Source organism: Dendrobates tinctorius, unplaced genomic scaffold (genome assembly GCF_039654945.1).
Source record: "Dendrobates tinctorius isolate UK_male_01 unplaced genomic scaffold, ASM3965494v1 ptg000086l, whole genome shotgun sequence".
In the NCBI taxonomy this organism is placed as follows: Eukaryota; Metazoa; Chordata; class Amphibia; order Anura; family Dendrobatidae; genus Dendrobates; species Dendrobates tinctorius.
In genome coordinates, this window is record NW_027361754.1 from 15,976,053 (window position 1) to 16,120,231 (window position 144,179).

The following is a 144,179-nucleotide window of genomic DNA, read 5'->3' on the forward strand; positions in this document are numbered from 1 at the left end:
AACGGATGGAGTGCTTCCATCATTCCCAGAATTCTGCAAACTACCCGGGCTAGCAAACATCAATTCCATACAATATTCTACAATAAAAGAGACATTGAAAAGAATACACTACAACTCACATCTTTCGAGACTCTATGCTCCAAATTAAATAAACCCACAAAAATACTATCCACCATATACCATGAGCTACTTCTTGTGGAACATTGCCTTAAGTGTGCTTATATAGTAAAGTGGGAAAAAGATCTAGGTTACACATTCTCGCAAGAACAAGCACTTCATATATATATATAAACACTCCCATGGCCCGACTAAATGCGTTAAAACCCAAGAAAACGCCTATAAGATATTGTCCAGATGGTATATCTCACAAACACAATATCAGGCCTGGCGGGTGAACCTCCACACGAACTACTGGAGATGTTGTACTGGAGAAGGCGACTATCTCCATTTATGGTGGTCCTGTTCAATTATAAAACGCTTCTGGGCGCTCACAGAAAAAGTCATACAAGAGGTAACTGGAAGGACAGCTATCCTAACGCCCGAAACTGCTCTACTGAATTTTCCGGTGTGGCCGGGTAACAAGAAATTATCCATATTGGTTCATAACATAATAGTGGCAGTCAAACTTCTAATACCCACTTACTGGAAAACTGAGAATAATCCCACACGCCAGCAATTGCTCTATAAGATAGATCAACTGTACAACACGGCTGAGTTGGTGGCCCACGTAAATCTCTCTCAAGCGCTATTTCAGGAATCCTGGAGACCTTGGATTCTTTTCAGATCAACCATCCACTCAGATTCAATGCAGGATGCCACCCAGTGAAGCCTCACTTACCCCCCCTCCCTTTTCACTCTTTAACTGTCCTACTTTCCCTTCTCTCACTATCACTATCTCTTATTCTTTATGTTGTTGTCCCAGGCAGTTATATTGGAAAAGTCGAGTGTTGGAAATGAATCTGGGATACTTGAATTGATACTTATTGCTATTGTGTTTTGAACTTCCCAGATGTCAAGTTATTATTTCTAGCATGGTTTCATAACGCAAGCCATAAGTATAATAACTTGTACCGTAAGGGTTTTGACTGGACTACTATATGTTTGTTGAGCACCGAAACCCTAATGTGTAACACTGTACCATTATATTTGATGTTATGTTTTAAAATCTAATAAAAAGAACATAGAAAAGAAAAGGTAAAGAGCACAAATAGGCAAATCAGACATCAGTCGCCTTATAATGACTTTATTGTGTTTAGTTATAGTATTAAAGATCCAACTTTTTTATGGAAGACATGAGAGTGATTAGATGTTCATCAGTTTTTTCGCCTCATGTATGATTTTTCCCTGGGATACATTGTTTCAACGCTTTTCATAATAAAGAAAGAACAAATGTATTTTTATAGATTTGTATAATTTTCTAGACTAAGATTTAAGATATTAATAGGATTCAAGATTTACATATAATACTGACATGGAGACTCAACCTTTCATATCAGACCTACTTCTCTTTGTGGGCCGCAATGAATATAACAGCTTTATAATCAATAAGGTCATTCACATCTGTTCTCTTTTTAACCTTACAGCGGTCAATGATAAAACCTTCTCCAGCTAGAGCTTTCCTGGCAAAATCCTCATCATAATATAAGGCATGGAATTTTTGTTTCCCGACTGTGAAATATGTCATATGTAAACAGCCAATTAATATAATGTATCCTCCAGGTTTCAATAACCTTGAGAACTTCCTGAGATATCTCATGTAATCATTCTGATCTTGGCAGGTAAGATCTAGTAGCCAAGCACTGATGATACAATCTGCTGGTGGTAAGACGATGGGATCCATCATATTTTCTTTCTCAAGGTCACATTTCACAATATGTTGAAGGGCTGATCTCACTTTTCCTTCTTTGTCCTGTAACAGATCACTGAAAGAAATGGGAAAAATTCTGAAAATGATTGTCAATATTGAACAGGATGACATTAGATCTCAATGCTCAGTGCTGAATCATTGTTTTCCAATTGGTAAAATACTGGACTCCACTAAGATTATTATATTTTCACAGTATTTGAACATACATTTTTCAATTTCATTTATCTAACTAAGGCCATATATAGTGTTTTATCATTCTCTGTTACTGTATTGTATGCTGGAAAAACTTTTTTTTTTACTAAATAGATAATGTCAGCAAGTAGCACTTTCCTATTCAAAGGGCAACTGCAAAAATCTTCTTATCATAGTATTTTCTTTTTTGCTCTTTGGTCTATGACTATTAATTCCCACTATATGGCTGTGAAAAATATGGAAGGATTTAATGGTAGATTACAATCATTCTTCAGCATGTGTAGCTGTGACAATACAAATGACTAGTCCTGCCCCACCTGCTCCACAGTGAAAACTCACACCCCCACCATCCTAGATAGTATACACAGAGGATCATCCTGTGTAACTGCGTCATCCAGTAAGATAGGATTTCATAAGGATATTTAAGGAATGTAGTGATTTTACATCCTAGCTGTACACCAGTTACATTTTTCGAGATCTCAGGAATAGGCCGTGTGTCTCGACCTGTTCTAGCACCTGAGTGTGGGGTTTAGAGATGTGCGAATATGTTCAGAAAACGATTGCCAAACATACATTTTTTCACGAATATGGCACATTCAGATTTATAATTGGAAAAACAAGCGATTTTTTTTTTTTTGCAAAATTAGAAAAAGTAGGCAAAATTCGGTAACATTCTGTAAAATTGCGGGAAAATAGTTGTGTTGCCACTAAAGTATTTTTAGCACTTTGGCTAGGATAGTCGTGGTACATGATGAGCAGGGGGCACGTGATTAATGAGGGGAGGGTGTGGTGTGGGGAGAGCTCAGAGGAGCGGCATGCAAGTCATTTTTTAATTCTTTTCTTATTTTATGTATGCAAATTGCGGCTAGCCAATCAGGGTGCAGGAAACATCCCGAATGCCCTGACACAAAGGCTTATGCCATTGACTGCTGAAATCACATCTCCCTCTCTATATAAAGAGTGGTCATATTGTTTAGCACCATTTTGTCAGTATAACAGTGCAGAGAGGCTACTCCTGACACTGCTCCTAGATGTTGATAGAAACAACTGGCTAGCTAACTAGCTAGAATCTAAGTCAGATAGTTTAGATATCTAGTGCCCTCTGTGGCTGTGAAATCGACCTTCGGACAGATTTTTTTTCCCTTTGCCATTAGTGAGGTCCAGAGACAAAGATAGAAGGGTACATTTCATAGAAGTGTGTGGTGCATTGCTTCTATTGTGCTCCATGCACAAGTAGACCTTTAAAAGCAGTTTATAACGTGATTCAGCAAAGGCATATGTTACCTTCTAATTTAGTGGCGGTGAAATTCAGCTGTATGCAAAGTAAAAAATCCATTTTTTTTTCAGTTGCTAATGTGATTCAGCACGTCATATATCACGTTGTTATTTAGTGACGGATAAATTCAGCTGTGTGCAGAGCTCATGCAGAGAAAAAAAATACACAGATAAAGATACAGCAGGCTCAATCTGATTTTGAAATTGTTTGGAGCATACATTCTATGATATACAGGCCTCATCCACAGTAAAAAAAAATACTTTCTTCTGTTACTAATGTGATACAGTAGGGGAGATCTCACTTTGAATTTATTTGGAGCAAATATTCTGTTATACAGGCCTCATTCACAGTTAAAAAAAATACTTTCTTGTGTTACTAACATAATACAGTAGGGGAGATTTGACTCTGTGAAGCTTTTGAGTAGACTTCTGATGACCATGGCATAGAATGTGTGAACAGCTCTTCAGACTCACCCATCTGTGGTTCCATACAGTCAGTTGTATTGTTGGAGAGTTAGGACATGGGGGGATGCAAGGGCAATTTGGGCGCCACCTCTGTGGGCTGTACAGGGTATGATGTTGAGGTAGAGGAAGAGGCCAATTAAAGCTGCACTTGCCATCTACTCGATCACATGTTCTTTCTGGGCCTCATTAATAAGGCGTACCGATGTGCGTCTGCCAAAGAAAGGTTGTGGAGTAGCCCATCTAGTAACAGAAGTTGTCAGTTGTGTTTGCATAGGACATGACGTAGGTTCACAAGTGCTTTCACAAACATTACCACCTACCCCACATACACCTTGAACACCACGCCTAATTCCCCTTCCACCACAAACTCGCTTTTTCCCAGTCATGTTGCTCAGATAGTGTGGTAGGAGCACAGTATTAGCAACCAAAAAATAGATTTTAAACTCTGCACCACCTCTGCAAACAGCTGAATTTCAGCGACAGTAAATTCCAAGGTGAAATATGTATTGTGTTAGTCACAGAAGAAAGAATTGTTTGAGTGTGGATAAGGCCTGTATGACAAAGAAGATATGCTACAAACAATTTGAAAGTCAGGTGTCCCCTACTGTATGATGTTAGGAACACAAGAATTTTTTTAGTGGCCTCTGGATAAGACCTCATAACACACTGGATGCTATAAATTATTTTAACGTCAGGATCCCTACTATATGACACTAAGAACGGAAGAATTTTTGGTGGCCTCTCGAACAGGCATCTATAACACAATGGATGCTACAAACTATTTTAAAGTCAGGTTCTCTACTGTGTGACAGTGGGAACAGGAGGATTTTTTGGTGGCCTATGGATCAAGCCTCTATAAAACACTAGATGCAGCAAACTATTTTAAATTCAGGTCCCCTACTCTGACACTAGGGACAGAAGAATTTTTTGTGGCCGCTGGATCAGGCTTCTATAACGCACTAGACGCTACAAACTATTATAAAGTCAGGACCCCTACGGTATGATGTTAGGAATACAAGAATTCTTGGGTGGCCTCTGGATCAGGCACCTACAGCTTAATTTCAGCCCAACAAAAAGACAAAGTGTGATATGGCGAGCTGTCTAACTTTCTGCAACTGAAATTTTTTTTTTTTTTCTGTGCCTTAGGTCTGCAGACAGGTTCATATAATCACAGCACTAAATGACAAAGTGGGATACAGCAGGCTGTTTCACATTTAGCTAGTGAAAAAATATTATTTAGAATGCTATACTCATGCATGAAGCACAACAGAAGCAGTGCACAACACACTTGTAGGACATGTGCCCTCCTGGCTTTGTCTGTGGACCTCCGTAATGGCAAAAAAAATGCTGGAAGGTAAATTTAACAGACACACTGGACACTAGCTAGCTACACTATCTCACTGATATACGACAACCTAGCTGTAATCTTGCTGCTAACAGTGCCAGCTTCAGGAGTACTGTTAGTGTCAAAAAGGTGCTAAAACAAAATGTCCGCTCTTTACATGGAGAGGGACATGTGATTTCAGCAGCCAATGACACAAACTGTTGTGTGAGGAGTGAGTGATTCCCTAATAAAATTTAAGAAGGGACTGGATACCTTTCTTGAAAATTATAATATTACAGGGTATATACACTAGTTTCCTTAATATTGCGTTGATCCAGGGAGCTAGTCTGATTGCCTTATGTCGGGAAGGAATTTTTTTCCTCAATGTGAAGCTTACTGTTTGCCACATGGTTTTTTTTTGCCTTCCTCTGGATCAACATGTTAGGGCAAGTTAGGATAGGATATGGGTTGAACTAGATGGACTTAAAGTCTTCCTTCAACCTTAATAACTATGTTACTATGTTACTAGGACATTGTGGGTGTTTCCTGCGCCCTGATTGGCTAGTCACAATGTGCACACATAAAGTTAGGAAAAAAAATTACTGTTTACAAGAACACTGCGCCTCTGAGCTCTGAAAAATCCCTCCCCTCATTAAACACGTGCTAAATGCTCTTGATACACCACCATTATCGTTACTAAAGTGCTGAAAATACTTTTGTGGCAACGCAAACATTTTCCCACACTTTTTACCGAATGTTAACGATTTTTTTTATTTTAGAAAATTTTGTTCGTGGTTCCGATCACAATTCCAAGTGTAACATATTCATGCTGAATTTGTTTGGTGATCTTTTTCCGATCAAATTTGCTCATCACTAATGTCAAGTACACTTACCAATGATGTAAAGTACTGGTGCACAGACCAAGATGATTCCCGGGACTACCCCACTCCATTGACATTGGTGAACTACGGATACTTTTGTGAAAACCAGGTTGTGACCATCTGGTCACATGGAACTTATGGATACGATTGGAGAAAGCCAGGATTGAGACCCGCCGGTCACCTGGCTCCATGGTCCCTACGTTTGACGTTACCTCCTCTCTGTCTGCATGCCACAGGAGGGGAAATCAACCTCTGAAGATCTGAAGTATCCTGGAGAGTCAACAAGTTTGACTCTGTAATGTGCATCATCATGGGTACTGTGCTGGGACTGTTCTACGTGTTATCTGCTTGTTTTGTGATTCAATAAAGTATTGCCACACTGTTTTACCCTCACCCTGAGTTGTCTGAGTAACGTTATGCCCACGTTAAAGGGAGAGCGGGTATTTGGTGGGATAACCCCTGGTCTATGCGGTTTCGGCTAGCGAACCGGGGCGCCCGCCGACCCCCCCCTTAAAGTTATTAAATATTTAATTCAATCTTGGACTGCTCTTTTATCTTTATCTTCTTGTCCACACTTGTTTCTCGGTTTTAACTTCACATTTTACCGGGGCTGTTTTCTGGCCTGATATAATCCAGTTAATGGACTGCGCTTATATCTAAGGAGGAACTGGTGACAGTCCTAATGGGCTGATAAGGCTCTATTTCACTGTTGCAAGTGAAAGGGGACCTTCAGCCTCTCAGGATTGTGTTCGAGTGTTGGGCCACATCATCGGCTGTGTAAGCCATATTCTCTCATTCCCTGGTCCCATGGGGACAGGGGGTATCTGTAAAACAACGGTGCCAAGCTGACCTTATGTGTCCCCAGGGGGTGCGGAACATTAAATTGTTGCAAGTGGGGATACTGTACTACATGGTCACTCCAACATATGTCAGGCGGGAAATCGGGGTGCAAGCTCATCTCAATGGATAATCAGAGGAATAAGTTGGAGATATATAGTGGGTGAAATAAGTATTGAACATGTCACAAATTTTATAAATATATTTTTAATGGTGTTATTGACATGAAATTCTCACCAGATGTCAGTAACAACCCATTCAATCCACACAGGCAATGAAATCAAACCATAGATGTCCATAAATAAAGTTATGTAAAATAATAAGAAATTAGACAGGGAAAAAGTATTGAACCCAGGAAGAATGAAAGATGCAAAAATCCATGAAAGGAGAGGCTGGAGAGGGGGTAAGTAAGAGAGGTTAATTCTTCTCTTCATTTCCGTCCACTCCCTTATTTATTTAGGGCTACTTTGAGTATGGGAACACTCTGATTAAGAGAGAGTCTGTTTGAAACGCGTTAGGCTATGAGTTTCCCAGGTTACTTGCCTTTTTTATAAACTAATGGTTTTATACCATAACCCTATTCATGTTATACATTAACGATTTTTGTTTTTAAATGATTATTCACCGATTGATCTGATGTTGGCTACCTTTCCTTCCTTGACATCACTGCTATCAGTAAAAGGAGATGTAGCCTGATGAGAGGAGTAGTCTCTCATCAGCCAGCATCTGCTGACCTGTGGTAATCTTTTTACCGTGGGCCACTTCTGCGGGTCACAGTATCTGTACAGAGTCACACTGACATCTGACAGAGTGACCCCGCAGCGCTCTGATGGGGTAACGATCTACGGGCGGTATCGTTACCGCCGTTCAGAACCGCTGTGCTGGTGTTTCCCATGCTGTCACATAGTATGTGAAACACAGGCAATTCTGCTGTGTATGCATTTGTTTTTGCCTCACATTGACTCCAATGGTGTTCAGCTATATTCAGTGATTAAATCAGAGAATATTGCAAATTCGGCTATTGTGAGCCAAACCGAATATTGAAATATTCACAAATCTCTAATTATTACACTTACCGGTAACTTTTGGACATCTATGGGTGATTTCTTTGCCTGAGTGCATAGAATGGGTTGTAAAAGACATCTGGTGAGAATTTTGTGTCAATAGCACCTTTAGCTATAGATTTACTTAGAAAATTGGTGTCATGTTCAATACTTATTTCACCCAGTGTACATAAGAGCTGTGGTTTGTATACTCCCATTTTATACCTCAAATCCACATGTGATATGACTAGAACCTTACTGTGCTTTCCCAACACTGCCAATTATTATAAAGCTGCAAGATTGAGAATTTTGACCTGAGTGGACAAATGTAGACTTTACTACTGACATTTAAAATTTTATTTTGAATAGGCTATGACTGCAAAATAAGGTAGACAGAAGGTACACAATATTACACTAAGATTGCAGTCATATCTTTTGTACTGTAGAAAAAATGACAGTGGAATTCTAATTTTTAGACAAATATCTTACCTGCTTTCTTCTGTGTCAGCATGAAGCTTGTTGATATGGCTCCAATCAAATGCTCCTGTACGTGAGTCCACCCATCTTTTCAGCTCTATGATGCATCTGTCTCTCATCTTTAGTACTATGATGTGCTTGAAAAAGTCACAAGCTGCAAACAAATGATGAACCATGGAACTAGGACTGATGTCAATCAAGATGTCACCTTTAATATGACCTGCAGAAGTAAATCCAAATATTGAAGTCTACAAATATGTACAGCTCTGGCAAAAATTAAGAGACCACTGCAAAATTTTCAGTTTGTCTGATTTTTCTTTTCTCTTTATAGGTATTTTTGAGTAAAATGTAAATTGCTCTTTAATTCTATAAACTACTGACAACTTGTCTTTGAATTTCCAAGCACTAAATTTTGTATTTATTTTCAGAAAATGAGAAATGGTCAAAATAAAAAAAAATGCAGTGCTTTCAGACCTCAAATAATGCTAAGAAAACGAGCTCATAATCATTTAGAAACAACAATACTAATGTTTTAACTCCGGAAGAGTTCAGTTCAATATTATGGTGGAATAATCATAATTTTTAATCAAAGCTTTCATGCGTCTTGGCATGCTTTCCACCAGTCTTTCCCACTGCTTTTGGGTGACCTTATGCCACTCCTGGTACAAAAATTTAAGCAGTTATTATTTGTTTGATGGCTTGTGACTATCCATCTTCCTCTTGATTACATTCCAGAGGTTTTCAATGACGTTCAGGTCTGGAGATTGGGCTGGCCATGACAGGGATTTGATGTGGTGGTCCTTCATCCAAACATTGATTGACCTAGCTGCGTGGCATGGCGCATTTTCCTGCTGGAAAAAAACAGTCTTCAGAGTTGGGGAAAATTGCCTGTGTAGAAGGAATCAACCGTTTTTCAAGGATAACCTTGTATGCTGCTTGATACATATGTCCTTCACAAAGATTAACCTGCCCAATTTCAGCCTTGCTGAAGCATCCCCAGATCATCACTGATCCTCCACCAAATTTCACAGTGGGGTGCAAGACACTGTGCCTTGTACGCCTCTCCAGTGTTACGAACTGTTCTGGCCGTGCACTTCACCCAGGATGCCATTTGTCATTCTTTTTGTAGGTCACTTGATGTCATCCTGCGGTTGCTGAGTGACATTGGAATAAGATGACAGTAGAGTTGAGCGACTTTTGTTTTTTTAGGGTCGAGTTTCGTTTCGTGAAACCCGACTTTTCCAAAAGTCGGGTCGAGCAAGATTGACTGATTACAGGGAAAAGTCGGGGTCGTCCCGAAACACGAAACCCAATGTAAGTCAATGGGGAATAAAAGTCGGCAGTGAGAGGAGGACAGGAAACACACCTACAGTGCCCATTTGAATGCCAAAAGCATCAATTCTTCTTAAGCTTGTCAACCTTAATTAACTTCATAATACAAGTTACGCACTGAAAAATGGGGGTTATTTGGCTACAGTTGTGGGGGGGGGCTGGCTCCAGGTTTTCATGTGCCCTGGGCGAAAGAGCACCCCTTTAACACATACCACAACTCATCATGCTCCGATACGGCAGAGAAATAGCAGTATAGTACAATGAAAAATACTTCACTTTTTACATCTCATGACGAGGCCCATCTATTTCTCCATACAGAATCATTGGTCCCATATAATGTTTGAAACAGTATATGATGAGCTCCACACAATGCTGCAGTATATGTTGGTCCCCATGGATGAAGCTCCACTGTCTTATGGGCCCAAATAATGCTCCAAACATAATGGGCCCCATTTCTAATGCTCTAGTGTATAATGGGCCCTGTAAATGCCGCTCCAGTGTCTGATGTCCACCTTTGGAATGTTCCAGTGTATGGTGGGCCCCATCTATCATTCTCCAGAGTATAGTGCTCCCCAAAAATTGCTGTCCCAACATTGAAAACAATCAAATAAGTCTCCTCGCTAGGGAATCCCTGTACTAGTCTGGACTCCTCGTCGTCCCCATCTTCCATCTCACTGCACAGTATTTCAACCTTGCAAGTGCTGTGATCCTGAGCAAGCAGGGGGGGCCCACTCGTTGGCGACGGCACTGGCACAGGGCCCCTGATAGTACGGTGGTGTGTCTGATAGCGGGTGGGCCGAACCTACACTTTCATCTGCAGCTTCCTCTTTGTCACCGTGTAAGATGGAACTGTATATGGGAAGGGTAACCTGAGTTTCATCAGGGTCAGATTCAGGGCGTGTAGCGTGAGAGGGGAATGTAGTGGTCTGGGTCAATGTACCAGCAGATTCATCGAGCAGTGACTGGGCATCAGTGCACTTGTGTCGCCCCCAGGAGTACGGTCGCCACAGTGGCATTACATTCCTCCTAGGGAGTGTGATGTCATGCTTGGGAGCAACGAACGATCTCTCTAGCAGGTTAAATGATTGGGCGGCATTATTCCCATGAGTCATGACCCTCCAAACAGCGTTCATGAAGGCAAAGTGTTTGTTTTACGTGGGCAGTATGGTTGCAAAGCTGAACCTTAAAGGAATGTCCAGAAGGGCACCACCAGGAGTGGAGCCTACGGTTAAATTCAACTCCACCTGGGAAACCTCAACCATGCCAGCTACAGAAAAGATGCACACATTGCAAGCTTAATTCCGTTAACGAACGAGACTCTGTCATGCCCCGCGGTCTGAGTCCGGCTTACTAGAGGGACACGTGAGGCTCTGGCACATGAGATTGGCCAATAACTGGTGTGTCATGCCCTTACATGTCCGTGGCTGCATGTGCGCTACACTGAAAAGGCCAGCGTTTGTCGCTTACAGGTGCAGATAACCCGCTGAACAACGTTAGTGATGGGGATCTGTGATTACAATTATTACCCACGAACGATGATTTCCCAGTAAGTGCAGGTCAACCGCAGTTCTGGAATTAGGCCTAACCGTCATTCCTGAAAAAATGAAAAACTTACGTGTGCAAACCATAGGTGCTGTAGCTTACTTAACAGCTCGCCAGCCGTTCTCACGCCCAGTATGGATTGCACGTGATTGCACAAAGGTGAGAAAGGGTATCGTATCCCCAGATAACATGTATGGATAGCGTACACATTCAAAATATATGTCTATAGATCAGGAGGCAGGCTCAGACGGTGTCAGGCACAGTATGGATTTGACGGCCCAGACTACACAGCGGAGGAGCAGGGAGAGGTAAAGATTGCAAATGCTGGGGACCTGCTCAAGCAAGGGGGGCCCACTCGTGGGCGTCGGTACTGGCACTGGGCCCGTCATAGTACGGCGGTGTGTCTGACGGCGGGTGTGCACCACCACCGTCAGAGACACTTGATTGCACTATGAGGGACCCTGTGCCCGCGCCCAAGAGTCGGCCTACCCACCTGTCCAGGGCAACGGCACTCGCACGGTGTCATGCACTAGGTGGTGACCACGGCCTTGGGGGGGGAGGCAGCACAGTTAGGGAGTTTTTGAAAGTGGCATATGTTGAAGTTGGACATTCAGCTGATGCAAAAGGCGAAATAGGTCAAGTCCCAGGAAGAGGTGGACCAAAGCAAGCCATTTTTCTGTCACCCTATGTGTCATCAGGGGAAGGTGGGACAAAATCCTTGGAAACCCATGCATGGTTCATTTTAATGAAGGTTAGATCATCCACATTTTGGGTTGACAGACGGGTCCTTTTTTCTGTCAGGATTGATCCAGCTGCACTGAAGCCTCTTTCCGATAGCACACTTGCAGCTGGGCAAGCGAGCTCCTGTAAGGCATATTGTGCCAATTCAGGCCAGGTGTCCAGTTTAGCGGCCCAATAGTCAAAGGGGAATGACCTGTGTGGGAGAACATCGATATGGGAGGAAAAGTAGTTTGTAACCATAGTTGACAACTGCTGTCTCCTGTCACTTTCCATCGATGCAGTATTACCAGTTGTGTGAGCTGTACTTGAAAAATCAGTCCACAACATTGTCATGAAACCCCTGTCTCCAACGCCACTTCTGCTGTGTGCACCACAAACACCTCTGCCAAGCTGCCCCCGGCCCGTACGGCTCGTGTGAGAACCATCACCGCTGCTGTGTGCTGGGAATGCCTCAAGCAACCGATTTACCAGAGTTGCTTGTTTATTAGCCAATATTAGGTCAAGGTTCTCGTGTGGCATGATGTTTTGTAATTTGCCTTTATAGCGTGGATCCAGGATGCTGGCCAACCAGTAGTCGTCATCCTTCATCATTTTGGCAATGCGGGGGTCCCTTTTTAGGATCTGCAAGGCATAATCTGACATGTGGGCCAATGTTCCCGGTGTCAATGATGCACTGCGAGTGCTGGTTGGAGGAGCACTTTCTGGAAAATCCACATCCCTCCAGTCACGCACAAACCCTGTACCAGGCCTTGCCACGCCAACATTTTCACTTGCCCCACGAGATGCATCCTCCTCCCCTAAGTAATCATCCCCATCATCCTCCTCCTCCTCTTCTTCCTCCACCTCGTCCAGGAGAGGTCCCTGAGCAGACAATGGCTGAATGTCAACAAGGATTCCCTCCTCCTCTTCCTCCTCGTCAACATTGGCTGCAGATGCCTGCTCCTTAAGGTGCGTCAAAGTTTGCATGAGCAGACGCATAAATGGGATGCTCATGCTTAGGATGCCGTCGTCTGCGCTTACCAGCCGTGTGCATTCCTCAAAACACTGAAGGACTTTACAGAGGTCTTTCAGCTTCGACCACTGCACACCTGTCAACTCCATGTCTGCTCTCAAAGTGCCTGGCCGTGTATCCTCCCACAAATGCATTATGGCCTGACTCTGCTCGCACAGCCGCTCCACCATGTGCAGGGTGGAGTTCCACCTTGCTGCAATGTCGATAATGAGGCGGTGGTTGGGAAGGTGGAGCAATCGCTCCAGCTTCTGCATACGAATGGAGTGTACAGGCGACCGGCGGATGTGCGCGCACAGTCTTCGCACCTTCTGGAGCAGGGCTGTTAACTCCGGATAATTTTTGAGGAAGCACTGCACCACAAGGTTCAAGGTGTGAGCCAAGCAAGGTATGTGGCTGAGTTTTGAAAGGGCTATGGCTGCCACAAAATTACGGCCGTTATCACTAACTACCTTGCCTGCCTCAAGATGTACACTGCCCAGCCATGACTCAGTTTGTCGCTTCAAGTACTCGGCCAGCACCTCGGCGGTGTGTCTGTCGCCCAAACACATCATCTGCAACACAGCCTGCTAACGCTTTCCACTAGCTGCTCGATAGGGGGACACCTTGTGTGCAACAGTGGCAGCTGCAGATGGAGTGCTCGTACGACCGCGCTCTGTGGACGAGCTTTCGCTTCTGGAGGAGGAGGAGGAGGAGGAGGAGGATGGTCGAATGCCTACAGCCAACTGTTTCCTATATCGTGGGCTAGGCAGCACTGTCCCACCACCGCTGTCCCCTGTGGACCCTGCATCCACCACATTAACCCAGTGCGCAGTGATGGACACGTAACGGCCCTGGCCATGCCGACTGGACCATGCATCAGTTGTGAGGTGCACCTTTCCGCTCACTGACTGCTTGAGTGCATGGACAATGCAGTCTTTCACATGATGGTGGAGGGCTGCGTTGGCTTTGCGAGAGAAGAAGTGGCGACTGGGTAGGTCATAGCGTGGTACTGCATAGGCCATGAGTTCGCGGAAAGCTGTGCTTTCCACCAACCAAAAGGGCATCATCTCAAACGAGATTAGTTTGGCAATGTGGGCGTTCAAACCCAGTGTACACGGATGAGAGACTGAGTACTTTCTTGCCCTACTCATAGTGTCTGGGAGGGTGAGCTGGACTTGAGAGCTGCATATGGTGGAAGTAGCGGTGGACAGGGCGGACTGAGAGAGGGTTGATGATGGTGATGGAGTTGGTGTTCTTTCTGATGGCCTAGAATCAGTCTTTCGTTGATATAACAGTGGGATTCCCTGACTGCTGTGGCCTTGCAACGACACCTCAACATTTGCTGCTGTGCTAACCGGTGGGCTTACAGTGGGGGAAACAATGTAGCGTTGCTGACTACCTTCGTTGTGATCAGTTGCACATGTGGCACTTGAGGTTTGGTGTTGTGTCCACGCTTGCAAGTGCATGGTGGTTAAATGTCTAAGCATGCAAATGGTATTCAAATTTTTCAGATTTTTCCCTCGGCTAAAGGTCTTTGCGCACTTCTTACAGATAACCTTGGCCTGATCATGAGGATTTTGTTCAAAAAAGTGCCACACTGCACTCTTCCTACTTTGGCAGACATTTTGCGGCCCAGCACGCTGTGATCTTTTGACCCTCTGGACAAGCTGTCCAGCAACTCTTTTGATTTTTGGAACCTGTCTTTGGATTGCTCCGGGCCTGCCAGATAACAGCTGTTGCGATGTCGATGTCTGCTGTGGATGCTCCTCATCTGAGCTATTGGAAGCAGCACCCTCTTCCCCCAATGGATGCCAATCTGGGTCAACAACTGGGTCATCCATCACCTCCTCTTCAATGTCATGTGCACCTTCCTCTGTGTCACCGTGTATGGTGGTATAGTGTGCGGGAAGGGGCACCTGAGTCTCATCAGGGTCAGAATCTGGCTCTGTACACTGCGAGGACAATGTAGTGCTCTGAGTGAATGTACCAGCAGAATCATCTATCAGCGGCTGTGCATCAGTGCACTCCATGTCAGATTCATCTTGGCCTGGGTAATTCACCATTTGACTTGATAATCCAGGCATGGTATGTGAAAACAGCTCCATGGAGTGATCAGTAGTACGGCCTGCGTCATCCTTCAATCTTGGTTGGGGTGAAGGACACAAGGAAAGGTGTGGCTCATGAACATGAGCCTCCAATGACAACTCAGTGCTTTTACTTTTTACAACTTCAGAAGAGGAGGCGATAGAGCTGGAGGCTGAGTCAGCAATGTAAGACAAAACTTTTTCCTGATGCTCTGGCTTTAAAAGCGGTTTGCCAACTCCTAGAAAACTAAGCCTTCGAAGCCTTATGGAGCCAGACGATGACGCAGGCTCAACACCTCCTGCATTCGGTCCTATTTTGCTCTTGCCACTACCATCAGATCCACCACCAACACCATCATTACCAGCTGCCAACCCCCGCCCAATTCCATGGCCTCTTCCACCAGCCTTCCTCATTTTTTGTAGAAATGTAGACAAAATCCAACAAACTATATAGTAATGTAAAACAAGGTACAAGGTGTCTATAGGACAGGGGAGATTTTGAATTTCTGCACACACTAGTGGACACTGGACACTTTTGGAGTGTGTGAGGCCCACTGAATATCTGAGCGCTATGTCACAGGCTCGATGGCACAGGTGTGAAAAAAGTGACTAGAGGATAAGGGAGATTTTGAATTTCTGCACACACTTGTGGACACTGGACACTTTTGGATTGTGTGAGACCCACTTAATATCTGAGCGCTATGTCACAGGCTCGATGGCACAGGTGTGAAAAAAGTGACTAGAGGATAAGGGAGATTTTGAATTTCTGCACACACTTGTGGACACTGGACACTTTTGGATTGTGTGAGACCCACTTAATATCTGAGCGCTATGTCACAGGCTCGATGGCACAGGTGTGAAAAAAGTGACTAGAGGATAAGGGAGATTTTGAATTTCTGCACACACTTGTGGACACTGGACACTTTTGGATTGTGTGAGGCCCACTTAATATCTGAGCGCTATGTCACAGGCTCGATGGCACAGGTGTGAAAAAAGTGACTAGAGGATAAGGGAGATTTTGAATTTCTGCACACACTAGTGGACAATGGACACTTTTGGATTGTGTGAGGCCCACTGAATATCACAGCGCTATGTCACAGGCAGAAATTGGCTAGTGTATCACAAACTACAAGGTGTATGTAGAATTGGGCAGAATAGGAATCTCTCTAGAGTGTAGGTCTGTAAGAACGGAACAAGTCCTCCACTTATCCTTCCACAGTGACACACAGCTTCACTGTGGCCGTGATAACAGCCGTTACACGATACTGAGAGGAGCATGCACGTACACGGCTGTCCGGTGTACGTTAAATTGTCAAGCTCCGTGTTTTTTAAGTATACGGACTGACACACGCTGTCTCTCTATAGGTTTGAATGCGATCAAACAGCAAATATATTTAACTGTTTGAAAGCTAGACAAAACTAGTAGGTGCAGGTCTGTAAGAACGGAACATGTCCTCGACTTATTCTCACAGAGTGACGCACAGATAGCTTCACTGTGGCTGTGATAACAACCGTTACACGGTACTGTGTGAGGAGCGTACACCGCTGTATGGTGTGAAAAAATGCACGCTCAGTACCTCAGCAGGACAAAAAAAAAAATGGGATTGCTTTTAAAAAAGCAGTTTGCAGAGCAGTGGGTAAACAGCAATGCAGCTGTCAGGAAGCCTTAGAAGGCAGCCTAACAACCTACACCACTGATACACCACAATATAGCCTCCCCTTGCACTGCACACACAGTGACTGGTGTGTTGTACAGGCAAAATCGCTAGCAGCAGAAGCAGTTTTTTTTCTTCTTCCCTGCCTAACGCTCTCCCTACAGAATCAGCAGCAACCTCTCCCTATGCTAAGATCGGCAGAAGTAAGATGGCGGTCGGCGTGCACGCCCTTTTATACCCCCTGTGACGCCCACCAAAGCAAGCCAATCACTTGCATGCCCTTCTGAAAGATGGTGGTGACCCGTGCCTATGTCATCACGTTGCCCACAGTGTCCGTGGATCCTGATTGGCTGAAAAAGAGCGCAAAACAAACTTTTGAAACGCGACTTTGGCGCGTAAGTCGCCGACCTCGTGGCCGACCTCATCCTAGGGTCGGGTTTCGTTTCATGAAACCCGACTTTGCCAAAAGTCGGCGACTTTTGAAATTTTTCGACCCGTTTTGCTCAACTCTAGATGACAGTGATCACGGTCAGTGGAGAGTCGTTTTCGCCCTCTGCCGGTCAGTAGATTTGCTTTCCCCAATGTCTTCCGCTTGCCCTTGTTGTAATGGACTGCCGTCTTTGAAATTTTAAGGATGGAGGCAACATGATGATCACTGTATCCCTCTGCTAGTAAAGCCAGAATTGAGCCCTTCTTTTCCTCACTCAAGACTTTGCTTTTCAATTCCTTTGGCATGGTTAAAAGTTATTTTTTCATTCCTATTACTTCTGGAATATTACTAGCAGTTGTTTTGCCATCCAGCTTGTCCTATTGCAAGAGGATTGTAAACACCACAGCAGGATTTTTAAACTTTTCTTCGTTAAATAACATTTGGTTCAGGTTTAGTGATCAGTGAGCACTAAAATGCTTGGGTGCTCCTTGCTCGGTTTGAGCAAATTGGAATACTCGGGTACTCAACTCGAGCAACGAGCCCAATGTTAGTCTATGGGAAATCTGAGCTTTTTTGCCACGACTCAACCCCAGAGGACTTTCTAGGGTATCAAAACTTCAGAAATGTATGAGAACAGTGCACAATAGAGTTGAGCGATACGGGTCAAAAAATTTCAAAAGTCCCCGACTTTTGGCAAAGTCGGGTTTCATGAAACGAAACCCGACCCTAGGATGAGGTCGGCCACGAGGTCGGCGACTTACGCGCCAAAGTCGCGTTTCAAAAGTTTGTTTTGCGCTCTTTTTCAGCCAATCAGGATCCACGGACACTGTGGGCAACGTGATGACATAGGCAGGGGTCACCACCATCTTTCAGAAGGGCATACAAGTGATTGGCTTGCTTTGGTGGGCGTCACAGGGGGTATAAAAGGGCGTGCACGCCGACCGCCATCTTACTTCTGCCGATCTCAGTATAGGGAGAGGTTGCTGCTGATTCTGTAGGGAGAGCGTTAGGCAGGGAAGAAGACAAAAAAACTGCTTCTGCTGCTAGCGATTTGGCCTGCACAACACACCAGTCAATGTGTGTGCAGTGCAAGGGGAGGCTATATAGTGGTGTATCAGTGGTGTTGGTTGTTGGGCTTCCTGACATTCCTGCATTGCTGTTTACCCACTGCTCCGCAAACTGCTTTTTTAAAAGCAATCCCAATTTTTTTTTTTGTCCTGCTGAGAAGAAAAAAAAACTGCTTCTGCTGCTAGCGATTTGGCCTGCACAACACACCAGTCACTGTTTGTGCAGCGCAAGGGGAGGCTATATTGTGGTGTTGGTTGTTGGGCTGCATTTTAAGGCTTCCTGACAGGCTGGCATTGCTGTTTACCCACTGCTCTGCAAACTGCTTTTTTAAAAGCAATCCAATCTCCCTTATCCTCTAGTCACTTTTGTCACAGCTGTGCCATCGAGCCTGTCACATAGCGCTCAGATATCAGTGGGCCTCACACAATCCAAAAGTGTCCAGTGTCCACAAGTGTGTGCAGAAATTCAAAATCTCCTTTATCCTCTAGTCACTTTGCTCACAGCTGTGCCATCGAGCCTGTCACATAGCGCTCAGATACTCATTGGGCCTCACACAATCCAAAAGTGTCCAGTGTCCACAAGTGTGTGCAGAAATTCAAAATCTCCCTTATCCTCTCGTCACTTTTGTCACAGCTGTGCCATCGAGCCTGTCACATAGCGCTCAGATATCAGTGGGCCTCACACAATCCAAAAGTGTCCAGTGTCCACAAGTGTGTGCAGAAATTCAAAATCTCCCTTATCCTCTAGTCACTTTGGTCACAGCTGTGCCATCGAGCCTGTCACATAGTGCTCAGATATTCAATGGGCCTCACACAATCCAAAAGTGTCCAGTGTCCACAAGTGTGTGCAGAAATTCAAAATCTCCCTTATCCTCTCATCACTTTTGTCACAGCTGTGCCATCGAGCCTGTGACATAGCGCTCAGATATCAGTGGGCCTCACACAATCCAAAAGTGTCCAGTGTCCACAAGTGTGTGGAGAAATTCAAAATCTCCCTTATCCTCTAGTCACTTTGGTCACAGCTGTGCCATCGAGCCTGTCACATAGCGCTCAGATATCAGTGGGCCTCACACAATCCAAAAGTGTCCAGTGTCCACAAGTGTCTGCAGAAATTCAAAATCTCCCTTATCCTCTCGTCACTTTTGTCACAGCTGTGCCATCGAGCCTGTCACATAGCGCTCAGATATTCATTGGGCCTCACACAATCCAAAAGTGTCCAGTGTCCACAAGTGTGTGCAGAAATTCAAAATCTCCTTTATCCTCTAGTCACTTTGGTCACAGCTGTGCCATCGAGCCTGTCACATAGCGCTCAGATATCAGTGGGCCTCACACAATCCCAAAGTGTCCAGTGTCCACAAGTGTGTGCAGAAATTCAAAATCTCCCTTATCTTCTCGTCACTTTTGTCACAGCTGTGCCATCGAGCCTGTGACATAGCGCTCAGATATCAGTGGGCCTCACACAATCCAAAAGTGTCCAGTGTCCACAAGTGTGTGCAGAAATTCAAAATCTCCCTTATCCTCTAGTCACTTTGGTCACAGCTGTGCCATCGAGCCTGTCACATAGCGCTCAGATATCAGTGGGCCTCACACAATCCAAAAGTGTCCAGTGTCCACAAGTGTCTGCAGAAATTCAAAATCTCCCCTGTCCTATAGACACCTTGTACCTTGTTTTACATTACTATATAGTTTGTTGGATTTTGTCTACATTTCTACCAAAAATGAGGAAGGCTGGTGGAAGAGGCCGTGGAATTGGGTGGGGGTTGGCAGCTGGTAATGATGGTGTTGGTGGTGGATCTGATGGTAGTGGCAAGAGCAAAATAGGACCGAATGCAGGAGGTGTTGAGCCTGCGTCATCGTCTGGCTACATAAGGCCTCGAACGCTTAGTTTTCTAGGAGTTGGCAAACCGCTTTTAAAGCCAGAGCATCAGGAAAAAGTTTTGTCTTACATTGCTGACTCAGCCTCCAGCTCTATCGCCTCCTCTTCTGAAGTTGTAAAAAGTAAAAGCACTGAGTCGTCATTGGAGGCTCATGTTCATGAACCACACCTTTCCTTGTGTCCTTCACCCCAACCAAGATTGAAGGATGACGCAGGCCGTACTACTGATTACTCCATGGAGCTGTTTTCACATACCATGCCTGGATTATCAAGTCAAATGGTGAATTACCCAGGCCAAGATGAATCTGACATGGAGTGCACTGATGCACAGCCGCTGATGGATGATTCTGCTGGTACATTCACTCAGAGCACTACATTGTCCTCGCAGTGTACAGAGCCAGATTTTGACCCTGATGAGACTCAGGTGCCCCTTCCCGCACACTATACCACCATACACGGTGACACAGAGGAAGGTGCACATGACATAGAAGAGGAGGTGATGGATGACCCAGTTGTTGACCCAGATTGGCATCCATTGGGGGAAGAGGGTGCTGCTTCCAATAGCTCAGATGAGGAGCATCCACAGCAGACATCGACATCGCAACAGCTGTTATCTGGCAGGCCCGGAGCACTCCAAAGACAGGTTCCAAAAATCAAAAGAGTTGCTGGACAGCTTGTCCAGAGGGTCAAAAGATCACAGCGTGCTGGGCCGCAAAATGTCTGCCAAAGTAGGAAGAGTGCAGTGTGGCACTTTTTTGAACAAAATCCTCATGATCAGGCCAAGGTTATCTGTAAGAAGTGCGCAAAGACCTTTAGCCGAGGGAAAAATCTGAAAAATTTGAATACCAGTTGCATGCTTAGACATTTAACCACCATGCACTTGCAAGCGTGGACACAACACCAAACCTCAAGTGCCACATGTGCAACTGATCACAACGAAGGTAGTCAGCAACGCTACATTGTTTCCCCCACTGTAAGCCCACCAGTTAGCACAGCAGCAAATGTTGAGGTGTCGTTGCAAGGCCACAGCAGTCAGGGAATCCCACTGTTATATCAACGAAAGACTGATTCTAGGCCATCAGAAAGAACACCAACTCCATCACCATCATCAACCCTCTCTCAGTCCGCCCTGTCCACCGCTACTTCCACCATATGCAGCTCTCAAGTCCAGCTCACCCTCCCAGACACTATGAGTAGGTCAAGAAAGTACTCAGTCTCTCATCCGCGTACACTGGGTTTGAACGCCCACATTGCCAAACTAATCTCGTTTGAGATGATGCCCTTTCGGTTGGTGGAAAGCACAGCTTTCCGCGAACTCATGGCCTATGCAGTACCACGCTATGACCTACCCAGTCGCCACTTCTTCTCTCGCAAAGCCATCCCAGCCCTCCACCATCATGTGAAAGACCGCATTGTCCATGCACTCAAGCAGTCAGTGAGCAGAAAGGTGCACCTCACAACTGATGCATGGTCCAGTCGGCATGGCCAGGGCCGTTACGTGTCCATCACTGCGCACTGGGTTAATGTGGTGGATGCAGGGTCCACAGGGGACAGCGGTGGTGGGACAGTGCTGCCTAGCCCACGGTATAGGAAACAGTTGGCTGTAGGCGTTCGACCCTCCTCCTCCTCCTCCTCCAGAAGCGAAAGCTCGTCCACAGAGCGCAGTCGTACGAGCACTCCATCTGCAGCTGCCACTGTTGCACTCGATGTGTCCCCCTATCGAGCAGCTAGTGGAAAGCATCAGCAGGCTGTGTTGCAGATGATGTATTTGGGCAACAGACACACCGCCGAGGTGCTGGCCGAGTACTTGAAGCGACAAACTGAGTCATGGCTGGGCAGTGTACATCTTGAGGCAGGCAAGGTAGTTAGTGATAACGGCCGTAATTTTGTGGCAGCCATAGCCCTTTCAAAACTCAGCCATATACCTTGCTTGGCTCACACCTTGAACCTGGTGGTGCAGTGCTTCCTCAAAAATTATCCGGAGTTAACAGCCCTGCTCCAGAAGGTGCGAAGACTGTGCGCGCACATCCGCCGGTCGCCTGTACACTCCGTTCGTATGCAGAAGCTGCAGCGATTGCTCCACCTTTCCAACCACCGCCTCATTATCGACATTGCAACAAGGTGGAACTCCACCCTGCACATGGTGGAGCGGCTGTGCGAGCAGAGGCAGGCCATAATTAGAGTTGAGCGATACCGTCCGATACTTCAAAATATCGGATCGGAATGGATCGGCCGATCTTTAAAAAAGTATCGGTATCGCCGATGCCGATACCGGAAGTCCCATTCAAGTCTATGAGACTTCCGGTATCGGAATTTGAAAAACCCTTTCCTGCCCTTGTGCAGCCTCTCGGGGGTCTGTACGGGCCTTCCGGGGGTCTCTGCCGGCCTGCTGGGGGTCTGTGCCGGCCTGCCGGTGGGCTGTGCGGACTGCCCGGGGTCTGTGCACCCTGTGGGGGTCTGTACCGGCCTGCCGGGGGGCTGTGCCCGCCTGCCGGGGGGCTGTGCTGATGTCCGGGGGTCTGTGCAGGCATCGTCCGATGGGACTACAAGTCCCATCGGGCGATGCCTGCTACCATGACAGTGATTGACACATTAGCCAATGATGGGACAGTAGTAGTCCCATCATCCGGCTAATGTGTTAAATGTAAAAAAAAAAAAAAATACTACATACATACATACATACTACATGCATGCTACATACATACTACATGCTACATACATAGTACATATATAATACATATATACTACATGCATGCTACATACATGCTACATGCTACATATATACTACATACATACTACATGCATGCTACATACATACTACATGCTACATACATACTACATACATACTACATATATGCATCATACATGCTACATGCTACATACTACATATATGCATTATACATACTACATGCTACATACATACTACATATATACTACATGCATGCTACATACATACTACATGCATGCTACATACATACTACATGCTACATACATACTACATACATACTACATGCATGCTACATACATTCCACATATATACTACATACATACATACTACATACATGCTACATACATACTACATGCTACATACATACCACATATATACTACATACATACTACATGCATGCTACATACATACTACATGCTACATACATACCACATATATACTACATACATACTACATGCATGCTACATACTACATATATACTACATGCATGCTACATACATACTACATGCTACATGCATGCTACATACATACTACATGCTACATACATACTACATACATACTACATACATACTACATGCATGCTACATACATACTACATGCTACATACATACCACATATATACTACATGCATGCTACATACATGCTACATACATACTACATACATACTACATGCATGCTACATACATACTACATGCTACATACATACTACATGCATGCTACATACAATACATACATAGACATACAGTACATATAACATAGAGTAACATACTTACCAATACTTGTCACATTGTTCCCCGAAGCCATTGTCGTCTACGGAATAAATATTAACATAACAAACCACAAAAATACTCACCCATGATCCGAAGCAGTCCAATGCAAATGAATGGCAATCCTAGTTTTTGCAGAGTTTCTTAGCGATTTTGTGTCAGCAGCTGGACACAAAATTGCTAAGAAACTAGGATTGCTTGTATTAAACTGTGAAAAAACTAGCTAGGAGTTCGTTCTCTCTCTCTCTCTCTCTCTCTCCTCGCATCCCCATTCTCCTCCTCCCCAGCACAGGAATCGCTGCAAAACAGAGAGAGAGAACTCCTAGCTAGTTTTTTAACAGTTTAATACAAGCAATCCTAGTTTCTTAGCGATTTTGTGTCCAGCTGCTGACACAAAATCGCTAAGAAACTCTGCAAAGAAAAAAAATCTGCATCCCCATTCTCCTCCTCCCCAGCACAGGAATCGCTGCAAAACTCGCATCCCCATTCATTAACATTGGACTCGCTAGACTCGCAACGAGTAGCGAGTTTCCAAGTCGGACTCGTTACAGCCTAGCGATTCCGAATATTTCAGGATTCGCCCATCCCTAGTACAGGGTTTGTGCGTGACTGGAGGGATGTGGATTTGCCAGAAAGTGCTCCTCCACCTAGCACTCGCAGTGCATCATTGACACCGGGAACATTGGCCCACATGTCAGATTATGCCTTGCAGATCCTTAAAAGGGACCCACGCATTGCCAAAATGATGAACGATGACGACTACTGGTTGGCCAGCATCCTGGATCCACGCTATAAAGGCAAATTACAAAACATCATGCCACAGGAGAACCTTGACCTAATATTGGCTAATAAACAAGCAACTCTGGTAAATCGGTTGCTTGAGGCATTCCCAGCACACAGTAGCGGTGATGGTTCTCACACGAGCCGTACGGGCCGGGGGCAGCTTGGCAGAGGTGTTCGTGGTGCACACAGCAGAAGTGGCGTTGGAGACAGGGGTTTCATGACAATGTTGTGGACTGATTTTTCAAATACCGCTCACACAACTGGTAATACTGCATCGATGGAAAGTGACAGGAGACAGCAGTTGTCAACTATGGTTACAAACTACTTTTCCTCCCATATCGATGTTCTCCCACACAGGTCATTCCCCTTTGACTATTGGGCCGCTAAACTGGACACCTGGCCTGAATTGGCCCAATATGCCTTACAGGAGCTCGCTTGCCCAGCTGCAAGTGTGCTATCGGAAAGAGTCTTCAGTGCAGCTGGATCAATCCTGACAGAAAAAAGGACCCGTCTGTCAACCCAAAATGTGGATGATCTAACCTTCATTAAAATGAACCATGCATGGGTTTCCTAGGATTTTGTCCCACCTTCCCCTGATGACACATAGGGTGACAGAAAAATGGCTTGCTTTGGTCCACCTCTTCCTGGGACTTCACCTATTTCGCCTTTTGCATCAGCTGAATGTCCAACATCAACATATGCCACTTTCTAAAACTCCCTAACTGTGCTGCCTTCCCCCCCATGGCCGGGATCACCACCTAGCGCACGACACCGTGCGAGTGCCGTTGCCCTGGACAGGTGGGTAGGCCGACTCTTGGGTGCGGGCACTGGCACAGGGTCCCTCATAGTGCAATCAAGTGTCTCTGACGGTGGTGGTGCACACCCGCCGTCAGACACACCGCCGTACTATGAGAGGCCCAGTGCCAGTACCGACGCCCATGAGTGGTCCCCCCTTGCTTGGGCAGGGCCCCAGCATTTGCAATCTTTACCTCTCCCTGCTCCTCCACTGTGTAATCTGGGCCGTCAAATCCATACTGTGCCTGACACCGTCTGAGCCTGCCTCCTGATGTACAGACATATATTTTGAATGTGTACGCTATCCATACATGTTATCCGGGGATACGGTACCCTTTCTAACCTTTGTGCAATCACGTGCAATCCATACTGGGCCTAACACCATCTGAGCCTGCCTCCTGATGTATAGACATATATTTTGAATGTGTACGCTATCCATACATGTTATCCAGGGATACGGTACCCTTTCTAACCTTTGTGCAATCACGTGCAATCCATACTGGGCCTAACACCGTCTGAGCCTGCCTCCTGATGTACAGACATATATTTTGAATGTGTACGCTATCCATACATGTTATCCGGGGATGCGGTACCCTTTCTAACCTTTGTGCAATCACGTGCAATCCATACTGGGCCTAACACCGTCTGAGCCTGCCTCCTGATGTACAGAAATATATTTTGAATGTGTACGCTATCCATACATGTTATCCGGGGATACGGTACCCTTTCTAACCTTTGTGCAATCATGTGCAATCCATACTGGGCCTAACACCGTCTGAGCCTGCCTCCTGATGTACAGACATATATTTTGAATGTGTACGCTATCCATACATGTTATCCGGGGATACGGTACCCTTTCTAACCTTTGTGCAATCACATGCAATCCATACTGGGCCTAACACTGTCTGAGCCTGCCTCCTGATGTACAGACATATATTTTGAATGTGTACGCTATCCATACATGTTATCCGGGGTTACGGTACCCTTTCTAACCTTTGTGCAATCACGTGCAATCCATACTGGGCCTAACACCGTCTGAGCCTGCCTCCTGATGTACAGACATATATTTTGAATGTGTACGCTATCCATACATGTTATCCAGGGATACGGTACCCTTTCTAACCTTTGTGCAATCACGTGCAATCCATACTGGGCCTAACACCGTCTGAGCCTGCCTCCTGATGTATAGACATATATTTTGAATGTGTACGCTATCCATACATGTTATCCGGGGATACGGTACCCTTTCTAACCTTTGTGCAATCACGTGCAATCCATACTGGGCCTAACACCATCTGAGCCTGCCTCCTGATGTATAGACATATATTTTGAATGTGTACGCTATCCATACATGTTATCCGGGGATACGGTACCCTTTCTAACCTTTGTGCAATCACGTGCAATCCATACTGGGCCTAACACCGTCTGAGCCTGCCTCCTGATGTACAGACATATATTTTGAATGTGTACGCTATCCATACATGTTATCCGGGGATACGGTACCCTTTCTAACCTTTGTGCAATCACGTGCAATCCATACTGGGCGTGAGAACGGCTGGCGAGCTGTTAAGCAAGCTACAGCACCTGTGGTTTGCACACGTAAGTTTTTCATTTTTTCAGGAATGACGGTTAGGCCTAATTCCGGAACTGCGGTTGACCTGCACTTACTGGGAAATCATTGTTCGCGGGTAATAATTGTCATCAGTGATCCCCATCACTAACGTTGTTCAGCGGGTTATCTGCACCTGTAAGCGACAAACGCTGGCCTTTTCAGTGTAGCGCACATGCAGCCACGGACATGTAATGGCATGACACACCAGTTATTGGCCAATCTCATGTGCCAGAGCCTCACGTGTCCCTCTAGTAAGTCAGACTCGGACCGCGGGGCATGACGGAGTCTCGTTCGTTAACGGAATTAAGCTTGCAATGTGTGCATCTGTTCTGTAGCTGGCATGGTTGAGGTTTCCCAGGTGGAGTCGAATTTAACCGTAGGCTCCACTCCTGGTGGTGCCCTTCTGGACATTCCTTTAAGGTTCAGCTTTGCAACCATACTGCCCACGTAAAACAAACACTTTGCCTTCATGAACGCTGTTTGGAGGGTCATGACTCGTGGGAATAACGCCGCCCAATCAGTTAACCTGCTAGAGAGATCGTTCGTTGCTCCCAAGCATGACATCACACTCCCTAGGAGGAATGTAATGCCACTGTGGCGACCGTACTCCTGGGGGCGACACAAGTGCACTGATGCCCAGCCACTGCTCGATGAATCTGCTGGTACATTGACCCAGACCACTACATTCCCCTCGCACGCTACTCGGCCTGAATCTGACCCTGATGAAACTCAGGTTACCCTTCCCATATACAGTTCCATCTTACACGGTGACAAAGAGGAAGCTGCAGATGAAAGTGCAGGTTCGGCCCACCCGCCATCAGACACACCACCGTACTATCAGGGGCCCTGTGCCAGTGCCGTCGCCAACGAGTGGGCCCCCCCCTGCTTGCTCAGGATCACAGCACTTGCAAAGTTGAAATACTGTGCAGTGAGATGGAAGATGGGGACGACGAGGAGTCCAGACAAGTACAGGGATTCCCTAGCGAGGAGACTTATTTGATTGTTTTCAATGTTGGGACAGCAATTTTTGGGGAGCACTATACTCTGGAGAATGATAGATGGTGCCCACCATACACTGGAACATTCCAAAGGTGGACATCAGACACTGGAGCAGCATTTACAGGGCCCATTATACACTAGAGCAGTAGAAATGGGGCCCATTATGTTTGGAGCATTATTTGGGCCCATAAGACAGTGGAGCTTCATCCATGGGGACCAACATATACTGTAGCATTGTGTGGAGCTCATCATATACTGTTTCAAACATTATATGGGACCAATGATTCTGTATGGAGAAATAGATGGGCCTCTTCATGAGATGTAAAAAGTGAAGTATTTTTCATTGTACTATACCGCTATTTCTCTGCCGTATCGGAGCATGATGAGTTGTGGTATGTGTTAAAGGGGTGCTCTTTCGCCCAGGGCACATGAAAACCTGGAGCCAGCCCTACCCCCCCACAACTTTAGCCAAATAACCCCCATTTTTCAGTGCGTAACTTGTATTATGAAGTTAATTAAGGTTGACAAGCTTAAGTAAGAAGAATTGATGCTTTTGGCATTCAAATGGGCACTGTAGGTGTGTTTCCTGTCCTCCTCTCACTGCCAACTTTTATTCCCCATTGACTTACATTGGGTTTCGTGTTTCGGGACGACCCCGACTTTTCCCTATAATCGGACGATCTTGCTCGACCCGACTTTTGGAAAAGTCGGGTTTCACGAAACGAAACGCGACCCTAAAAAACCAAAAGTCGCTCAACTCTAGTGCACAAATGGCATGGGAACATCATGGGGAAGGCCCCTGGAAGCATTTCTGACTCCTAGGTCACTGCTGTGACCAATGTTGTCAGAGTGTGACGCCACTTTTACAGGTGCACAGTAAAACATACAAAAACAAACCCAAAATAGATTTTACAGGGGAATATTTTAAGGGACATCCTTTCCAGGGTAATAATTTGTATGTAAGGTAAAAGAAATAACCCCCCCAAAAAAATGTTCCTCCACTACTTTGGCTGTGTTCACACATAGCGTTTTTGATGCGTTTTTCAACATTACCATTGCTTTCAACCAATACAAATGCATTTACTGGGAAATGTCATTGTAGCATTTAACAACCTTAGCTGGCCCTGTAGTGTGTGGCACATCTTGTTTCATTTATAAAGGAGTGACTAGTCACAAAGCCTATTTTTATAGGGGAATCAGTGGGCATTACTATTCTTTAAGGGCCATTTTTAAAAAATGGGTCTCCTATACTGCTATTGGCTTTTGCATTGAGTAATTGGGAAGCCAAAAATTAGGATGCACCCTAATACCCCTTTCACGAGACACACAGGAGGGCCTCCTGAAAAAATGATCCCATTATAAGAAAGTGGGTCTCCCATAGTGTTTGCCTATGCATTGAATGCAAGAGCTGTCTTGCCACAAAGTTATACGCACCTCAATAACCCTTGAAACAGACATCATGGATGGCCAATTGAAACCAAGTTATTTTTCATTTGGTACTGACATACTGTTAGCCTATGCATTGAATGCAAGGCCTGCCCTGCACCAAATTCACATGCACCCCAATAAGCCTTTGAACCCATGTACTAGATGGCCACAGGAAAACGAAGTTCTCATTCATTTGGTTGTTCCATACTGTTTATTTGGTTGTTCCATACTATGCATTTACTGCAAGGCCCGTATTGCCACAAAGTTACATGCACCTCAATTACTCTTTAAAAAGATGTACTGGATGGCCACAGGAAAACCAAGTTCACATTATTCTTTTGGTAATGCCTTACTGTTAGCCTATGCATTGAACGCAAGGCCTGCCCTGCACCAAAGTAACACACACCCCAATAAGCCTTTCAACAGATGTACTTGAGGGCCTCATGACACAAATGTTCCCATTAGAAGGAAGTGGGTCTCCCATAGTGTTTGCCTATAGATTGAATGCAAGGCCTGCCCTTCCACAAAGTTACAAGCACCCAATAACCGTTTGAATCCACATACTGGAAGGCCCCAGGAAAACCAATTTCACATAACTCATTTTGTTCTTCCATACTGTTAGCCTATGCATTGAATGCAAGATCCGCCTTGCCACAAAGTTACACGCACCCCAATAACCCTTTGAAACGACATACTGGATGGCCACATGAAATCCAAGTTCACATTATTGTTTTGGCACTGCTATACTGTTAGCCTATGCATTGAATGCAAGGCCTGCCCTGCACTAAATTCACAAGCATCCCAAAAAGCCTTTGAACCACGCAGGTACGGGATGGTGACAGGAAAGCCAAGTTCACATTATTCATTTTGTTCTTCCATACTATTAGCCTATGCATTGAATGCAAGGCCCGCCTTGCCACAAAGTTACACACACCCTGATAACCCTTTGAAATGACGTACTGGATAGCCACAGGAAAACCAAGTTTACATTTTTCTTCTGGTACTGCCATACTGTTAGCATATGCATTGAATGCAAGGCCTGCCATGCACCAAATTCACACGCACCCCAATAAGCCTTTGAACACATGTACTGGATGGCCACAGGAAAACCTACTACACATTATTCATTTGGTATTCCGATACTGTTTAATTACTCATTGAATGCAAAGTCTTCCCTGCACCAAAGTAACATGCACCACAATAAACCTTTCAACAGATGTACTTGAGGGCCTCATGACACAAATTTTCCCATTATTAGGAAGTGGGTCTCCCATAGTGTTTGCCTATGCATTGAATAAAAGGCCTGTCAAAAATTAGGAGGCACTCCAATGCCCCGTGAAAGAGATGTGGAGGAAGGCCTCATAAAAAGTTCACATTATAAAGGAGCAGGTCTCCTTTACTTGCAATGCCCATAAATTAAGTGTATGGGCTGACAAACATTTCCCCCTGTGGGGTTCATATTTTTTTAAATTTTTGGACGACATCATAAACACCCTTTAAACAAAGTAAAGTGGCTGTAGCAGCACGGAACACAGTCACCCTCGTGTTCTAGTGGTGGTGGTCTGGTGGATGATGAGGATGAGAAGGATGAGGATGACACCAAATAGCCAAAACCAGGAAGCATATGGGTGTGAAGAGGTGCATGGGAATACACCCCCCCAAAAAAGACACTGTATTGAAAGCTATGTATTGCTGTTATTATTCAGTGGTGTAGAGAAGTCTGGCCCAATACAGCCCTTGTTCATTTTTATAAGAGTTAGCCTGTCTGCATTTTCAGTTGACAGGCAAATGCGCTTATCAGTTATAATTAGTGTTGAGCATTCCGATACCGCAAGTATTGCGTATCGGCCGATATTAGCTGTATCGGAATTCCGATACTGACTTCCGATACTTTTTTCATATTGGATACCGGAATTGGAAGTTCCCATAATGCTATGAGCCCGCTGGCTTTGATTCAGCCAATGGGAATCCTCAGAAGTGTGGGCACATCCTGTTAGGCATGTAGGCATGTTAACTATTGGCATGGCTGTGATTGGCTGCTGAAATGATGTCATGATGCACTATAAGAGCTGCCGCCGCCGCCATTTCTGGTCTCTCTGCTGAGAATTCAGTTAGGGACAGGCTGCTGTTGAAGACTGTGAGGGACAGTTAGAAATAGCGATTCTCAAAACAATATTGTGCTTTACCCAGGCTACATAAACCACCACTGTAGCTTTCTTTTCCCTATCAGCAGTGTTCACAGCTGTCTGCAAGGGCTGTGTGAGTGCAGCTCACGCTGTGGAGTGGGTCCTGCAGCCACGCCTGGTTGTAGGCCGCCAAGCGTGCCTCACTGCTCCCTCATACATATTTTTCTTTTTGAGCTGCTTATTTTTAAAAAATGATATCTAGTGTGCTTCCATCCGTATCCATATACGTTGGTTGCAAACACTAGTAGTAGACAGTGGAGCCTTTCTGCAGCCTTTCAGTGCTAGTGCCCACTTAGCTGCACTGTTCACGGCTGTCTGAGAGGTCTCTGACTGTGCGTGAGTGCAGCTCACTCTGAGTAGTGTGTCCTGCAGCTACGTCTGGTTGTAGGCCGCTCAGCATGCGTCACTGCCTCACACATATTTTTCTTTAATTGCAGCTCATTTTTTCTCCTGTTAGTGTGCATCTGTCACGGCACCGCCAGACTCAGGGCCTGCTGTCCCGGCCTCGGCCAGTAGGAGGCGCCGGACTATCACATCACCATCAGACTCAGGGCCTGCTGTCCCAGCCTCGGCCAGTAGGAGGCGCCGGACTATCACATCACCGTCAGACTCAGGGCCTGCTGTCCCAGCCTCGACCACTAGGAGGCCCCGGACTGTCCTATCACTGGCTGACCCGTGGCCTGCAGTCTCGGCCTTGGTCTCTGGGAGGCATTGTGCTTCAACCCCGAGTGATGGCGACGATAGTCATGAGGCTCCTGCGCAGGCGTCCGCTGGACGCAGGCTTCGCTCCTCGATCAGTCATGAAGGGGCTGGTGCATTACCATCCAGCCTGGTCCTGGGGGCGGTCCGGATGACATCATCAGGCCACGGGCCTGTAAGGGATGACCTGATCCCTCAAATACCTTGGGACTGCTCTTGCAGGCCGCCGGATATACAGTGGGGAAAAAAGTATTTAGTCAGTCAGCAATAGTGCAAGTTCCACCACTTAAAAAGATGAGAGGCGTCTGTAATTTACATCATAGGTAGATCTCAACTATGGGAGACAAACTGAGAAAAAAAATCCAGAAAATCACATTGTCTGTTTTTTTTTCATTTTATTTGCATATTATGGTGGAAAATAAGTATTTGGTCAGAAACAAGCAATCAAGATTTCTGGCTCTCACAGACCTGTAACTTCTTCTTTAAGAGTCTCCTCTTTCCTCCACTCATTACCTGTAGTAATGGCACCTGTTTAAACTTGTTATCAGTATAAAAAGACACCTGTGCACACCCTCAAACAGTCTGACTCCAAACTCCACTATGGTGAAGACAAAAGAACTGTCAAAGGACACCAGAAACAAAATTGTAGCCCTGCACCAGGCTGGGAAGACTGAATCTGCAATAGCCAACCAGCTTGGAGTGAAGAAATCAACTGTGGGAGCAATAATTAGAAAATGGAAGACATACAAGATCACTGATAATCTCCCTCGATCTGGTGCTCCACGCAAAATCCCACCCCGTGGGATCAGAATGATCACAAGAACGGTGAGCAAAAATCCCAGAACCACGCGGGGGGACCTAGTGAATGAACTGCAGAGATCTGGGACCAATGTAACAAGGCCTACCATAAGTAACACACTACGCCACCATGGACTCAGATCCTGCAGTGCCAGACGTGTCCCACTGCTTAAGCCTGTACATGTCCGGGCCCGTCTGAAGTTTGCTAGAGAGCATTTGGATGATCCAGAGGAGTTTTGGGAGAATGTCCTATGGTCTGATGAAACCAAACTGGAACTGTTTGGTAGAAACACAACTTGTCGTGTTTTGAGGAAAAAGAATACTGAGTTGCATCCATCAAACAGCATACCTACTGTAAAGCATGGTGGTGGAAACATCATGCTTTGGGGCTGTTTCTCTGCAAAGGGGCCAGGACGACTGATCCGGGTACATGAAAGAATGAATGGGGCCATGTATCGTGAGATTTTGAGTGCAAACCTCCTTCCATCAGCAAGGGCATTGAAGATGAAACGTGGCTGGGTCTTTCAACATGACAATGATCCAAAGCACACCGCCAGGGCAACGAAGGAGTGGCTTCGTAAGAAGCATTTCAAAGTCCTGGAGTGGCCTAGCCAGTCTCCAGATCTCAACCCTATAGAAAACCTTTGGAGGGAGTTGAAAGTCCGTGTTGCCAAGCGAAAAGCCAAAAACATCACTGCTCTAGAGGAGATCTGCATGGAGGAATGGGCCAACATACCAACAACAGTGTGTGGCAACCTTGTGAAGACTTACAGAAAACGTTTGACCTCTGTCATTGCCAACAAAGGATATATCACAAAGTATTGAGATGAAATTTTGTTTCTGACCAAATACTTATTTTCCACCATAATATGCAAATAAAATGAAAAAAAAACAGACAATATGATTTTCTGGATTTTTTTTTCTCAGTTTGTCTCCCATAGTTGAGGTCTACCTATGATGTAAATTACAGACGCCTCTCATCTTTTTAAGTGGTGGAACTTGCACTATTGCTGACTGACTAAATACTTTTTTTCCCCACTGTATTCTTGGTTCCCCTGCGTGTTACTGTGTGAATTGCTGTTTTACTGACTCTGACTTTTGCCTGGACTTCTGACTCTGCTTCTGCCTAACGATTCTGTACCTCTGCGACTCTCCTGGTTTATGACACTGACTTCGGCCTGGATTCTGACTCTGCTTCTGCCTAACGATTCTGTACCTCTGCTGCTCTCCTGGTTTATGACTCTTACTTTGGCCTGGATTCTGACTCTGCTTCTGCCTAACGACTTTGTACCTCTGCTGCCCTCCTGGTTTATGACTCTTACTTTGGCCTGGATTCTGACTCTGCTTTTGCCTAACGATTCTGTACCTCTGCTGCCCTCCTGGTTTATGACTCTGGCTTCGGCCTGGAATCTGACTCTGCTGCTGTCTACTGTTTTTATACCATTTCTGCCTGACTGGTTTAGTCTCGGATATCATTGCCTCTGTGTCCTGTATTGGAACACCTTTCTGGCGACCGTCCTGCTCTGGTCATTGCTCCTATTCAGACAGCGCCTCCTGGGCTCTGCTATAAATCCAGATCCCTGTATAGGGGTAAAGGGTCTCAGTGTTTCTCGGGGTGCTGTCTGGCTGCAGTCCAGACCGCAGGCAGACGTCACATTATATCCGGCCACAAAAATAAAACTGCTTTTTGTGTCTATACTTAACACATATAAAAGCAGTTTTTCCTCACTTTTTTTTTCCTTCCTCCTGACTGAGCTGATTCTTGGCCCAAACACCTGTTACATTGCACAGCCTGGAAGGTCGCTCTCTGGCTCAAGCATGCTGCAGCTTGGAAGCTTCAAGGAAAATGCTGGCTGTTGGAAATCCACATCCCTGGATCATCGCCCCCTGGACAGCTCTGGGGGTCAGGTATTGCCCGCAAATGCGGCCAAACTGTTGTTACCAGTTTCCCTTTCTTTTGCTAAGAAACGTCTGTGTGTGAAGGCTTATGTGGATTGTGGTGCTGCTGGCAACCTTATAGATTTTTCATTTGCTAAGAGCCTTGGTGTACCTCTGTCAAGGCTTAAAGCGCCTATTCAGACTACTGCGATTAATGGTACATCTATATTCCAAGGAGGCGTGGAATTCGTTACTGCCGAAATTTCTATGTCAGTGGGGACATTACATAACGAGCAAATGTCATTTTTTGTTATATAAAATTTATCCGATCCAGTTGTGTTAGGCATGCCATGGTTGCACCAACATAATCCGGTTATTGACTGGCGCATAGGTGACGTTGTGCGCTGGAGTCCACGGTGTCAGAGTAACTGTATGTCTTTTTCAGTAAACCAGATTAAAATTAAAACACCTTCTATTCCATATGCGTTTAGGGATTATGAAGATGTTTTCTCTATAGTGGAGTCGGAGAAACTACCTCCTCACAGAGAATACGATTGTCCTATTGAATTGGTCCCTGGTGCCCATCTCCCTAAGGGGAGAATATTCAACCTCTCTGGTCCTGAGCGTGTAGCCATGAAGGAATACGTAGCAGATAGCCTTCGAAAAGGCTTCATTAGACCTTCCACCTCACCTGTAGGAGCTGGGTTTTTCTTTGTAGAGAAAAAAGATGGTGGACTTAGACCATGCATTGACTACCGTGAGCTGAACGCCATAACCGTAAAAAATCAATACCCGCTGCCACTCATTCCTGATCTGTTTAATCAGTTACTGGGAGCTCTCTGGTTTACTAAGCTTGACCTCCGGGGGGCATATAACCTGGTCCGCATAAGAGATGGGGACGAATGGAAAACGGCCTTTAATACACCCCTTGGCCATTTTGAGTACCTGGTAATGCCCTTCGGACTCAGTAACGCTCCTGCAGTATTTCAGCACTTCGTCAATGATATTTTCAGAGATATTTGTGGGGTGTATGTCGTCGTATATCTGGACGACATTTTGATTTATTCTGCTGACCCTGTGACGCATGCTCAACACGTCCGTTCAGTACTGCAGAGACTGCGCGAAAACTCTTTGTTCGCGAAATTTGAGAAATGTGTTTTTTTTGCCGAAGAGGTGCAGTTCTTAGGATACATGGTCTCAGGCAAGGGGTTCCGCATGGATCCCGCCAAGATTCAACCCATTAAGGATTGGGTACAACCCAAATCGCTGAAAGCACTACAGCGATTTTTGGGATTTGCGAATTATTATCGCAAGTTCATCCGGGGATTCTCAGAGATTGCCAAGCCACTCACGGACCTTACCCGGAAAGGGGCGGACGTGACTAATTGGAATCCTGAGGCAACCAGGGCTTTTTCTACACTAAAAGAGTGCTTCGTGGCCAACCCGGTGTTGATTCAACCAAACTTGGACCACCCGTTTATTGTGGAAGTAGATGCCTCCGAATTCGGAGTGGGAGCAGTGCTCTCACAAGGCACTGCAGCCCTCACTCAGCTTCGCCCATGTGCCTTTTTCTCCCGCAAATTCTCTGCCACGGAGAGAAACTATGACATTGGCAACCGAGAATTATTGGCCATCAAGTGGGCCTTCGAGGAATGGCGCCACTTCCTCGAAGGCGCCAAACACAAAGTTACTGTTATTACCGATCACAAGAACCTAACCTACCTAGAGTCGGCTAAAAGACTAAACCCTAGGCAGGCCAGGTGGGCCTTGTTTTTCTCCAGGTTCGATTTTTTTAATCACCTTTCGCCCCGGAACCAAAAATGTGAGGGCAGATGCCCTCTCCCGCAGCTTTTGTCACACACACACCGAGGACTATGAACCAGCCCCCATATTGGCTAATGGCATTGTCGTGTCGGCAGTATCTCTGGACCTTCTGGAGGAGATCCGTAGGTCATCAGAACAAGCTCCTGACACTACGCCCCCAAAAAAAATTATTCGTTCCAGCTACCTTTCGCTTACGAGTGTTAAAAGAATCTCACGACTCCATCCTGGCAGGCCACCCTGGTCTCAATAATACCACTAGGCTGGTAACCAGGAACTTTTGGTGGCCAACGGTGGCCAAGGACTGTAAGGAGTACGTCTCAGCGTGTGCAGTCTGTGCCCGCGCCAAGTCCCCCCATAACCGTCCTGCCGGCTGGCTTCAGCCCTTGCCCACCCCTGAAAGTCCATGGACCCACATCTCCATGGACTTCATTACAGACCTGCCACCCTCCGAGGGGAAAACTTGTATTTGGGTGGTGGTGGACAGGTTCAGTAAACAGTCTCACTTTGTTCCCCTGTCCGGCTTACCCAACTCTGAAACCTTAAGTAAGTTGTTTGTTCTTCACGTTGTACGTTTGCACGGCGTTCCGGCAAATATCGTATCCGACAGGGGTACCCAGTTCGTCTCGAAGTTCTGGAGGGCGTTCTGTAGACGTATTGGTGTTGAGTTGTCCTTTTCCTCGGCATACCATCCCGAGACGAATGGTCAAACTGAGCGTGCCAATCAAACGCTGGAGCAATATCTCCGCTGCTATGTCTCAGCACATCAGTCAGATTGGGTGGAACATTTGCCATTGGCAGAGTTCGCTCTCAATAATAGATACAAGACTCCATCAAAACCACCCCCTTCTTCTGTAACCTTGGACTACATCCGCGCTTTGGATCATTTTCGGCCAAGATGTCGGAAATCCCAGGGGTTGAGCAAAATATACATCGTCTAAAGACTATTTGGTCCGAAGTAAACTCTAATTTAAAAGGGGCTCAAATTAGACAGACTTCGGCAGCTAATAGACGACGATCCCAGGGGCCGCACCTGGGAGTTGGTGACAAGGTTTGGCTCTCTACAAGAAACATCAAACTTAAGGTACCGTCGGCCAAACTGGGTCCCAGGTTCATCGGCCCATATGAAATATTAGAGGTAATTAACCCGGTAGCGTTTCGGTTAAAGCTCCCGCAGTCTTTTAAAATTCCTAACGTTTTTCATAAGTCCCTCCTCAAGGTATACCGCTCCCCAATTCGTCCCGTCCGGTCCCCTCCTCCTCCAGTTTTGGTCAAGGGCGCCTTGGAGTACGAGGTCCAGGGCATATTTGATTCCCGTCTAGTGAGAAACTCGGTACAATATTTGGTGCATTGGAAGGGCTACGGCCCAGAGGAGAGGTCCTGGGTCCCCGCTAGTGACATTCGTGCAAAGCGGTTGATTAGGAGGTTTCACCTCCTCCACCGTGACAAACCGGGTTTTGAGGGTCCGGAGGCCCCTCTTAGAGGGGGGGGTACTGTCACGGCACCGCCAGACTCAGGGCCTGCTGTCCCGGCCTCGGCCAGTAGGAGGCGCCGGACTATCACATCACCGTCAGACTCAGGGCCTGCTGTCCCAGCCTCGACCACTAGGAGGCCCCGGACTGTCCTATCACCGGCTGACCCGTGGCCTGCAGTCTCGGCCTTGGTCTCTGGGAGGCGTTGTGCTTCAACCCCGAGTGATGGCGGCGATAGTCATGAGGCTCCTGCGCAGGCGTCCGCTGGACGCAGGCTTCGCTCCTCGATCAGTCATGAAGGGGCTGGTGCATTACCATCCAGCCTGGTCCTGGGGGCGGTCCGGATGACATCATCAGGCCACGGGCCTGTAAGGGATGACCTGATCCCTCAAATACCTTGGGACTGCTCTTGCAGGCCGCCGGATATATTCTTGGTTCCCCTGCGTGTTACTGTGTGAATTGCTGTTTTACTGACTCTGACTTTTGCCTGGACTTCTGACTCTGCTTCTGCCTAACGATTCTGTACCTCTGCGACTCTCCTGGTTTATGACACTGACTTCGGCCTGGATTCTGACTCTGCTTCTGCCTAACGATTCTGTACCTCTGCTGCTCTCCTGGTTTATGACTCTTACTTTGGCCTGGATTCTGACTCTGCTTCTGCCTAACGACTTTGTACCTCTGCTGCCCTCCTGGTTTATGACTCTTACTTTGGCCTGGATTCTGACTCTGCTTTTGCCTAACGATTCTGTACCTCTGCTGCCCTCCTGGTTTATGACTCTGGCTTCGGCCTGGAATCTGACTCTGCTACTGTCTACTGTTTTTATACCATTTCTGCCTGACTGGTTTAGTCTCGGATATCATTGCCTCTGTGTCCTGTATTGGAACACCTTTCTGGCGACCGTCCTGCTCTGGTCATTGCTCCTATTCAGACAGCGCCTCCTGGGCTCTGCTATAAATCCAGATCCCTGTATAGGGGTAAAGGGTCTCAGTGTTTCTCGGGGTGCTGTCTGGCTGCAGTCCAGACCGCAGGCAGACGTCACAGCATCCATCCCTATCCATCTACATTGGTTGGTTGCAAACACTATATAGGAGTAGATAGAGGAGCCTTCTTTGTGGCTTGTGCCCTTCATCTGCAGCCAGATTAGTATTACCCAATTTTTTTGGAGCCTCATCTTTTGCATTGTAGGTTACCTGCCTGCATTGTAATAGCTCCAAAAAGTTGGTGATACTATCACTGTCAAATCTTTGGTCACATCCTTTTAGTTTTTTTTCACAAAAAAAAGCAATAAAGTTCACCAAACACTACATTTGAAAGTTGTGTAGGCCACATTAGCTCCTATTAAAGTGTAGTCCAGACACACTTCATAAAATTAGTGTTTCTTCTACCTGTAACCAGCTGTTCAGGAATAAGCACACTAAGCCCCCCCTTTGTACTTTTCTGCCTATCTTTATCAGTCTAGCAAGATGAAGAAGGCAGGGAGTAAGGCACGTGGGCGTGGGGATTCTGCAGGGAGAGGACGTGGGGATTCTGCAGGGAGAGGATGTGGGGATTCTGCAGGGAGAGGACGTGGGGATTCTGTGCCTGCTGCGGGCACCAGTGAGTCAGCAGCCCCCAGTTTTAGCAGGCAACAGTCATTTATGCGCAGCTTTGTAGGACCTCGCCGTACCCCACTGCTGCGGGAGGAACAAATTGAAGCCGTTGTCGGATGGATGGCAGCTAACGCATCGACTTCAATTACTTCCACATCCTCTCAGGGCCAGAGCACCGAAGAGCAACCATCTGTCTCTTCACCACCTGCCAAAGTGCCCAGGCAGTCAGAGAGCCCTGGACAGGAGCCATCACAGTCTCTACTTCTGTTCTCTGAATCTGTTGGCTCGGAAAGAGGGGGCCAGCCAAGCAGCATTCCAGAATGTGAAGAAGAGGGAGTATGCAGTGATGCGCAACTTCTTTGTCCCTCTGAATCTGAAGAGGCGGGTGGGCCAGTGCCTATGGTCAGCACACCTCAGTACGCATCAGATGATGACGAGACACAGGTGCCACTTTCTGGTGCGTACGGTGCTGGCGGGACAACTCAGGAGAAGCAAGTGTTTGAAGAGGGGAGTGTAGATGATGAGGTCCTTGACCCATCATGGCGTGAGGGACAGGAAGGTGGTGGGAGCAGCTCTGAGGAAGAGATTCCCCGAACGGCCAAAACAGGAGGGAGAGGGAGGGGGCAGACTTGGTTGCCTGTAGCCTCCACTTCGGCACCCGTTAGGAGCATTCCTCTTTCAAAAGGCAAAACAGGCGCTCCCAAGACTTGCAGTGCGTGGTCCTTTTTTGACACAGTTGCAGATGACATTTGCTTTGTCAAATGCAAGCTGTGTCATCAGAGAGTCAAAAGAGGGATAAATGTCAGCAACCTCAATACCACTAATATGTGGAAACATGTGCGGACCAAGCACGAGGTGGAGTTACACAGACACACTAAAGACGTAGGCCAACGTACAGCACCACCTACCACCTCTTCAGCTCGTGTTGGGGCCTCTTCCTCCAGCTCACACACAGCTGGTTCGGCTTCCTCACAGGATCGCCAAGGAAGAACCTCTGGCACTGTTGTCTGGAGACCCCGTGACATTCCACCCACAGCACCACGTTCCCAGTCACCCCTCACACTCCCAGGCCACTCGACAGCCATCGGTAGCACAGGCATGGGATAAAAGGCGGCCATACTCGGCAAACAATCCCTGAGCACAGGCTCTGAATGCTGGCATTGCCAAACTTTTGGCACTTGAAATGCTGTCATTCAGGCTCGTGGAGACTGACACCTTCCGGGACTTCATGGCCTTGGCAGTCCCCAGCCGCTTTTATTTCAGCAGTCGAGCCGTCCCTGCCCTGCAGAAACATGTGGAGGGAAAAATAAAACATGTGCTACTAAATGCCGTTAGTAGCAAGGTCCACCTGACCACCGATGCGTGGACCAGTAACCATGGACAGGGACGATACCTTTCCCTCACTGCCCATTGGGTCAACGTTCTGGAGCCTAGTACAGATCTGGAGAGTGGCGCTGTACGTGTTCTGCCAACTCCACAGATTGCAGGAATCCAGTCTGTACACATAGACTCCTCCTCCTACTCAAGTTCCTCAGAAACAGCGCAGCAGGAGCCTGTTACGACCGATATGAGCACAGCCGTGGCCAAAAGTCAACAGGCCATACTCAAATTAATTTCTTTGGGGAATCGAAGCCACACAGCGCAGGAGCTCTGGAATGCCATCAAGCAGGAGAACAACGTGTGGTTTGTGCCAGCGAATCTCCAGCCAGGCTTGGTAGTGTGTGACAATGGCCGAAATCTGGTGGCAGCTCTTGGCCTAGGCAACCTCACTCACATCCCATGTCTGGCACATGTGCTGAACTTGGTCGTGCAGAGCTTTCTGAGGGACTATCCGGATGTTGATGCACTGCTGCACAAGGTCCACATAGAGTGCGCTCACTTGCAGCGTTACAGCACGGCAAGATCGCGCCTTGCTGCTCTACAGCGCAGATTACGCATGGAGTACCAGCTGCATCAGGCGCAAACAAGTCGCACTGTGCGCCGATCACGCTTCAGCACCACTGAGTGGGCCTCTATGAAGGACATCTGCCTCGTTTTGCGCGCCTTCGATGATTCCACGCGGATGACGAGTGCAGATGATGCCTGTCCCCCTTATCTGCCTGCTTCAAAAAACACTGCAAGCACTAAGGGATGAGGTTTTGGAAGAGGTGGAGGATGAGGAGTCCCAAATGCCATCTGCTTCTGGACAGTCTGTGCTACGTGCTTCCTCACAAAGGCCTAGGCAGGGGACACTTTGTGAGGAGGATGAGGAGGAGTCGATGGAGGAGGAAGACATCTCTCCAGAGGAGGGAGGTACACAAAGCTCTAGTCAGTATGTACAGCGAGGGTGGGGTGATGCAGAGTAGGCAGAGATCACGCCTCAAGCAGGGGACAGCGGTTCTTTGGCAGTTGGGAGTCTGCAGCACATGGTTGATTTCATGCTGCAGTGCCTGAGAAACGACCGCCGCATCGCCCACATTCTCTACAACGGCTGATTATTGGATTTACACCCTCCTAGATCCTCGCTACCGGGACAACTTACAAAGCCTCATACCAACGTTAAACCGGGAGCGTAAACTGCGGGAGTACCAAGACACACTGGTGCAGTCCATCATGTTTTCCATTCCACCCGACAGCAGTGGTGCTGGTGCTTTACAAAGCAGCTCTGTGCGTCGAGGCAGTGGAGGAAACTCGGCACAAAGAGGCAGCAGAGGCAGCGCCTCAGCACAAGGCAAGACCACTATGGCCCAAATGTGGCAAAGTTTTGTGTGTCCGCCACAATTGTCTACAGCATCACAGACGGCTCCAGTCAGCAGGAGGCAACGTTTCCGTCAGATGGTGACAGACTACATGTCTTGCCCTGTCTGTGTACTCCCAGATGGCTCTTCCCCCTTCAAGTTTTGGGTCTCTAAGCTGGATACATGGCCAGAGCTAAGCCAGTATGCATTGGAGGTGCTAGCTTGCCCTGCTGCCAGTGTATTATCGGAACGCGTCTTTAGTGCCGCAGGTGGTGTACTAACAGACCGTCGCACGCGACTATCTTCCGATAACGTCGACCAGCTTACTTTTCTGAAAATGAACAAGGCCTGGATCTCTCCAGAATTTGCCAGTCCTCTTCTAAATAATTGGTTGGCAACTGTATCCAGGTCTCCTGTTGTGTTCATGTTTCTACCACCTGAACTATAATCCCTGGGCTTCAACACAGCCAGTTGTCGCTCAGATGTGTCGTCTGCACAGAGAAAAACAAATTAGCTCCTGTGTTAGTGGGGTTCAGTAATGCCAGCTGTTCCCCTGCTGTGTAGACGGCAAAGTCTCCAGCTGCCTCCACATGCCAACAACATCAGGCCTCAGCGTGCTCCATGCCTCAACCTGGGCTCCAACAACGCTAGTTGGTGTTCAGAATTGCAGTTTTCACAGAGAAAAACACACAAAGTCTCCTGCTCCATCCACATTAAAACTCCTACTGATTTTTAACCGTGCTCCACTTTGGCCTCTGGCTCCACTGTCTCTAGTATTTTCCCTGGCCTCCAACCCCGCCAGTTGCTGCTCTGAAGTGGCGTCTGCACAATCCACACTTGTTCCTGAGTTACTGGGGCTCAGTCACGTCAGTTGATCCCCTGATGTGTGTCCGGCAAGGTCTCCTGCTCCGTCCACATTCCCATTACTAATAGTGGGAATGTGGACAGAGCAGGAGACCTTGCCGGACACACATCAGGGGATCCACTAACGTGACAGAGCCCCTGTAACCTAGGAACAAGTGTGGATTGTGCTGATGCCACTTCAGAGCTGTAACTGGCGGGGTTGGAGGCCAGGGGAAATACTAGAGACAGTGGAGCCAGAGGCCTTAGTGGAGCACGGTTACAATCAGTAGTAGTCTACAACCTCTATAAAACCAGCTGCAAGTTTCTGCATGCCTCATCCTGGGCTCCAACAATGCCAGTTGGTGTTCAGAAGTGCCGTCTTCACAGAGAAAAACACACTAGCTCCTGTGTTAGTGGGGTTCAGTAACACCATCTGTTCCCCTGCTGTGTAGACGGCAATGTCTCCTGCTCCATCCACATTCAAACTACTACTGATTTTTAACCGTGCTCCACTTAGGCCTCTGGCTCCACTGTCTCTAGTTTTTCCCCTGGCCTCCAACCCCGCCAGTTTCTGCTCTGTAGTGGCGTCTGCACAATCCACACTTGTTCCTGAGTCACGCAACATCTTATTTTCTACTTGCTCCAAGTAGGCCTCAGCCTGCTCGGAGCATTGATCCTGGGCTCCAACACAGCCAGTTGTAGCTTGGAAGTGCCGTCCGCACAGATAGAAACACTCGCTCCTGTGTCAGTGGGGTTCAGTAACGCCAGCTGCTCCCCTGCTGTGTGGATGGTAAAGTCTCCTGCTGCCTACACAGTCACACTACTACTGATTTTTAACCATGGTCCACTTAGGCCTCTGGCTCTACTGTCTCTAGTATTTTCCCTTGCTTCCAACCCCGCCAGTTGCTGCTCTGAAGTGGCGTCTGCACAAGCCACACTTGTTCCTGGGTTACAGGAGCTCTGTCACGTCAGTGGATCCCCTGATGTGTGTCGGGCAATGTCTCCTGCTCTGTACACATTCCCATTACTAGTAGTGTGAATGAGGACTGAGCAGGAAACCTTGCCGGACACACATCAGGGGATCCACTGATGTGACTGAGCCCCTGTAACCCAGGAACAAGTGTGGATTGGGCAGATGCCACTTCAGAGCAGCAACTTGCGGGGTTGGAGGCCAGGGGAAATACTAGAGACAGTAGAGCCAGAGGCCTAAGTGGAGCACGGTTACAATCAGTTGTAGTGTACAACCGATGTAAAACTTGCTCCAAGTAGGCCTCAGCCTGCTCCGTGATTGATCCTGGTCTCCAACATCGCCAGTTGCTGCTCAGAAGTGTCTTCGGCATGGGCACTCCCTCCTGCCCAGCCTGGTTCCAGCACGCCTGCTGTTTCCGGGTAGTGTCAACGTCACTTTGCCACCAATACGTTGTCCTGTCGTGTTGCGGTCGGGTTAGCCGAGTCTATGGTGCCTGCAGTTTCGTTGCTTCCTATGTGGGCTGCGGGTTCTGGTAATAAAGGCTGGTTCTGTAGTACCAATAGGACAAGCACCCCCTGTGTAGGACTGTGGGTTTCGGTAACTGCGGCCGGCTCACGGCCTTGCAACTTTGTTTTTTTCCTGGGTATCTTCTGCTACCCATCCGGGTTCCAGCACCGTCAGCTGGTTCTCGGCAGTGCCTTTGGCCTAGGTGCCTCCTTCTTGGTATCCGAGTTCCAGCAACATCTGCTGGTCCTTGGTAGTGCTTTGTAGCACAGGTACCTCCTGCTTAGTAACCGTGTTCCAGCACCGTCAGCTGGTCCACGGTTGTGCCATTGGCTGTTGTTCCTTCTGCTGCCACTCTGGGTTCCAGCACCGTCAGCTGGTTCTCGGTAGTTCCATTGACTCTTGTAACTAATGCTACCCATCCGGGTTCCAGCACCATCAGCTGGTTCTCAGAAGTGTCTTTGGCACGGGCACTCCCTCCTGCCCAGCCTGGTTCCCGCACGCCTGCTGTTTCCGGGTAGTGTCAACGTCACTTTGTCACCAATACGTTGTCCTGTCGTGTTGCTGTCGGGTTAGCCGAGTCTATGGTGCCTGCAGTTTCGGTGCTTCCTATGTGGGCTGCGGGTTCTGGTAATAAAGGCTGGTTCCGTACTGCCAATAGGACAAGCACCCCCTGTAGGACTGTGGATTTCGGTAACTGCGGTCGGCGCACGGCCTTGCAACTTTGTTTTTTTTCCTGGGCACCTTCTGCTACCCATCCGGGTTCCAGCACCGTCAGCTGGTTCTCGGCAGTACCTTTGGCCTAGGTGCCTCCTTCTTGGTATCTGAGTTCCAGCAACATCTTCTGGTCCTTGGTAGTGCTTTGTAGCACAGGTACCTCCTGCTTAGTAACCGTGTTCCAGCACCGTCAGCTGGTCCACAGTTGTGCCATTGGCTCTTGTTCCTTCTGCTGCCCCTCCGGGTTCCAGCACTGTCAGCTGGTCCTCGCTAGTTCCATTTGCTATTGTTCCTTCTGCTACCCATCCGGGTTCCAGCACCGTCAGCTGGTTCTCGGCAGAGCCTTTGGCCTAGGTGCCTCCTTCTTGGTATCCGAGTTCCAGCAACGTCTGCTGGTCCTTGGTAGTGCTTTGTGGCACAGGTACCTCCTGCTTAGTAACCGTGTTCCAGCACCGTCAGCTGGTCCACAGTTGTGCAATTGGCTCTTGTTCCTTCTGCTGCCCCTCCGGGTTCCAGCACTGTCAGCTGGTCCTCGCTAGTTCCATTTGCTATTGTTCCTTCTGCTACCCATCCGGGTTCCAGCACCGTCAGCTGGTTCTCGGCAGAGCCTTTGGCCTAGGTGCCTCCTTCTTGGTATCCGAGTTCCAGCAACGTCTGCTGGTCCTTGGTAGTGCTTTGTGGCACAGGTACCTCCTGCTTAGTAACCGTGTTCCAGCACCGTCAGCTGGTCCACAGTTGTGCAATTGGCTCTTGTTCCTTCTGCTGCCCCTCCGGGTTCCAGCACTGTCAGCTGGTCCTCGCTAGTTCCATTTGCTATTGTTCCTTCTGCTACCCATCCGGGTTCCAGCACCGTCAGCTGGTTCTCGGCAGTTCCTCAGCCTTCTTGTACCTTCTGCTACTTTTCCAAGTTCAAGCTTGTGGAAATGGTTTTTGATTCTCACTCTGGATCTCCCTGACAATGACCCTAAAGACGACGACCCTGAAGACCACACAGAAGAATACCTAAAAGATGACCCTGAAGAAGATGACCAAGAGGACAAAGAACATGAAGACAACCACCAAGATGCAGAACAACAAGAGACAGAAGAACAAGAAGCATAAAAAACAAAAGTAGAAGAACATTAAGCATAAGACTAAAAATCTGAGCAAATTATATTATCTAATTTATAAGCAGAAGAAGACTAAGCAGTGTATGGGGGTGAGTCCGTTCCTCCTCGTGGTGCCCCTAGAAAAGGCCTGCTCCTGCAGGCCCAACTGAACGCGGACAAATCCTGTTGTAAATCTTTTGTGACAGGCTGAACGGAAGGTGTAATCTTCAAACTGTTATAGATTACAACTACAGGAATGCCTGACACAAATAAGAATATGATGAAGAAGAAGATGAAGTAGAATATGAAGAAGAATAATAGTTGAATAAGAAGAATATGAAGAATGTAAAAAAAAAAAAATTGGAAGAAGGTGACGAAGAAGAAGAAGATGATGAAAAAGGTGAAGAAGAAGTTGATGAAAAAGATGCTGCTGCTGAGGATGATGAAGGAGAAAGTGTGGGAGAAGTAAAAAAGAAGGTGAAGAGCATGGAAGTAGTGAAACATACATATCTGACAAAATGTAAAAAAAGGTTAACATAGTCAATATCTTTGTAACTCCGAACGTCTTTAAAAAAAAAAAATTATTCCTGCTATTCCATTTGATTGGGCTAAACCTCTATGCCTTTAATGTCTCCTCCACTTCCCACAATACATTCTGCATTATTATTAGTTGTTTTTCTTCATGTAGAATTAACCTACAGGGAAAAAATGCTTTTCTTTTAATTCCGATATTTCTGTTCCATTGACTTGAATGGGACTTCCGGGACCGGAATCGGCGATACCCGATACTTTTTTTTAGATCGGCCGATCCATTCCGATCCGATATTTTTCAGTATCGGGTGGTATCGCTCAACACTAGTTATAATTCCACCAGCGGCACTAAAAACCCACTCTGACAAAACGCTAGGGGCAAGCCAGGCCAGGAACTCCAAGGCATAGAGAGCCATTTCATGCCACATGTCCATCTTGGATACCCAATAATTAAAAGGCACAGAGGAATCACGGAGGACGTTGGTGCGCTCAGCAAGGTACTACCCCAGCATCTTCCAAAGCATTCCATTCCTTGTGACATTACCCTTAGCTTCAGGGCCAGGGCGATGGGAGAGTCTGAAAAAACTCTTCCAGAACTTTGCCAGTGCTCCCCTGCCTCTGCTGGATTGGCGCTGTGTCTCTCGTCTGTACTCCTTGGTTGTCCAATGAACTGTGACGTCTGGAACCAGTGTTTCCAGATGGGATTTTTTTAATAAATCTGCAACAAGAGCCCTCTGGTACTGCACCATTTTAATATACCTGTCTGCCTCTAGAAGAAGAGATAGAAAGTTTGACTTGTAGCGTGTCTAGAAGTATCACCAACCAGTAATGAGTGTCACTGTAAATTTTCATAATGCGAAGGTCATTTGAAAAGCAGTGCTACATGAAGTCAGCCATGCATGCCAGACTGGTAGCAGGCAAGCCTTCCGTGTCCTCCCAACAGGATGACTGACCATGGTGTCCTTCTCCTCCTCCTCCCTGTTCTCAGGCCATTCACGCTCAACAGACGGTATGACAGTCGTGCTTGTAGTACCATCTATAGCGCATGAAAGAAGCTCCTGTTCTTCCTCCTCCTCTTCCTCATTGTCAACCAATCCACGTTGGGATGACATGAGGCTGGGCTGTGTGTAATCACCCTGTATGCTTCCTTGCTCCATGTCCACGTGATCCACCTGCAATGCATCCTCTTTCATTGTGATCAGAGAGCTTTTCAGAATGCAGAGAAGCCGGATGGTGACGCTTATTATGGCGTCATCACTGCTCACCATCTTGGTGGATTCCTCAAAGTTTTGGAGGATGGTACATATGTCTGACATCCATGTCCACTCCTGAGATCTTATGTGTGGAGTCTGATTTGAATAACGACGGCCTTGTTGATGCTGGTAGTGAACAACTGCGCTCTTCTGCTCACAAATCCTTTCCAACATATGCAGTGTAGAGTTTCAACGCATGGGGACATCACACACCAGTCGGTGAGCCCAAAGCTGCAAATGCTGCTGAGGCACGGCAAGGGCGGCTGAAGGTGGAGCTGACTTTCGAAAATGGGCACACAGGCAGCGTACTTTCACAAGCAGATCTGGCAGCTCTGGATAGCTTTTGAGAAAATGATGAACAAAGAGGATAAGCACATGGGCCAGGCATGGCACGTGTGTGAACTCTCCTCGCCTCAGAGCTGCAACCAAGTTCTGGCCTTTTTCCCACATGACCAAGCCTGGCTGTAGGTTCAGCAGTGTCAGCCACACATTTACCTGCTCTTTCAGAGCTGTCCACACCTCTTCAGTATTGTGCGGTTTGTCACCTAAGCATATTAGCTTCAGTATAGCCTGTTGATGCTTGGCTGAGGCAGTGCTGCAGTGCTTTCAGTTTGTGACTGATGTGCTTATTTCGGAGATGGAGGCTGAAGAGGAGGAGGATGAGGTGCAGGAGCTGTGTAGACTGTGGGGGCAACCCTGATTGACGTAGGGTCCACAATCCTCGGCTTCGGGAGGACGTGTTCCATTCCAAGGTCCTTCTGGTTCCCGCCTTCCACTATGTTAACCCAGTGTACTGTCAGCAAGATGGAGTGTCCCTGCCCACAAGCACTTGTCTACGTGTCCGTGGTTAGGTGAACTTTCCCAGTAGCAGTATTGTTCAGGCCACGGGTGATGTTAAGGACACGTGCCTGTGTAATACCGGGATGGCACATCGGGAGAAAGTGGCGGCTGGGGACCGAGTACTGTTGTGAACTCATTTTCTGGTTTACCTCTGGCTTCTAGTGAGGGTGGTGGAGCTGGCTGTGTTGACAGAGGAGTCGTGAGTTCTCCATCCGGGCTCCCTCTGGTGGTGACATTAGGTCATGAAGCTGATCTAAATGGCAGAGACCTGCCACCTGAGGAGGAGGAGGACTGTGATTGGACATCAGGAGTCTCCGACTGGATTTAAGACAGCCGACTCCCTAATTCTGTGCTGGTGATTTTCCTGCTCTGAAGTTCTAGTTTCCAGTTCTGTTCCTGCCTTCTCAAGCTAAGTGTGCTCTGCTTTTTTTCACTTGAGATTTGGTCTGGTTTACTTAGTTTTTGTGGTCAGCCAGCCCCCATTGGGACTGTGCTGAATTTCCATTCTTATGTCTCTGTTTATGCCAGTTTGCTTTTTGTCCCTGATCAGATTGGTCTCTTTTTTGCTCTGTCTTCAGAATATACCAGAGTGCTGATATAGGGAATTGAACTCTAGCGACTTCAGGGTTTTTGTTATCAGAAAGTGTTGGACATTTTTTGGCAGGGTTTTTTGTGCATGATTGCAGACAGCATCTTTCCTTTCCTGTCCTTTCTAGTTAGTGTGGGCCCCATCGTTTGCTCAGCCTATTTTTCTATCTGTGTTTGTGCTTTCATCTTGTCTCACCGACAATACATGTTTGGGGGCTGTCTATTGCTTTGGGGTCTGCTCTGGGGCAGTTCAGATTTCCCCTTTTCTTGCTTTAGGCTTATTTAGTTCTCCGGCTGTGACAAGGCGCCTAGGATCATCATAGGCACGCTCCACAGCTACTGCTAGTTGTGTGGATAGGATCAGGGGTCTGCCATCCACTTAGTTACCAACCTCTCTGATTTTCTGTGGCTTAGCTTGTTTTTGTTTTTCCTCCTCGGTGACTCATTCATAACAGAGTACCTTGGGACGGCCGCTGCCATCAGGTTGTGGAATGCTTCCATCTCCACAAGCCTAAAAGGTAACAATTCGACCACAAGCAGATGAGAAATGTGTGAATTTAGTACTGTGGCTTGTGGTGTATTGGCTGCGTATTTTCGCTTGCGTTCCAGTGACTGGGGTACGGACAACTGAAGGCAACACTGGGACAAGGACGTGGACATGCTTGATGATGGTGTTAGTTGAGTGTGGGCAAAGACACAGGGCAGGAGGCATGTTTGCATGCACTATGTACAGGGGATTGGCTTGCACGCATAACAGTGGAAGAAGCTGTGTTTTCACCCACATACACTCTTCCGAGAGCCTGATATTCGGCCCACAAATTCGGGTGCTTTGCTGCCATGTGCCTGATCCTGATAGTGGTGGTCAGGCTGTTAGTTTTGCTACCCCTGCTGATGCGAGCATGGCAGGTGGTGCAAATGGCCAGTTTGGGGTTATCGGCAGAGTCTTTAAAAAACAACCAGACTCGGGAAGACCTAACCGTTGTACTGCCAACTTCCGTTGTGCTGGTGTTACGAGTAACGGTTGCCCGCAGCCAACACTCTGCTTCTTCCTGCCTGTTGGGGTGCTATGCCTCCCTCCCCCTGTGTACTGCTGTCCTCGCTCTGAATGTTCTCCTGCCAGGTTGGGTCAGTTACTATATCATCCACCACCTTGTATTTCACTTCCACACCCTGGTCCTCCACCTGGCTTGCTGGCAATTGTGTCTCATCATCGTCCACCTCTTCGTGTGACCGTAGCTGCTCAAATATTTGGACATCGCTACATGGAATCTCATCTTACCCCGCATCAAGTGGACCAGGTGAGCAGCCCGAATCTATAAATGGAAACGTGAACAGCTCTTTAGAGTGTCCAAGTGTGGGATGAGTCGTGTTAGCTATGCCCTTTTAAATGTCACAGGAGCATAGAGGGATTGAGTTCCCTATAAATCACCCCGCACTACGCTGGTGATTGAACCTGCACTGACATACGGTGGCTTTTGAGGACGCCCAGTGCAGCCACTATGTTCGAGCGGGAGTTCCCACCCTACACTGCTCATATAGAAACACACTCGCAGTGCTATTAGCGGCACACATGCACACAGGGTGGTAGCTGTCCCACCTTCACACACACACAGCAAATAAGCATGATACTAGCACACAGGCGTGCGCCATTGAGAGCCTTTTATACCTTTAGCTCAAGTCCAGACAGGAGCTGCCACCTCACCAGATCAGCTGATGTCGGTGTTTGCTGTGGCACAATTTCAGCTTGCCCACGGCCTCGGCCTCTGCCTCTTCATGCACCATCACCATCACGTCCACTTCCCCGTCCCTTGCCGTGCGCCTTGCCCATTTTAAACGGACTACAATATTTTCCACGTTCACTACAAATGGTTGGATTGGTAGCGAACTTGTATGTGATCCGTGTTCGGGAAAACCACACTTTAAAATATCTGGAATGTAGGTAAAAATGAATTTTTGGTTACCAACCTGGTGTCAATAACTATGGTAAGCAAAAACAGTAGAATGTAGGCCTGATATGCCACAATTTGTAGCCCACAGATAGATCAGGCATCTGACGGAGATACCACACTGTTCAATATGTGGAGTGTATGTTTAATTTTTTACAGAAAAATACTGTATAGAATTACGGTAAGACACAGCCAAAAAAGGAGAATGTAGGTCTGAATTTCCACAATATGTAGCCCACAGATAGATCAGGCATCTGATGGAGATTCCACACTGTTCAATATGTGGCTTGGATTTATTTATTTTTTACCCCAAAATAGTGTATAAACCTAAGGTAACAGACAGCAAATACAGAGGAATGTAGGTCTGAAAATGCCACAATTTGTAGCCCACAGATAGATCAGGCACCTGATGGCGATACCAGATTGTTCAATATGTGGCCTGCATGTTTGTTTGTTTTTACAGAGAAATACTGTATAGAATTATGGTAAGACACAGCCAAAAAAGGAGAATGTAGGCCTGAAATGCCACAATTTGTAGCCCACAGAGAGATCAGGCGTCTGACGGAGATATCACACTGTTCAATATGTGGAGTGGATTTATTTATTTTTAACCCCAAAATAGTGGCAGCAAAATGGTGACAAACAATTTTATAAGACACTCCAAACAATACTTCAGTACTACAAAAAAATGACAGAATTTTCTGTACTCTCAGATGTGATGGGAAACAAATAGAAAGTAAGCCAGCTCACCAGTAACCTCTGCAGATCCACGGAACTCCGTATAGACAGACGTGGGAAATAAATTGTAGCAAAAGAGTTATAAGTTCCAGCTGCGTAAAAAATTCTTCTTTATTGGATCATTTTAAAATACATATATAACGAATGTGCTCTCCAAAAAAAGTGCCAACATCACGGACAGAGGCTACGCGTTTTGATCTTGTCGATCTTTGTCCAAGCCATACTAGTACCTATACACTTATCCCTATACAGAGAAAATTCACCAATCGTAGTACATTTCAATGTCACAAGACATACAAAATGGTCCTTTACTAGTTAAAAACATCAACCATGATATATGTAAAACAAAACACATGAAAAAGAAAAGAAAAATGAAAAATATACTGAATTAACAATAATGTAACATTAGATCATTTCTTTTATTGAGGCCACCAGGGATTCTAGTTTTTAAATGGTAGATCCAATAAGCTTCTCAAGTGAGGAGATGCCGTCTGGCATCTCCCCCACGAAAAGGTGTAATGACACGTTCAATTCCTTGCACCTGAAAGTATGCCGTATTGCGAGCATGTTGTACTATGAAGTGATTAGAAGCTGCTGACACATTGCGATCCAAGTTATTAGTATTATTAATATCACTTAAATGCTCCCTAATTCGTGCTTTTAGTTTTCTGAATGTGCATCCAATATACGAAAGATTGCAAACCTTACAGTCCATTTTATACACAACATTTGTAGAATTACAGTTGATATAATTTTTAATTTTAAAATTAACTGTTTTGTTTGCATTAGTAAAATTCTTTGAGGCATGCGCGTTTTTGCACGTTTTGCAATTATTGGAGCCACACTTGAAAAATCCAGTACAGTTTAACCAATTTTTCAGAGATTTATTATTATTTAGAAAAAACATACTTGGGATAATTTATTACCTAATGTTGGTGCCCTTCTGGAAACCACATTAATACCCGGGGTTAGGATTTTAGCTAATTTATCATCCTCATATAAAATATTTATGTTTAATTTTCCTAATTTGCGAAAATTGCGGACTGTACTGAAAACAAATGTATGGTTTATTTGTTATAACTTCATCTTGTTTTTTCTTAGTGGACGATTTAATTAACTCAGTGCGATTTTTTTGCTGCACAATATTCTGTGCTCTGTTCAGCGTCCAGCAGGGATACTTGTGGTTTTTTAATTTTTGTGAAACATAATCAAAGTCTTCTTTTAAATCTATATCCAAACTGCAGTTACGTTTAACTCTAGTAAATTCTCCGACTGGGATTGATTTAATAGTATGTTTGCTATGACTACTGGCAGCATGCAAAATAGTATTGCGACTGAGTGGTTTATGATGAGTTTTTGTAGAAATAATATGATTATTTATTCCAATTAATTCAAGATCAAGAAAATAAATTTTTGTGGAATCATATTTATGAGTAAATTTGATGTTATGACTATTAGAATTCAAATAGTGGATGAACCCTGGTATGGCAGATATATCTCCACCCCACACAATGAGGGTATCATCAATATATCTACCTTACCAGTTCATATGATCAAGAAATGGATTATTAGCAGAGAAAATGTATTTAGATTCCCAAAATGACATGACTAGGTTGGCAAGGAAGGGTGAGAATTTAGCCCCCATTGCCACACCCATCTTTTGCAGAAAGTAATCACCATTAAATGCAAAAAAATTGTGGGTTAACAAAAACCGCCCTACTTGTAAAATGTAGTTCTTCAAATCACTAGAGTAATTCCTTAATATGTGAAGGTGAAAATATAATGCTTGGATTGCCAGATCATGAGGGATGCATGTGTATAGTGATATCACGTCACAACATAGCCAAGTGTAAGTGGGTAACAAAATTTCTAGAATCTGTTTGGAATCTTTGATGTAACCTGGAGTTCTTTGAACTAAGGGCTGCAACAATGAATCAACTCATTGACACAGGTGTTCATTAGTAGAACCTATTCCGGATGCGATAGGTCACATAGGCAGAATACCATCTGTCTTATGAATTTTTGGGACTCCATGTATGATTGGAAGTAGAGATGAGCGTCTTTACCTTTTTTCGGGTTGAGTCGGGTTTCAAGAAACCCGACTTTCGCAAAAGTCAGGTCGAACAAAATCGGCCGACTATAGGGAAAAGTCGGAGGCCGACTGAAACACAAAACCCAATGCATGTCAATGGGGAAGCAAAGTCGGCAAGGAGTGGAGGACAGTAAACACCTACAGTGCCCATTTCAATGACAAAAACATCAATTCTTATAACTGAAGCTTGTCAACCTTAATTTACTTCCTAATAATAGTTACACATTGAAAACTGGAGGTTATTTGGCTAAAGTTGAGGGGGGGTTGGGCTGGCTCCAGGTTTTCATGTGTCCTGGGCCAAAGAGTGTCAGTGCGCCCCTTTAACACATACCACAACTCATGATGCTCCAATACACCACAGAAATATAGGTATAGTACAATGACTCATACTTCACTGCTTACATGACATGACTGATCTATTTTAAATTGTACAATAGCTCAAAAACAGGACAATAAATTACTCCATACAGTGTTATGGCCACTACATTGTGCGCCATACAGAATAATGAGCCCCATATATTTCTCCATACCAAATAATTAGTCACATATAATGTTCCATACAGTATCTGATGAGCTCCACATAATGCTCCATATATAATGGGCCCCATTTGTAATGCTCCAGTGTATAATGTGCCCCTTTGATGCTGCTCCAGTGTCTGATCTGCCCCATTTACATTGCTCCAGTACATGATGGGCCTCATAGATTCATGGGTGATACTCCAGTGTCTGATAGGCTCCAACAATGCTCCATATATAATGGACCCCATTTGTAATACTCCAGTGCATAATGTGCCCCTTAGATGCTGTTCCAGTGTCTGATCTGCCCCATTTACATTGCTCCAGTACATGATGGGCCTCATGGATGATGCTCCAGTGTATGATGGGCTCTAATAATGCTCCATATATAATGGGCCACATTTGTAATGCTCCAGTGTATAATGTGCCCCTTAGATGCTGCTCCAGTGTGTGATCTGCCCCATTTACATTGCTCCAGTACATGATGGGCCTCATGGATTCATGGATGATGGTCCAGTGTATGATGGGCTCCAATAATGCTCCATATATAATGGGCCCCATTTGTAATGCTCCAGTGTATAATGCTCCCCTTAGATGCTGCTCTAGTGTCTGATCTGCCCCATTTATATTGCTCCAGTACATGATGGGCCTCATAGATGATGCTCCAGTGTATGATGGGCTCCAATAATGCTCCATATGTAATGGGTCCCATTTGTAATGCTCCAGTGTATAATGCTCCCCTTAGATGCTGCTCCAGTGTCTGATCTGCCCCATTTACATTGCTCCAGTACATCATGGCCTCATGGATGATGCTTCAGTGTATGATGGGCTCCAATAATGCTCCATATATAATGGGCCTCATTTGTAATGCTCCAGTGTATAATGTACCCCTTAGATGCTGCTCCAGTGTCTGATCTGCCCAATTTACATTGCTCCAGTACATGATGGGCCTCATAGATGATGCTCCAGTGTATGATGGGCTCTAATAATGCTCCATATATAATGGGTCCCATTTGTAATGCTCCAGTGTATAATGTGCCCATTAGATGCTGCTCCAGTGTGTGATCTGCCCCATTTACATTGCTCCAGTACATGATGGGCCCTATTTTTAATTAACCCAGGCATGGTATGTGAAAAGAGCTCCATGGAGTAATCTGAGGTGTGCGCTTCCACATCCTTCACTTTTGGTGTGGGTGAAGGACACAAGGAAAGGGGTTTCTCCTGACAGAAGCCTGCAGTTATGACTCAGTGCTTGCATTTTTTACAACTTCAGAATAGGAGGCGACAGAGCTGGAAGCTGTTTCTGTTAGGTCTGGCGGAACGCACCAAATTATAAAATAATAGTAGATGCGTTCGCAGCCCGGGGTCCACCGTGCAGAGGTGGTACACTGCTGCTAAGTAATGGCGGAAGAATTTAGCGGTGTGAAACCAGTCACACGTGGGTTACGACACCCAATGTGAACAGGGGCGAACTCTGTTAATGCTCAGAGCCGCACAACCGCTGAATGTAGATGCCGGAGCCTGTTAAGCTCACAGAGCCTGGCCAAAAGAGCGCACAGTGTACGGCAACAGAACTCTACCCCAATGACACGGGGTTAGAGTCCTTCTAGGCCCACTGAACGCACGGTGTCGCTACCGCGAACGCCGCTATAGACGCTGGCTATAGAGCACGTGCACTGAGGCGTGTCGAGTCCCTGGTGAGGACTGATGCCTGACTCAACCTCTGTCCTACCTATGCCTAAGCCTGGACGCTAGCAGGCTAGGCTGCACAACACATGCGTACCAAGGGTAGGGGTTTCTTAATGAATCATTCACCAGAGACATTCATGCGTGCATACATCACTCACTCCACATAGTCTGTAAATACAGTTTTATCCTAGCGCATGGCTGAGCGGCCATGCGAACCTTTTATAACCGCGAGCATCCTGGACCTTCCTGGCTTCACGGATGGGCCAATCCAAACAGGAGCAGGACCTGAGCACGTGACCTTCAATCTCCAATGGGAGATCATTCCATGGGCATGCTCAGTGGCCCGACATGGGGACTTAGTCCCTGGAGAATCTCGCTGCTGTGCAGCATGTATTGTCATAGATGCGCCAGAGGTGGCAGCAGCAAGCAAACCCACGGAGATGGTCTGGGCAGAGTGCCTGGACCGATGAGTTTGCTGAGCAACCTCCTCTGCGGCTGGAGAGAAATGGGAGACCGCTGGAAGCAAGGCTCGGGATTCTCGCTGTGCAGCGACAGAAATCTGACACCTAACATTACCCCCCTCTTAGGGCCCCCTCCCCTCTGAGCCTCGCTGCGCTCAAACTCCGCAATGAGAAGAGGAGCATGGATGTTCTCCACCGGCTCCCAGGTCCGAGCCTCAGGACCATGATCCTTCCAATCCACCAAGTAAAACTTTTTGCCCCGCATCACCTTGCATTCCACGATAGTATTGACCTCAAACTCGTCAGACAACAGGTCTGATGTCCCAGCAGATGGCTCAGAAAACCGGGACATGTGAACCGGTTTAAGGAGAGACACATGAAACGTGTCCGAGATAGCCAAGTGTGGTGGACGGGCCAGACGGTAGACCACAAGGTTAATCTGCTCGAGGACGTTGAAAGGGCCAATATAACGCGGAGAGAACTTAGCGGATTCTGCCCGCAGCCTGATGTTTCGAGCGGAGAGCCACACTAAGTCGCCAGTGGCGAAGGTCAGAGCTGGGTGCCGGCGAGTATCAGTGGAGGACCTCATTCTCTCCTTGGAGGCCCGGATAGCATCCTGCGTGCGATCCCAAATGTCACATGCCTCCGCCGCCCAGTCTGCCACCCTAGAGTCGGTGGACGACATGGTGTCATGGAATGCCTAGGTAACTTTAGGCAAAAACCCCGGGACCCCTGTGATGTCCCTCAGACTAGGGGAACCCTGTCTGTCCCTCTACCCAGGGTTTACACTGAAGGTGTGCCTGCCTGAGCCTCCACCCTGTCCCTGTCTCCTGTCCAGCCCTAAGCTGAACCCACCTCCCTCCACCCAGTGAGGGGACCAGACACCAGACCCCACAAATACGTATGGACAGGGGTAAAAGAAAACACCACACAGTAAATACACAAGGGAATACAATAATGTGCAAGGGCAACCAAATATATATATAACAGATTGGAGAAAGAACCACTGAGGGATATACTGCACCAGATATCAGACGCTCCAACACCACCACTGCTGACCGGTATTGCTAGCACTAGGCTAAAGCTATAGTCGGCGACGCCCATAGTCAGGACGAACTATTTAAAGACCTAGGGTGTGGCCCAGCCCTCAGCCAGCATGACAACCTGGTTAACCCTATCCCGACTGGAACAGAATACCCAACAGGGTATTACCGCTGTCTGCCGGACACCCTAGTGTGAACAGTGTCCAACATGACAGTACCCCGCCTTCTACGAGGGACCTCCGGAACCTCACCATGTCGAGGACCTGGCTTGTCCGGATGGCGACGATGGAACATAGTAACCAGTCGATCAGCATGAATGTCAGAGGCCGGCACCCATGTCCTCTCCTCAGGACCATAGCCACGCCAGTGGACCAGGTACTGTAGAGTGCGACGCACAACCCTAGAGTCCACCACTTTGGACACCTCAAATTCCAACGCGCCATCCACCAAGACGGGAGGTGGTGGCCCGGGGGAACCATCCACCAAACCCACGACCTTCTTTAGCAATGCTTTGTGAAATACATTATGAATCTTATACACAGCCGGCAACTCCAAACGAAATGCCACGGGGTTGATCACTGCGGAGATTCTAAATGGGCCAATGAACCTGGGACCCAACTTAAGTGACGGTATCTTGAGCTTAATGTTCCTAGTCGATAACCACACCCAATCACCCACACACAGGTCCGGACCTGGCACACGTCTGCAGTCAGCCACCCGTTTGTACCTGGAACCCACCTTCAACAAGCGCTGCTTGACTCTCCTCCAAACAGACGACAATTGAGCTCCCAACTGGTCCTCCTCAGGGACGCCAACTGAGCACCCCTGACGCAAGGTGCAAAATTGAGGATGTTGACCATACACACAAAAAAAAGGAGATTCTCCAGACGATTCCTGGCAATGGTTGTTTATTGCGAATTCTGCCAGAGGAAGAAAGGCTGACCACTCTTCCTGATTGTCGGAAACAAAGCAGCGCAAGTATTGCTCCAGGTTTTGGTTCATCCGCTCAGTCTGTCCATTCGACTGAGGGTGGAAAGCCGATGAATGAGATAATTTGATTCCAAGGCGAGAACAAAAAGCTCTCCAAAACTTTGCCACAAACTGCGTACCTCGATCAGACACAATGTCAGACGGGACACCATGAAGTCTGACCACCTCGCGAATAAATATCTGAGCAAGAGTCTTAGCATTGGGCAAAGACGGTAAAGCAACGAAATGTGACATTTTGGAGAACCTATCAACAATTACCAAAATGACCGAGTTCCCTGCCGAGGCGGGCAAGTCAGTAATAAAATCCATGGAAATCTCAGTCCATGGCTTACTGGGCACCCCGAGAGGCTGCAAGCTACCAGCGGGACGGGAACGAGGAGTCTTGGCCCGTGCGCACGTGTTACAGGCAGCCACATATGAGGCCACATCCTGCCGGATTTTAGGCCACCAAAAACGACGCGATACCAGTTCCAGAGTGCTCTTAACCCCTGGATGACCTGCCAGTACCGTGTCGTGATGTTCGCCCAACACTCTAGAGCGTAGATGTAGCGGCACAAAAGATTTATTAGCAGGCAACCCCGGCGGTACCACCTCCTGAGCCTCCGCAATCTCTGCCTCAATCTCTGTCGTGATGGCAGATACCACCACACCCTTTTGGAGAATAGGCACCGGCTCTTCACATAACTCTCCACCAGGAAAACACCTGGATAAAGCGTCTGCCTTAACATTCTTTGACCCAGGGCGATAGGTAACAATGAAGTTGAACCGGGTGAAGAATAATGCCCAGCGAGCCTGTCTGGAGGACAGGCGCTTAGCAGATTCTAAATAAAGCAAATTCTTATGGTCGGTTATCACAGTAATCTGATGAACAGCCCCCTCCAAGAAGTGTCGCCACTCCTCAAATGCCAATTTGATGGCCAATAGTTCCCTGTTGCCAATATCATAATTACGCTCCGCAGGCGACAGCTTCTTGGAGAAGAAGGCACACGGATGCAACTTGGCCCAAGAAGGGCCCTGAGACAGTACAGCCCCCACTCCAACCTCCGACGCATCCACCTCCACGACAAACGGTAAGGAGACATCGGGCTGCACCAGAATGGGCACTGAGGCAAAACTATTCTTGAGGAATTCAAACGCCTGTACCGCAGGCTCAGACCAGTCAGAAAAGTCGGTACCCTTCTTAGTCATGTCAGTCAGTGGTTTGGCAATCATAGAGAAGTTCTTAATAAATTTCCTATAGTAATTGGAGAAGTCAAGAAATCGCTGAAGCGCCTTAAGATTATCAGGCCGATCCCAATGTAGTACCGCCTGCACCTTTGCGGTGTCCATCTTAAAACCTGAGGCGGAGATTATATAACCCAAGAACGGTAGCTCCTGTACGAAAAACACACATTTTTCAAGCTTGACATAGAGCCTGTTCTCTCTGAGCAACTGCAGAACCTGTCTAACATGCTCTATATGTGTATCATGGTCGCGAGAGAAAATGAGGATGTCGTCAAGATAAATTATAACGAACCTCCCCAACAACTGAGAGAAGACATCATTAATGAAGTGTTGAAAGACCGCCGGTGCCATAGTCAACCCAAACGGCATTACCAAACTCTCAAAGTGACCCTCAGGGGTATTGAACGCTGTCTTCCACTCATCCCCCTGACGGACTCTTATAAGATTGTACGCCCCCCTGAGGTCCAGTTTGGAGAACCACCTGGCACCAACCACTTGGTTGAATAAATCGGGTATAAGTGGCATAGGGTAAGGATCACGGACCGTAATCTGGTTGAGTTCTCTGAAATCCAGACACGGGCGTAAACCGCCATCCTTCTTTTTAACAAAGAAGAAGCCAGCAGCCAGAGGAGAAGAGGAAGGTCTAATATGACCCTTGCTCAGGCTATCCGCAATGTATTCCTTGAGAGCTAGCCTCTCGGGACCTGAGATATTAAACATTCTAGCTTTAGGTAACTTGGCCCCTGGTTTCAACCTAATAGCACAGTCATAGGGGCGATGCGGTGGTAGTTCCGAACAACCCTTCTCAGAAAATACATCCGCATAATCCAGCAACGGCTCCGGGATACTGGGGGTCAAAGCGGAAATACATGTAGCCAGGCACCTCTCCTGACACTCCCTGCTCCACTGAATTATGTCCTGGGTCTTCCAATCAATAACAGGATTATGCATTGACAACCATGGAAAGCCCAGAACCATCTGAGCCGGTAAGTTACTAATCACCTTACAAGTTACCCGCTCTGAGTGTAATACTCCGATGTGGAGTCGTATATCCAACACACACTCTGTGATCTCCCCTTGAGACAACGGGGAAGCATTGATGGTAACCACCCGGATGGGGTTCGGCAATTTCTCCACCGGAAATCCCGCTGTATGCGCGAACCTCTCATCAATGAGATTGGCAGCTGAGCCACTATCAATAAATACTGTAATAGAGAGCATTTGCCCCCCAAGTACCACCCTAGCAGGGAGCATACACTGGGAAACCATGACGGAGGATACACAAAGGCTCAGACTAGACTCCTCCAAACCCTCTGAGCCTATCAGTTTTCCGCCGGCGCGCCCTTCTTAGGTACCAGGGGGCAAGCGTTAATAAAATGTCCTCCTTTGCCACAAAAAAAACAGAGCCCCTGCCTTCTGTGCCAAGGACGTTTAGGCTTGTTACTCGGTGACTGTGCTATACCAGCGATCTGCATGGGTTCCACGGATTCACCCGCGGCAACCTCACCGACCACTCCCCCACCTCCCGGAGGCAACGAAACCAGCGCCCCCTGACGGAGACGTCGGTCTATGCGTACTACAAGTGCCATCGCAGCCTCCAGAGAGGCGGGAGTCTCGTACATTAGGAGAGTCTGTTTAACCCTTCCAGAAACCCCATGCAAAAATTGACTTCTAAGCGCAGGGTCATTCCACTGCGTGTCCACCGCCCAGCACCGGAATTCCGTGCAGTAATCCTCAGCTGGTCGATCACCCTGTAGCAGTGAGCGTATCTTAGACTCTGCTAAGTTTAATCTATCTGGATCATCATAGATCAAACCCAGAGCAGAGAAAAAAAAATCTACAGATTCAAATGCCGGTGAGTCTGAAGGGAGTGAAAAGGCCCAGGCCTGTGGGTCACCACTCAGGAAAGAAATCACCAAGCCCACGCGTTGAGCCTCATTACCTGAGGAATGTGGACGCATACGGAAATACAATTTGCATGATTCACGAAACACCGTGAACTTACCACGATCACCAGCAAATCGTTCAGGAAGGGGAAACTTGGGCTCAGCTGCCCTGGCTGCAGCCTCAGCAGGTACTGCAGGAGCTGACAGGCCTTGTTGCTGGACCGCCCCCCTGAGTTCAGTGACCTGTATGGATAGAGCCTCCAGCTGCTTGGTTAGGGAAAGTATAGGATCCATAGTAAGTAACCCCTATATTCCCTTTTTTTTTTTTTCACTTTATTATTTGGGCCGACTATAATGTCATGGAATGCCTAGGTTACTTTAGGCAAAAACCCCGGGACCCCTGTGATGTCCCTCAGACTAGGGGAACCCTGTCTGTCCCTCTACCCAGGGTTTACACTGGAGGTGTGCCTGCCTGAGCCTCCACCCTGTCCCTGTCTCCTGTCCAGCCCTAAGCTGAACCCACCTCCCTCCACCCAGTGAGGGGACCAGACACCAGACCCCACAAATACGTATGGACAGGGGTAAAAGAAAACACCACACAGTAAATACACAAGGGAATACAATAATGTGCAAGGGCAACCAAATATATATATAACAGATTGGAGAAAGAACCACTGAGGGATATACTGCACCAGATATCAGACGCTCCAACACCACCACTGCTGACCGGTATTGCTAGCACTAGGCTAAAGCTATAGTCGGCGACGCCCATAGTCAGGATGAACTATTTAAAGACCTAGGGTGTGGCCCAGCCCTCAGCCAGCATGACAACCTGGTTAACCCTATCCCGACTGGAACAGAATACCCAACAGGGTATTACCGCTGTCTGCCGGACACCCTGGTGTGAACAGTGTCCAACATGACACATGGTCATGAGCATGGGCATGGGCACGAGGATGCGCGGATGCTGACCGTAATTTAGGAGGAATGGGGTCTGACCGGTGGAGTCGGCCACAGCGTTGTTCAAGGCGAACTCCGCCCACGGCAGCAATGGTGCCCAATCATCCTGCCTGGCTGAGACAAAATGTTGCAGGTATGTCACCAGGGTCTGGTTGGCTCTCTCAACCAACCCATTTGTCTCGGGATGATAGGCCTAGGAGAGATTTAGCTCAAAGCTGAGCAGAGAACAGAGCTCTCTCCAGAACCGAGACGCAAACTGAGGACCCCGGTCGCTGACAATCTTATCCGGCATGCCGTGTAGGCGGAAAACATGTTTAATAAACAACGCTGCCAGGCCCCGTGCCGAAGGTAGCCGAGAGAGTGGTACCAGATGTACCATCTTGGAGAAATGATCGGTGACCACCCAAATGACGATGCTGCCACTGGACTTGGGCAGACCCACCTCAAAGTCCATACCGACCATCTCCCAGGGCCTGTCCGCAACCGGCAGGTGATAGAGTAACCCAGCAGGCTGCTGCCGAGAGGACCGATTCTTGGCGCAAGAGATGCACGCCTGAATATAGTCCCTGACGTCACGAGCCATATGCGGCCACCAGTACGTCCTCGCCAGGAGATCAGAGGTTCGTTTGGTCCCAAAATGTCCCCCCACCCTGGACGAATGAGCCCAAGAGAGGACCTCCGGTCGCAGATGGGCAGGGACAAAAGTCTTGCCCGGAGGTACCGACTCGAGAGCAACCGGAGCCACGGTCCTCAGACTCTCCGATGGAACTATCAGCCGAGGCTCCTCCTCTTCCTCCTCTGATGACACCATGGAGCGAGAAAGAGCATCGGCCCGGACGTTCCTCTCCCCGGAGAGAAAATGCAGGGTGAAATGGAATCGGGAGAAGAACAAGGACCATCTGGCCTGGCGAGAATTCAGCCGCTGGGCAGTCTGTAGACAGACCAAATTTTTGTGGTCAGTGAACACCTGGAAAGGATGGCAAGCCCCCTCCAGGAGGTGTCTCCACTCTGAGAAGGCCAGCTTCATTGCTAGCAACTCCCTGTCCCCGATGGAATAATTCCTCTCCACTGGTGTGAAGGTCTTAGAGAAGAAGAAGCATGGGTGCTTCCGACCTTGCGAGTCCTTCTGGAACAGGACCGCTCCAGCTCCGACGGAAGAGGCATCCACCTCCAGAATGAAGGGCTTATCAACATCGGGGCGATGAAGAATAGGAACGCTAGTGAAGTGGGATTTAATAGCGGTGAAGGCCTTGGAGACAGATCCTGACCACAGTTTGGGGTTTGCACCCTTCTTGGTGAGGGCTACCAAGGGAGCTACCAAAGTTGAGAAATGGGGGATGAATTGGCGATAGTACCTTATGAACCCCATAAAGCACTGCACCGCTTTGAGAGAATGGGGCTCCTTCCAATCCATCACTGCCTGTAGTTTGGCAGGATCCGTGGCCAACCTCTGGGCCGAGATGATATAGCTCAGGAAAGGCAAGGACTCCTGCTCAAACACACATTTCTTCAACTTGGCATAAAGGGAGTTTGCCTGCAGGAGATCGAAAACTTTGCGAACATCTCTCTGGTGGGAGTCAATATCTGGAGAGTAAATGAGAATATCGTCCAGATAGACTACTACCGAGGTGGTAAGCATATCCCGGAAGATATCGTTCACAAAGTCTTGGAAGACGGCTGGCGCATTACATAGCCCGAAGGGCATCACCTGGTATTCATAGTGCCCTTCTCTGGTGTTGAATGCCGTCTTCCATTCGTCCCCCTCACGGATGCAAATCAGGTTATAGGCTCCTCAGAGATCAAGCTTAATAAACACTCTTGCTCCCCGTAGCCTATCGAACAGTTCCGATATCAGGGGTAGAGGATACTTGTTCTTAACGGTTATGGCGTTAAGACCCCTGTAATCGGTGCACGGACGTAATTCTCCATTCTTCTTTTGGACAAAGAAGAATCCCGCTCCCGCCAGAGCCACCGACTTCCTAATGAATCCTGTTATGAATGGGTCACCGAGGAGAAAAAAACAAAACAAGCTAAGTCACAGAAAACCAGAGAGGTTGGTAACTATGCAGATCCCTGATCCTAACCACACAACTAGCAGCAGCCGTGGAGCGTACCTACGATGATCCTAGACGCTTCATCACAGCCGGAGAACTACATAAGCCTGAAGCAAGAAAAGGGGAAAACTAACTGCCCCAGAGCAGACCCCAAAGGACAGACAGCCCCCACACATGTATTGACGGTGAAACAAGATGAAAACACAGGCAGGAAAATAGGCTGAGCAAACGATGGGGCCCAAACTAACTAGAAAGGACAGGAAAGGAAAGACACTGTCTGCAATCTGCCCAAAAAACCCTACAAAAATAATGTCCAACACTTCTGATAGCAAAATTAACCCTGAAGTCACTAGACGTCTCCCACTATATCAGCACTCTGAAATATTCTGAGACAGAGCAAAAAGAGGCCAATCTAATAAGGGACAAAAAGCAAATTGGCAAATACAGGTAAATAAGAGTGGAAATTCAGCACAGCCCCAGCCAGGGCTGGCTGACCACACAAAAAATTGAATAACTGAATAGACCAACAAAATCAAGTGTGAACATTAGCAGAAAAACTTAGCTTTAGATGACTGGAACAGAGCTGAAAACCAAGACCTGACAAGCCAGAAGGAATCACCAGCACCAGAATAGGGAGTCGGCTGTCTTAAATACAGTCTGAGATTCCTGAGGTCCAATTGTCATCCTCATTATCAGGTGGCAGATCTCTACTGATTAAATCAGCCTCTCTACCTCCTGTTACCACCAGAGGGAGCCTGGCAGGAGAACTCACAACTGGTGGACCAGAAAATGAACTCACAACAGAATCCTCTTGCCAGATTCTCCCTGATATACTGAGACATGGCTTCTCTCTCTGGGAGAGATCAGCACCGGGCAAGAGTTCAATAGGACAGTCGTAAGGGCGGTGCGGCGGAAGGGTCTCTGCCGCCTTCTTGGAGAAAACGTCTGCATACTGCTGGTAAGGCTTGGGAAGCGAGGAGAGATCTGCGGGAACATCAGAGGTAGCGACCTGTACGCAGTCCCTCAAACACCTACCCTAGCAGGACTTGCTCCAACCGAGGATTTTTCCCGAGGACCACTCTGTGAGGAGAATTAACTCGTAACCAGGGAACTCCTAGGAGGACCTGGTCGATACCTTCGGGCATGACCAGAAGAGACAGCATCTCCTGATGGGAAGGAGACAGTGAGAGTCTCAGTGGAGCCGTCTGGTGGGTGATTTGGGACGGAAGTGTCACACCATTCACCACTCTGATAGTGACCGGCTGAGGTAGTAGGACCAGGGGGATTGCGTGTTGTAGTGCGAAGGCAGATCACATGAAATTGCCCTCCGCTCCAGAGTCCACACAAACCTCCACCACCAGAGTGGAAGAATTAAATTCTAACGCCCCTTTAAACAGGAGCTTGGAGGAGAAAGTAGCTGTGTCTAGTAGGCCCCCTCCGATCACCACTAGATGGGTGCGTTTCCCGGGCGTTGTGGGCACTGGTTAGCTAGGTGCCCAGTCTGCTGACAACGGAAGCAAACTGAAGGTATCCACGTGGACCGGGCCCTGGACACCGTGCGGGACACCTCCATGGCCTCTGGAGGCTCAGGCGGCTGACTGAAGGGTTCCAGTGGCCTAACAAAGTTTGGAGCCAATCTATATTGTTGGCGGGACTTGGAACGCTCCAACCCTTGCTCAGTGAAGCGAATATTAATCTGGGTGGAGACCATAATGAGCTCCTCCAAGGTGGTGGGCACCTCCATGGTGGCCAGGGCGTCTTTGACATGATCAGCCAGGCCTCTCCAGAAAATGGGTATGAGAACCTTATCCGGCCACTCAAGCTCTGAGTTCTGAAGAGGATGGTATACTGACTGACCAGAGACGAACCCTGGGTTAGGGCCAGCAACTGCAGTGCAGTGTTGTGCGTGACCCGAGGCCCTAGGAACACCTGCTTCAATTGACCAGAAAATGGGTGGCACTCTGTACCAGGGGATCCCCACGCTCCCCCAGCGGGGTGGCCCACTCCAAGGCCCTGCCCGACAGAAGGGAGATGATAAATCCCACCTTAGCCCGCTCAGAGGGAAATCGTGTGGCCAGCAACTCCAGGTGAATGGAGCACTGACTCACAAAACCCCTGCATGAAGCACTATCACCCGCAAACTTTTCGGGCAGCGGGAGACAAGACAAGGTCGGGGCAGAGCTAGCCGTGGAGACACGGACGACAGCCTCTGTAGCTGCTTGAACAGCGACCGAAGTAACATCCGCAGCTGAGGTGGAACGCTCTAGCGCTGCCAACCTACCCTCCAGCTGCTGGATGTATCTATGCAGTCGCTGTTCGTCCGTCATTATTAGCCAGACCTTGGCGCTAGGATAATGTTAGGGCTGGCAGAACACACCAAATTATTAAATAATAGTAGGTGCATTCGCAGCCCGGGGTCCACCGTGCAGAGGTGGTACACTGCTGCTAAGTAATTACGGAAGAATTAAGCGGTGTGAAACCAGTCACACGTGGGTTACGTCACCCAATGTGAACAGGGGCGAACTCTGTTAATGCACAGAGCCACACAACCGCTGAATGTAGATGCCGGAACCTGTTAAGCTCACAGAACCTGGCCAAAAGAGCGCACAGTGTACGTCCACAGAACTCTACCCCAATGACACGGGGTTAGAGTCCTTCTAGGCCCACTGAATGCGCGGCATCACTGCCACGAACGCCGCTATAGACGCTGGCTATGGAGCACGTGCACTGAGGCGTGCTGAGTCCCTGGTGAGGACTGATGCCTGACTCAACCTCTGTCCTACCTAAGCCTGAGCGCTAGTAGGCTAGGCTGCACAACACATGCGTACCAAGGGTAGGGGTTTCTTAATGAGTAATTCATCAGAGACATTCATGCGTGCATACATCACTCACTCCACATAGTCTGTAAATACAGTCTTATCCTAGCGCATGGCCGAGCGGTCATGCGAACCTTTTATAGCCGCGAGCATCGGGGACCTTCCTGGCTTCACGGATGTGCCAATCCGAACAGAAGCAGGACCTGAGCACGTGACCTTCGATCTCCAATGGGAGATCACTCCACGGGCATGCTCAGTGGCCTGACATGGGGACTTAGTCCCTGGAGAATCTCGCTGCTGAGCAGCATGTATTGTCATAGATGCGCCAGAGGTGGCAGCAGCAAGCAAACCCACAGAGCTGGTCTGGGCAGAGTGCCTGGACCAACGAGTTTGCTGAGCAACCTCCTCTGCGGCTGGAGAGGAATGGGGGACTGCTAAGACTCGGGATTCTCGCTGTGCAGTGACAGAAATCCAACACCTAACAGTTTCAGCAATGTAAGCCACAAACAGTTCCTGATACTCCAGCTTTAAAAGCAGTCTACCTACTCCCAGAAAATGGAGCCTTCCAGAGCTACACCATGACGCTGGCTCAGCACCTCCTGCCTTAGCTGCTATTGTGTTTTTGGCACTATCAGCAGATGCACCGCCATCAGTACCAGGTGGCCCTCCACGCCCACATCCGCGTCCTCTTCCACCATACTTCCTCATGTTTTTGAAAATGGACCCAAAATACCAGCAGATGTATGGTACTGTATCATAAGCGTAGAGCTCTATACATTCTATGGATAACAGTAAATCTCCGTATATATTTCATGAGGCATACACAGACGCTCACAGGCTCAGTATGGATTACCCAATAAAATAACAAGTTGAAAAAGGGTACAGTATCACCAGATAAAAGGTATATATCGTATAGTGTAAACATTCTGATTCTCTGTATACATTTCAGGAGGCAGAAACAAACGCTCTCAGGCCCAGTATAGATTACACAAGAATATGAAAAGCTGTAAATGGGTTATGTAACACAAGCGTACAGCTGTATACAGTGCTGGGGTAATCTTAAAGTTCCAAATATATTGCCGGAGTAACAGACAGACGTTTACAGGCTCATTATGGATTACACCAGAATCTAAATAGCTAAAAAGGTTACTGTATCAGAAGCGTTCGGCTGTATACAGTGTTGGCCACATTGAAAATATCGGTATATATTTCCGTAGTCACCCTCAGGCGCTCACTCAGTTTGGTTTAGACCATAATAAAAAATGTTGTAAAAAAGTTCCTGGATAACAAGATAGCAAGTATATATTTTTTAGGGGACAATAGAAATCTCCGTATAAATAGTCCCGTAGTCACTCTCAGATGCTTACTCAGTATTGATTGGACCGCAATGCAAAATGTCGAACAAAGGTACTGTATAACAAGATACAAGCTGTATTGAGTATAGTGTAAAAATTTGTTTCTCCGATTCACCGTATATATAGAAGGTGTAACCCACACACGCTCACTCACTATGGATGATGTAGGGAAGGTGGACTGACAGACAAACCAGCCTGTAGTGAGAAGCAGAGGTGTAGCGCAGTGTAGGTGTGAAACCGCTAAGATAAAGAGAAAGGGTGCAGTGTTTTAGCTTGCCCATTGGAGGGCAGTGGAGAGTGTAGGAGTGGGACTGAATAACTGCCATTGGTCAGAGAAACTGTTAGGTGATGGTCGGCGAAGTTACCAGAACTGGAAGTATAAAAGGCTGAGGGAAGGTTCTGGAAGAGTCAGTCAGCGAAGGGAGCACAGTAAACAGGAAGTTCTGCTGAGGAAATAGAGACAGTGGAAAGGCTCCAGAGAGGACTGACAGTTGAGGCGGTCACAAGGGGGTGGGCCAGAGGATGGTAGCCACAGACAAAGACGGCCTGGGGCTATCATACGGACGTGTGCTCAGACTGGTGCAGCGCTGTGGTGGTTGGGCCTAGGCCAGCCAGAGTGGAAGAGCCACAGAGGACGCCACGATTATAGTTACAAAGGAAGTGAAGGTTACCGGGGCCTGTGTACAGACAAATGTGAAACGGCTGTGGTGAATTGCTGTTGTTGACAGGATGGGCACTAAAAACGGACTTGTTCAATGCAAACTCTGTCTCAGTCTCGTGTTTGTCTGCGGCAAGAAGAGGGTCCCCCCCACAGTTCGTTATCCTACAGATGATACCTTAATACAAATTTTTAAAGCAAGGTACTGTATCAGCACATACCAGGTGTGTCCAGTCTAGGGTTAAATTTCCGTCTATACTTCCGGAGTCAGACACAGACACTCACAGGCTCACTATTGTGTAGTAACCACTGTGTCCGCTAGGGGGCGCTGTGTGGAGGTCCCAAGGGAAAGGATGAGTGGCAGAGTATTGAGTGGCCGTTGTGTATCTCAAAGTGGGTGGCTTTGAGATGGAGACTTGTGTATGTGTGATCAGCAATATCATTGCTAAGGTGTTGTTTCTGTGACATCGGCGGCCGTGCCCGCCGATGCCCGTTCAGCGGCGGTCCCGCCGCAGCGTCCCCTCACCTGCGCACTCCTGTCCACGCGCACTTCCGCTCTGGTCTCCGCCCTGCTGCGGGTAACCGCGCCGGCCTTAGGCCTCGCACGCGCGTTCCCCCGCTCTCTTCTGCTAGTAGGGGGCGTCGCTGAGGGGCGGGTCTGTAGGACGTACTTCCGGGTTCTGGATATATCAGGCATCCGCCCTATTCTGAGGGCGCCTGGTGATTGTGTGACTTCCCTGCACTCATCGGCTGCATATCTGCTCTAGAGAATCCTGCCTGTCCTTCTGCTATTTTCCCCTGTGTGCTCTGTGCCCTGCTCCGCTTCCGTCTGTCTGTCTCTGCCCTGTTCCCTCCTCTCCGATCCTCCTCCTGTGGACTCCTGCCCAGTGCCTTCTGCTATTCCATCCTGCTACTCTTGTTCTGCCTGCCTGTCCTTCGAGCCGTCCCTCCTGGTACCGGCTGTCGCGGTTCTGCCCCCTGCGGTCCTGCCCCTAACGATCCCTGTACAGGGGTCGGTCTACACCTGGTGAGCTCGGCCCAGGGGCTCCTGATCCACGACCCAGACGGTCCACTCTTGGACGTATTAGGCCAGAATCGTCACAGTATCACCAGGCCATGGATCCCGCCGGTGCCGCGGCCGCTACACAGAAGGAACTACTTTTCCTTCGAGAAAATCAGACCCGGATAATGTCCTTTATGAAGTCTATGGACACCCGGCTATCCGCCCTGCAGACCTCAGACCCCGGGCACGCCCCCCTCCTGGCCAGCCTCCAGCAGGAGCTCGCGCAGCAGCGCGACGCTCAATCCCACATCTTAAGTTACATGGCATCCGTGGATGATCGATTGCTTGCTCTGCAATCCTCTGCGGCCGCAACAACTTCCCCCCGGGACATAGTCTCTGCCCCGTCTCCCCGTCTGGGTAAACCCCCCAGGTACAGCGGAGACCCTAAGTTATGCCGGGGTTTTCTGAATCAGTGCAGACTGCACTTTGAGTTGGCCCCCCTCCAGTATCCTACTGACCGCGCCAAGGTGGCGTTCATTGTGTCCCATCTCGAGGGTGAGGCCCTGTCCTGGGTGAATCCCTTGTGGGAGAGGGATGACCCCATAGTGTCTAGCATTCAGAATTTCTTGGAAACCTTTCGCAAGGTATTCGATGAACCGGGTCGCTTAGCATCCACCACGGAGGCCCTTTTTAACCTCCGCCAGGGTTCCCTTACAGTGGGGCAATACGCCATCCGCTTTCGGACCCTGTCTTCAGAGTTGGGGTGGAACAATGAGGCTCTTGTGGGAGCCTTTTGGAGAGGCCTCTCCAGTAAGATCAAGGATGAGCTTGCCGGGCGAGACACTCCCACCACTCTGGAGGACCTTATTTCGCTGGCCACTCGTATTGATCTACGCTTTCAGGAGCGCGCTCGAGAGGTGGTCGGAGAGAGAAGGTCCTTTAGGCTGTACCAGGCTCCTGTCCCTCGTTTCCCTGCATCTCCTGTTAGTACCGCTCCTGAGCCCATGCAGATTGATTGTGTCAGACTGTCCGAGCAGCGGCGCAGGGAGAGGATGACCAAGGGACTCTGCCTGTACTGCGGAGGGGCCAACCATTTTGTGCGTTCTTGTCCGGAGAAGCCAGAGAGGCCGGGAAATGCCTCCACCTAGGTCAGGTAAGAGAGGACCCCCTAGGTGATCAAAATTCCTCTCTCCCCCTTACCCTTTCAGCTTTGATAATTACAGGTCGGGAGCGTGGATCTGTGGAGGCGTATGTGGACTCGGGTGCTGCTGGTAATTTCATCCGCCAGGAGGAGGTTGATAAACTCCAGATCCCGGTGAATGTATTGAGGAACCCTCGTGCTATTTCCTCCGTCGATGGTAAACCTCTACCCGGACTCATCACCACGGTTACCGTCGAAGTAGACCTTCAAATCGGTGCACTCCACCTCGAGAGAATAGCCTTTTATGTCCTGCCGCAACTAGCCCATGCTGTTCTTCTTGGGCTACCTTGGCTCAGACGGCACGAGCCGGTGATTGACTGGCGCTCTGGGGAAGTTCTCCGTTGGGGGCACTCCTGCCAGGAGCACTGCCTACGGGCTCTCACTCGTCCCCGTCCATGGTCGAAGCCAGCCGACCTTCCGGGCCTTCCCGCACCCTATCACGCGTATGCTGATGTATTCAGCAAAAGGGAGGTGGACTCCTTACCACCTCATCGCTCCTATGACTGCCCTATCGACCTGGTCCCCGGAGCCACCCCTCCCAGAGGGAGAACTTATCCTCTATCCCCAGCAGAGACCACGGCTATGACGGAATACATACAGAAGAATCTGGCCAAGGGGTTCATCCGGAAATCCTCGTCCCCTGCGGGCGCAGGTTTCTTCTTCATTCGGAAGAAAGATGGGTCCCTGCGACCCTGTATTGATTACCGGGGCCTGAACAACATCACTGTTAAAAACCGGTACCCGCTCCCGCTGATTCCAGAACTCTTCGACCGGCTGAGGGGGGCCAGGATCTTCACGAAGTTGGATCTGCGGGGAGCTTACAACTTAATCCGAATCCGAGCAGGGGACGAGTGGAAGACGGCCTTCAATACTCGGGACGGCCATTATGAATACTTGGTCATGCCGTTCGGTCTCTGCAATGCTCCGGCGGTGTTTCAGGAATTCGTAAACGAGGTATTCCGGGACCTACTCTATTCCTGCGTGGTGGTATATTTGGATGATATCCTCGTTTTCTCGGCCGATCTCTCCTCCCATCAAAGAAGTGTACGCATGGTCCTGCAGCGCCTTCGAGAAAATCGTCTTTATGCCAAGATTGAGAAGTGCCTCTTCGAGCAAACAGCGTTACCTTTCTTGGGATATATCATCACGGATTCCGGCCTAAAGATGGATCCGGAGAAGCTGTCCGCGGTACTCCAGTGGCCTCGTCCAGTTGGCATAAAGGCCATCCAGCGTTTCCTCGGCTTCGCTAACTATTACCGACAGTTTGTACCCCACTTTTCTACAGTTACCAAGCCCATCACGGTCCTGACCCGTAAGGGGACGAAGTCTAACGGCTGGTCTTCCGAAGCCGAGGACGCCTTCCTTGCCATGAAACGCCCTTTTGCCTCTGCTCCGATCCTACACCGCCCAGTGGCCAGTAGGCCCTTCATCCTAGAAGTAGATGCCTCCTCCACTGGAGCTGGGGCGGTCCTTTCCCAACAGGCTCCATCCGGACATCTAGTCCCCTGCAGGTTCTTCTCCAAATCCTTTTCCCCTGCGGAGTGCAACTACTCCATTGGGGACCGGGAATTGTTGGCCATTAAGATGGCGCTGGAGGAATGGCGATATCTGCTCGAAGGGGCAGTGCATCCCTTTACTATCTTCACGGACCACAAGAACTTGGCCTACCTGCAATCCGCCCAGAGACTCAACTCCAGACAAGCCAGGTGTGCCCTGTATTTTTCCCGTTTTGAGTTTAAGCTCCACTTCCGGCCCGGCAGTAAGAACATCAAAGCTGATGCACTTTCCAGGTCCTTGCAGTCACCTGAAAAGGAGGAGGATCCATCATTTATTATCGAGCCGGCTAAAGTTATCTCCGTGGCTCCTGTGAGATTCTCTACTCTTCCACCTGGCAAGACCTTCGTCCCTTTGAACAAACGTCTGGAGGTGCTGCGCTGGGGGCAATCCTCCAAGGTTGCTGGGCACGTTGGGATTAAGAAGACCCTTTTGCTTCTCTCCCGGTATTACTGGTGGCCCTCTCTCCACCAGGACGCAAAGGACTTTGTAGCCTCCTGCAGGACCTGTGCTCAGAACAAGGTTCCAAGGACTCTGCCCTCCGGTCTCCTTCATCCATTGCCTGTGCCAGAGGCCCCTTGGCAGCAAATCGCAATGGATTTCGTGACTGATCTGCCTCGCTCTGCTGGATGTACTACCATCTTAGTCGTCGCAGACCGCTTCTCCAAGATGGCCCACTTCATTCCCTTGTCCGGACTGCCATCTGCTCCGAAGTTGGCCGAGATCTTTATCCACCAGGTTTTCAGGCTGCATGGTCTTCCTCTACGAATCGTGACCGATCGAGGGGTCCAGTTTACCTCCCGATTCTGGAGGGCTCTCTTTCGGCTCCTGGGCACGTCTCTCGACTTCTCCTCAGCGTATCATCCGCAAACCAGTGGGCAAGTGGAACGGATTAATCAAATTTTGACTACCTACTTACGCCACTTTTCTAACGCCCATCAGGATAATTGGGTCTCACTCCTACCTTGGGCAGAATTCGCTCATAATAATCATCCAAGCGAATCAACGTCCAAGACGCCGTTCTTTGTAGTAACTGGGCTAAATCCTGGTGTTCTGCTGCCCTTTTCCGCATCGTCTGGAGTTCCTGCAGCAGATACTCTCGCCAAGGAATTTTTGCAAATTTGGAGGGAGACCAGGGAGGCGCTCGAGGTAGCCAGCATTCGAATTAAGAAACACGCAGACAAGAGACGAAGGGATCTACCCCCATACCATCCCGGGGACAAAGTCTGGCTTTCTACCAAACATATCCGCCTAAAAGTCCCTGCTTACAAGTTAAGTCCTCGATACATCGGGCCTTTTGAAGTACTTGGGCGCATTAACGAAGTAGCGTACAAATTGAGGTTGCCGGCATCGCTCTGGGTCCCTAACGCCTTCCATGTCTCGCTCCTTAAACCTGTAGTTCTGAATCGGTTCCAACCAACCTCCATGTCCCCTCCTTCACCAATTTGTTCGGACGATGTCTTTGAAGTAAAGGACATTTTGGCCATGAAAAGGGTCAAGGGTAAAACTCTTTTTCTTATCGACTGGAAGGGTTTTGGTCCAGAGGAGAGGTCCTGGGAGCCCCGAGAGAATGTCGATGCCCCCCTTATCATGAAAAGATTTCTGGCCAACCTCAGAAGGGGAGGACCTATGGGGGGGGGTACTGTGACATCGGCGGCCGTGCCCGCCGATGCCCCTTCAGCGGTGGTGCCCGCCGCAGCGTCCCCTCACCTGCGTACTCCTGTCCACGCGCACTTCCGCTCTGGTCTCCGCCCTGCTGCGGGTAACCGCGCCGGCCTTAGGCCGCGCACGCGCGTTCCCCCGCTCTCTTCTGCTAGTAGGGGGCGTCGCTGAGGGGCGGGTCTGTAGGACGTACTTCCGGGTTCTGGATATATCAGGCGTCCGCCCTATTCTGAGGGCGCCTGGTGATTGTGTGACTTCCCTGCACTCATCGGCCGCATATCTGCTCTAGAGAATCCTGCCTGTCCTTCTGCTATTTTCCCCTGTGTGCTCTGTGCCCTGCTCCGCTTCCGTCTGTCTGTCTCTGCCCTGTTCCCTCCTCTCCGATCCTCCTCCTGTGGACTCCTGCCCAGTGCCTTCCGCTATTCTGTCCTGCTACTCTTGTTCTGCCTGCCTGTCCTTCGAGCCGTCCCTCCTGGTACCGGCTGTCGCGGTTCTGCCCCCTGCGGTCCTGCCCCTAACGATCCCTGTACAGGGGTCGGTCTTCACCTGGTGAGCTCGGCCCAGGGGCTCCTGATCCACGACCCAGAGGGTCCACTCTTGGACGTATTAGGCCAGAATCGTCACAGTTTCAAAGTGTAAGGGAGAAGTCTCCAGGTAACTAGAGAGATGGGCGGGTTCTGGTTACCTACAAACCCACCCAGGGGTGTGTCTGAAAACGCCTGTAGTAAAAGGCTATGTGAGTGTGTGAAGGACCTGTGATGAGGTCATAGTCACGTGACCCGGTGGGCGTGGCTATATGCCATATAATGTGGCCAGGGTAGGTCACGTGGTGAATGCAAGGACCAGGTTGGTCCAGAGCGGAAGGTCCCGTGTGCAGGATTGTCTCCTGGCTAACAGCCGGTGTGGCTGTGTGTAATGGCTGCCAGAGCCTGAAAGTTCCCTGGAGGGATATGGACGTCTGCAGCATGAGTGACGGAACCATGTGGAGACCCTGACGTGGGTGAGATAAATGAGGCTAAGAGAGCCTGTATGCCGGACATTGAGCAACCTGTGTGAACACTGGGCTTACAGAGGGAAGCTATAATGGCTATAATGGACGCTCTGCTGTTTATGTGAAGTTTTGTGGATTGCTTCTATCGGTTTATGCTGCATAATAAACCGCATGGACTGCTACGTTTGATGGAAAACCCATGCCGGAACTGGTTTTTGTTCGCTGCCAAGCGAGAATTCCCCAAGTAAATGACAGCGCTACCTCACACTATGTATTACACCAGAATTAAAAAAGTAGAAAAAGGGAAAGGTATTCATAGAGTACATCAGTATACAGTGTTGTGGTACTTTTAAATCTTCGTATACATTTCAATCTCCGTAAGCCAGTCAAGAATCTCTGCTACTGGAAACTACATGGATACAAGTATAGACACAAAGTCGAGTGTTAGCAGAAATTTTGGAATTACTCATCGCGGGGAAACCTCCCGCAATATATTTTGCAGAGGCGATGCAGACCCTCAATTACTGTGGAGAAAGCGAAAAAGGTTCTTTGTGAAGAAAGGATTGCTTTATCTCAGTAGCGTGGATCACATCACCGTTACTCATCTCCATTCAATTGTGATCACAGGGAGAGATGTACCTGTGGGAGGAACGTACCCCGTCGAGTGTCCGGGCCGGAACCAAAGGAGCCGTCATTTGGGTTCCGGGGGAAACTGTTCCCGGGGGACAAGATTCGAGGACGGATCATTGAGACCGACAGGTGGGCTGGAGGAGGGACCGGTATAAAGGAGGCGGGGAATTCCCCAGACGATGAGTCAGCAGACCGGGACAGAGATAGCAGGAGAGCGTGGGAGCGACTGCCAGCTAGAACGACTCACCAGCGCCAGGAAGGACGCTGACTGAGGACTCCAGAGGGACGGTATCCAGAGAATCATCCGAGACTTGATGGCCCGCTCCAGCCCGCGGCCACTGCAGCCACAGCTCAGCTCGTGGTCGCTGTCGCCTCCCCTTTGCCCGCGGCTGCGGCCTACCTGCCGTCGCCCGCGGCCGTCTCCCCTGTGCTCGTAGCCGCAGCCTGTTCCCTGCCACCCGTGGCTGCCCTGCTCTCACCAGTGACCGCGGCCTGTCACTCGCCACCATACATCACTGCTGCCTGCCCAGGTCCGGGAGCTGCGGCCCATCCGTCCAAGGACTCCGCCGGGGCCTGTGGGGCTCCAGTGTCCTCAGCGCGCCGGAGAGCGCGAAGACTTCGTCAGCGCCTCAGCAACTGGGCCCAGCAACTACTTCGCCGAAAGACCACCAGCCCGAACGGCGAGGGACATCTGGACCGCTAAGTAGACTCTAGACTTAAGGACCTGTAGTCGGCCATACCGCTGCCCTATAGTAACCGGCCGTTGCCGGGAGTAGTCGTGTTCTACGTTACTGTGTTTGCTTTTATAGAGCCCCTGTGTGAGCAACCTGTGTTACCCCTGTTTCGGTGATCATGCCATGACTGAGGAAAGTCCCCTCAAGTCCCATAAACGTATTCTTAAAAGCACCGTAGTTGTCTCGTGACTCGACACTGCATCCTGCGTACCTGCTGGTACTACATTCCCATGGTCCTCACTACCTATCATGATGTGTCTGGTCACTTTGGAGTGCAATAGACAGAAGCCACAGGCCATAGGCGATTCTATTGGATTGGCAGCTGTGAAAGGTGATCATAAACCACCACTGCATCCGCTTGTAAGTTGACGTTCATGGTCTTACAGTGGGGTAGCGATGAAGCGTTGTTGGCTACCTTCAGTTGGAGCAGGTGCACATGTGCTGTCTGAGGTTTTGTAGTGAGTCCATGCTTGCAAGTGCATGTTGATTAAATGTCTAAGGCCTCTTTCACACATCAGTTTTTTGCCGTCAGGCGCGATCCGGCTTTTTTTTGTAAAACCGGCATTGCATTTTGCCGGATCCAGTTTTTCCCCATTGACTTGCATTAGCGCCGGATCGCGGCGGATGGCATTGCGTTTCATCCGTTTTTTGCCGGTTCCGGCAACTTGTCTCATTCCGGCGTCTGGAAAAAACGGCTACTGTAACGTTTTTTGTCTCCGGCGAAAAAGCCGGAAGCGCCGGATCCGGCGGTTCCAGCTTTTTGCTACAATGAAAGTCTATGGGCGCCGGAATGCGCCGGATGCAGAAAAAGACGGATCCAGCCACCGGATCCGGTTTTTTAAGTCTGCGCATGCTCAGATCCAATTGGCCAGCCCCCAGGAACAGATATAACCTGCTAGACGGATCCAGCAAAAAAACGGATCCGTTTCTACAGTTCTCCAAAATTTATGCCGGATCCGTTTTTTCTAAAAATAGCCGGATCCTGCCTGACGGCAAAAAACTGATGTGTGAAAGTAGCCAAAGCATGCAACTGGTATTCAAATTTCTGAGTTGTTTACCTAGGCTAATGGTCATTCCGCACTTCTTACAGGTAACCTTTGCCTCATCAGAAGGATTTTGGACAAAGAAGTGCCACACTGCACTCTTCCTACTATGGTAAACATTTTCTGGCCTTGCACGCTGTGCTAAGTTGACCGTCTGGTTAAGCTGTCCTGCAACTCTTTTAGTTTTTGTTCCACGTTTTAGGACCGCTACGGGCCTGCTAGATAACCGCTTCTGCGATGTCAATGCCTGCTGCGGATCCTTCTCCTCAGTGCCACCCTCCTCCCCCAATGGATGCCAATCCGGGTCCAGAAATGGGTCATCCATCACCTCCTGTCATGTCGGACGCTGTTCACACCACAGCGTCCGGCAGGCAGAGGTAGTTCCACCTCCAGCCACTATAGCCTCAGTGGCGCCGGCTTGATCTTCAGGCTCTCGGGGGTTAATCCTGCTGGAGACCAGGTTGGAAGGTTAGTCACACCCACGGTCTTTAAATAGTCATACTGGCATATGGGCGTCGCCGATTATAGCTTGTGTTTCATACCAAGTGGTTCCGGTCTGGAGTGGAGGTGTTGCAGAGAGAGATTCGTATCTGGTGTCGTATGATCCGTCGTTATCCTTTCTCCTTCCCATATTTGTGTTTAGTTGTGCCCTGTTCACATTACTGTTTATTCCTGTGTGTGTGCGGCGCAGTGCAGTTTAAGTTCTCCCTGTCTGTCATTATTTGTGTGGGAGCTTTGGTGGTGTGTCTCCTCACTGGGTGGAGGGTTAAGTGCAGGGCTGAGCAGGAGATAAGGAAAGGTCGGAGGCTCAGGCATTTGCACCTTCAGCAAAAACCCTGGGTTGAGGGTCAGACAGGGTTTCCCCTAGTAAAAGGGACACCACAGGGGCCCCGGGTATTTCAGCCTTAGTTGAACTAAGCCCCCGTGACATTATAATCGGCCCACATTTTTTCAGGAGTCCATGGATCCATTAGATTCCATAACCCGCCAGTTGGCGGCACTGTCCTTACAGGTCTCCGAGTTGAAAGGGGCAGTTCAGCAGCAGGGCCTGGTAGTAGCAAAGGTGCAAACGGCATCTGCAGGTATCGGTGCAGAGCCGAAGTTTCCGCTGCCAGAACGATTTTCAGGCGATCGCAGCAAATTTGTCGTATTTCGGGAGGCCTGCAAATTATACTTCCGCATGCGGCCAATATCCTCAGGTAATGAGGCCCAGTGAGTAGGGCTGGTGTTGTCATTACTGAGTGGTGACCCCCAAGCATGGGCATTTTCCTTACCAGCTGACTCTGCTATTTTTCATTCGGTCGATAATGTTTTTTCTGCCCTCGGGCTCATTTACGATGACCCTGACCGACTGGCTCTAGCGGAATCTAAAATCCGCGCCCTCTGCCAGGGGGAGCGCTTGGCAGAAGACTATTGTTCGGAATTTCGCCGCTGGGCTGTAGACACACAGTGGAATGACCCAGCACTGCGGAGCCAGTTTATTCATGGGGTATCAGGGAGGGTGAAACAAGCCCTCCTGATGTATGAGACTCCGGCATCATTGGAGTCTGCCATGAGTTTGGTGATACGTATTGATCGCCGTTTTCGTCAGGGGGCACAGGAGACGCTACCTCTGGGGGAAAACAGAGGTGCAGGTGTGGTTGAAGTAGATGAGTCCCCTGAACCTATGCAGATTGCTGGCGTGGCACAGGTTCAGCCTCGCGCTCCGGGATTCCGGAAGCCCGGAGCATGTTTCTACTGTGGTAAAGGAGGTCATTATGTTAACGTTTGCCCGGTACTACCTAAGAGGGTCACACCGGCGGAAAACTGTTAAGCTCAGAGGGTATGGAGGAGACCCAACTGAGCGTATGCATATCCTCCATGATGGTATCTCAATGTATGCTCCCTGCCAAGGTTATTATCGCCGGCAGAGAGCTACCTATATCAGTGTTTGTGGATAGCGGTTCCGCCACCAATCTCATAGATGAGGAGTTTGCACACACCGCCGGGTTTAAGATCGAAAGACTTCCTCACCCCATACAGGTGGTGACCATTAATGCTGTTCCCCTCCCTCAAGGGGAGATTACTGAGTTTGTGGCAGAGGTGAAACTCCACATTGGGGTCCTACATTCTGAGTCGGTTACATGTAGGGTCCTCCGTAATCTCCCAGCTCAAATGGTCCTGGGTTTTCCATGGCTGTCCAGGCACAACCCGGTAATTGATTGGAAAACTCAGGACATAGTACAATGGAGTGGTTTCTGCCAAGACAATTGCTTGGCCACATGTGTGTCCGCCGTGACGCCCAGCCTGCCGGAGGCTTTGCAGGATTTCGCGGATGTTTTCTCTGAGAAGGGTTGCTCAGAACTGCCTCCACATAGAGCCTATGACTGTGCGATTAGGTTAAAACCCGGGGCCAAGTTACCTAAGGCCAGGATGTTTAATATTTCTGGTCCTGAGAGACAAGCTCTGAAAGACTACATCGCGGAGAGTCTGAGCAAAGGTCACATCCGGCCTTCGTCCTCGCCTGTAGCCGCGGGGTTTTTCTTCATTAAGAAGAAAGATGGGGGGTTACGCCCGTGTCTGGATTTCCGAGAGTTAAACCAGATTACTATCCGTGATCCCTACCCAATGCCGTTGATCCCGGATTTGTTCAACCAGGTAGCGGGGGCGAAATGGTTTTCCAAGCTGGACCTCAGGGGGGCGTATAACCTCATAAGGGTCCGTCAGGGGGATGAGTGGAAGATGGCGTTTAACACTCCTGAGGGTCATTTTGAGAGTCTGGTTATGCCGTTTGGGTTGACCACCGCGCCTGCCGTTTTCCAACATTTTATTAATGATGTATTTGCTCATGTCCTGGGGAGATTTGTTATTGTATACCTGGATGATATCCTCATTTATTCTAGCGATCGGGACACTCATTTGGAGCATGTTAGGCAGGTGTTACAGTTGCTCCGGGAGAACCAGCTCTATGCTAAGCTGGAAAAATGTTTATTTTTTGTCCAGGAGTTGCCCTTTTTGGGATATATTGTGTCCGCAGCCGGTTTTAAAATGGACACCGCTAAGGTGCAAGCGGTGCTGCAATGGGAGAGGCCGGAGAGTCTGAAAGCACTCCAGCGGTTCCTTGGGTTTGCGAATTATTATAGGAAATTTATAAAACACTTTTCGACTGTCGCCAAACCGCTCACGGACATGACAAAAAAGGGTGCTGATCTGGCGAACTGGCCTGAGGTGGCTATACGTGCATTTGAGCGTCTGAAGAATAGTTTTGCTTCAGCCCCCATTCTGGTGCAACCAGACGTGTCTAAACCTTTTGTGGTAGAGGTTGATGCGTCGGAGGTGGGAGTGGGGGCAGTACTGTCTCAAGGCTCGTCCTTGAGCGAGATGCATCCATACGCCTACTTCTCCAAGAAGCTGTCGCCGGCCGAACGGAATTATTATATCGGCAACAGGGAGTTGTTGGCCATCAAACTGGCTTTTGAGGAATGGCGACACTTCTTGGAGGGGGCGGCTCACCAGGTCACAGTTATCACCGACCATAAGAATCTGCTCTACCTGGAGTCGGCCAAACGTCTGTCTCCTAGGCAGGCTCGCTGGGCATTGTTTTTTACTCGTTTCAATTTTCTTGTGACGTACCGTCCCGGGGCTAAAAACACCAAGGCGGATGCTTTGTCTAGGTGTTTTCCGGGGGGAGAACCTCAGGAAGAGCCGGTACCCATCCTCCAGAAAGGGGTAGTGGTCTCGGCTCTCACGACTGAGGTAGAGGCGGAGATTGCCGAGGCCCAAGAGGAGGTACCACCAGGTCTTCCCGCCAACAAATCATTTGTACCCCTGCATTTTCGGCTTAAGGTGTTGAAGGAACACCACGATTCGGTACTGGCTGGTCACCCAGGGGTGAAGGGCACCTTAGAGCTGGTATCGCGTCGTTTCTGGTGGCCCAAAATCCGGCAGGACGTGGTCTCGTACGTGGCAGCTTGCATCACGTGCGCTAGGGCTAAGTCACCCCGAACCCGTCCTGCTGGCACGCTACAGCCTCTGGGGGTACCCAATAGGCCATGGACAGAAATCTCCATGGATTTTATCACTGACTTGCCAGCCTCGGCAGGGAACACGGTCATCCTGGTGGTGGTTGACCGTTTTTCAAAGATGGCGCATTTTGTGGCGTTGTCTTCTTTGCCCAATGCTAAGACGTTGGCTCAGGTATTTGTGAAGGAGGTGGTCAGACTCCACGGAGTACCGTCTGACATAGTATCTGATAGGGGTACGCAATTTGTGGCGAGGTTTTGGAAAGCTTTTTGCTCAAGGTTGGGGATCAAGTTGTCACATTCATCGGCGTTTCATCCACAGTCTAATGGACAAACTGAGCGCATGAACCAAAATCTAGAACAGTATTTACGATGCTTTGTGTCCGACAACCAGGAGGAGTGGTCTACTTTCCTTCCTCTGGCCGAATTCGCGTTAAATAATCACCGCCAAGAGTCATCAGGAGAGTCTCCATTCTTTTGTGTGTACGGTCAACATCCTCAGTTTTGTACCTTATGTCAGGGTGACTCCGGGGGTGTCCCGGAGGAGGATCAGCTAGGAGCCCAATTGTCATCAGTCTGGAGGCGGGTGAAACAGCTTTTGTTGAGCATGAGTGCCAGGTACAAACGGGTGGCTGACAGTAGACGCGTGCCAGGTCCGGACCTGTGTGTGGGTGAATGGGTGTGGTTAGCTACGAAGAACATAAAACTCAAAATCCCATCTTTAAAACTAGGTCCAAGGTTTATTGGGCCTTTTAGGATTTCTGCCATCATTAACCCAGTGGCTTATCGGTTGGAACTTCCTGCGGTGTACAGAATACATAACGTTTTTCACAGGGCTTTATTGAAAAAGGTGGTAGGCTTGGTGGACACGACGCCGATGCCACCTCCAGTCATGGTGGATGGCGATTTAGAGTTCGAGGTCGCCAAGGTAGTGGACTCTCGAGTAGTACGCCGTACTCTTCAGTATTTGGTGCACTGGCGGGGGTATGGTCCGGAGGAGAGGTCTTGGGTTCCAGCCTCAGACATACATGCGGATCGGCTGGTCAGTTCTTTTCACCGTCGTCATCCGGACAAGCCGGGTCCTATGAGTCTTGAGGGCCCTGGGGTCCCTCGTAGAAGACGGGGTACTGTCATGTCGGACGCTGTTCACACCACAGCGTCCGGCAGGCAGAGGTAGTTCCACCTCCAGCCACTATAGCCTCAGTGGCGCCGGCTTGATCTTCAGGCTCTCGGGGGTTAATCCTGCTGGAGACCAGGTTGGAAGGTTAGTCACGCCCACGGTCTTTAAATAGTCATACTGGCATATGGGCGTCGCCGATTATAGCTTGTGTTTCATACCAAGTGGTTCCGGTCTGGAGTGGAGGTGTTGCAGAGAGAGATTCGTATCTGGTGTCGTATGATCCGTCGTTATCCTTTCTCCTTCCCATATTTGTGTTTAGTTGTGCCCTGTTCACATTACTGTTTATTCCTGTGTGTGTGCGGCGCAGTGCAGTTTAAGTTCTCCCTGTCTGTCATTATTTGTGTGGGAGCTTTGGTGGTGTGTCTCCTCACTGGGTGGAGGGTGGAGGGTTAAGTGCAGGGCTGAGCAGGAGATAAGGAAAGGTCAGAGGCTCAGGCATTTGCACCTTCAGCAAAAACCCTGGGTTGAGGGTCAGACAGGGTTTCCCCTAGTAAAAGGGACACCACAGGGGCCCCGGGTATTTCAGCCTTAGTTGAACTAAGCCCCCGTGACACCTCCTCTTCAAAGTCATCTGCACCTTCCTCTTTACCTTCCTCTGTGTCACCGTGTAAGGTGGTATGGTATGGTATGGAAGGGGCACCTGGGTTTCATCAGGGTCAGATTCTTGCTCAATAGACTGCGAGGGCAATGTGGTGCTGTGGGTGAATGTGACAGCAGAATCATCAAGCAGTGGCTGTGCATCAGTGCAGTCCATGTAAGATTCATCTTGGACTGGGGAATTCAGGATTTGACTGGATAACCCAGGAATGGTATGTGAAAAGAGCTCCATAGAGTTATCTGCAGTGTGGGATGCCGCATCCTTAACTTGTGGGGGGGGGTAAAGGACACAAAGAAAGGGGTTTTTTATGACCAGAACCCTGCACTGACGACTCCCTGATTGCAGGTTTCGACCGTTCAGAAGAGGAGGCAATAGAGCTGGTGGCTGTTTCGGCAATGTACGCCAAAACTTGTTCCTGATGCTCCGGCTTTAAAAGTGGTTTTCCTACTCCAAGAAAAGGCAACCTTACAGGTCTTCTTGGGCCAGAGGATGAGGCAGGCTCAACACCTCCTGCCTTAGCTGTTATTGTGCTTTTGCCAGAACCAAGCGATGCACCACCACCATCAGTACCAGCCGCGCCCCCCTGCCCACATCTGCGGCCTGTTCCATCATACTTCCTCATGTTTGGGAAAATGTAACCAAAATACCAGCAGAGAGATGCTACTGTATGAGGAGCGTCCTGCTGTGTAAGGTGTATTAAACAAATTAAATCAACGTATATATTATGTAAGTCAAAGTATGTATTGGACCGTAATCCAACAAGCAGATATACGGAACTGTTTGCAAAACGGACACGACTCTAAGGTGTAGGTGTGGAAAAACGGACAAACTCCTCGTTTTTTTTTCCAGAGTCACACACAGGTAGATTCTATTTGTCCGTGCTAGAAGGCGGTACAAGGTAGTGTGTGAGGACCGTACACCACTGTAAGGTGTGTATGTAAAATTGTCAAGCTCCGTGTATTTGTATACAGACTGACACACGCTGTCTCTGTCTAGTTTTTACCGTAATCAAACAGCAGATATGCGAAACTGTTTGAAAAACGGACACGACTCTAAGGTGTAAGTCTGGAAAAATGGACAAACGCCTCATTTTTTTTTTTCCAGAGTCACACACAGGTAGCTTCTATTTGTCCGTGATATCAGCCGGAATACACGGTAGTGTGTGAGGAGCGTACACCGCTGTACGGTGTGTGTATGTAAAATTGTCAAGCTCCGTGTATTTGTATACGGACTGACACACGCTGCCTCTGTCTAGTTTTGACTGTAATCAAACAGCAGATATACGAAACTGTTTGAAAAACGGACACAACTCTAAGGTGTAGGTCTGGAAAAACTGACAAACTCCTCGGCTTTTTCTTCCAGAGTCACACCCAGATAGCTTCTATTTGTCCTTGATACCAGCTGGAAAACACGGTAGTGTGTGAGGAGCGTACACCGCTAGACGATGTGTGAAAAAATGAACGCTCAGTAACTCAACAGGACAAAATAATAAAATTTGGAGTGCTTTGAAAAAAGCAGTTTGAACACAGCAATGCAGCTAGCAGGTAGCCTTAAAAGGCAGCCTAATCACCATCAGCGCTGCTGCACGCAACAAAAATCCTCCCCTTTCACTGCACACTAACTGTACAGTGAAAAGCGCTATCAGCAGAAGCAGTTTTTTTTTTTCTTCCCTGCCTAATGCTCTCTCTGTTCAGAATCAGCAGCAGCACCTCTCCCTATTGTAAGATCGGCAGAAGTAAGATGGCGGTCGGCGTTCACAGCCTTTTATACCCCCTGTGACGCCACACAAAGCCAGCCAATCACTTCAATGCCCTTCTCTAAGATGGTGCTGGCCGCTGCCTATGTCATCGCGTTGCCCATAGTGTGCGTCCTCCATCATTGGCTGAAAAAAGGCACTGGAAGCATCATTTGAAACGTGACTTTGGCGCTCGGGTCGCCAACATCATGGCCGACCTCACGCTATGGTCGGGTTTCGTTTCATGAAACCCGACTTTGGCGAAAGTCGTCGATTTTTGAAATTGACCAATCTGTTTTGCTCAACTCTAATTGGAAGAACCGGACTTTTCACCTCCAAAATTTCAGCTTGTTTGTGTGTTAGGACACCCAAGCTGAGACTTTCTTTAATGATAAGACTGCTCTCCTTCTTGAATTCATGTAGAGGATTATGTTTTAATTTCTCATATACAGAATAATATGATAATAAGTCCATCATTTTTGCATAATAGTCTACTGAGTTCAACACTACTACCACACCTCCTTTGTCAGACATTTTTATAACCAGATCCGACATTTCTTTTAGTTCATTCAGCGCTAAATATTGTTGTTTTAGAAAAATTCTTATGATTTTTTTATACTGAAATGAACCTAGTCATACAAAGTATGCAACTCTCTTTCCGCACAAAAACCGCATGAAAAATGGAAGAAGTCCGCAGGAAAAATGCAGGTCATTTGACCTGCGGATTTCTTCCATTCTGCGCGGAAAAATCCGCAGGGCCAAAAAGTACGTCTGCACTCAGCCTTAGTCTCATTTATCATGAGTTTCTCCAATTTTGTGAAATCTGAAGCACCGGCATTAGCTTCAGATTGATTGGAGAAAACATGTGTGGCTTTCTTGGATCGGTCCCTGGTTAGATCTGTCGCCATATTAGAAATATGAAGTCATGGATATACAAAGATATTCATCCGTGTGGGCACTATGTGGCTTTCAATATTATCAGATATATATCATATATTTAGGAGAGCAAAAATTGGGGGCACAGCAGTCAAAACATCAAGGGAAACAAATAGAAAGTAAGCCAGCTCACCAGTAACCTCCGCAGATCCACAGAACTCCGTATAGACAGACGTGGGAAACAAATTGTATCAAAAGAGTTATAAGTTCCAGATGCGTAAAAAATTCTTCTTTATTAGATCATTTTAAAATCTACTATATAATCGTCTAATTCTGTCTGTCTGTGTCTCTGTTTGTAATGGAAATCCCACGTCACTGATTGGTCGCGGACGGCCGGGCGCGACCAATCAGCGACAGGCGCAATCCGGCCGTGAATTGGCGCTGAATTCGAACGATGCATGGCACCACTACCGTCGGGAGATCTGCGGCGCTAGCCGCTGATCTCCCGACGGTTGCCGCGGGTCTTAAAGGGAATCTTTCACCCCATTTTTGCCCCATAAGCTGGGGCCACAGCCATCAGGGGCTTATCTACAGCATTCTGTAATGCTGTAGATAAGCCCCTGATGAAGCCTGAAAGATAAACGTACTTTATCTGCCCTGTTGAGGGCAGAGTAAAGTACTGCAGTGCTCAGGCGCTGGGAAAGGTCAGAGAGCTCCGGCACCTGCGCACTGCAGCACTCTGCTCTGCCCTCATGTTCAAGCATTGACACTTATGTGGTGACAGTCTGCCCTCAATAGGTCAGAGAAAGTACGCCTGCACAGGAGCCGAGAGAGAAGCAAGGAGGAGGACATCATCGTATGAAGATGGGAGGCGCCAGACGGGACAGAGACACCTATCGGACCGTACCGAATGCCAGGGTAAGTGTAATCTAACTCTTATTTCTTATCTTTCAAGTTTCATCGGGAGCTTATCTACAGCATTACAGAAGGCTGTAGTTATATAAGCCCCTGATGGTGGTGGCCCCAGCTTATGGGGCAAAAATGGGGTGACAGAATGTTAGGCATCGACTTTCCCCCACTGCACAGGAGGAATCTCAAGCCATGTCCTCTGCGGTCTCCCACTCATCTGCAGCCGCAGAGATTCCTGCTCAGCAGAGACGTCGGTCCAGACATCTTGCCCAGGCTGAAGCTAGGCGTCTGGTTGCTCCTTATGGCTCTGCTATAACTCCATGCTTGAGTCAGCAGCAAGTTCTGTAAACACTTCTGGAACTAAGTCATGTCTTTTGCTTACTGATCATGCCCATGGGACGACCTCTCATTGGAGGTCGGAGGTCACATGTGCAGGTCCCTTTCCTGCTCGGACTGGTCCACTGTGAAGGTCCCAGAAGGAAGCCGCTGTAAAAGAGTTGCATGGCAACTCGGCCACACGCTAGTATGGATTCTTGTGGCTTATGGTGTGTATGATGACGGATGCTTGTTACTGCGAATGACTCATTATGAAATCCCTACCCTTGGTTGTGTCTTTTGTTAGGGTTTTGAGGTTAGAGTCAGCGCCTGTCAGTGGCTAGGCTATATGCCACAGTGCATCCCAGTCCTCTGCACTTTCTAAGGTCTGATTGTGCCTCTCAGCTCAGGGCACTGTCATACCGCGCCAGGTAGCAGTAGCCGCCAGTGTGTCACCGTGCGCAACTCTAGCGCTTTCCTCCCAATTCTGGGTTGTTAGTGGCGTCCGCTGAAGCTGTACTGTGCACACCTGGTGCGATTATATATTCCGTCCTTTTGCTGGAACCGCAGCCACGGTGCCGAGCGCTGATGGTCTAGAGGAATTCTAGTCCTGTGCCTCTGGGACAGCGTTCTGTGACCTTTAGTTAGCGGTCACCCTGCCAAGCTCTGTGAGGTCAACAGGCTCCGGCGTTTGTTTAAGCGGCTCTGAGAAGCTACAGAGTTCGCTTCCATTCACACTGGGTGAAGTTAACCCACGTGTGAGCAAGCGTTCATTCACCATCTTGTTCCGCCATTACTCAGCAGCAGGTTCCATCTCTGCACGGTGGACCCCGGGCTGCGAGCGCACCTCATATCTCCTATTATATTATTTGGTGGGTTTCCGCAGGCCCTAACATTACACAAACACCAGGGTCTGGCTAGTAATGGCGGACAAACAGCGACTGCGGGACTACATCCAGCAGCTGGAGGGCAGGTTGGCGTCTCTCGAGCGTTCAGCCTCAGCTGCGGATGTTACTGCGGTCGCTGTTCAGGCAGCCATGGAGGCTGTGTCTCGTGTGACCACTGCCATCCCTGCCCTGACTTTGTCCCGCCTCCCGCTGCCCGAGAAGTTCTCAGGTGATAGTGCTTCTTGTAGGGGTTTCGTGAGCCAGTGCACTATATAGCTGGAGGTGCTGGCTGCGCGATTCCCCTCTGAGCGGGCTAAGGTTGGATTTATTATTTCCCTCTTGTCGGGCAGGGCTTTGGCGTGGGCCACACCACTGTGGGAGCATGGTGACCATGTGGTGCAGAGTGCTTCGCAGTTCTTGGGCACTCTGAATCAGGTTTTCCTGGGACCGCGAGTCACCCGTGACAATACGATCCGGCTGCTGGCATAGTCAAAGGGCTTGTCCATGGTCAGCCACTTCACTATCCAGTTCCGGATGCTGGCCTCGGAGTTGGAGTGGTTAGATAAGGTCCTCATTCTGACATTCTGGAGAGGTTTGTCTGACCATGTGAAGGACGCCCTGGCCACCAGGGAGATTCCCGCCACACTGGAGGAGCTTATCACTGTCTCCACCCATATAGACCTTAGCTTTGCCGAGCGAAGGTTGGAGCGGTCCCAGTATAGGCAGAGGTTTAGGTTGGCACCCAGTTTTGCTAAACCTCTGGAATCTCCCGATCGGGCATCCGAGCGTCAGGGGGCTTCCCGTGAGGGATCCAGGCCCCGGTCTGCTCGAGCCCCTGTGATCTGTCATGTTTGCCAGCAGTCCGGTCACCTTGCCAACTGGTGCCCACAGCGGCTGGGAAAACGCTCGCGCCTAGTGGTTGTAGGAGGCGGCTCACTTGAATCAGCGCTATTTTCCTCCAAGTTGTCCTTTAAGGGGACACTTGAGATTGGCTCTTCCATGCTGGAGGTGGAGGTTTGCATGGATTCCGGGATTCCGGAGCGGAGGGCAATTTCTTGTCGTCTGCCTTCGCTTAACGGCACGCAATACCCCTGGTTATGTTATCAAGGCCATGCACCGTCAGAGTGGTGAATGGCGCAATTCTGCCCTCACAGATTACCCACCAGACCGCCCCATTGATACTCTCGGTGTCTCCATCTCATCAGGGGAGGATATCCCTCCTCGCCATGCCTGAGGGTATCGACCGGGTCCTTCTAGGGGTCCCCTGGTTGCGGTATCACTCTCCCCATATAGAGTGGTCCTCGGGGAAGATTCTTGGTTGGAGTAAATCATGTGAGGGTAGATGTATGAGGGAGTGCGTTCAGGTTGCCTCCACCGAGGTTCATGCAGATCTTTCCCCGCTCCCTAAACACTATCATCAGTATGCAGATGTGTTCTCCAAAAAGACGGCGGAAACCCTTCCACTACATCGCCCTTATGACTGTCCTATTGACCTCTTGCCTGGTCCTGAGCCTCCTCGGGGTCGAGTCTACCCCCTTTCTCTCCCGGAGACAGAGGCCATGTCTCAGTATATCAGGGAGAATCTGGCAAGGGGATTCATTAGGAAGTCGGTGTCACCAGTAGGGGTGGGATTCTTCTTCGTCCTGAAGAAGAACGGAGAACTGTGTCCATGCATCGATTACAGGGGTCATAACGCCATCACCGTTAAGAATAAATACCCTCTGCCCCTGATATCGGAGCTGTTTGATAGGCTACGGGGGTGAAAGTGTTTACCAAACTCGATCTGCGGGGGGCTTACAACCTGATTCGTATCCATGAGGGGAACGAATGAAAGACGGCTTTTAAGACCAGGGCTGGGCACTATGAATACCTGGTGATGCCCTTCGGGCTTTGTAATGCCCCGGCCGTCTTCCAAGACTTTGTGAACGATATCTTCCGGGATATGCTTACCACCTCGGTAGTAGTGTATCTGTATGATATTCTCATCTATTCTCCAGATATCGACTCCCACCGGAGAAATGTTTGCAAAGTTTTTGCCTCCTGCGGGCAAACTCCCTCTATGCCAAGTTGGAGAAGTGCATGTTTGAGCAGGAGTCCTTGCCTTTCCTGGGCTATATCATCTCCGCCCAGGGATTGGCCATGGATCCTGCCAAGCTACAGGCGGTGATGGATTGGAAGGAGCCCCATTCTCTCAAAGCAGTGCAGCACTTTATGGGGTTCATAAATTACTTTCACCAATTCATCCCCCACTTCTCGACTTTGGTAGTCCCCTTGGTGGCCCTCACCAAGAAGTGTGTAAATCCCAAGTTGTGGTCGCAACCGGTCCCAAGGCATTCTCTTCCATTAAGTCCCCTTTCGCTAACGCTCCCATTCTACATCACCCCAATGTAGATAAACCCTTCATTCTGGGGGTGGATGCCTCTTCTGTCGGTGCTGGAGCAGTCCTGTTCCAGAAGGACACGCAAGGTCGGAAGCTCCCATGCTTCTTTTTCTCCAAGACCTTCACACCGGTGGAGAGGAATTATTCCTTCGGGGACGGGGAGTTGCTAGCGATGAAGTTGGCCTTCTCGGAGTGTTCACCGACCACAATAGCTTGGTGTATTTGCAGACGGCCCAGCGGCTAAATTCTCACCAGGCCAGATGGTCCTTGTTCTTCTCCCGCTTCCTCTTCACCCTCCATTTTCACTCCGGAGAGAAGAACATCCGGGCCGATGCACTCTCCCACTCCGTGATGTAATCAGAGAAGGAGGAGCCTTGCCTGATCGTCCCATCCGAGATCCTGATGACCGTGCCTCCTGTTGCCCTTGAGTCAGTAACTCCGAGCAAGACATTTGTCCCTGCCCGATTGCAACAGGAGGTCCTCCCTTGGGCTCACTCATCCAGGGTGGGTGGACATTTTTGGACAAAACGGACCTCTGAGCTTCTGGCGAGGACGTACTGGTGGCCGCATATGGCCCGTGATTTCAGGGTCTATATTCTGGCATGTGTCTCTTGTGCCCAGAATAGGTCCCCTTGGCAGTGGCCTGCTGGGCTACTTTACCCCCTGTCGGTAGCAGACGGGCCCTGGGAGATGGTCGGTATGGACTTCGTGGTTGGACTGCCCAAGTCCAGTGACAGCACCGTCATTTGGGTTGTCACCGACCATTTCTCCAAGATGGTGCACCTGGTACCTCCTCCCGGTTACCTTCTGCACGGGGCTTGGCAACGTTGTTCATTAAGCATGTTTTCCGTCTGCACGGCATGCCGGACAAGATTGGGTCCCCAGTTTGCATCCTGGTTCTGGAGAGAGCTCTGTAGTCTGCTCAGCATTGAGCTAACTCTCTCCTTTGCCTATCATCCCGAGATGAACGGGTTGGTAGAGAGAGCCAACCAGACCCTGGTCACATATCTTCTACATTTTATCTCGGCCAGGCAGGATGACTGGGCATCCTTGCTGCCGTGGGCGGAGTTCGCTTTGAACAACGCTGTTGCCGACTCCACCGGTCAGACCCCATTCCTCCTTAATTACTGCCAGCATCCACACGTTCCTGTGCCCATGCCTGTGTAGTCCACCGACTCTAGGAAGGCAGACTGGGCGGCGGAGGCACGTGACATTTGGGACCTCATTCAGGATGCCATCTGGGCCTCCAAAGAGAGAATGAGGTCCTCCGCTGACGCACACCGGCACCCCGCTCCCATCTTTGCTCCCGGCGACTTGGTGTGCGGGTTGAGTTCACTAAGTTCACGCCTCGCTTTATAGGTTCCTTCAAGGTCCTTGAGCAGGTTAACCCTGTGATCTACCGTCTGGCCCTTCCTCCACACCTGGGTATCATGGACACCTTCCACGTGTCCCTCCTTAAGCCCGTTCAATTTTCACGTTTTCTGAGTCATCTACTGGGACATCAGGCTTGTACTCAGACGAGTATGAGGTGAATACCATTGTGGGGTATTAGGTGGTACGTGTAAAAGATTTTATCTTGTGGATTGGAAGGGTCATGGCCCAGAGGATAGGAGCTGGGAACCTGAGGAAAACATCCGTGCTCCTCTGCTAATTGCGGCCTTTGAGCATAGCGAGGCTCAGGGAGGAGGGGGCCCTAGGAGGGGGGGGTAATGTTAGGCGTCGGGTTCCTGTCTCTGCACAGGAGGAATTCTGAGCCTTGCCTTCTGCGGTCTCCCATTCAGTCCCAACCGCAGAGAAGGCGGTTCAGCAAAGGCGTCGATCCCAACGCCTTGTGTTGTGAGTTCATTTTTCCCTTCACCGTCGATGTCTGATGAACTCCCTCTTCTGGTGAAGGAAGGTAGTGAGGCTGATTACCAAACACCTGATCTTGTAGATGATGACTGGGTAACAGGAATTTCTGACTGAATTTACCTGAGTGCTGATATAGTCTTTTTGAAGTCCTAGCGACTTCAGGGCCTGTTTTTTCCTATCAGACGGTTGGGACATTTTTGGTAGGGTTTTTTTGCGGTTTGCAGACAGCAGCTTTTCTATCCTGTCCTTTTTAGTTAGCTTGGGCCCCATCGTTTGCTAAACCTATCTTTCTATCTGTGTTAGTGTTTTCATCTTGCTTCACCGTCATTATATTTTGGGGGCTGCCTATTGCTTTCGGGTCTGCTCTGGGGCAGTTTAGATTTCCCCTTTCTTTCTTTAGGCCTATTTAGTTCTCCGGCTGTGATCGAGGGGTCTAGGGCATCGTAGGAACCCCCCACGGCTACTTTTAGCTGTTGTGAATAGGATCAGGGGTCTGCAATCCGATAGCTGCCAACCTCTTCGGTTTTCTGGACTTAGCTTGTATTTTTGTTTTTTCCTCCTTCGGTGACTCATTCATAACAGCCTTGCTTAGGGTAGTGCTGTCGGGTTGGTTCCTACTTCCACCTCTGGTTCAGCTTTAGCAATCCACACTAGTCAGCAGCGAGCAGCTCCGGAGGCTAAGTCCTTTTAACAGCCTACTGAGCATGCCCGTGGGACAACCTCTCATTGGAGGTCGGAGGTCACATGCTCAGGTCCTCAAGCAGCTCGGATTGGACCTTCAGGAAGGTCTCGGAAGGACGCTTCTGTAAAATGCCCGCATGTCCGCTCGGCCATGCGCTAATATAGACTCATATGGTCAGTGGTATGTGTGATGATGGATGCATGAGAGTGGTGACTAACTCCTTATGACTCCCTCCCTCTGGTTGTGCTTGTTACAGGGTTTAGGGTATAGAGTCAGCACATATTAGTGGCTTTGTCTAGCTCCACTGTGCTATCCAGTCAGAGCACCTCACTCAGCACCATTTTGTGCCATTCAGTCCTAGGCACATTAGTACCGCATTTAGCAGCTGCATCTGCCAGTGCGGCGCTGTGCGCAAGTCTAGCGCTTTCCTCCCTAGTCTGGGTGGTTAGTGGCGTTCGTCAGAGCGGTGCAGTGGGCACTCGGTGCACTATAGTTCTGATGCCCTCTTGCTGGCACCGCAGCCGCGGCGCCGAGTGCTGGTGGTCTAGAGGGACTCTTTCCTCTGTCTCTGGGACGGAGTCCTGTGACCTTGTACTAGTGCTCACCCTGCCGAGCCCTGTGAGGTTAACAGGCTCTGACATTTGTTTCAGCGGTTCTGTGCAGTAACAGAGTTCACTCTAGTACACATCAGGTCAGTGGTTACCCCGCCGGTGTTCATTCTGTACACTGCGATATAGTGACCGCCATTACCGAGCAGCAGGTTACCATCTATGCATGAGTTGCGATCGCACATTTTCATATTTTATATTTAGTGCGATCCGTGAACCATAAAACACAGTCACCGCCCACACTCCGCCCACACTCTTCAAATCCCACACAGCACCGCTCATTGGCTCAGCTGGCAGGGCGAGGGATTTGAATCCCACGCCGCTCAATGGCTTTGGCGGGCGATTCAAATCCCACGTGGCACCGTTCATTGGCTTAGCCGGCGGGGCGGGGGACTTGATCCCACTCCGCTCAGGGGTGCTCAGCCAATGGGGCGGTGCAGCACGGCTTTGGCGGGGGATTCAAATCCTGTGCGGCACTGCTCATTGGCTCAGTCGGCGGGGCGGAGGATTTGAATCCCACGGCGCTCATTGGCTGAGCGCCAGAGGCGATCAGCCAATGAGCGGTGCCACACGGCTTGGTGGGGGATATGAATCCCGGCCGCTATATCGGAATACCCATAACTTGGGTGTTCCAATATGGCGGTTGGAGTAGTTCTGATGCGAGCAGCCGGGAGATGAGTGGCTGGCACCTCACATCTCCCGGCTGCGTCGCCGCTGATCTCCCTATGGCAGGAGATGAGCCGTGGCTACCGTCGGGAGATCAGCGGCGCTAGTGTCTGGCGATTGTGTTGTTATCCCACAATCCACCGCAGCCAGAAGGCAGCAGCGGTGGATTGTGGGATAGCGACACAATCGCCAGAAGCTGTGACAGAGCCCATTGGCAATTATATATTAGATATACAGTTGAAAGCAGACGTTTACATATACATACACTATATAACAAAAAGACACACATGCATGTTTTTCTCAATATCTGACATGAAATCAGAATGAACCTTTCCCATTTTAGATCCAGTAGGATTACCAGAATTATTAATATTTGCCAAATGTCAGAATGAGTGAGATACTGTAAGTGAGATGAGTGAGATATTTTAAGGCATTTTTATGACTTGCTGAAAAGTCAAACGTTTCCATACATGTCATTAGTATTTGGTACCATTGCCCTTAAACTGAATGACTTAGGTCAAACATTTGGGATATCCTTCCACAAGCTTCTCACAATAGTTTGTCAGAATTTGGGCCCATTCCTCCTTACAAAACTGGTGTAACTGATCCAGGTTTGTAGGTCACCTTGTTCGCACCGGCCTTTTCAGCTTTGCCCATAAATTTGAGATCAGGGTTTTGTGATGGCCACTCCCAAACTTTGATTTTGTTATCCTTAAGCTAATTTGTTACCATTTTGGCAGTCTGCTTTGGGTTGTTGTCCATTTGGAAGACCCATTTCCACCCAAGCTTTAACTTCCTGGCTGATGTCTTGAGATGTTGCTTCAGTATTGCCGCATAATCTTTTTCTGATGATGCCATCTCTTTTGTGAAGTGCACAGTCCCTCCTGTAGCAAAACAACCCAACAACATGATGCAGCCACCCCCGTGTTTCACTTCTAGGATGGTGGCTTTAGGCTTCCAAGCTTCTCCCTTTTTCCTCCAAATGTATTGATGGTCATTATGCCCAATAAGTTCAATTTTAGTTTCATTAGACCACAGGACATGTCTTCAAAGACAGAGGTGTTTGTTGCTGTGTGTGTATTTGCACACATTAATCTGGCTTTTGATGTTTCTTTTGGAGTAGTGGCTTCATCCTGGCAGAATGGCCTTTCAGCCCATGTTGATATAGTACTCATTTCACTATGAATATTGACGCAATCTTACTAGCTTCCACCATAATCTTCACAAGGTCGTTTGCTTTTGTCTTTGGGTTGATATGCACATGTCGGACCAAAGCACGTTCATCTCTGTGACACAGAACTCGTCTCCTTGCTGAGTGGTATGATGGCTGGGCATTTCCATCTTGCATGGCTCCTATTGAGGAAGCCAGTCAGGCAAAACGGCACTGTCAGGGTAGCTGAGGAGGACCTTGGTCTAGGAGAAATACTTTTGTAAGTTGCACCTTTTTGATTCATTGGCAGCTTGTCATTACTAAGTCACACATGCACTTTATTGAATTCTGTTTGTCTTCCTACACTGTGTTAGGAACCTAGCTTTACTTGATTACATTACCACACACAGTGGTGTTTTACATTGCAGTAGCACTATGCACTTTATGACGTGATCATTGTTCTTAGCGTTTTTTCGCTTTATATGGTTCCATTATTCACTAGTGTATGTGATATAAAAAATGTTTTTGCTGCTTTTTATGTTACTATCCCTGGCCTTTGTCATTACTTCCATCTTTATTTTTTCAGTGAAATTCGCTTGTTTTATTTTTATTTTTTAACTTATGTTTGAATAAATTATATATTTTAATTATATCACTTTATTGCCTATGCCTCTTTGTCCCTGGTACACCTACAAGAGACTTGGTATATTATGATTATTTTGAGGTGTGCAAGATACCTCAAATGGGCATTTGATGTATATATTGTTTGTACTTGCGTATAATTATTTGTACAGATGAACAAGGCACCTTCAGGTATCTTGAAATTGTACCCGAGGATGAGCCAGATTTGTGCAAGTCTACAATTCTCTTCCTGATATCTTGGCTGATTTCTTTAGACTTTCCCAAAATGCTACACAAAGAAGCAGTGTGTTTAAGCTGTGCATTAAAATACATCCACATGTGTGTCTCTAATTAACTCAGATGTTGCCAAAAAACCAGAAGTGTTGCGACGCCATCTGGCCCATCTGTCCCCCGGTCCCGGGATACTTATCTCGCTCCCCGGCGTGCCGCTGGCTGGGCTCCTCCGGGGGTCTCTCCTTAGCTTCTCGCTTGGCGGGCGCATCAGGGATCTCATCTGCAGTGCACCTGCACCCGGCTGCTTAGGCCGCAACCGCGCACCTCCTCTGTTCCTTATGCGGCCTGACCCAGAAGCCCTCCCTCACATGCAGCTGCAATGGGTATATCAGGTTGCTTCCTGCTAGAAGAAGCACCTGATTATTATTTCAGCATCTGTTCTGGGCTAGTGTTGGTTCAACCACGGGTGCTTTTCTGATTCTCAGGTCCCCTTGTGCCTTCCTATGAGTTTTCTAAGATTTGGGAGGAGACCGAAGGAGCTCTCGTCAAAGCTAGTGACAGGATGAAGAGGAATGCTGACAAAAGACGTTTGGACCCACCTCCGTACCTTCCCGGTGACAAAGTATGGCTTTCTTCTAAGTATATCTCGCTTAACACTAGGACTACTGGACTCGTGACCCCGCCTAGAACTACTGAAAGGAGTCATTTTGACTCCTTGCTTGTTTTCGTTTATTTTTAGAGTTTCATTTGTGGTTATTTATTAATAATTATATTTTTTGTAATGTATTATTATTGTGAGATCCAACAGTAATGCTTTTGATTGTTTTTTTTCTGCTTTTCTTATTTTTCTACAGAAAATAACAATAATTATAATAGACGTTTTTCAAACATTTTTTTTTATTCAAGTGCACACATATAAACAACAACTGAAGAACAAAAAGCAGAGAAAATGTAGGTGGAGGAGCATAAAAATGAAAATATGGCGCAGAATTCACCTTCTAAACATTTGGTGTTTCGCATTTTAGGCATTGCCTTTGATTTATGGCAGTACATTGCCCACACAAAGACTTACCACAAGTCTTACAATTGCCGACAGATCTATTTTTCTTGCACTTTTCTTTGATCTGGTAAAATTTTGTTTGAACCATCACTTCTGAGCATGTAGAAACTTGGGACGTGGAACCCTTTTCCCTATCTGTGACATAAGGACCACTCAACTCTCTCACAAGCGTTTGCAAAAATGCCTTGCGTGACATTTTTGGGTGGGTAATCTCCTTGAATATTATCCATGCATTTATACCTGCAAAGTCTAAGGCATTTTCAAATGCATGAACAGGCCATCTCCTTGTGCATGTTCGTGTGGTATATTTTCGTGCCATCTGATCCACTACATCTACTCCATATTTTGTTTCATTGTAAAACTTTACCGTTTCTGGAGTTTTTTTAGCGGAATCAGACGCAACAACAACATCTGGATGGACGGAACTCAAAATGACAACATTTTTGTTGGGCTTTCCTTGATATACTGTAAGTGTAAAATTGTCTTCATTTCTAAACACTTTAGTGTTGTACAATTCCTCTTTCATGGATTTTATTTCTTTAGGCACTTCTCGCCTTATCTTGTTCAGTGTTCCCACAATGGTTGTTCCTTTGCTTTTTAGCTGTTTAGCTAATTTTACTGAAGTAAAATAATTATCGGTTGTAACATTGCGACCTTTTTTCAAAAACGGGTCCAATAACTTCATTACCACATGGTCAGCTAAACGGTCCTCAGCACGGAGTGTGTCATCTTTGCCTAGATAAGGGAAGCCATTTGCCAGATATTTGCTCTCCTTATCAACAGCTAGCCAATATTTGTGGCCATATTTATCTGGTTTGGAAGGCATGTACTGCGTGAATGGACACCTAGTTTTGCTTGGGAAAAGTTGCTCATTCACCGTTATGTATGGGCCAAGTTTGTAACACGCAATACAATTTTCAATAATACAAGCAGGTAAAACACAAGGAAAATGTGAAAAGTTGACATGTAAATTGAACTACATCTATATGACAAAAGGACCTCAAAATATAGTAGGGAGTCAAAATGACTCCCTTCAGTAGTTCTTGGTAAATTTTGAAAAAAACGCGCAAATTTTTCACCAAAATTATTTATTTTCACAAAATCTTTTTTCACATCATATTTGAGGAAAAGTCACCGAGTTTCAAGCCGGAATTCTGAAAAATGTAGTCACAGAAGAGAAATAAAAAACGAAAGGAGTCAAAATGACTCCATCAGTAGTTCTAGTGTTAAGATCCCTTCCTACAAGTTGGGTCCTCGATACATTGGTTCCTTCGAGATCTCGGGTTGAATCAATTACGTGGCCTACTAGTTGAAGTTGCCTGACTCGCTCCATATTCCCAACACCTTCCTTGTCTCCCTCCTCAAACCCGTTGTGTTTAATTACTATCATTCCTCTATCTGTCGCACTCCTAGTCCTGCTAGCCACAGGGACATTTTTGAGGTGAGGGATATACTCGCCATGAGAAAGGTGAGGGGAAAAACCTTCTTTTTGATTGATTGGAAAGGGTTTGGCCCTGAGGAGAGGTTGTGGAAACCCCGAGAGAACATCACTGCACCTCGTGTCTTAGAAAGATTTCTTTCCAACATCAAGAAGAGGGGATGTAAAGGAGGAAGTACTGTTACAATGTCATCTGCCTCCGGTCTCGGGATATGCATCTCACTCCCAGGCGAGCCGCTGGCTGGACTCCTCCACAGGTCTCTCCTCAGCTTCCAGCTTGGCGGGCGTGTCAGGGATCTCATCCGTTATGCACCCGGCTAATTAGACCACAGCCGCGCGCCTCCTCCATTCCTCCATGCGGCATGACCCGGAAGTCCTCCCTCACGTGCAGCTGCAACATGTATATGAGGCTGCTTCCTGCTAAAGGAAGCGCCTAATTATTGCATCAGCATATGTTCTTGGCCAGTGTTGATTCCATCGCGGGTGCTTTTCTGATTCTCAGGTCCCCGTGTGCCTTCCTATGCACACTCTGCTCTTCTTTTCCAGCATGCTTCACAGTGTACCCTCTGCACTCTCCTGTATCCTGCGTACTTCCCAGAGTGCGCTCTGCACTCTCCTGTATCCAGCATGCTTCCCAGTGTGCGCTCTGTGCTCTCCTGTATCCAGCGTGCTTCCCAGTGTGCATTCTGTGCTCTCCTGTATCCAGCATGCTTCCCAGTGTGCACTCTGCGCTCTCCTGTATCCAACGTGCTTTCCTGTGTGTTCTGTGCTCCCTTGTATCCAGCACACTTCCCAGTGTGAACTCTGCGCTCCTCTGTATCCAGCACACTTCCCAGTGTGAACTCTGCGCCCCCCTGTATCCAGCGCACTTCCCAGTGTGTACTCTACACTCTCCTGTATCCAGTGTGCTTCCCAGTGTGCGCTCTGTACACTCCTGTATCCAGCGTGTTTCCCAGTGTGCCCTCTGAGCTCTCCTGTATCCAGCGCACTTCCCAGTGTGTGTACTGTGCTCCCCTGTATCCAGTGTGCTTCCCTGTGCATGCTCTGCGCTCCCCTGTATCCAGCACGCTCCCCAGTGTGCATTCTGCGCTCCCCTGTATCCAGCGTGCTTTCTGGTGTGCGCTCTGCGCTCTCCTGTATCCAGCATACTTTCCAGTGTGCACCCTGTGCTCTCCTGTACCCAGCATGCTTATCCGTGCGCGCATTGCTCTCTCTGGAACCCAGTGTGCTCCCCAGTTTTTTGTAACCTTCTCAGTCTCCTTCTGCCGGCCACCTGGTACCAGCAGTCGCGGTACTTTATCCCCCTGGGTCTGCCCCTGATGTGCCCTGTATAGGGGGTGGTTGCACGAGGTTAGCTCACTCAAGGTGGGTTGGTATCGTGACCTAGAGGGTCCACTCCAGGAGTCGAAACAAGAAGCTTCCAAACACGACATCATTATATGGGCAGTCCAGAATTGTTTTAAGGCATAGTAATCTTAGTGAATGTAAACTTTTGATATTGCATTATTCTGGCATTTGGCAAATATTAATAATTATGGTAATCCTAATTTACCTAAAAGGGGAAAGGTTTATTCTGACTTCATGTCAGGTATTGAGAAAAACATGCATATATGTCTTTAAAAAATAGTGTATGTAAACTTCTAGTTTCAACTGTATACATACACGAGAGAAAGTCACAATATCTGTCACCAATTCCTAAATATACTAAAGTACTTTCACTGTAAACTATGGTTGGATTCATTTGTTGTTTTTTTTTCTTTTTATGCTTCTTGACATTACTTTTCTTTTATGCTTTGTGATATTTGTTAATGTTTTTGCACCAAATTCTTGAAATTGGAGAGACCCCAGAACATAATGGTGGGCACTGTACTGCATAAGGAAAGGGCCCTGACTGGGGTTCCTTTCCTCCCCTCCCCTTCCCTTAGGGTTAATAGAGCTGGCCCACCCACGTTGTGGTCTGGGGTGGGTACTTTGTTATAGGGCCAATAGGGATAAGGAAGGGATTAGTACAGCCCCTTCCTGTAGTTATAATGGACCAGATCCGAGGCCGCCCTCCCTCTTTCCTCCTGGCAGCTGATCCTGGAAGTGCTTGTCGAGCACTGTCCGTCGGTACTATGGCAGACCCTCTTTTGGAGGCCCTGTGCTTGCGTGTCCTGCAGGAGGGAGAGTCATGGCTACAGAGTTTCCTCACGGGGATCAACGCTCACCTGGCATCCCCGCGGGCTGCAGCTTCTCCAGAGGTGCCCGGTCCTGGAGCGGTTTCACCGCGGTCAGGTCTGGCCGCTGCCGCGGTGTCACAGGGACAGCCGGCAGCGGTGGGGGTGGTGGGAGGCAGGCGGCCCGTGCGGCGATCCCGCCCTCCTGTACGGCTGCGCGATGCCTCGCTGGCGCTGGCCAGGGTTTCCCGGCGGCGCGCGGCTAGGCGGAAGTCGCCGCCCCCAGACTTCCGGTCTGGAGAAGCTGAGCGTGCAGCCGCGCCGACACGTGGGAATAGGGGGCGCCGGTCCAGCGTTAGACAATCGCAGGGGGTTAGGGAATCTAGGGGCCCCGATCAAGCACCTAGCAAAGCGGGAGTGGTTGGGAGGGATCTGGGCCGAGCGGCGAGGGGGATTACGTGCAGTGGGATATCGGGTGCCATTATGGGTGGGAGGAATAGTGCAACCTCCTCCGGGTCAGCAGAGGAGCAGGGCACTGAGCAGCCTGGGGTGGGGGCTCAGGGGAGGGGCAGTCTGTCACTGACTCCTGTTGCGGGGGCGGTCCATACATCCTCCCCTGCAGAATTGATTGCACCGGGTACTATAGTGCCTGCGGCGGCACCGCCGCACGGCGGTACGCAAGGGGTTGGGGGTCAGAGCCAGGCCCCCGTTTCTGCTGTAGCTGGGGGTAGTAGGGAGGCTTCAGTTAATGTTGCAGTGGTTTCATAGTTTTTTCCAGGAACTAGTGTTGGTTTGGTCGGAGATTGTTCCGAGGGCGGTATGGCAAGGGGCTCGTGATGGTATGGCAGTTGAACGCTCGAGGAGGTCTATCAATGCCCGTATCTCTAGGTTCGTGCGTGAGAGGTTCGGTGTGGTTGTTCGTCACAGACAACTGGAAGGAAATAACAGTGCTCTGCTAAGGCCTGATGGGGTACATTTGAACGAGATCGGGCTCGATATCTTCCTATCTGGTCTGCAGGATGGAGTAGAGCAAGCTTTGCTATTGATGGGTGGGGGTCGGAGTCCTGTTTAGAAACAGGATCCTCCGTGGCGGTGAAAGAAGGAATGGCACAAAGCTACGGCTTGCTGGCCGACTTGCCTGCGAATACAGAACAGGGCATTTGGCAGCGAGCGCGTGTTAAGAGAAGCTAAGTGCCTTTAAAATGTTTGTTTGAGAAAACATTCAATAAAGCTGTGACCGACCTTCACCCATCATTTGGTTTCCGAGTTTGATTTTTTGGTTAGGTGGGGTAGAGGAAACGTTATTGAGGTTTTAGCCCTGAGTCACAACAGTCTAAGGACCGAATTTCCTGGACATGAGCAAACCTTTTCAAGGTTCGGTTCGGATTCGCCGAACGGACCTCTGTTCGCTGAACAGTTCGCTGAATGGACTTATTCATTTTAATGAAAGCTACGTAATCTGCACTTTGAAGGGAGAGACGGATGTGCTAATCTCTCAGGACACCACCAGCAGCGCTGAAGACGCGTTCTGAGAGAACGATGGCTGCCGGGCATGACAAAACCCTCCAAGGGGTGTGACAGGCGAGCTCAGATCACTCTTCCATTTTGAAGACCAAAATATAAAAGGGTCCAAACCCCCCTCTAATGGCATTGATATTGAGTTCCAGATACCATTCCACCATTCTCTCCAGTCGTTCACAACATGACAGACTTGTATTCTGTTCTGCTGGTGCACGGGCATGTCTAAAAAATGTGTTAAACGAGTCACAGAAATTTCTTGTCACTTACACAGCTGCTGCCGTTAGTGTTTTGGTAATCATGCCTTAATGTTCCCAGGCTTGGAATTCTACAACTGTGATGCACACTGTTTGCCTCATTGCTGCTGTCTTGGGGAAAACCACACTTTTTCTACAAGCGTATTTCAATACTCCATCCTGCATGTATTCCTTTCCAGGAGGAAGGATCTAGCTAAATTTACTCTTGTACTCTGGATCTAATAGAGTGAAAACCCAGTAATAAGCACTATTTTTAACCCTAAGAACACAGACATCGTGTTGAAGATAGAGTAGCAAGAAGGCGCTAATGTGTCAGGCACTTCCATAAGGTCCAAGTCCATGCTGTTTTGGTGGAGGGGTAGCACTCAAGATTGCTTTCTCTGTCCCTTTGCTACAACCACGAAAAACATAGAGCATATCATTATCCTCTGCATCTCCTGACTGTTGAGCATCTATCCCTGTTAGGTGTCAGATTTCTGTCACTGCACAGCAAGAATCCCGAGCCTTACTTCCAGCGGTCTCCCATTCCTCTCCAGCCACAGAGGAGGTTGCTCAGCAAACTTGTCAGTCCAGGTGCTCTGCCCAGACCAGCTCTGTGGGTTTGCTTGCTACTACCACCTCTGGCGCAGCTATGACAATACATGCTGCTCAGCAGCGAGATTCTCCAGGGACTAAGTTCCCATGTCGGGCCACTGAGCATGCCCGTGCAGTGATCTCCCATTGGAGATCGAAGGTCACGTGCTCAGGTCCTGCTCCTGTTCGTTTTGGCCAATCCGTGAAGCCAGGAATGTCCCGGACGCTCGTGGCTATAAAAGGTTCGCATGGCCGCTCAGCCATGAACTAGGATAAGACTGTATTTACAGACTATGTGGAGTGAGTGATGTATGCATGCATGAATGTCTCTGGTGAATGACTCATTAAGAAAGCCCTACCCTTGGTACACATGTGTTGTGCAGCCTAGCATGCTAGCGCCCAGGCTTAGGCGTAGGTAGGACAGAGGTTGAGTCAGGCATCAGTCCTCAGCAGGGACTCGGCACGCTCCATAGCAAGCATCTATAGCAGCGTTCGCGGCAGCGACGCCGCGCATTCAGTGTGCCTAGAAGGGCTCTAACCCCGTGTCCTTGGGGTAGAGTTCTGTGGCTGTACACTGTGCACTCTTTTTGTCATGATCCAAGGTGGATCTGACAAGTAAATGGACAAAGTGAACTTTTTTTCCTTTGGCTTGGTGCCAAAGAGGGTTGATTGACCCTGGTGGCCATTAGAATTATAACACATGGTGTCGTTTGTTCTAAGTTGCCCCGGTGGTGGTTAGTGGTATTACACTTTTTAGTTTTAATGTGCACGTATTACAAATCAGGTGTGAGGCTCTATAAAAGAGTTTCAGGTGTGTTTGATGATCGTTGGTGATATTGATAGTTCGCCAATTGGGAAGCAAGCCTGGGTGATGAAGGAGCTGAATGAGAGTCCTGGGCAGCCCAGCCAGAGGGGTTGAGTCAGCTATGGAGTCAGCAGGGAGTGCTGGCATGGATTGGTGGAGTTCAACGTTGGTGTCTGCAAGAAGGGCTGGCATGGCGTGGTGGAGTCGCAGTTTATGGTGTCAGCAGGAAGTGCTTGCACGGCTTGGTGGAGTGGCGACTATGGTGAGAGTTGCCCTCATCATGCTGGACTTGGTTGCTGAAAGTTGGACTCAAGCATGCTTGACCTCTTGGCAGAAAAGTTGGACTCAAGCATGCTGGACTCATCTTTGGGACTCTGTTTACTGGGCAGCTGCAACTGGTGGTGGACTCTGCTCCAAGGCTGCACTAGGATGATGGATCCGGTTATGGTGATGGATCCGGTTGGAGGAGAAGATGCACGCAGGTGGTGGGCTCTGTTGCTAGGAGCGTACGCAACAGAGCAAAGCTAAGTGGTGTTCCCCCTGTATTGTCATTTTCCCTTATGTGTGTTTAGTGCAGTGGTGGGATTAGTTTCCGCACCGACCAATTCCCTAGTGAGGGTTTAGGTGCAGGGCAAGTCAGGGTTTGAGGTACGCGTGCGTCGCCCGGTGCGGAATCGGCATAGGGAACGTTAGGAGTGCAGGGACACTGGCTCAGGGGAGTACAGGAGGTCTCCACGTCCCTATTCCCTATCGCAGGGCCCACCATTGTTATTGTTACCCAGGTTTCCCCTTTATTATTTAAATTCGCCTTACTGGAAGTGGTGTTTCCAGACTACTGTATATATAACGTGTATTACCTAAATTCGCCAGTTGGAGGCGGTGTATCCAGCTGCACCTTTTATTATTTAAATTCGCCCTACTGGAGGCGGTGTATCAAGGGTCACGCGTGTCATGGGTTCGTCTTGCGGTACTCGCTGCGTCCAGACACACGTGACCGTGACACTTTTGGCCGGGCTCTGTGAGCTTAGCAGGCTCCGGCATCTACGTTCTGAGGCTGTGCGGCTCTGTGCATTAACAGAGTTCGCCCCTGTTCACATTGGGTGACGTAACCCACGTGTGACTGGTTTCACACCACTTAATTCTTCCGCCATTACTTAGCAGCAGTGTACCCCCTCTGCACGGTGGACCCTGGGCTGCGAACACACCTACTATTATTTTATAATTTGGTGCGTTCCGCCAGCCCTAACAATCACCTCATCCTCCTCAATTTGTTTCTAGGCTCCAGCCTCTTCACTAACAGTTTGTCTGGTACCATGAGCCCCCCTTGATCACTGTAAGCCACTCTTCCATGGCATCCGCCTGTGCGGCAACAGTCCAAAAATTTGAGATATTGTTATCCCTTCCGTATCCTGCTCATTCCAACTCTTCCTCTGGGAATATCACCTCCTCACACAGACTGTACAAAGTATGCTCCAGCATGTAGATGACCAGAATAGTGATGCTGATGAAGGCATCATCGTTATCCATCTTATTAGCCATTTCAAAACTGTGCAGAAGGGTGCAGAGGTCCTTCACCTGTGCACAATCCGCAAACATGATTTGCAACATGTCCAGACTGACTCAAGCTATGCTAAAGGACATACTGTACCTTCGCTTGTTGCTGCTGCCACAACCTCTGCAACATGTGCAGAGTGGAATTTCACCGTGTTGGGGCATCCCTAATGAAACAGTTAACTGGTAGGCCAAAAGACCTCTGTAGCGATGCAAGTCAATGACCTGTGGGGTGTCATGGTCGGAAGTGAGCATGCAGCGACCATGCTTTCTGTAGCAGCGCATGCAGGCTGGGATAGTGGCAAAGAAATTGCTGTACCAGAAGGTTGAGGACGTGAGCCATGCAAGGCATGTCTGTGAGGTTCCCACTGCATAGGACCACCACCAGTAGAGACTGCCATTGCTCTAACTCGGCCTGGATACCTGTCCACAATTCTTGACCCTGTGTGACTGCGATCTGCAAGGCATAATAATTTAAACGCTGCCTGATTCCAGTTAGCCATGGCTGTACAGTACTAAGGTGGGGGAGATTCTATCTACACTGTTAGAACGTGTGTCTAATTAAGGGAGGGGTTGAGGGTACAGGTGGAGGCCCTAGAGGAGGTGGAGGAGGCAGAAGCAGTGGAGGAACTGTTAGATACAGAGTTTTGTCCAGAAACCCATGGGGATTCAAAGACTTTTGGAGCAACCCATTGACCGCCTGCCCCCACAGCCACCAGAGTCACTCAATGCCCAGTCAGTGAAATGCCGATGTTTGCTCGTTCAGGTGTCAGTGGTGAACTGCACCCAGGCAGACATAGACTTTTTTCAGGGAATGGATGATGTTGTCGGTGACATGCTGGTGTAGAGCTGGTACAGCTTTCTTTGAAAAGTAATGGCGACTGGGCATATGATACTTGGGGACTGCGACAGCCATCAAATTTCTGAAACCGTCTGTATCTACCAGGCTGAAAGGCAGCATTTCTGTGGCCAATAGATTAGAGATAATGGAGTACATGCTCTTAACTTTGCCATGTGTAGGAGGAAAAATTATTTTACGTGACCACAACTGCGGAACCAAGAGTTGGCTGCTATGCTGAGAGAGGGCAACGTACCAAGAAAAGGACAAACTCGTTGACTGTGAGTGAGGTGCAGGCGGAGATGTTATGGTGGATTGAGAAAGATGTGTTGTGCTAGGTGACACAAAAGCAGCAGTCATGTCTACTTAAGTAACAGCTGACTAGCTGTCACTCACCCTGACACTGATGGGTAAACAATTGCAGTTTCTGCAGCATGAGACCTGTGTGTGAACACTTGAAATGGTGAACAGAGGAGGAAGCAGCAGATGGGGTTACTGGGATGGCTGGTGGTTGGAGAGGCTTGCTAGTCCTCATTTTAGCACAGTGAGATTCCCACACTAAAAACATGTTGATCGCAAATGTTCATACATGTAGTTGTCAAATTATTGCAATTTTTGCCTCTAATGAGGTTTTTTTTGCAAATTTCACAGATAAGGCTACTTTCACACTTGCTTTGTCTTGCAGCGCGTTTTTCCCGCAAAAAATGCATAGAAAAAACGCATACAAACGCATACAAATGCTGCGGTTTTTTTCAAGCATTTTTATGAGCATGCATGAAAAAAACGCAGCGTTTTTATGCGTTTGTATGCATTTTTAGTGCGTTTTTCCAACGTTTGTGTTTTTTCCAACATTAGTTGGCCCCTCACACTAACCCATACCATGACTTTACTAACCCTGACCCTAACCCTGACCCTAACCCTTAACCAAACCATACTAACCCTAACCCTAACCCTTAACCAAACCCTACCCAAACCCTAAACCCTAACCCTTAACCAAACCATACTAACCCTAACCCTAAACCCCCTTAACTAACCCTAACTCTAACCCAAACCCCTAAATTCCATTGTCTAACTAATGGTCAACAAAAAAACGCATGCGCAAAAAAACGCATACATGAGCATGCCAATGCGCACATATGCGCACCCATAGACTTATAATGGGTGTCTTGCTGTAAAAAAAATGCATTGCGCGCACATGCGTTTTTTTGAGGCAAGTCGGACGCCCAAAAAATGCAACAGGATGCATTTTGTGCGCCCGAGCGCACACCACAAAAAAACGCATGCGCGTAAAAACGCATACAAACGCATGTGTATGCGCACATAAGCGCATCCCATGCAAAATATAGGAAAAAACGCATGCGTTTTTTATCACTAAAATACAGCGCAAAAAAACGCAAGTGTGAAACCAGCCTTACATATGTTGGGTCATCCTTTTCGGTCTTAAAAAACGCCCAGGCTAGGCAACCCTTACCGCCTCTGCAAACTGCACACTCGCAACTGTGGTTGGCCACAGGCAGAGTTGGGGCTGAGAATGCAGTGCGTGTAGGAAGCCACAACATAACCTCCATTTCCTCTGCTGAGCTACTCAGCTGCATACCTTTGGGTTCACACCAACTGGGATCTACAATCTCATCGTCATCCTCTCTGCTCTCACACTCCACACCCTGAGAGTCACCCTCTTCCTCTTCCTGCCCTGACATCACAGTACAGTCAGTGTGCGCCTCTGGTATCTGAATCTCATCAGGATCACGTCCACCCTTGGTAGTTAATGTCTGGTTATGAGGGTCTGGATTCTGCTTGAACCCTACTTTGCCGACACCGGATCCAACAAGAAAATATTTCAGCATCGATGCAGATTCTTTCCTTCGTTAGATTCTGTGATTCTTCGGATCAGACTTCTAATGCCCAAGGAATACAATGTGTGAACAGCTCTTCAGAATGGCCCATCTGATGTTCCCCACAGTCAGTTGGGTGTTTGAAAATATTTGATGCTGGGGAAAGAGTGGTGATTGGGGAGCCATTTCTGAGGATTGTACTGTGTGTGATGTTAAGGTGGAGGAAGAGGTGGAGAGGCCACTTAATGCAGCGCTTGCCATCCACTTGAGCACATGCTCTTTCTGCGCCTCAACTACAATGTGTACTGCTGTGCGGGTGCCAAAGAAAGAGAGTTGGGTTGGCCGGCCAGTAACAGATGTTGTCAGCTGTCTTTGGATAGGATGAGATGTGTTTGTTCAGTTGAGCTTCCATTCACATTAACACCTAACCCAGGTACACGTCGAACAGCAAGCCTATTCCCCGTTCCACCATGACATGGCTTTTTCCCCACTCATGTTGTAAGTAGCCTTCCCCTCTTGTACCCTGCTATTTCACAACTTTAGGCCCATACTTGTCAGTCATCTATCAGTAAATGAACAATCACAATTTATTTTCTTAGATAGTGTGTCTGAGCAACACTGTTATGCCTATTGATTTTAATTGGAAATATAGCTTTCAGATTTGCCACTGAAACACAATTTTAGCACAAAACTATTTGGAGTAGCTAATTGGGCCTAGTGGCTGCACCACTGTATTAGGCCTAATAATTTTTAAGTGGAAATCTGGCCTCCTGATTTGCCACTGAAACACAATTTTAGCACAAATGATTTGGAATAGATAATGAGGGTTCCGGAGACTACTAAACAGTTTTTGCATAATCTACTTCAATGCTTGAAGATCGATTTCACGCATCATAAGTTCACTTTCAGTAGTACCTGCTCTACACTGGAGTGACCTGTCTGCACTGTGACACTGAGCAAACGGCACCAGCAAAACAAGATGTCCGCTTTTTTATTGTTAGCACCACGCCAGTTTCCCGGCGTGTCAGTTCACTCACCCATGCTGCACGTGGTCCCTCTACCCCTCATGCTCAGCATGCTCCCAGCAGCACTTCCAGCCAGGCCTCTGGCCATGTTTTAAGGGCAAGCGCATGCGTGCTCCCACCCTCTTAAAGGGCCACTTGCTATTTCCTCCCCAGCCAATGGTTTTGAAGCATTATGATAATATTGCTTCCTCGCCACTGGGGAGGTACTTGTGCAACCTTCCTGTTTCAGTCTAGGTTGTGTAAGGTCGCATACAAGTACAAATCCTGCCTGCTGTACGCCTAGTACAAATCCTACGTGCTGTACTCCAAATCCAAATCCTGCCTGTTGTACTCCAAGTGCAAATCCTGCCAGCTGTACTATAAGTACATATCCTGCCTGCGGTACTCTAAGTGCTAATCCCGCTTTCTGCACTCTGAAGCAGAATCTGCTTGTTGCACTCTTAAGCAGATCCTGTTTGCTGCACTCTGAAGCAAATCCCACTTGCTGCATTCTGAAGCAATTCCTGCTAGCTGCACTCTGACTCATACTCTGTCTCTGACACCAAATCTGTCTTCTGCACTCTGATGCAAGCTCTGCCAACTGCTTCATCCAGTCTGTTCTTCAGATCCAGCTGCTGCGTGACCATTGGTCAGCCCTGAAGGGGTACCTGGCATTCATCAGGAGCCAAGTCTAACCTCACCATCAGAGGCTCTAGTGAATAGTCAGGTGAGTGCTTAGTCACACCCCTTCCGGCTCTCCGCGGTCTGTGGCACAGTGGTTCCACAAATGACGCAAGTGACATTTATATGGCCAGGCACATATGACTTTGTCAATCAATCACATAAGACCTTGTGTCATGACGTTGTGGATAGTTTCACATAAAGGTTAGGGAAGAAAAAAAAAAAGAAAACTGCCCAGCTGCTGTAACCTCTCCACATGCTCCTCTGACGTAGACACCCCCCCTCCCATAATCAAACTCGTATCCCCTGACCCCCTGCTCTTTATACAGCACTTCTATCCTAGCTAAAGTAAAAACAAAAGCATTAGTGGAAACGTAATAATTTACTGAACTGTGAACGACTTTTGCCGACTTTGAGTAAAAAATGCTTGTGAAGGCGAACACGAATCCGAAGATGCTAGATTCGCACCAAATTTGAGATTGGCGAACGTTTTCTAAACACGATTGCTCATCTCTAATGAAGACTTTGGATGTGGCTTTTAGTCACTTAGTTTCTTTTCCTGCAATATCTTGTCTCCTTGCACTGCAGTCACTGCATGCTCCTGAGTTCATTGCTCAGCGGCTCCTACTCCTCCCATGAGGAGTGTTCAGCATCTCTCTGCTCTCTGCTTACGTACATTCATTTAATTAACTCATTATTTTCTTTTCTTGAAGTCTGATTTTCCCAGGCATTTAAACTTCCAACTTGTAGCATTAGAAGCAGCAATAGTAAAGAGCCACAGGCTGCACTGTCACATATTGGAGCATTTTCTTTGCATTGTATTGTTCTTTACTACACATAACATTATACTGATACATGTCTACCATCTCTAGATATCAGTGGATTTCTATATACCTGTATTCTGTGGATAAAAAAAACTTAGAGATTTTTTCTTGCTCTAAAAATTTCTGCTGAAAAACAATGAAACTATGAATTACAATAATGATATTTACTGTATAACGCACTCAAAAAAATAAACATCACATATCAGCGAAAAACAGACATATTTTGTATTCCTGTAATCTTAAAAACCCATACAATACAGTGAACGTATTATTTATGGTGATAAGTAAATTAAAAATGGCATGATTTAATTTTTCTCCATTAGACACAAATGTCAGGATTCCTGTCATCCTTCTACAGTTTGACCACTAGTGGTTGCTATTGTTCACTTTGATAAGTGCAATTCCACTACTTACCACTGGAGGCTGCTGTTGTGTACTGAAATTGCACTTAATTAATATGGCAGATTCTGGACCTGTGGAATCCATCTTTTTTCCTGTTTGGGTCTACTTAAAGCCACATAGGTCACTCACTCACTTCTTCAGTATCCTGTTATGATACTGGTGTAGCTGTTAGGGTTGGCTGATTGCACTAAATTAAAATAAATTGTAATGGGTAATTGCAACCCGGGGTCCACCATGCAGAGATGTTTAACTGCTGCTTATGAACAATGACGGAAACTAAATAGCGAGTGATTGCTTGAACACACTTTGTTAACGCCACACAGTGTGAACGGAACACAGAGTACCACGCTCCATTACTTCACAGAGTGGTACTGAACAAAAGAATACTAAGTGCAATACCTTGTTAAAGTCACAGGGATAAAACACGAGAAACCTCTATGACACTAGATATAATACCCTCTAGGCTAAGGGTTGGACTTGTCCAGTAACTCAACTGTACTAACCGCACACATGAAGGAAACTGGTGCTAAGCCAAGAGACTAATTGCCCCCACTGACGCTAACTGCCTGCCTACAAGTACAGTCCCAGAGCTTAGACAGTCTCCAACAACCTGCAGACAGAATGGTAGCATATCCACACTCACACACCATAACATACATGATACTAGCGCACTGGCATACACCTCTGAGAGCCTTTTATACACTAGGCTCCTCCCCAAACACTCATGCCCAGCCGGCCGTGACATCGCCCGCAGGCCAATCCGATGCTGCCACATCACTTGAGCAGGTGACATCTGACCATCAATGAGAAGACACTACATCACGGGCATGCTCAGTAAGGTGATCTCTGGAGTTAGACTGCGTCTGCGTATCACTGGCTCCCATAGGCTTAGCTGAAGAGCTAGCAGCAACCAAGTGTGTAGCATGAGTCTGAGCAAGGCTCTGGGACCGGTTTCTGTGCTGAGCAGCAATCTGAGTGGCTGGATCTGAATGGGAGACAACAGAAGCAGATAAGGCCTGGGATCTATCCTGTGCAGCAGTAGGATCCCGATGCTTAACAGTAGCACTGCTGTAATTTAGTGGCTAGAGGTGTATGAGAAAAGAGCAGCAAGCAGTATTGGAAATAGCAAAGGAATTGTAGGAAACAATCTGGAGATAAGTGAGAATAGTCTGGGTAAGACAGTTCAGTAGCTGGAGACTGGAACTAGACTAACAGCTAGACACTAGAAAAGAGCAAATGTATTTGGAAAATGATTGTCAAACATAAATTTGATACGAATATCTGCTGCGTTCAGTGAAATCACAATGGGATAGAATAGGTATATGCACATAGAATACAGAGATACATAGATGTCAATGACACACACACATATATATATACATTACATATATAGAAGAAAAGCCAATTTATCAGATGTCGTAGCGTAAAATCACAGCAGGAGCCGACAGGATAGAAGAGATGGATTACACACAGTAAATAGATATATAGATGTCAGTGACAAATACAATTAGTACAGTGTGTGTCTGCAAATTACTGGACATGTATTTAATTAATAAAAGGGTATTTTACTGAAAAACATGGTGTGGGCTCCTGCGTAATTTTCTTAACTAGCAGAGGAAAAGCCGACAGCTGAGGGCCGATGTTTATAGCCTGGGAAGGGGTAATACCCATGAAGCTTACCAGGCTTTTAATATCAGCTAACAGCTGTATACTTAGTCTTTACTGGGTATTAAAATGGGGGACCCTAAAAAAATGACATAGGGTCCCCCTATAATTAATGACCAGCAAAGGCAGACAGCTGCAGGCCGATATTAATAGCCTAGGAAGGGGCCTTGGATACTGCCCCCCCAGGCTAAAAACATCAGCTTTCAACCATCCCATAAAAGGCGCATCTCTAAGAAGTCCCAATTCTGGACTTAACCTCACTCTTCCCACTTGCCCTGTTGAGGCAAGTGGGATGATAGTTGGGGGGGTTGATGTCACTGTCAGGTGACATCAAGCATCGAGTTTAGTAATGGAAAGGTGGCAATAAGACACCCCCATTACTAACCCCATAGTCACATTGCATAAAAACACAGACACCGAGAAAAAGTCCTTTAATTAAAAGAATGACATAGACTTCTTTAATAATCTTAATTAAACCATACTTACAACCTCGCCTTTTTCCACCGAAGCCCTCGTACTCCAGTAATAGACCAAAAATACCACAATATACCATACCTGTCCGTCGTTCTGTCCTATGCCGTAATCCATGTCTGGTGGATAATTACTTTTCAACCTGGATGGTACCAAGATGCGACCTTCCAAGCTGAAAACCACTGGTAAGTGAGATGATGCAAGTGCAGCCTCAATGACTAGTGGTGATGTCACTAAGTCTCTGTTATCAGCTGGGATGAACTGCGGTGACCTCAGTGAGATCCCCGCTTATACCGTGAGAAAGTCGCATGGTGCAGAGCCAAGTTCATCACAGTAAAATTCTCCTGCTGAGATTCTCTCGATGAACTCACCTCTGCACCGTGCGACTTTCTCACAGTACTGGCGAGGTCACCGAAGTTCAACTCGGCTGGGAAAGGAGCCTCAGCGACATCACTGCTAGTAACTGAGGCTGCGCTCACAGCATCTCATTCATCAGTGGTTTTCGGCCTGGACGGTCGCATCTTGGCACCATCCAGGTTGAAAACTAATTATACCCAGACATGGATTACGGCGTGGGTCAGAACGACAGACAGGTATGGTATATTGTTATTTTTCTTATTTTTGGTTTATTACAGGAAAATGAAGGAATCAGTGGAATTAGGCGAGGTTGTAAGTATGGTTTAATTAAGATTATTAAAGGAGTCTGTGTCATTTTTCCAAATAAAGGACTTTATTGTTTGTGTGTGTTTTCATACAATGCGACTATAGGGTTAGTAAAGTGATGTCTTATAGATGCCTCTCCATTACTAACCCATGGGCTTGATATCACCTGACAATACAAAGGTGACACAAATCCCACAAATATGAACCCCACTTGCCACTGCTACAGGGCAATAGAATAGCCAAGCAAAGTGCCAGAATTGGCATATCTAATAGATGTGCCTTTTCTGGGCAGCTGCGAGCTGCTATTTTTAAGCTGTGGGGCCTATTTCCATGGGCCCTTACCAGCCTGAGAATACCAGCCCCCAGCTGTCTGTTTTAACAAGGCTGGTTGTCAAAAATGCGGGGGAACACACACCGTTTTTTTTAAATTATTTAATTAAATAATTAAAAATATGGCGTGGGGACCCCTCTATTCTTGATAACCAACCCTGCTGAAGCTGGCATCTGAGGGTTGCAGCCCCCAGTGGTGAGTTATGCCTGGCTGGTTATCAAAAATACAGGGGAATATACGCAGGTTTTTTTTATTATTTATTTACAGCGCATATGACAGCGTGTCAAACACTGTATTGTCGGGCCCCTCATTCAAGTGAATGGGGTTTGGATCCGCTCTGCTGTGTTTTTTTTTTTTTTTTTTTTTTTTTATTTATTTACAGCGCCGGAGCGGCGGATGAATTCTCACATCAGCCTCTCCTGCTCTCACTGTAATCAGCGTCAGCAAGTGTCAGTTGAAGAGAGCTGTAGTCCCATCAGCTGACACCAGTGACTGGAGGTAAACTTTTTAGCTCCGATCACAGCTTCAAGCTCATGCTGTCTTCTGACAGCATGGGAACCACGGCTGTCTGACTGGGGGGATAATTTCACTGCTAATCAGAAGTGCTACACCAGTGTTTCCCACGCTGTCTCACAGCGTGGGAAACACGAGCTTTTGTGCTGTGTATGATCGGCTAGAGATCTCAACTCCCGAGATCTTGGTGCCGAGATCTCCATCTGTGCATGCCCAGCAGGCATTTTCCACCGCACAGTAAACCATGTAAGTGTGGGGATTCTTTTTTTACGAAATGTCGGCAGAGCCCCTGCAACACCAAACACCAGCAGTGGCACACATCAAAACACCCTCTTATCCCCCCACTTCACAGCAGCCACTACCCCTGGTAAGAAATAAAACACATGGATTATAAGAAGCACCACCATTTTATTAAAAAATACTTTTTCTTATTTTTCGCCTCAAAATTTGGGGTGCATCTTATAATTCGGTGCGTCTTAGAATCTGCAAAATATGGTACTTCAAAAAAAGAAGGGTTATTCCAGGCATTCCTGGTACCAAGTCCCTTTTTATCTGGAATGTTATTTCAGACCAAATGCTCAGAAATAGCCTTTTCTGGGTGGTGCATGCATAGAGAACATATATCAGCAAAAGTAACAAGAAAATCAGCTCTCAACCGATACTGAAAATCAAAATTTCCTTTTTTTTATTTTGTTAAAAAAATATAAAAAGAATAATTAAAATACATACCTTCTGTAAATGTTTCTGTAAGATTTTCAATGGGAAATATAACGGAATCCTCACGAGGGACCGTATCAGGGTTATCTGACACGTAACTCTCCAAATGTTGTCTTGAATCAAAGTCATCTTCATGGTAGAGCTTATACAGTCATATGTTAAAGTTTGGGCACCCCTATAAATGTTAACCTTTTTTCTTTATAACAATTTTGGTTTTTGCAACAGCTATTTCAGTTTCATATAGCTAATAACTAATGGACTCAGTTATATTTCTGGATTCAAATGAGGTTTATTGTACTAACAGAAAATGTGCAATCTGCATTTAAACAAAATTTGACCGGTGCAAAAGTATGGGCACCTCAACATAAAAGTAACATTAATATTTCGTAGATCCTCCTTTTGCAAAAATAACAGCCTATAGTCGCTTCCTGTAGCTATTAATGAGTTTAGGTATTTGTGACCATTCCTGTTTACAAAACAATTCCAGTTCAGATAAGCTTGATGGTCGCCGAGCATGAGCATGGACAGCCCGCTTCAAATCATCCCACAGATGTTCAATGATATTCAGGTCTGGGGACTGGGATGGCCATTCCAGAACATTGTAATTGTTCCTCTGCATGAATACCTGTGTAGATTTGGAGCGGTGTTTTGGATCATTGTCTTGCTGAAATATCCATCCCCTGCGTAACTTCAACTTCGTCACTGATTCTTGCACATTATTGTCAAGAATCTGCTGATACTGAGTTGAATCCATGCAACCCTCAACTTTAACAAGATTCCCGGTGCCGGCATTGGCCACACAGCCCCAAAGCATGATGGAACCTCCACCCAATTTTACTGTGGGTAGCAAGTGTTTTTTACTTGGAATGCTGTGTTTTTTAGCCTCCATGCATAACGCCTTTTTGTATGACCAAACAACTCAATCTTTGTTTCATCAGTCCACAGGACCTCCTTCCAAAATGTAACTGGCTTGTCCAAATGTGCTTTTGCATACCCCAGGCGACTCTGTTTGTGGCGTGCTTGCAGAAACGGCTTCTTTCGCATCACTCTCCCATACAGCTTCTCCTTGTGCAAAGTGCGCTGTATTGTTGACCGATGCACAGTGACACCATCTGCAGCAAGATGATGCTGCAGGTCTTTGGAGGTGGTCTGTGGATTGTCCTTGACTGTTCTCACCATTCTTCTTCTCTGCCTTTCTGATATTTTTCTTGGCCTGCCACTTCTGGGCTTAACAAGAACTGTACCTGTGTTATTCCATTTCCTTACTATGTTCCTCACAGTGGAAACTGACAGGTTAAATCTCTGAGACAACTTTTTGTATCCTTCCCCTGAAAAGCTATGTTGAATAATCTTTGTTTTCAGATCATTTGAGAGTTGTTTTGAGGAGCCCATGATGCCACTCTTCATAGGAGAATCAAATAGGAGAACTACTTGCAAGAGGCCACCTTAAATACCTTTTCTCATGATTTGATACACCTGGCTATGAAGTTCAAAGCTCAATGAGGTTACAAAACCAATTTAGTGCTTCAGGAAGTCAGTAAAAAGTAGTTAGGAGTGTTCAAATCAAGAAAATGATAACGGTGCCCATACTTTTGCACCGGTCAAATTTTGTTTAAATGCAGATTGCACATTTTCTGTTAGTACAATAAACCTCATCTGAATCCAGAAATATAACTGAGTCCATCAGTTATTAGATATATGAAACTGAAATACCTGTTGCAAAAACCAAACTTGTTATAAAGAAAAAAGGTTAACATTAATAGGGGTGCCCAAACTTTTACATATGACTGTAGGTGCTGGAATCCATCGTCTAATCTTGTATCAGAGACAGAGTGACTGCTTCACTGGTGCTCAATGTTTTTATATCATCAGCAGGAATAAATTTGCAAAGCATGTTAGTAATGATTACGTTTACCTACCATATCATGAGTCCTTCTCTTCACTTATACAGTCATGCGGTCCTGTATTTACATGGTGATTGAAATATAGCAAAAGCAAAAAGAAACAATGTGTAACCTATGAAGATCCAGACTTTCGGGAGTACACACAATTTTTGAGTTTCCTTCTTTGCTATTGAAAAATTAATACTATTTTGCCCATGATTGCACATGCCTTGTGACAAAACATTAGCAAAACATTAGACAAGATGCCTCACCATCATAGGGTTTGAATGGAAATTCAGACCTATACTTTGCATTTTTATTGTTTTGCTGACTACTTTGATTGCTGTTTGACTTGGGTCTACTGTTTAGTATCTCATAGAGGGGCTGCATGAGCACTGCTGATGTCACAAGGTCTACATTTCATTGATGGTGTCATGAATTCACAAATGTACTGTTCTATAGTGAAAAAGAAGATGCCGCCATGTATTTTTGAAGAAGAACATGGTGGAAATGATTCAGTGACCAAGTGTCTCCTGATCTGATCCCAACCGAACACCTATGGGGAATTCTGAATGGACAAGTTGTCACCACTCTCCATGCAGCATCGGGGCACTAAAAGTGCTCCTTCTCAAAGAATGAAAAAAGATAAATGTTGCAATATGTTGCCAACTTGTTCATTCTATTCCTAAAAGACTTGGTGCTTTTTTTAAAAATCATGGAAATCATGCAAAATATTACAGTAGATGTAGTAGTTTTATGTGGAGTATATTTATTTTTGCCTCAACTAATTTGTATAAAACTGAAGATTTTGTAATAAAAATTATATTATTAACCTTACTGTCAAGTTATAGGTTAACCCCTTTCTGTCATATGACGTACTATCCTATCTATGTGCCATGGACCTTAATGCCCATGGACCGTATAGTACATCATTGCGATCAGCCGTGCTCACGGGGTGAGCGCAGCTAATCGCAACCGTGTGTCAGCTGATTCTCACAGCTGACACCTGACACTAAGTGCCAGGAGCAGTCACAGACCACTCCCGGCACTTTAACCCCCGGCACACTGCGATCAAACATAATCACAGTGTTCCGGTGGCATAGGGAAGCATCGCGCAGGGAGGAGGCTCCCTGCGTGCTTCCCTGAGACCCTCAGAACAACGAGATGTGATCGCCTTGTTCTGAGAGCCTCCTGCCTGCAGGCCCCCGGATCCAAGATGGCCACGGGGTCCTTCCGGGTCCTGCAGGGAGGTGACATCTCAGTGCCTGCTGAGAGCAGGCACTGAGAAGCCTCCCACACTGCCTGTCAGAATGCTGATCTGACACAGTGCTCTGCAAAGTGTCAGATCAGCAATCTGGCTTTACAGAGTAATGTTGCACCCTGGGACAACTTAAAAAAGAAAAAAAAAATTAACGTGTAAAGATAATTTAAAAAAAATTCCTAAATAAAAAAAAATATATTCCCCAATAAATTTCTTTATGTAGAAAAAAAACCAAGAACGACCCACCCTATATAACTGTCCCACTAGTTAACCCCTATAGTGAACCCCTTAAAAAGAGGCAAAAAAACAATGCTTTATCATCATACTGCCGAACAAAAAGTAGAGTAACATGCGATCAAAAAGTCAGATATAAATAAACATGGTACTGCTGAAAACGTCATCTTGCCCCGCAAAAAATGAGGTGCCATACAGCATCATCTGCGAAAAAATAAAAAAGTTATACAGTTGTGGCCAAAAGTATTGACACCCCTGCAATTCTGAGAAACCAAATTGTGTGGAAACATGAGCAATCTCAAGGCTACAAGTCCATCTCCAAAGACCTGAATGTTCCTGTGTCTACCGTGTGCAGTGTCATCAAGAAGTTTAAAGCCCATGGCACTGTGGCTAACCTCCCTAGATGTGGACGGAAAAGAAAAATTGACAAGAGATTTCAACGCAAGATTGTGCGGATGTTGGATAAAGAACCTCGACTAACATCCAAACAAGTTCAAGCTGCCCTGCAGTCCAAGGGTACAACAGTGTCAACCCGTACTATCCATCGGCGTCTGAATGAAAAGGGACTGTATATTAGGAGACCTAGGAAGACCCCACCCCGAGACATAAAAAAGCCAGGCTGGAGTTTTCAAAAACTTACCTGAAAAAGCCTAAAATGTTTTGGAAGAATGTTCTCTGGTCAGATGAGACAAAAGTAGAGCTTTTTGGGCAAAGGCATCAACATAGAGTTTACAGGAGAAAAAAGAGGCATTCAAAGAAAAGAACACGGTCCCTACAGTCAAACATGGTGGAGGTTCCCTGAAGTTTTGGGGTTGCTTTGCTACCTCTGGCACTGGACTGCTTGACCATGTGCATGGCATTATGAGGTCAGAAGACTACCAACAAATTTTGCAGCATAATGTAGGGCCCAGTGTGAGAAAGATGGGTCTCCCTCAGAGGTCATGGGTCTTCCAGCAGGACAATGACCCAAAACACACTTCAAAAAACACTAGAAAATGGTTTGAGAGAAAGCACTGGAGACTTCTAAGGTGGCCAGCAATGAGTCCAGACCTGAATCCCATAGAACACCTGTGGAGAGATCTAAAAATGGCCGTTTGGAGAAGGCACCCTTCAAATATCAGGGACCTGGAGCAGTTTGCCAAAGAAGAATGGTCTAAAATTCCAGCAGAGCATTGTAAGAAACTCATTGATGGTTACCGGAAGCGGTTGGTTGCAGTTATTTTGGCTAAAGGTTGTGCAACCAAGTTATTTGGCTGAGGGTGCCAATACTTTTGTCTGGCCCATTTTTGGAGTTTTGTGTGAAATGATCAATGTTTTGCTTTTTGCTTCATTCTCTTTTGTGTTTTTTCATTTAAGGCAAATTAAATGAAGGTAATAATACCAAAGAATTTGTGTTTGCAATCATTTTCAGGAAGAAACTGAGTATTATCTGACAGAACTGCAGGGGTGTCAGTACTTTTGGCCACAACTGTAGCTTGCAGAATTAAGCGATGCAAAAATAATTATTTGTTCATTCTGCCTCCCAAAAATCGTAATAAAAAGCGATCAAAAATGTTATGTGACTGAAAATGGTAACAATAAAAAAGTCAACTCGTCCTGCAAAAAATAAGATCTCAAATGACTCTGTGTGCCAAAATATGGAAAAATTATAGCTCTCAAAATGTGGTGATGTAAAAAAAATTTTTTTTGTAATAAAAAACATCTTTTAACGTGTGACAGCTGCAAACATAAAAACCCGCTATAATTAGTAAATCAAACCCCCCCTTTATCACTCCCTTAGGGAAAAATAATAAAATTAAAAAAATGTATTTATTTCCATTTTCCCATTAGGGTTAGGGCCAGGGTTAGGGCTAGGACTAGGGTTGGGATTAGGGTTAAGGGTGTGTTGGGGTTAGAATTTGGGGGTTTCCACTGTTCAGGCACATCAGGGGCTCTCCAAACGCGACATGGCGTCCGATCTCAATTCCAGCTAATTCTGCATTGAAAAAGCCAAGCGGTGCTTATTCTATTCCGAGCTCTGCCATGCTCCAAAACAGTGGTTTACCCCCACATATGGAGTATCAGCGTACTCAGGACAAATTGCACAATAACTCTTGTGGTCCAATTTCTTCTGTTAGGCCTTGTAAAATAAAAGAATTTGGCGAAAATATCATTTTTGTGGAAAAAATGATTTTTTTTATTTTTATGGCTCTACTTTATAAACTTTTGTGAAGCACTTGGGAGTTCAAAGTTCTCACCACACATCTAGATAAGTTCCTTGGGGGGTCTAGTTTCCAAAATGGGGTGACTTGTGAGGGTTTCCACTGTTTATGCATATCAGGGGCTCTCCAAACACAACATGGCGCCCGATCTCAATTCCAGCCAATATTGTGTTGAAAAAGTCAAACGGTGCTCCTTCCCTTCCATGCTCTGCCATGCACCGAAACAGTCGTTCCCCCCACATATGGGGTATCAGCCTACTCAGGACAAATTGCACAATAACATTTGGGGTACAATTTCTCCTGTTACCCTTGGAAAAATAAAAATAAAATGCACCTGAAATAATTTTCTGTGAAAAAAAGTCAAATGTTAATTTTTTTTAAATATTCAAAGAATTCCTTTGAAGCACCTGAAGGGTTAATAAACTTCTTGAATGTGGTTTTGAGCACCTTGAGGGGAGCAGTTTTTAGAATGGTATGACTTTTGGGTATTTTCTATCATATGGACCCCTAAAAGAAATGGTGTTGTTAAAATGAGAAATCGCTGGTTAAATTTTAACCCTTATACCACATATACTACATACATACTACATACATACATACTACATGCTACATACATACCACATACATACCACATACATACTACATACATACTACATGCATGCTACATACATACTACATATATACTACATATATACTACATACATACATACTACATGCATGCTACATACATACTACATGCTACATACATACCACATACATACTACATACATACTACATGCTACATACATACTACATATATACTACATACATACTACATACATACATACTACATGCTACATACATACCACATACATACTACATACATACTACATACATGCTACATACATACCACATACATACTACATACATACTACATACATACTACATACATACTACATACATACTACATATATACTACATGCATGCTACATACATACTACATATATAATACATACATACATACTACATGCATGCTACATACATACTACATGCTACATACATACCACATACATACTACATACATACTACATGCTACATACATACTACATATATACTACATGCATGCTACATACATACTGCATGCTACATGCATGCTACATGCATGCTACATACATACTACATGCTACATACATACCACATATATACTACATACATACTACATACAATACATTCATACAATACATACATAGACATACAGTACATATAACATAGAGTAACATACTTACCAATACTTGTGGGAAATTCCCACGCAGCAATGGCATAAAGTGAGACTAGGGACTTTTTTTTTTTTAAGTGGCGGAGGAATACAGTGCGGAAGGATACCTACCTTCCGTCATTGGATTCCTGCAGCCCGTAGAGAACGGCAGCAACAGCTGATGCTGCAGTTCTCTACCCAAGATCGTCGTGGGACACACTCGTGGACTGCTTCGGATCGTGGGTGAGTATTTTGTGGTTTGTTATGTTAATATTTATTCCGTAAAAGACAATGGCTTCGGGGAACAATGTGACAAGTATTGGTAAGTATGTTACTCTATGTTATATGTACTGTATGTCTATGTATGTATTGTATGAATGTATTGTATGTAGTATGTATGTAGTATATATGTGGTATGTATGTAGCATGTATGTAGTATGTATGTAGTATGTATGTAGCATGCATGTAGCATGCAGTATGTATGTAGCATGCATGTAGTATATATGTAGTATGTATGTAGCATGTAGTATGTATGTGGTATGTATGTAGCATGTAGTATGTATGTAGCATGCATGTAGTGTGTATGTAGTATGTATGTAGTATGTATGTGGTATGTATGTAGCATGTAGTATGTATGTAGCAAGCATGTAGTATGTATGTAGCATGCATGTAGTATGTATGTAGTATGTATGTAGTATGTATGTGGTATGTATGTAGCATGTAGTATGTATGTAGCATGCATGTAGTATGTATGTAGCATGTAGTATGTATGTAGTATGTATGTAGCATGTATGTAGCATGCATGTAGTATATATGTAGTATGTATGTAGTATGTATGTAGTATATATGTAGCATGTAGTATGTATGTAGCATGCATGTAGTATATATGTGTTATGTATGTAGCATGCATGTAGTATGTATGTAGTATGTATGTAGTATATATGTAGTATGTATGTAGCATGTAGTATGTATGTAGCATGCATGTAGTATATATGTAGTATGTATGTATGTAGTATGTATGTAGTATATATGTAGCATGTAGTATGTATGTAGCATGCATGTAGTATGTATGTGGTATGTATGTGGTATGTATGTATGTAGTATGTATGTAGTATGTATGTAGTATGTATGTAGCATGTAGTATGTATCATGCATGTAGTATGTATGTAGTATGTATGTAGCATGTAGTATGTATGTAGTATGTGTGTAGTATGTATGTAGCATGTAGTATGTATGTAGCATGCATGTAGTATGTATGTAGTATTTTTTTTTTTTTTTTTTTTTTAACATTTAACACATTAGCCGGATGATGGGACTACTACTGTCCCATCATTGGCTAATGTGTCAATCACTGTCATGGTAGCAGGCATCGCCAGATGGGACTTGTAGTCCCATCGGACGATGCTTGCACAGACCCCCGGACATCAGCACAGCCCCCCGGCAGGCCGGTACAGACCACCGGCAGGCCGGCACAGCCCCCCTGGCAGGCCGGTACAGACCCCCACAGGGTGCACAGACCACCGGCAGGCCGGCACAGCCCCCCGGCAGGCCGGTACAGACCCCGGGCAGTCCACACAGCCCCCCGGCAGGCCGGCAGAGACCCCCGGCAGGCCGGTACAGACCCCGGGCAGTCCACACAGCCCCCCGGCAGGCCGGCAGAGACCCCCGGAAGGCCCGAAATGACGGCGCATCATGATGCGCACACACCGCGCATCATGATGACGTCAGGCTGTCAATCAACTTTAAACTTCCGATTCCGATGCCGACTTCCGATATTGAAAAATGCTCAACACTAATAATCATATGATTTCTTTGGCAATTGGAACGAGCAATGTTGTTAGTTTAATGAAATCATCCTCCACAAATAATGACAGTACATGAGAATCAGATCATCTACTAATGGCCAAGTGCACCTATACCATGCAAGTCACATAGCAATGACAGTTTTATTTAGTCCTTTACACGGGTAAAAGCTACTGACATTCTGTGACAATGGCTGGGACTATGGAAGTTTCCAATCCAGCTGTTGTATTCTTGCTGTTAGCCATAGCTATCACGAAACCATAAATGCCTTTCTTTGAAACTTGATCTTTTGCCCATGTAATAGTTTTAAGGTCATAGTCGGAACAGTAAAAAATGCCTAAGTGGAAAATATAAAATTAAAATGACAATATTTCAACCAGAAAATAACAATTTTTCAAAATTTGACATCTATCTCATCCACAAACATGCAGAGCAGCATATGACAAACTCAAAGTCACTAGAGCAGTGACATGGTTTGGACAGGGTTCTTGCCCTGCACTTGCAGTGTTAATTGTTTGTGGCCTCTTTCTGGATCTGGGAGGAGTATTTTTACTCCCTCTTTACCAGGGTTCTCTGTCAGCTATACTTTTGCCCTTGGCTTAGTTTAAGTGACCCCTGTGCATTTGTGCCTTGTGCAATGTGCATGCTTCTGTGCTTGATATCTTGGCTTCTGACCGGGTCTGTTCCCGTTGTGCGCTAGCCTGCCGTTTCTGTACCGTCTATTGCCCGTTCTGGTTTACTGATCTCTCGCTATGTCCTGACTATCCGTTCTGTTTAATCTTTTGATACTGTCGTGCTATTTTGTGCTTTGACCCCGGCCTGATCTGGTTTACATCCTTGTCTATTCCCCCTTGGTATCTTTGTCCCGTAGTTACCCTTCTAGGAATTTTCTTCAGCTCCTAGCTCCCTGGAGCTTAGGCCACGCCCCCAGCAGTCACATGCTTCAGGTCCTATCTGGCCTGAAGCAATCTCTCTCTGCTCCTGCTTCCTCTGGGAGACCTGTGGGAGGCCCCGCCCCCTGGTAGTCACGTGGTTCAGGTCCTGTTAGTACACAGCCTCTGGGACGTGCTTCTCTCCCTAGGGACCCCAGTAAGCCCCTGCAGCAGCGTAAGTTTCTCAGGGTCCAGATACTGACTGGATGTCAGTTCTGGATATCCTGACATTATAGCTGACCAAAACATTTAAACAAGGTTTTGCACTTTTTTTTCCTTTGGTCATGGATCTGCTGCATGCTCTCTCTGAGCAAGTGAATAGTCTCACTCAAATGATGCAAAAACTGTCTGTGGAGCAGCGAACCCTGGCTCAGTCGCATCAACAGGTTCAGAGGGTGGTTACTGATGCCGTACAGGGTTCTTTTACTTTTGGGGTCCGGGGTGAGGGTACCACAGATGTTTCCTTAATCTCCCCTGAAATCACCTGTTAGATTGCCCGACTTTTTCTCTGGGGATAATAAAATGTTTAAGGTTTTTAAGGAGGGGTGCAAACTCTCCTTTTCGTTAGGGCCACGCTCCTCTGGGGATGATAGTCAAAGGATTGGGGTCATTATGTCTTTGTAAAGGGGCTCCCCTCAGGCTTGGGCTTTTCCCTTCCCCCTACCGCCCCTGAGAGAATGTCAGTGAATGCATTCTTCAAGGCCCTTGGGCACATCTACAATGAACCCGATCGTGTGAGTCTAGCCGAAGATATGGTGATGAGTGTGTGCCAAGGGAAACACTTGGCCGAGTGGTTCTGCTCTGAGTTCAAATGCTGGGCAGCGGAGGTCTCCTGGGATGATGCCGCCCTCCGTGGTTTGTTCGGTAGAGGTCTACCTAAATGTTTGAAAGATGCCCTGACCCTTCATCCTCCACCGGACTCTTTGGAGGATGCTCTGATTGAGGCTGTCCATATGGACTGTAGGCTGCGGGCGAGATGGATCATGCTGCAGGAGACTCCTTTTTTTTCCATCCTAAGTGACTCTGCATCTAGTCCAGAGCCCATGGAGGTTGGTGCCACCTCGTTGAAGGAAAAAGAGAGGAGATGCCGTATAAACAATCAACTATGTTTTTACTGTGGAGCCTCTGGACATTGGAGAAGGGACTGTCCTTCTTGCCCTTCTTCGGTGAAGCCGTCAAGAAAACGACTGAGCCTGAGGAACAATCGAGGAGGTTGCCCAGACTCCCAAGTACATTTTTCCTTGTTTAAAAAAATTCTGCTTTATGTGGAACTGGAACTTACTGTTAGGAATCTGGTGTCCACAATACCTATGCAGGAACACATCCTCATATTTGTCTCCAGAGGCTAAGTCCTTCGTCCCTTCTTCTGAGCATGCTCATGGGATGAGCTCCCATTGGACTTCAGGAGTCAGGTGCTCAGGTCCTGCTCCTGATTCCATTGGTTATGCTCAGGGCTCTGGAGATTTCCAGCAGGTCCCGTACGCTATAAAAAGTGCGCATGGCCGTTCCGCCATGCGCTAATATTTTTCATACTGCTGCTGTGTGTATGGTGATAGATGCTTGGACTGGTGGATGACTTATTATGAAACTCCTTCCCTCTGATATTACATTTGTGTGAGTGATTGGGCAGCCGCCAGTTGCAGCGCTAGCGCCAGCGCGCTCCAGCCATACCTTTTGCAGCAGCTAAGCGTCCTGCATTGCGCCAGCGTCCTTGCAGCACCTTGCTTGCGGCTCTGTTCATGCCGCGCTGCGGTTGCTGCCTCACGGGTGTTCACAGTTGCGACACCTCGTACCTTTAGTTTTACGGTAGGTCTAGAGGGGATAGTCCTGGTGTTTAATGCTATTTCTGTGACCTTTAATACCGTGTCCACATCGCTGAAGTCTGTGACCCTAAACAGATTCAGCGGTATTTATGTTTTGTTAGCAGCTCTGTGCATATAACAGAGTCTGCTTTGGTGCACTGACTGCAGCTATAGTCCTGTGCACATCACCGCCTGAGTGCCCTGCCTCTTTCAGCAGAGGTTTTGTCATCTACCGCACGGTGGACCCCGAGCGGTGAACGCACTTTATTTTAATTTTATTTAGTGCGTTCCACCGTTCATATCACTTACAGGCGGTCCGGTTGTGACTACCGCCTTTGTTGACTGTGGTTCTTCTATTAATTTTATTGATGCCCAAGTTGTGACTTTTAATAAGATAGTTACAGTCAGGTTTAAAGATATTATTAAAATTGTTGCAATTGATTCCTCTCACCCGGGAGGTAATTTGTTTCATGACTAGTGTTGAGCGATACCATTCGATACCCAAAAATATCGTATCGGATGGTATCGCCCGATACGAAAAAAATATCGGGTATCGCCGATTCCGATACCGGAAGTCCCATTCAAGTCAATGGGACTTCCGGTATCGGAATTTAAAAAAGCCCTTTATTTCCTTGTTGGCTAATTCTACGTAATTGAAAACAAATAAGAGTCATGTAGAATGTATTGTGGGAGGTGGAGGAGACATTAAAGGCATAGTGGTTTATTCAAATCACACGGCATAGCATTAATTCCAATTTTTTTTTTCAAGACGTTCGGAGTTAAAAAGATATTGACTATGTTAGCTTTTTTATATTTTGTCAGATATGTATGTTTCACAACTTCCATGCTCTTCACCTTCTTTTGTACTTCTCCCACACTTTCTCCTTCATGATCCGCAGCAGTAGCATTTTTTCATCAACTTTTTCTTCACCTTATTCATCTTCTTCACCTTCTTCCCATTAATTTTTTTTTTCCATTCTTCATATTCTTCTTATTCAGCTATTATTAATTTTCATATGCTATTTCTTCATCTTCTTCCTATTCTTCTTTTTCTTCATTTTCTTATGGTGATAGGCATTCCTGTAGTACTTATCTATAAAAGTTATAAGATTACACCTTACGTTCTGCCTGTCACAAAAGATTTACAACAGGATTTGTCCGCGTTCAGTTTGGCCTGCAGCAGCAGGCATTTTCCAGGGGCACCACGAGGAGGAACGGACTCACCCCTATACACTGCTTAGTCTTCTTCTGCTTATAATTTAGATAATATCTTTTGCTCTGATTTTTAGTCTTACGCTTAATGTTCTTCTGCTTTTTATTCTGCAGCTTCTTGTTTTTCTGCTTCTTGTTCTTCTGTCTTTTGTTCTGTATCTTGGTGGTTGTCTTCATGTTCTTTGTCCTCTTGGTCTTATTATTTAGGGTCATATTTCTGGTCTTCTTTGGTGTGGTCTTCAGGGTCGTCGTCATCAGGGTCGTCGTCATGGAGATCAATAAGGATTACCAAAGACAATTTCAAAAAGCTTGATCTTGGAAATGTAGCAGAAGGTTGAGAAACTGGCGAGAACCAGCTGACAGTACTGGAACCCCTAGTGGCAGCAGAAGGAACAATAGCCAATGGCACTACTGAGGAACAGCTGACGGTGCTGGACCCCGTTTACTATGCAGGAGGTACCTGTGCTAGAAACCACTACCATGGACCAGCTGACGTTGCTGGACCTCGGATACCGAGATGGAGGCACCTAGGCCAAAGGCTCTGGCGAGAACCAGCAGACAGTGCTGGAACCCGGATGGGTAGCAGAAGGAACAAGAGCCAATGGCACTACTGAGGACCAACTGACGGTGCTGGACCACGGTTACTAAGCAGAAGGTACCTGTGCTAAAAAGCACTACCAAGGACCAGCTGACGGTGCTGGACCTCGGATACCGAGATGGAGGCACCTAGGCCAAAGGCTCTGGAGAGAACCAGCTGACAGTGCTGGCACCCGGATGGGTAGCAGAAGGAACAAGATCCAATGGCACTACCGAGGACCAACTGACGGTGCTGGACTACGGTTACTAAGCAGAAGGTACCTGTGCTAAAAAGCACTACCAAGGACCAGCTGACGGTGCTGGACCTCGGATACCGAGATGGAGGCACCTAGGCCAAAGGCTCTGGCGAGAACCAGCTGACAGTGCTGGAACCCAGGTGGGTAGCAGAAGGTACTCATCCAAAGAAAGTAGCCAGGCCGCAAGCCGGCCGCAGTTACCGTAACCCACAGTACTACAGGGGGTCCATGTCCCATTGGCACTATGGATCCAGCCTTCAGTGCCAGTTCCCGCAGCCCACATAGGAGTCACCTAAACTGCAGGCACCGTAGAGTCGGCTAACCCGGCCGCAAGACGACAGGACAATGGATTGGTGGCATAGTGACCTTGACACTACCCGGAAACAGCTGGCGTGCTGGAACCAGGCTGGGCAACAGGGAGTACCCGTGCCAAAGACACTGCCGAGAACCAGCTGACGGTGCTGGAACCCAGATGGGTAGCAAAAGCTACAAGAGCCAATGGCACTACCGAGGAACAGCTGACGTTGCTGGACCACGGTTACTAGGCAGGAGGTACCTGTTCTAGAAAGCACTACCAAGGACCAGCTGATGGTGCTGGACCTTCGGATACCGAGATGGAGGCACCTAGGCCAAAGGCTCTGGCGAGAACCAGCTGACAGTGCTGGAACCCGGGTGGGTAGCAGAAGGTACTCATCCAAAGCAAAGTAGCCAGGCCGCAAGCCGGCCGCAGTTACCGTAACCCACAGTACTACAGGGGGTCCATGTCCCATTGGCACTACGGATCCAGCCTTCAGTGCCAGTTCCCGCAGCCCACATAGGAGTCACCTAAACTGCAGGCACCGTAGAGTCGGCTAACCCGGCCGCAAGACGACAGGACAATGGATTGGTGGCATAGTGACCTTGACACTACCCGGAAACAGCTGGCGTGCTGGAACCAGGCTGGGCAACAGGGAGTACCTGTGCCAAAGACACTGCCGAGCACAAACTGGCGTTGTTGGAACCCAGGGACAATCATAGTGAAGGCCGAGGCCTACTTGGTGGTAGTTTTAGATTGTTGTAGGCTACAACAGACTGTCAACATGCTCCAATTAGGCATCTGTCTCCACTCTGTTTCCAGGATTTCACGTGACCACCAACACCGCCAGTTTATGCGTACAGCAGCCGTCTGCGCAATCCACACGTGTTCCTGTGTTACTGGGGTTCTGCAATGTCAGCAGATCCCCTGATGTGTGTCTGCCACTGTCTCCTGCTCTGTCCACATTCCCACCACTTGCAGTGGGAAGGTGGACAGCGCAGGAGACAGTGCCGGACACACATTGGGGGATCTGCTCACGTAACAGAACACCAGGAACACAGGAACAAGTGTGGAATGCGTGGACGGCAACTGTGAGCAGGAACTGGCGGTGTTGGAGGTCAGGGGAAATAATAGAGACAGAGTGGAGACAGAGGCCAAATCAGAGAATGTTTAAATCTGAAGTAGTTACAATTTGGAGGCAGCAGCAGTTTGCCCTCCACACAGCAGGGGATCGGCTGACGTCACTGACCCCCACTTACAAATGAGCGAGTGGTTTGTCTGTGCGGACAGCACTTCTGAGCACCATCTGGCGGTGTAGGAGCCCAGGGAAAATCAGGTAGTAGGCCGAGGGCTACTTGGAGCCAGGTGTAAATCTGAGGTTGTTTGACTGTGGAGGGAGCAGGACACTTTGCCATACACACAGCAGGGGATCATCTGACGTTACTGACCCCCACTTTCACATGAACGAGTGTTTTTTTCTGTGTGGACAGCACTTCCGAGCACCAACTGGCGTTGTTGGAGCCCAGGGACAATCATGGTGCAGGCCGAGGCCTACTAGGAGCCAGGTGTAAATCGGAGGTATTTTGACTTTGGAGGCAGCAGGAGAGTTTGCCGTACACACAGCAGGGGATCAGCAGACATTACCGAACCCCACTTTCACATGAACAAGTGTGTTTTTCTGTGTGGACAGCACTTTCGAGCACCAACTGGCGTTGTTGGAGCCCAGGGACAATCATGGTGCAGGCCGAGGCCTACTAGGAGCCAGGTGTAAAGCGGAGGTATTTTGACTTTGGAGGGAGCAGGACACTTTGCCCTCCACACAGCAGGGGATCAGCTGACGTTACCAAACCCCACTTACACATGAGCGAGTGTTTTGTCTGTGCGGACAGCACTTCTGAGCACCAACTGGCAGTGTCGGAGCCCAGGGAAAATCAGGTAGTAGGCCGAGGCCTACTTGGAGCCAGGTGTAAATCTGAGGTTGTTTGACTGTGGAGGGAGCAGGACACTTTGCCATACACACAGCAGGGGATCAGCTGACGTTACCGAACCCCATTTACACATGAGCGAGTGTTTTGTCTGTGTGGACAGCACTTCTGAGCACCAACTGGCGGTGTCGGAGCCCAGGGAAAATCAGGTAGTAGGCTGAGGCCTACTTGGTGGCAGTTTTCGATTGTTTCTAGACTACTACTAACTGTCAATGTACTCCAATTAGGCCTCTGTCTTCACTCTGTTTCGAGTATTTCCTCTGGCTTCCAACCATGCCAGTTGCTGCTCTGAAATGCCGTCTGCACAACCCACACTTGTTCCTGTGTTACTGGGGTTCTGTAACAGCAGCTTCTCCCTAGAGGTGAGTCAGGCAATGTCTCCTGCTCTGTCCACTTTTCCACTACAAGTCGTGGAAATGTAGACAAAGCAGGAGACATTGCCGTACTCACCTCTGGAGATGAGCAGATGTTACAGGACCCAGGTAACACAGGAACAAGTGTTTATTGTGCAGACGGCACTTGAGAGCAGAAACAGGCGGTGTTGTAGGCCGGAGGAAATACTCAAAACAGAGTGGAAACAGAGGACAAATCAGAGAACATATTAAATCAGAGGTAGTCAGAAGTTGTAGGCAGCAGGAGAGTTTGCCGTACACACAGCAGGGGATCAGCTGACGTTACCGAACCCCACTTACACATGAGCGAGTGTTTTGTCTGTGTGGACAGCACTTCTGAGCAACAACGGGCATTGCTGTAGCCCAGGAAATAAAGTTCAGGTCATAGAAACATGAACACAACAGGAGACCTGGATCCTGTTGCCAGCCAATTATTTATTCTGGAAGAGGACTGGCAAATTCAGGTGAGATCCAGGCCTTGATCATTTTCAGAAAAGTAAGCCGGTCAACATTATCGGCGGATAGTCGCGTGCGACGGTCTGTTACCACACCACCTGCAGCACTAAAGACACCTTCCGATAATACACTGGCAGCAGGGCAAGCCAGCACCTCCAATGCATACTGGCTAAGCTCTGGCCATGTATCCAGCTTAGAGACCCAATACTTGAACGGGGAAGAGCCGTCTGAGAGTACACTAACAGGGCAAGACAAGTAGTCTGTCACCATCTGACGGAAACGTTGCCTCCTGCTGACTGGAGCCGTCTGTGATGGTGTAGCCGTTTGTGGCGGTCCCACAAAACTTGGCCATACTGGCCTTGCCTTGTCCTGCGGCACTGCCTCTGCTACTTCTTTGTGCAGAGCTTCCTCCACTGCCTCTACCCACATGGCTGCTTTGAAAAGCATTACCAGCAACACTTGCGGGGGGAATGGAGAACATGATGGCCTGCACAAGTGTTTCTTGGTACTCCCGCATTTTACGCTCCCGGTTCAACTGTGGTATGAGGCTTTGTAAGTTGTCCCGGTAGCGAGGATCTAGGAGGGTGTACACCCAATAATCAGCCGTGTGGAGAATGTTGGCGATGCGGCGGTCATTTAACAAGCACTGCAGCATGAAATCAACCATGTGCTGCAGACTGCCAACTGGACCGGAAACGCTGTCCCCAGCTTGAGGCAGCATCTCGGCCTGCTCAGCATCACCCCACCCTCGCTGTACACACTGACTACTAGAGCCTAGTGTACCTTCCTCCTCAGGAGAGATGTGTTCCTCCTCCTCCTCCATTGACTCCTCATCATCCTCCTCACTAATTGTCCCCTGCCTGGGCCTTTGTGTGGAAGCACGTTGCGCAGACTTGCCAGAAGCAGATGGCATTTCTGACTCCTCATCCTCGACCTCTTCAAATACCTCCTCACTTAGTGCTTGTAAAGTTTTTTTAAGCAGACAGATAAGGGGGACAGTCATGCTGACTAGTGCATCATCTGCACTGGCCATCCGCGTGGAGTCATCGAAGGCACGCAAAACTTGGCAGATGTCCCTCATAGTGGCCCACTCAGTGGTGGTGAATTGTGTCCGGCGCACAGTGCGCCTGATGCTCCATTACTGCTGCCTGCTGCTCACACAACCGCTCCAACATATGTAAAGTTGAATTTCACCTGGTGGGGAGGTCACATATGATGCGAAGTTCTGGCAGGCGGAATCGGCGTTACAGAGATGCAATCCGCGATTTTGCCATGCTGGAACGCCGCAAGTGAGCACACTCTAGGCGAACCTTGTGCAGCAGTGCATCAAGATCCGGATAGTCCCTCAGAAAGCTCTGCAAGACCAAATTGAGCACGTGTGCCAGACATGGTATGTGAGTGAGGTTGCCTAGGCCCAGAGCTGCCACTAGATTTCGGCCATTGTCACTCACTACCAAACCTGGCTGGAGATTCGCTGGCACAAACCACACATCGCTCTCCTGCTTGATGGCATTCCAGAGCCCCTGTGCTGTGTGGCTCCGATTCCCCAAAGAAATTAATTTAAGGATGGCCTGTTGACATTTGGCCACACCTGTGCTCATATCTGGCCTAACAGGCTCATGCAGTGCTGATTCCGAGGAACTAGAGTAGGAGGAGGACTCAATATGTACAGACTGCATTCCTGCAATCCTTGGAGTTGGCAGAATAAGTTCAGAGCCACTCTCCAGATTTGTACCCGGCTCCACAACATTGACCCAATGGGCAGTGAGGGAAAGGTATCGTCCCTGTCCATGGCTACTGGTCCACGCATCGGTGGTCAGGTGGACCTTGCTACTGACGGCGTTTAGTAGCGCATTTTTAATTTTTCCCTCCACATGCTTTTGCAGGACAGTGACGGCTTGCCTGCTGAAATAAAAGCGGCTGGGCACATTGTATTGTGGAACTGCCAATGACATCAAGTTCCGGAAGGTGTCAGTCTCCACCAGCCTGAATGACAGCATCTCAAGGGCCAGTAGTTTGGCAATGCCGGCATTCAGAGCTAGTGCTCGGGGATGGTTTGCCGAGTGTGGCCGCTTTTTCTCCCATGCCTGTGCTACCGATTGCTGGTGAGTGGCCTGGGAGTGTGCTGATGACTGAGAACGTGGTTCAGTGGGTGGAATTTCACTGGGTCTCTGGACAACAGTGGCAGAGGTTCTTCCATGGCGTTCCAGTGAGGAAGCCGAACCAGCTGTGTGTGAGCTGGAGGAAGAGGCCCCAACACGAGCTGAAGAGGTGGTAGGTGCTGCTGAAGGTTGACCTACATCTTCAGTGTGTCTGTGTAACTCCACCTCGTGCTTGGTACGCACATGTTTCCACATATGTGTGGTATTGAGGTTGCTCACATTTTTCCCTCGTTTAACTTTCTGATGACACAGCTTGCATTTGACAAAGCAAATGTCATCTGCAACTGTGTCAAAAAAAGACCACGCACTGCAAGTCCTGGGAGCGCCCGTTTTCTGTTTTGGAAGAGGATTGCTCCTCACGGGTGCCAAAGTGGAGGCTACAGGCAACCAAGTCTGCCCCGGCCCTCTCCCTCCTCTTTTGGCCGTTCGGGGAATCTCTTCCTCAGAGCTGCTCCCACCACCTTCCTGTGGCTGACGCCATGATGGGTCAAGGACCTCATCATCTCCACTCCCCTCTTCAAGCACCGGCTGGTCCTGGGTTGTCTCGCCAGCACCGTACGCACCAGAAATTGGCAACTGAGTCTCATCATCATCAGATGAGTACTGAGGTGTGCTGACAATAGGCACTGGCCCACCCGCCTCTTCAGATTCAGAGGGACAAAGCAGTTGCGCATCACTGCATACTCCCTCTTCTTCACGCTCTAGAATGCTGCTTGGCTGGCCACCTCTTTCCAAGCCAACAGATTCTGAGAACAGAAGTAAAGATTGAGATGTCTCCTGTCCAGGGCTCTCAGACTGCCTGGGCAATTTGGCAGGTGGTGAAGAGACAGATGGTTGCTCTTCAGTGCTCTGGCAATGGGCGGATGCGGAAGTCATTGAAGTGGATGCGTTAGCTGCTATCCATCCGACAACGGCTTCAATTTGTTCATCACGCAGCAGTGGGGTATGGCGAGGTCCTACAAAGCTGCACATGAAGGACTGTTGCCTGGTAAAAGTGGGGGATGCCGGGTCACTGGTGGCCGCAGCAGACACCGAATCCCCACGTCCTCTACCTGCTGAATCCCCATGTCCTCTCCCTGCTGAAACTCCACGGCCACGACCACGTGCCTTACTCCCTGCCTTCTTCATCTTGGTAGACTGATAAAGATAGGCAGAAAAGTAAAAAAGGGGGGCTTAGTGTTCTTATTCCTGAACACCTGCTAACCAGTATAAGAGACACTAATTTTGCTAAGAGTGTGTGTACTACACTTTAATATGATCTAATGTGGCCTACACAACTCTAAAGTGGAGTGTTGGGTGAACTTTATTTCCTTTTTTTTTTTTTTGGGGAAAAATAAAAGGATGTGACCAAAGTTTGAAAGCTATAGTATCACAAACTTTTTGGAGCGATTACAATGCAGGAAGCTAACCTACAATGCAATTGATGAGGCTCCAAAAAATAGGGTGATACTAGTCTGGCTGGCCCTGAAGGGCACAAACCAGCAAAAAGGCTCCTCTATCTAATCCTATATAGTGTTTGCAACCAACCAATGACAATGGATGCGGATGGAAGCACACTAATATAGGAGCAAAAATCTGGACAAATTAGCTGCAAAAAAAGGACTAAGTATGAGCATTGACGCACGCTGAGCGGACTACAACCAGCGGTGGCTGTAGAACACACTGCAACGTGAGCTGCACTCACACACAGAGACCTATCATTTTCCCCTTCACTACTGAGGCCCGAGGAACTCCCTCTTCTGGTGAAGAAAGGTAGTGAGCCTGATTGTCAAACACCTGGGGCTGATGATGATGACTGGCTGAGTGGAGTTAATGACTGGATATAAGGCTGCCGACGCCCTTCTGGCCTGCGGGTGATTTCTCTGTGGACTTCTAGGAAACCAGTCTGATTCCTGCTCATCTAAAGCTAAGATTTCTGCTTTGCCTTTTTGCATTAGTGTTTTGTTTTCCTTGCTTTTCTGGATTCTGCCATTCCCTGCTTGGGTGAGCTGAATCTCCTTTTGCCTGTTGCTCTGTCTTCAGAATATTCCTGAGTACTGACATAGCTTTTTTGAAGCCTAGCGTCTTCAGGGCCTTTTTTACTGTCAGTTTGTTGGCTCTTATTTTCATAGGGTTTTTCACGGATTGCAGACAGCAGCCTTCCTTTCCTTTCCTATCTAAGCTAGCTTGGTCCCCATCTTTGCTCAGTCTATCTTTCTGTCTGTGTTTTGTTCTTTCTTCTTGCTTCACCGTCATTATATGTGGGGGGCTGCCTTTTGCTTTGGGGTCTGCTCTGGGGCAGTTTAGATTTCCCTTTCTGTCTTTAGGCTATGTAGTCCTCCGGCTGTGATCGAGGGGCATAGGGCATCGTAGGAGCCCCCACGGCTACTGCTAGTTGTGTTGATAGGTTCAGGGGTCTGCAATCCGATAGCTGCCAACTTCTCTGGTTTTCTGGACTTAGCTAGCATTTCTATTTTTGCCTCCTACGGTGACTCAATTCATAACACTTATCAGACAGCCAAAAACAGTGCAGAGAAATGGGCTATAGCACTGAAAGGCTGCTGAAAGGCTCCGCTGTCCACTCCTTTAGTGTTTGCAACCAACGTATATGGATACAGGAGAAAAAAAAAGCAGCAATAAAAGAAAAATGTGTATGAGGCAGAGACACACGCTGGGCGGCCTACAAGCAGACGTGCCTGCAGGACACACTACACAGCGTGGGTCTGCACTCACACAGCCCTTGCAGACTGCTATTAAAACAGCGCTGCTGGGCTACAAAAATGCTACAGTGGTGGATTATGTAGCCTGGGTAGAGCAATAGATATGTTTGATGATCGCTATTTCTAACTGTCCCTCACAGTCTTCAACAGCAGCCTGTCCCTAACTGAATTCACAGCAGAGTGAACACTAAATGGCGGTTGCTGCGGTTTTTATAGTGCATCATGACATCATTTCAGCAGCCAATCACAGCCATGCCAGTAGTTAACATGTCTACATGCCTAACAGGATGTGCCCACACATCTGAGGATCCCCATTGGCTGAATCAAATCGAGCGAGCTCCTAGCATTATGGGAACTTCCGATTCCGGTATTCGATATGAAAAAAGTATCGGAACTAAGTATAGGAATTCCAATACAGCAAATATCGGCCGATACCCGATACTTGCGGTATCGGAATGCTCAACACTATTCATGACTGATACCTTTTCTCTGAAAGTGGGTTCCACTCACGTGGAAAAATTGAGGTGTTTTGTTCCGAATAATCTGCCGGCTGGACTGGTGCTGGGTATGCCTTGGCTTCAGTGCCACAATCCAACCATTGACTGGGTCACGGGGGAGATCATTCAGTGGGGTGGTAAGGCTAATGGTCTATGTTGTAACTTGACAACTCTTGTCACCCCTGTATAATCTGTGTCAGTGTTGTCTGTCGGTCTGGAAGGTATTCCGGAGTACCTGGAAAAACTTTGAAGACGTATTTTACGAAAGTGAGGCGGAGGCGCTACCACCACATAGACCCTTTGATTGTGCCATTTATCTAGTCCCTGGAGCCAAGTTACCCAAGGCTTGCCTGTTCAATTTGTCAGGACCCGAACGTATAGCCATGAAGGAATACATCACCAAGGGTCTCCGCAAATTGCATATTCAGCCTTCTGTTTCACCTGTGGCAGCGGGATTCTTTTTTGTTAAGAAAAAAGATGGTGGTTTCCGGTCATGCATCGACTTTCAGGAATTAAACAAAATTACTGTGAAAAATACAAACCCTCTTCCCCTAATTCCCGATCTATGTAACCAACTCACCAGGGGAAAAATGGTTCTCTAAACTGGATTTACGTGGGGCATATAACCTTATAAGATTCCAGGAAGGGGACGAATGGAAAACAGCATTCCTGACAACTGAAAGGCTGTTTGAAAACTTGGTTATGCCCTTTGGTCTGACCAATGCTCCTGCTGTTTTTAGAATTTTTGTCATGGTTAGGACATAGTTAATTGTTGTGAGCTCATCTGTTCATTCATCTTTTGTGTCCGAGGAGCTCCCTCTTCTGGTGAAGGAAGGTAGTGAGGCTGATTACCAAACACCTGATCAGGTGGATGGTGACTGGGTAACGGGAACTTCTGACTGGATATATGGCAGCCGACGCCCTTCTGAGTCGCTGGTGATTTCTCTGCTGGATTCTTGGAGACCAGTCTGATTCCTGCTTCCCAAAGATAAGTTTTTGCTCTGCTATTGAACTTATTAGTTTTGGTTTTGTTTACCTTGCTTTTTGGAGTTCAGCCATCCCCGGCCGGGGGTGTGCTGGATACTTTTTCCTTGATCAGTGTTCTCTTTTGCTCTGCTTCCAGAATATTCTGAGTGCTGATATAGGGTTTGAAGTCTAGTGACTTCAGGGTCCTTTTTGCTTATCAGTTGTGTTGGTAATATTTTTAGCAGGGTTTTCTCTGATTGCAGACAGCAGCTTTTCTATCCTGTCCTTTTTAGTTAGCTTGGGTCCCATCGTTTGCTCAACCTATCTTTCTATCTGTGTTAGTGTTTTCATCTTGCTTCACCGTCATTATATGTTGGGGGCTGCCTATTGCTTTGGGGTCTGCTCTGGGGCAGTCAGTCTTTCCCTTTTCTCTCTTTAGGCTTATGTAGATCTCCGGCTGTGACGAGGTGTCTAGGATCACCGTAGGAACACTCCACGGCTACTGCTAGTTGTGTGATAGGATTAGGGGTCTGCAATCCGCTAGTTTCCAACCTCTCTGTTTTTCTGGGCTGAGCTTGTGTTTTGTTTTTTCCTCGGTGACTCCATCATAACAGAATCACCAGCCATACCGCAGATTCTAGGATACTAAAAAGCAGGAAGAAATTGATTTAAAAAAAAAAGGAAGAAAAAAAGTGTCAGAATTTTTTTTTTTTTTTTTATATTTTTTCCTCTTTTTCTCTGAGGCCGTAGGAGGAATATTTTTTTTTTCTGATGGAGTTTAAACAATTGTCTGATCGTGTGGAGCAGCTTGCTGCTGAGGTGCGGGGAATTTCCATCTTGCTCGTTCACACGCTGCTGAACCAAAAATCCCCACTCCTGATGTGTTTTTTGGGGATCGGTCTAAATTTTTGAATTTTAAGAATAATTGTAAATTATTTCTTGCCTTGAAACCTAACTCATCGGGGAGCTCTGCGCAGCAGGTTAAGATTGTCATCTCCTTGCTGCGCGGCGATCCCCAGGATTGGGCGTTTTCTTTAGTACCAGATGATCCTATTCTAACTAATGTGGACGCATTTTTTCAGGCCTTGGGATTGTTGTATGATGAACCTAATGCGATTGATCAAGCTGAAAAGACCCTGTTGGCATTGAGCCAGGGTCAAGATTCTGCAGAACTGTACTGTCAAAAATTCCAAAAGTAGGCAGTCCTCACCACTTGGAATGATGGTGCCTTGGCAGCTCTCTTTCAGAAGGGTTTGTCAGAAACCGTAAAAGATACTATGGTGGGATTTCCTGTTCCCTCTGGTCTTGACGATTCTATGTCATTAGCCATTCAGGTTGATCGGCGTTTACGTGAACGTAAAATTATACGGGAAATGCTGCCACCTGTTGAACAAATGTCTGAACCTATGCAATGTGAGAGAGTTTTGTCTAGGGCGCAACGTCAGGAGTTCAGAAGGCGTAATAAGCTGTGTTTTTTCTGTGGAAATGCCGCTCATATTATTTCTGTCTGCCCTAAACGAGAAAAACATTTTGCACACACATTTGCTGTAGGTGGTGTATAACCTAAGTTTCTTCTGGCAATTACTCTGATCTGCTCCCTGTCCACATTTCTGCTAAAGCCTTTGTGGATTCAGGAGCAGCCTTGAACCTAATGGATTTAGAGTTTGCTAAACGTTGAGGTTTCCCTATGACACCCCTGCGGATGCCTATTCCTTTGAGGGGTATTGATGCTACTCCTTTGGCGAAGAATAAACCTCAGTTTTGGACCCAGGTGGTAATGCGGGTCGCCCCAGACCATCAAGAAAATTGCAGATTTTTGGTGTTGCATAATTTGCATGATACCATCGTGCTGTGGTTCCCCTGGTTGCAAATCCATAATCCAGTTTTGGATTGGAAATCTGTGTCTGTGGTGAGTTGGGGTTGTCAGTGTGCTCTTAGTGACACTACTGTTTTCTTCACCTCTCCCCAGTCGCATGAGGTTCCTGACTATTTGGCTGATTTTTATGATGTGTTTAGTGAGAGTAAGTCTGCGTCTTTGCCTCCTCATAGGAGTTATGACAGTGCAATTGAGCTGAGTCCGGGGTGTAAATTTCCCAAGGGTCGACTTTTTAATTTATCTGTACCCGAACATGAGGCTATGCGTTCTTATATTAAGGAGTCGTTGAAGAAGGGTCATATTAGACCATCCTCTTCACCTTTGGGTGCTGGGTTTTTTTTTGTGGCCAAGAAGGATGGTTCATTAAGGCCCTGTATTGACTATCGCTCCCTTAACAAAATTACTGTTAAATATCTGTATCCGTTACCCCTGATTTCTGACCTATTTTCTAGAGTTGAAGGTGCTTGCTGGTTTACCAAGCTTGACCTCAGGGGGGCGTATAATCTTATTCGCATTAAGCATGGGGATGAATGGAAGACAGCGTTTAATACTTCGGAGGGACATTTTGAGTACCTGGTGATGCCTTTTGGGCTCACTAACGCCCCTTCTGTCTTCCAGTGCTTCATGAATGATATTTTCCGGGACTTTGTGGATAAGTTTCTGATCATCTATTTGGATGATATTTTGATCTTTTCCAGGGATTGGGACTCTCATGTGGAACATGTTCGGACTGTGTTCCGGATTTTGAGGGAAAACTCCCTGTATGTTAAGGGATCGAAATGTCTTTTTGGTGTACAGAGGATTTCTTTTTTGGGATTTATTTTGTCTCCGTCAACTATTGAAATGGACCCGGCCAAGGTACAGGCCATTTATGATTGGATGCAACCCACTTCTTTGAAGGCTCTCCAGTAGTTTTTGGGTTTTGCTAATTTTTATCGGAAGTTTATAGCCAATTTTTCTGTTATTGCCAAACCATTGACTGATTTTACTAAGAAGGGCGCTGATTTGCTGAATTGGTCTCCAGAGGCTGTTTCTTCTTTTCAGGAGCTGAAGCGGAGGTTCACTTCTTCTCCAGTTTTGCGACAACCCGATGTCTCACTTCCATTTCAGGTGGAGGTGGATGCTTCAGAGACTGGTGCAGGAGCTGTTTTGTCCCAAAAAGATCCTGTAACATCAAAAATGAACCCCTGTGCCTTCTTTTCCCGAAAGTTCTCTCCTTCGGAACGCAACTATGATGTGGGGGATCGAGAACTGTTGGCCATGAAGTGGGCATTTGAGGAGTGGAGACATTGGTTGGTGGGAGCTAGACATCAAGTTCTGGTCCTCACTGACCACAAGAATTTGATCTACCTTGAGTCGGCTAAACGCTTGAATCCAAGACAGGCCAGGTGGGCCTTGTTTTTCACACGTTTTGATTTTGTGGTCTCCTTTCTCCCGGGCACTAAGAACGTTAAGGCTGATGCCCTCTCTAGGAGTTTTTTGGCCGATTCTCCTATTGTGACCAAGCCTGCTACCATCTTAGGTGAGGGGGTGGTTCTTTCTGCCATCTCGCCTGATTTGAGACGTGCTCTGGAGAAGTTTCAGGAGGATAAGCCTGAGCGTTGTTTTCCAGTGGTAGGTTATATGTTCCTGACTAGTGGAGGAGGAAAGTGATGTCTGAGGTTCATTGCTCCGCATTGGCTGGTCATCCAGGTATTTTTGGTACTAGAGATCTGGTGAGTCGGTCTTTTTGGTGGCCCACCTTGTCTCATGATGTCAGGAATTTTGTGCAGTCCTGTGGGACTTGCTCCCGGTCTAAACCTTGTTCTCGCTCTAGTGGGTTGTTGATGCCTTTGCCGGTCCCCAGGAGGCCATGGACCCATATTTCAATGGATTTCATCTCTGATATACCTGTCTCTCAGAGAATGACTGTTATTTGGGTGATTTGTGATAGGTTCTCTAAGATGATTCATCTTGTACCACTCCCTAAGTTGCCATCTTCCTCAGAGTTGGTGCCCTTGTTTTTGCAACAGGTGGTTCGCTTGCACGGGATTCCTGAGAACATTGTATCGGACAGAGGAGTTTAGTTTGTCTCTAGATTCTGGAGGACCTTTTGTTCCAAGTTGGGAATTCAGTTGTCCTTCTCCTCTGCATTTCACCCTCAGACCAATGGGCAGACGGAGAGAACAAACCAGACTTTGGAGGCTTATTTGAGATGTTTTATATCTGCTGATCAGGATGATTGGGTCTCATTTTTACCCTTGGCCGAATTTGCTTTAAATAATAGAGCTAGTTCTGCCACTTTGATGTCACCCTTTTTCTGTAACTTTGGGTTTCATCCTCGATTTTCTTCAGGGCAGGTGGAGTCTTCTGCCTGTCCAGGGGTTGACACTGTGGTGGAAAGAATGCAGCAGATTTGGGACCAAGTGGTGGATAAGTTGTCTCTTTCCCAGGAAAAGGCCCAGCGGTTTTCTAACCGGCATAGGACCATTGGTCCCCGGTTTAAGGTGGGTGATATGGTCTGGTTGTTATCAAAGAATATCTCTATGA

The 144,179-nt window shown here is 47.6% G+C and overlaps 1 protein-coding gene across 1 annotated transcript; it reads right to left on the reverse strand.

The window, feature by feature from the left end:
* Positions 1 to 1,227: 1,227 nt before the first annotated feature.
* LOC141098047 (nicotinamide N-methyltransferase-like) lies at positions 1,228 to 117,013 on the reverse strand. Its single transcript, XM_073585635.1, has 3 exons — positions 116,940 to 117,013; positions 8,374 to 8,581; positions 1,228 to 1,922 (listed from the first exon to the last, which is right to left on the reverse strand). Exons 2-3 carry the CDS (start codon positions 8,535 to 8,537, stop codon positions 1,499 to 1,501), a joined length of 588 nt encoding a protein of 195 aa, XP_073441736.1. The 5' UTR covers positions 8,538 to 8,581; positions 116,940 to 117,013; the 3' UTR covers positions 1,228 to 1,498.
* Between the last annotated feature and the right edge of the window lie 27,166 nt (positions 117,014 to 144,179).

Coding starts and splice junctions, on each gene's coding strand:
- LOC141098047 (XM_073585635.1), bottom strand. CDS start 8,537: ATGGTTCATCATTTGTTTGCAGCTTGTGACTTTTTCAAGCACATCATA. Junction 1,923..8,373: donor GCTGACACAGAAGAAAGCAG/GTAAGATATTTG, acceptor CATTTCTTTCAG/TGATCTGTTACAGGACAAAG.